Source organism: Pinus tabuliformis, chromosome Q (genome assembly GCF_031772625.1).
Source record: "Pinus tabuliformis cultivar Carrire ecotype Pingquan chromosome Q, CPIR1, whole genome shotgun sequence".
Classification (NCBI taxonomy): Eukaryota; Viridiplantae; Streptophyta; class Pinopsida; order Pinales; family Pinaceae; genus Pinus; species Pinus tabuliformis.
In genome coordinates this window covers 536015679-536159857 of record NC_142296.1, presented here as the reverse complement: position 1 = coordinate 536159857, position 144179 = coordinate 536015679, and the positions used below count along the sequence as shown (strand labels likewise).

Sequence of the window (144179 nt, the reverse complement as noted above, 5' to 3'; positions counted from 1 at the left end):
GCCATTATCAAATGCAAAGTAGACACCTGCTACTTCAATCCATTCACTGGATTTGTTTATGATTTGAACAGCTAATTCACAAATGATCTGATTACCCTTTGTGATAGCTCTTAGACCTCCTTTAAATCCACCCTCTGATTGTGCATTACTGATTGCTTTTACTCGGCCAAAAAACCATAGATTAAACTGCAAACCGTGACCCAGAACCCGGAAGGAATTCTCGTTTCTACCCCAGCGCAGGCTCTATGAAGAGATTCTGCATTTCAACGCAGTTCCTGAGAGGGCTACCTGCGTTGCAATTCAGTTTCTCTGTGTAACAGGTGCACTGATCAACCTAGCCCTGTGCAGCTGAGGTTCTTTGCTTCATTTTTTCAGTTTTGTCTCTGATTTTTGCAGCCTGTGATCAGTGTGTGTCCGTTTAAATTCTTTGCCTTAATTCCGCCTCCTTTGTACAAAAAGACTGTAGATGTTCTTTGTGTGTTTGTTACATCATTTACAGTTTTCCATTGAAAGAGTAGAATAATCATACTGTCGTCCTTGGATTTAGATCTGTCGCAAGTGTCGATTTTGATCTTAGGAGAAAGTTTATTTGCTGTTGACAGTCGATTATGCTTTTACTTTTGCCTTTGGTTTGAATTTGTCACTTTCTAGTGTCGAAACGAGTGTTTATTTCAAAATCATAAAGTGTCGTAATCTTCTCTACCTTTTGATTTCGAAAAGAAGCTTGTTTGTGTTTGTCACTTGAAAGCAAATTCATATTTGTACATCAACTTTCTTTTTAGGCATCAATATTAAGAAAGTGAAAACAAATACATGCATATGTGCATTTTCATATTGATAGTTTGTTTGGCTTGATTTAGGAAAAGTGCATTTACAGTGTGCTCTTTGCTCTTTGAGAAAAGATTGTGTCTTTTTTTTCCCCTTGTAGCTAGGATTTTCATTGCTGAAAATAGATAAAAGTTTGCTTATCATCTTTAGATTGCATTTTAGGAATTACATCTACATCTCGTGGTGATCCCAAAAGGCAAACTTCTAAGAAAGATCAACTTAAAATAAATTGAATGAATCTAACAACGCTTTGGAACTTAACGCACAACATTTAGAGGTCTAGGCTAGAGACGTATTCCGGTGTCGTAAAGCCTGGTAACTGTTGTCCTCACTGATGGTTGGGTGATTCCTCCACTTTGAGACGATAAGTGTCAGTATGGACTTGTGCTCCCACGTACCGTCGAGTATATATTGGGAGACCCCTATAGGCTTAAACCCTTTTATCCATAGGAAGCCGTGTCAGCCGCCCTACTGATCGCAATGCACCGAACACAGCATTCGGGAAGATTGACTGCCGTACCGTAAAAAGTATTCTGCAGTTTTGCGATTGGTTTGGTACTCCCTCTACCTAGATCTCCAGAGCAGTCCCTTTCGTTCCTTTTCAGACTCCTTAACGGAAAAGGTCCATCTGAGCACTTGTCACTTCAGGCTCATTAAAAATCAAAGGAGACTAGAGTCATCTTTTGTTTTTTCTCGACTCTTAAAAACTGAAAAAACAAGTTGTGTCAAAGCGTCTTAAAATTTATTTTAAACGGAATATTCATACCCTTTTCCTACGTTGATCTTAGGTTGAGAAAATGGAGTCTACCAACCAAGGACTTCCCCTTGGTGGAAATCCTAGTCCCTTCTCCTCTTGGGGAGATGTTGGTGCACCCCATATGGCCACATCGTCGCTTCCAAGACTAACAATTGGCTTGCCAGTATGGCTAGAACACCACTATTCCTGAACAATCGAATCAGCAATTAGACGAGTCCAGAGTTGCCCACCAACCTTCTACTTCCTCTAATTCTTCCTCTCCTCCTTCCTCTTCGCTTGATGGGGCTGGCAAAGCCAAAAGTCAAGTTCCTAAGGAGAAGAAGGAGAAGAAGAAGAAGGAGCCAAAGATGAATGGGGGAAAACGAGTGTCGTCTAACGAAAATCCACACACTGCACTGACCAGGCCTAAATCGCCATGTGTCATTTGTAAAGGAGACCACTTTCACGGAGATTGTCCTTGCATCCCTCGGATACTAAGGGACTGGTCTCCTCGTTTGCACAATCCGGTGTCATCAACCTCTGATGATCATGTTGAAAGCACACCGTCAACTAGCGAAAGTGAAGCCCCAAGACAAAGAGGGAAAGCTAGATTTCCCTGTAAATTGTGCGAAGGCAATCATGTCATCCACCGTTGTCCCTTCTTAGACAAAGCGAAAAGAGTTTTGGATGATCGTCCGGTTTCACCGTTACGACTTCCTCCTGGATATAAAAAATTCTTGCCGAGTCCGTCGCTAGTTGAGAATCCAGCTGGCCCGCTCAAGTGGTCGGCTGAAGCGCCTATCATCGAAGATAAACCATCTGAATCCATACCAGACGAAAGTCAAAGGGTCGAGGCGGAAGTTGACCCGGTCTTGCCTTCAGAGGTCTTGTCTTCAGATGATACAGTCACTGAAGAGAACAAGGATGACACCGTCCAAATTCTCTTCATCAACACAGACTCTGACGCACATGGGGGAAATCTACCCATTCCTTTACCGCAGGAAGGAAGTTCATCAGAGCCATACCCGGCCGTCTACTCGGTCCCACCTCCAAGCAACCTAGTTGTCTCCTTCGACTGGACTCAACTAGGCAGACCTTGTTTACCAGCAAGCATACCATTCCGAATTATCATTCAAATATATAGAATGGTCATGGTTGGTACCATCATAGATGAGGGGGCTTCTGTGAGTATCCCTTCCTCTACTGCTTGGAAAGCGCTTGGTTCGCCATCGTTGTTGCCTGAGATGAGAAATCTGACAGGCTTTGATAAAGGAACCAGTCGACCTTTAGGGATCCTTCCCAATGTGCCCATAACATTGAGAGGGAAGACAGTTCAAATGAACGTAATGGTAGTTCAAGGACCCTTGGATTATAACCTACTCCTTGGACGAGACTATATTTATTGCATGAGAGCCATCGTCTCCTCACTCTTTAGAGTAATGTGTTTTCCGCACGAAGGAAGAGTGGTCAAGCTCGTGGACCAGCTTTCATTTCCCGGATCACACATAGCAAATAGTCATATACCATCCCTAAATGGCCTCTTCACGCAAGAAATGTCTCAATCTCCAGTCCGTCCTCCCGATGAGCGCGAGTAATTCGGAGGGATGTGACTGAAACCCAGGGGGCATGCATCCTGGTCTGCTTCGGCATGAAAACTTCGGGTATAGGGTAGGTTTCCGCGGGAGAATATGACTAGTCTGTACCCCGTCCGTCGGTGGAAGAGGGGTTATTCTAGAATAAGATTCTCTTGTCAAAGTTATGTGGGTTGGCAGAACTGATTCACTCACCCTTGTTTATCTCGGTAGACATCGCCGAAGAAGTGTTTTGTTTGCACCGCGAATAGAACAATCTTTGGGTAACCTGTAAGAGGTAGGCCTTTCCTGATAGAACAAATGTTTTGTCTGCAAATTGAGGGGTAACCTTGAAACCATATTTTATACCTGGGGGCATGCAAACCTTTTGGAGTGCAAGCGAGGGGCGGCTATTTATTTTTTAAATTTTTAGGACCTCTAACCCTTTAAACTCGTAGGATTAGTCGTCACCTAACTTGCATAAAGAAAGGATGTGGGGCAAAAATCTAAAAGTTGCCATTTTATATGAGACATTCTTATCATATGACTGGATTAATCGAGTAGTTTTAGCACATAGTTCAAGCTCGTTAAAAAATAAACATAAGACATGAGCAAATGTTTCCACCCGCGTTTAAGCTCGTTAAAAAATGAACTATTCCCCGGTAAACAACCACCGTGAATGAAGCATTTCAACCATTAAAGCCTTGGTCGTGTTTGCACCGTCACCTCCACTTTTCCATTGGCCGATCATTCACCTCCATTTGATTGTTTACCCATTTTGAGGAACAGCTGCGAAGAGTGATTTCACTAGCCATCCTTGTGACACTGCCGTGATTGGAAAATTCCAACCCTTACCTGGAATCAGCTGCTACCCATTTTATCACTCGTTCCTCAAAAGACGAGTCTTCCTTAAGCTCTTTTCAACTGACTCGTAAAATATGAAAAGATTGCCGAGTTTTGGCCTTCCAGCTCGTAAAAGCGACCTGAAGTGCTATCCCTCCTCTAGATTTTAATCTTTTTGGACCTGAGGGATTATTGCACAAAAAGATCAAGCGCTTGTTTTGTTCGGCTCGTTAAAACTATCGAAAATTCATCCCTTCTGTATTATTTTATAATTTTTCGGACTTAAGGGATTAGATGACGAAAAAGGAATTTCGGAGTTACCTTTACGTGCCTTTTCAGACTCTCTAAAAATGAAAAGGACCGAGTTATCTTTGTCGTTAAACTCGTTAAAAAGATTAATAGCGACAAACTTGTCTTTAGACGAGAACGAGTTTCACTATCGCTAGGCTTGTTAAAACATAGCGATGGGTTTGCTCGAAGGGCAAATTATAGAACAAGCATATGTTATCCTCCTCAAGCTTGACAAAAATAAAGAGGTACTGGTCAGCAGTGACTGGGGAAAAATTGGGAAGAAACTCAAAGAATCTTTATTGGTAGCAAGTCCCTCTTGAAGATGACACTTCCACTCCGTGCCTGAGTCGGGTTGGGTTGTTTCACTCACCGGTCACATCACCATGGTCACGCCATACCATCCACATTTGGGGTAAATGCTACCAATCCATCACATAAGTGTCGCCGACATGTTCAAGAGAAGTCATCCAGAGAAGTCATCCGTGTCCCATCCACTACCATACATTATACTTCATTCTTTCATGACCGCCATCCTGAACCATATATCATCAGATCGTTTTCACCTCCATCAAAATCATTTGCTCCGTTCCGTGTCATTGATGTGGGATTCATCAAGGCCCTCCTTTGACGGATCGCTTCTTGTCGACATCAGCTCATTATCCAAGAATTTGATCTAGGAACACCCCATTCAATACTTTGAAGCTTGCATGCCTCAATGGCAAGTTTCTCACTTCCGGCGACAGGTATACATCAATGACCTTCGACCGAAAGATTTTGCGTGGTGTTCAACGCCAAGTCCTTTATTAACACCACGTGAATTGTACTGCAGTACCTTGAGGGTCATCATCATTATCGGTGATTCCTCTCGCGCTTGTTAACAGTTTACATCATCGACTGGTAATCAAGCGATGTCTTTCCATGTTCGACTTCAAAACATTTTTCACATGGATCGACTTGTACTTCGAGTGAAGGTCGGACGAGATTGAAGACCCCGGATCTAGTTTCATCCATCCGGGCTGCGATATATATTCAGGAAAAATAAAGACATTGACATGTACAGCATTGCAGCATGTATAATCATCCTACCAAAAGGATGATGACTTCATCAAAATCATCAATCTACCATCAGACGATTGTCTGTCCTGTGTACATAAAAATGAATTTATAAAGCTGAGCATGGGAATGCCCGCCTCAGCTAGATCATGAAAATAGTATGAAAATAATGTATTGTATTGTATCTTATTACAGGTCTCCTCCCAGCATTGAAAGAACTTCGGATCCTCCTAATAAAGCATTTCACCCGATAAACGGCCTCATACTTTAGGGGGAAACTGTTATAGACATTTTTGTGCTTTATAGCTCTAAGCATGAAATGTCCATAAACCAAGGGATCCTAAGTCCCTAAAAGTGTTGTTCCTACCCCTAGAGGAATAAGGTCAACCAATTACAACTTCTCCCAGAAGTTCTCCACCAGAAACTGCTCAGAATCAGTCAAATCAGGATCATTTCAGCTACTCCACTAGCTAGCTGCGTTGCATAGCACCCAAGTACACTAGCTAGGTGCATTGCAACGAACCTAAATGCACTAACAGGGTGCGCTGAGCGGGAAATGACAAATGGCAGTGTCATTCCGCGAGGTGGACAGACAATGGAAGCTTCCAGAATCTTCCCCAATGACACTTGCCTCACTGAGTTCGACCAAGGATGAGTAAGAGGCTCTCAGTCTCCAAGTGGAAGTAAGAACTGACAGAGAGAAGCCACTAGTCAAACCATAAGCTGACTCATCCTCTTTGCATACATCTATATATGGATCCCTCATCCCAGAGATCCAGAGGCTGGAATTTTGTACATTGCAGAGAATTGTTGTTGGTTTTGAGATAGAGATCAGTGTATTGGGTGATTTATGCTTTGTTGGAGGTGAAGAGGGGATTCCTTTGCTGGGGGGTTGATGCTGGATCAGGAATCATCGGTTGTAACTCCTCCTGGACCTTCTTGTTATATCAATAAAACTATTTGAGTTTCTCCTACATGCTTGTGTATCAATGATGTTTTGTTATATTTGCATGTTTAGCTTAAATCTGATCCTAAGCTATTTATGAATATAAATCCATGTCTTTGTGTAGTTTTCTTCTTCTGTGATCTTGCAGGAACTTGGTGAAGCTGGGCAAGTAAGGGAGCAGGTAGCTGGAAGCTGTCAAAGAGGAGAGAGATTGGATCAAAGGACTAGCGCAAGACACAGGTTGGTTCATCCTATTCCTCTTCGTTTATAGTTCATAAAGAAGAATACGAAAATAGTTTTCTCTGTTTGTTTCTAAAGTACTGTCACACCTTAGTGGGATAGGGGCGTTCTGAGTAGACACTTTTCTCGTTAACATTCCTGTAAGAGGAAAAAACCGTGTTCCTGCTCCACCGCCTAGTATGATAGCAAGTATTATTTTAGGGTCCGCAGAAGGCTTCTCAGGCATTGCCACATCAGTGTTTGAAATTGTAACATTCTTTCCAATCCTTGCATTTTTGTCAATGATACAATTCCTTATTTTTGTGTTCTTCCCAATTCTACTAGGTACTTTCCCTTCTGCTAGGAGTGCTGCAATGGATAAATCTGACTTTGCAAGTACCATTTCTCCCTGCTTTGTCGATCGTAGAGTTCCCATGACAGAACCAGGCGGTTGAGATTGAATGGCAAGATATGTAAGTCCACCACTAGGCCCCATAATTCCTCCACAGCCATGGAATAGGGTCACTCTAATGCCAAATTCTTTACAAGAAGCTACAACATCTCCCTGTGCTTTATATAATTCCCATGCAGCAGTGAAAGGCCCTGCATCTTTTCCTGAATCAGAATAACCAACCATAACCTTCTGGTGTCCATTATCATTTTCAATAATATGGTTTCGATACCAATTTATCGATAATGAAAATATTGTAGCCAGTTTCAGGTATCATGCAGCTGACTGAAAAAATATTGATCATCTAGAAGACTATAGTGCAATAAGATAAAACCGCCCAGAATAAACATACACTTCTTCCCAAATGAAATTTGTGATCAGCTAGCAGAAGAAAAGCATCGGGTATTGAATGAGATGTAAACCAACTCAATTCAGTCCAGAAATCATAAATTAAGACCAAGAGATAAGCGAGGTGTATAAGCTGACAACTGTTGATGTAAACATAACGGATTTTGATGGGTATGACAACTGGGTGAGATTGGCTATGGATCTGAACAAATCCCCGATTTCGTAGCGCAGCCAGTGCAAAATCAGTGTTTTGCGCTACGAAATCACCTAGACGAGGTTTTTGCGCTACGAAATCACCTAGACAGTTTCGTAGCACATACGAACTTTGAAATGAGTTTCGACATATGATATTCATGTGAGATATGAGACCAATGATAGACTAAAACAGAGAATTGACCCCATTTGACATACTAACAAGACTCTTAACAAGACTCTAAAACAAGATGAAAAGACTAGACCCAAAACTAACACCAACCCTTTGAGAAATTTAAAAAATTGATGTTCAGGATTTAAAATATATTTTTTTTGAGTGATAACAGGTGGCTCCACTTGGGATAGTGTGCCCCTGTGGTACACTAAGAACATGTAGGTCCAGTGCTTTGTCCTCTTTATGACAAACGTAGATTTACTTGACAAACATCCCTTTCCAGCTTCTTGAGCCTTCACCTCGGGCTTAAGCTTGATGATCATTGTAGGAGAAAGAAATCTACATCTACTGAAAAATGCTCAGTCAACCTTGAGCTTATTTGCATTTTCCTACCTACCTACCCTATCAATTCAAACTTCTTTCAGCTCAATCAATGTGAAATTTCCAATGTAGCCAATCATTTGTCTTATCTGATATTTGAGTTTTTTGACTGCATCGGAATTCAGAGCAACTATGATATTGTGATGACCACTGCCACTGAAATTGCCTCTGATCTTCATAGAAAAACTAAAACACTGGAGAGTAAAACTCTTCCATGTATTTAGCTATAGGATCCCAGAATACATTATCAGCTTGATGATTCTCGTAACTTTCTGATTGTGCAAACTAATCTTCAATAACAATGTACTCTTCCTCAATCATGAAAGAGATAGGAAGCAACACCCTCTCCTTGTGTTCTGACATAGAAACTTTCTGAAAAGAATGATCATAACCATGAATACTATATGATTGAATTTGACCTTGTAGACCTTCAATGTCTTTCTCAATGTCCTTAGCAACTTCATTCAAAAATTTCATCTTATCCTTTGCCTTGCACTCAACTGATTTTAGATACGAAGACAAGGAAAAAGAAAAATTTTCATCTATTTCTTCATTAATATGATCATCATTCCATTGTTTGAAACATTGAATTGAAGGAGAGTTTGCCACCACCTCTGATCTATCTATCCATTCCTCCAAAAACATCAACCAAAAGTCTTCAAATGACTTAATAAATTTGGCAGGAAAGCTTTCAATCCACTGTTTACATTTCCCTTGAAATGAATCATAGAACAACATAATGCAAACATCCTCATGTTTAACTCTAAGAAGCTCAGTAAAATCACAGAAATCTGATATATGCTTCAAAGTTAAACTCAAATCTTCTCCATTGAATTTTGGACCATTCCTTAGAAAATATACATCCTTGGGAAAATGATTTGGGAAACCATGAATTCCTGAAAAATTTATGCATGCATACCATGAAATAAGAATGGTAGCATTTGGGTCCTTCATAACTCCAGTGGAATCACCATGAATCTATGAATTTCGAATTCTTCAACAATGGAGTTGCCAAGGTAGATTGTAGCCTCGAAAATACTTCTGAGCTCCTGCTACCTTCAGAAGTTCAGTCTCTTGATTTCGGGAATGATTAATCTTCAGACTCCTGACAGATGCACCAAAATGTTATCTCAAAATCAAGCCCTGGAAGGCTGCAGACCAGGAAGACTTCAAGTAACTGTTTCAAACCTACTTTAGGCTGAGGTTTAGCCTCCCCAACCTGAGAGGGCTCTCTCAAAGGATTTAAAGGTTTTTTATTATGATCAAGATGGCTAACTCTTGTAAAACAACTAAGAAATAAAAATGGTGGAAACACAACTAACAAGTATCCATTGGGTTTATGGAGTCATATATGATTTAGTATTAACAGCAGGATTGGCTTTTCATAGAAGTCAAGACATTCAAATTTCAACACACCAAACACATAGAAGGCAGTTTATGAGTATATGAAGGAAATTAGAACACTGTAAGCGATTTCTAAGTAATAAAATACTCATAACACTGTAAATAACATGAAAAGACAACAAATGAAACTCATACATTGAAGTCTTTATGATTCTTGAGAAGCAGAAGCCAGTACTGTATTACCAAAAAACAGAGTCTTTACATAAGCCAAATGTCAGAGCTTTTACTTATAAATTTCCCCTTTATTACATTTCTCTTTCTCCTATATATAGAGCTCTTCTACCTGACTGAGATTCCTCCTCAAGCATGAGGGGAACTCGAATTCTCCTTATCATGACACGTATTGACATATTCAACTAACTATTAAAAGCAACTTACTACTAATTGACAGCTCTAGAAACCTAAAACAATTAGGATTCTAATTCTACATCATGCTTAAAACAACCTTATCTAGGAATTAAACACTCCCTATGACACCTATAACCCCATGAATTCTAATTTGATAGTGTTCATAACCCTCCAGCTAGCCCTTGATGACTCATCCTTTTACTGCTCCTGGAAACTAAGAGGTTGTTCCTTGCTCTGTTCTGGCTGAAAAATGGGTCTTGGGACAGAGCTCATAACTTCTCACAAAAAACGTATTTGGAAAAACTGAAGGAGGCTTTTGTGAACCAATCCATGCTGAACAGAAACCTCTCTTGGTTTTTTGAAACACCTTCCCTACCTCCCAGAATGTGTCTTTGAAAAACAGGTGTAAAACAGAGAAATATGCCTGTGAAAAACTTGCACCTACAGCAGTTTCGTAGCGCAAGTTTAGTCACCCATTTCTCCCAGCTCATAATTAATTTGAAGAAACTGAAAGAGGTTTTTCTATTTCAGTATGTTAGGAATAAAAACCTCTTTTAATTTTCCAAAATATGCTTTCAGTTGCTCTAGAGACCTCCTGGACGTTGACTACCTAAAACAGTTTTTCTCCTGAAAAATGCTGCTTCAGTGATTTCGTAGCGCAAGGTTTAGCATGTGTATATGTCTTCATTTCTTGAATTTTCCTTTTTATTAGGGCTCAAACCTTCTCAAGTGATCTTATTACACCTCTGCAACAACATCCCTTTCAAAATAATCTTCTTTTTCTTTCAAGGTAGATCCTCAAAAAACAAAACTGTTACCTTCAGCAGTTTCGTAGCGCGCTACGAAACTGCTGTGTGAGTCAAAAACACAGTTTCTTTTTTTTTTTTTTTTTTTTCTTTCTTGGGATTTTTTGAACGGCTTCACCTTGTGCCAATGGGCCACATATCTTTGACATAATTCATCCATAAATAGCTTCAAAAAGGTAATGTTCTAACCAAAATTGGGTTAAGGCTCCAATCACTTACTGCCCGGTTCTTTTACGCTGAGATTGTCCTCCTGGTTTGCTCAATTGAATTTGTAGGTCCTCAATATATCTCACTTACCTCTGGCTCTGCCTCTTGTAACCTTCTTAAATGCCTAGTCACAGAAGTTCACACCATTTCCAAAACCATATGCCTTGGAACTGTGACAATTTAGAGACTGAGAATTAAACTGTGTTAAGATGAATATCTTATTGATCCCACTGTTAATGCAATTGCTTATTGGTACATTAATGAGTCTGTATGTGCCTCCAATTGGTACTGCCGGTTTGGTTCTTCTTCCTGTAAGAGGAAAAAACCGTGTTCCTGCTCCACTGCCTAGTATGATAGCAAGTATTGTTTTAGGGTCTGCAGAAGGCTTCTCAGGCATTGCCACATCAGTGTTTGAAATCGTAACATTCTTTCCAATCCTTGCATTTTTGTCAATGATACAATTCCTTATTTTTGTGTTCTTCCCAATTCTACTAGGTACTTTCCCTTCTACTAGGAGTGCTGCAATGGATAAATCTGACTTTGCAAGTACCATTTCTCCCTGCTTTGTCGATCGTAGAGTTCCCATGACAGAACCAGGCGGTTGAGATTGAATGGCAAGATATGTAAGTCCACCACCAGGCCCCATACTTCCTCCACAGCCATGGAATAGGGTAACTCTAATGCCAAATTCTTTACAAGCAGCTACAACATCTCCCTGTGCTTTATATAATTCCCATGCAGCAGTGAAAGGCCCTGCATCTTTTCCTGAATTGGAATAACCAACCATAACCCTCTGGTGTCCATTATCATTTTCAATAATATGGTTTCGATACCAATCTATCGATAATGAAAATATTGTAGCCAGTTTCAGGTATCATGCAGCTGACTGAAAAAATATTGATCATCTAGAAGACTGTAGTGCAATAAGATAAAACCGCCCAGAATAAACATACATTTCTTCCCAAATGAAATCTGTGATCAGCTAGCAGAAGAAAAGCATCGGGTATTGAATGAGATGTAAACCAACTCAATTCAATCCAGAAATCATAAATTAAGACCAAGAGATAGGCGAGGTGTATAAGCTGACAATTGTTGATGTAACATAATGGATTTTGATGGGTATGACAGCTGAGTGAGATTGGCTATGGATCTGAACAAATCCCCGATTTCGTAGCGCAGCTAGTGCAAAATGAGTGTTTTGCGCTACGAAATCACCTAGACGAGGTTTCTGCACTACGAAATCACCTAGACAGTTTCGTAGCACATACGAACTTTGAAATGAGTTTCGACATATGATATTCATGTGAGATATGAGACCAATGATAGACTAAAACAAAGAATTGACCCCATTTGACATACTAACAAGACTCTAAAACAAGATGAAAAGACTAGACCCAAAACTGACACCAACCCTTTGAGAAATTTAAAAAATTGATGTTCAGGATTTAAAATTTTTTTTTTTTGAGTGATAACACAAGTTACAGGTTCAAATCTCCTCCGCTGCTTTGCCTGCCTCCACTGCACAATTCAAAGTGAAAATCACGTGAGCACAGGCTACAATTACCTTGGTATTGGCCCACACTGCGCAGTCCTCATTGGCATAACTCAATCCCATTGATTGTGCAAGATCTCATGCACAACTATAGTCACAACTGATAGCAATCTCAACCTCTAACACCTGTCTCCACTGAACTGTCCATGCACTGAGTTAACTGATGTATTCTTCAGTTGCTTTATGAGTTAATAATTAGTGAATTAATTAATATTTAATTCACACAACTCATTACTAGAGTATTCTTTAGTTATACTGAATACAACTAGTTCAACCAAGTCAAACTGAACACAACTCCATCAACTCCACAATTAACTCCACCGAAACTCAACCACATGAGTTCTAACTGATGTCTTGCATGCAATAGCTCAACTAACTCACAAGAAAAGCGTATTTCCTTCTAACAGCTGCATGTGCCACATCTGTAGCTCAAACTGAAGTGCTCCAATAGGATAAGATAATGTTTATAGTCCAAATATTATTATGAGACAATAATATTCGACTGTTCTATTTTTAGCCTGGCAATCTAAAAATAGAAACCGCCAATATGTCTAAAAATAGAATTCATTCTATTTTTACCGACATGACCAATCACCCACAAATAGCATCCTGCAACTCATAGACCATGATCCATATGTCTAAAAATAGACATAGTCTAAAAATAGACTCTACGCCAAAAATAGCCTGCGGGCCCACTTAGTGAAGGCGACTTCTTTCCACTAAGCTCCATCATCTTGTTGCATTTTCAACACGCAGCAATGGCATGCAAGGCAAAAGGATTGGTGAGCCGGGATGATGGTGAGCTGTGGCATAGGAGATTGGGTCACCTTCACCATGGAGCCTTGAAGATACTGCAACAGATCACTACAGGGCTTCCTAAAAGCACTCTTGCACAGTCAGATCAGTGCAAGGGGTGTACTTTGGGAAAGTTTGTGAAAGCCACCTTTCACGAGAAGGATAGTCGCGCCACGACGATCCTTGAGAGAATTCACACAGACGTGTGTGGACCTTTCCCAGTAGCTTCGACAGCAAAACACAGGTATTATGTGATCTTTGTTGATGATTTCTCTCGAAAGTGTTGGATCTTCTTCATGCAGAAGAAGAACGAGACAAACTCAAAGTTCTGTGAGTTCAAAGCACTAGTCGAGAAGGAGTCGGGGAAGAAGGTGAAGGCTCTTAGGAGCGACAATGGTGGTGAAAACATATCTGGCGATTTCAAGGACTTTTGCAGTGCAGAAGGGATTCGAAGAGAGCTCATAGCTCCCCATAACCCACAGCAGAACAGGGTTGCTGAGCGGAAGAACAGAACGATCGTGGGTGTTGCATGGGCGATGTTGCATGATCAGAGCCTACCCCTTCACTTGTGGGCGAAAGCATGCAATACTACAGTATATGTGCAAAACCATTGTCCTCACAGGACACTTAGCATGAGTACACCCGAGGAGGCTTATTCTGGTAAGAAGCCTGATCTTTCTCATTTGAAGATTTTTGGTGCTAATGTTTACATGCATGTGACGAAGGATGCCAGGAAGAAGTTGGAGCCGGCTGTAGAGGTTGGGATATTTATGGGGTACACTGATAGCCCCACAACTATCGTGTGTATTTGCCAGATAGTGGCAATACTGTTGTGCGACAGGATATAAAATTTCAAGAGGAGAAAGCCATGACGTGTTCGCTTGAGAGGGAGCCACACTTGCATGTAGATGAGGAGCTATTAGTTCCTAAGGATTGTTGAAATTTGGTACCGGAGGACAGGTGGTTCCCTTAGGCTTTGATCTTTGGCCTAGGGAAAAGTGTCCAAAAGAATTTAATTTTTCTCCTAAAGTAACTTTATAATTTTTATAAAGCTAAATCTAATTTAAAAGTGACTTTAAGTGATAAAGTTATTAAGTCTAATTTTAAAGTGACTTTTATAAAGTCAATGAAAAATTAGAAAAGAAAAGTGACTTTGGAAATAAATGACTAAGTGGGTCTTTATTAAAGTGGGGTGAATTAAAAAATAAAAAGTGAGATTTAAATGAGCATTTAATCTCAGCCTTAGATCTCAATCTATTTCAGCCATTGGATTTAGGGATCACCCAAAAATCACTTGGATCACCCAAAAGTCACTTGGGGTTAGATTAAAGGAGGAAAATGTCATTCATTCTTTCATGAGCAGATTGGGAGAAGGAGAGCAAGAGAGATTTCTGAGCAGGGAGGAGAAGGAGACAGCAGCTTGGCACACATTCCAAGGCAGCAATTGAGCAGATTTGTACAGTTGATTCAGCACACAGTGAAAAGCAGATTTTGGCACGATTTTCGAGGAGTGGTTTGCACAAAAATCGAGGAGCAGTTTGCTGATTTTTCTGCACGTAAAACGAGGGCAGTACAACAGCATTTAATGCTGAAAGTGGGCACGAAAATCGAGGAGGCCGTACAGCATTTATTGCTGTCATGTTTGCTGTGATTTCCAGTTTGCTATGAGGCATGGGAAAAGAGATAAGTTGCCAATTTGCTTGCTGATTTTTTGCTGAATATTTCTCACTGTGGAAAAGGCAATTTTCAGAAATAAAGAAGAGCTCTCAAACTGGTTTTCCCCAAGAGTTGTAGGGGGTTTTCAGGGTCACATTGATCAAAAATCTCAGTGTTTAAATGTGTTTTAATGACTGTTTATTACTGCTGATTTTTATTTCTGCAATTTCCAGCACTCTGTAAAATTTCCAGAATTTGTGTTTCAGCAAACTTATTTTTTCCAGATTGTTAAATGTATGGTTATGGGAAAGGGCATTTAACTATATGGGAGAAATAAGGAGAAACTGAAAACCGGGGTGGGAAATGAGAAAATTCTCCATGGTATCAGAGCTTGAGTGCTGAAGGGGAGTTTGGGATAGCAAAAGGAAAAATTACAGCTGCTGATTTTTCACTCAGAAAATTCCAGCAGGCTGATTTTTTCATAAACAACAGTTTTGTCTTTTACTACAGCAGTGATATTTTTCAGTTTTAGGACAGCAGGATGTCATTGGGATTGAGGGTGGAGGACAGGCTGGATGGGCATACAAATTACAGCGTTTGGAAGGAGAGAATGCAGAGTATCTTTGAGGAGACAGAAGTCTGGGATATCATGGTGCATACCACACAGAACCCTGTTGTTGTGCCTACTGATGCTACTTAGTTGACAACTTATAATAAAAAGAACAACAAGGGTAAAAGGCTGATTCTAGACGGAATCAAAGACCATTGCATTCCTCATGTGAGAGGAAAGAGCAATGCCCATGAGATGTGGACCGCATTGTCCAATCTCTACCAGAGTACCAATGAGAACCGGAAGATGGTCCTGAAGGGTAAGCTGAAGAACATTAAGATGGGTAATGATAGTGCAGCTGGATATCTCACAAAGATTACTAATGTGAGAGATGAGTTGGCAGCGATTGGAGAGGCCATTCCACCCACTGAGTTGGTGCGGATTGCAGTGAATGGCCTTCCCCGTTCATGGTTGAACTTTGCTGATAGGGTTTGTGCACGTGAGACCCTTCCCACATGGGAGAGGTTTTGGGATGATTGCATTCAGACAGAGATCAGGAAAGGTCAGCTTGGGGCAGCCAAGCCAGTTGAGCAGGATGAGGATGTAGCACTGGTGGCAGGAGGCAAGAAAGGCAAAGGGAAGAAGCAGGCTTCCACAAGCAGTGGTGGGGGCAAAGGCAAAGGTAAAGGTAAATAGGGTAACACACAGAAGGACTATTCCAAGGTGAAGTGTTGGAATTGTCAAAAGATGGGACACTATGCAGTTGTGTGTCCAGAGAAGAAGAAGAAGAAGGGGAAGAACCAGGACGTGGTAGCTTCAGCAGAGATTGAGGACTTTGCAGGTCGTTTTGACCGGGAGTTTGCGTTCACTACGTGTGAGTCCTCTAGTGCAGGATCACCTGCCACACAGGTTCAGAGGGAGCATGCTTTTCCCTCGATTAGCGGAGCATCTTCAGGTATCTGGTATGTGGACAGTGGGGCTTCACGTCACATGACAGGAGTCCGTGAGTACTTCTCAGAGCTTTCAGAGAGTGGCACTGATATAGAGGTAGTACTCGGTGATGACAGAGTTGTTAGAGCAGTCGGGGTGGGGACACTGACATTTCAGAGGGAGTCCAAACCTCCCTTGAAAGTGTTAGATGTTCTTTATGTGCCAGGGATGAGGAAGAACCTCATATCCGTCTCAGCTTTGGAGGACATAGGATATGAGGTAATGTTCAGGGGAGAACAGGTGTTGATGTATCCCAGGGGCACTCCAGCTGATTCAGCTAGAGTGATAGGTGTACGCCATGCAAAGGTGTACAAGTTTGCATTCCAGCCCCTTTTGACATTGAGCAGTAGTACCGACAGCAGAGCTAGCAGCTCTGAGCTGTGTGAGATTTGGCACCGCAGGATGGGACATATGTATCATGGAGCCTTGAGGACATTGCGGGAGATCACTACAGGTGTGCCAGATTTCAGTACTGATCACTTTGATACTTGCAGAGATTGTGCGATGGGCAAGTTTGCCAAATCCCCTTTTCCCAGCAGTGACAGCAGAGCGACTGGGATACTTGATTTGATTCATTCCGATGTGAGCGGTCGGATGTCTCATGTTTCCTTGAGTGGATATGAGTACTATGTTTTATTCATTGATGATCACTCCAGGAGGACCTGGATTTATTTCTTGAAGACCAAGAGTGAGGTCTTCAAGCGGTTTCAGGAGTTCAAAACTCTTGTGGAGACACAGACAGGTCGAAAGATCAAGTCCCTGAGGTCGGACAATGGAGGAGAGTAAACCCTTGGAGAGTTTGTTGATTATTGTGCGGAGGCAGGCATTAGGAGGGAGTTCACTGTTCCTTACAACCCCCAGCAGAACGGGGTTGCGGAGAGGAAGAACAGATCCATCATAGGGGCTGCCAAAGCCATGTTACATTATCAGGGGTTGCCATTGTTCTTGTGGGCAGAGGCCTGCAACACAGCTGTTTACTTGCAGAACAGGAGTCTGCATCGTGCCTTGGGGCACATGACTCCGGAGGAGGCTTTCTCTGGGAAGAAGCCTGATATTGGTCATCTTCATATCTTTGGATGTGTTACATACTCCTATATACCCAAGGAGAAGAGGACCAAACTAGAGCCCACCGCAGAGAAGGGTATCTTTGTGGGCTACAGTGAGACCTCAAAGGCCTTTCGGATTTACATTCCTGCACAGAGGAGAGTTGTTGTCAGACGGGATGTGAAGTTCGAGGAGGACAGGGCCTTTAGGAGGTCATGGGAGTTAGAGTATCTGGATCAGCCAGACCCTCAGCAGCAGTTGAGTCAGTCGCAGGGATCCAGTGGGCAGGGATCAGGAGGATCAGGAGGATCAGGAGGTACATCTATGAGGATGTCAGGTCCGTCAGTGAGCAGTGGCTCACCGAGCCAGAGGGGTGGTGCTCCGGGCAGCATGCAGAGCAGTTCACTAGGGAGTCCACTGATGGACAGTTCACACGGTACCTCAGCTTCTACAGGTTCACGTGCAGGCAGGAGGACAGCAGACAGACAGTCATGAGTTCAGGCTCCTGATGATGATGAGGAGGAGAAGTTTCATTCTCCGGTGGGAGAAGTGCGCTCAGGGAAGAGGAAGCCCAAGTGGCTTCAGAACACCTTGAGAGATGCCTCATCTGTTGCTGAGCCGAAGAGGCCGGTCAGAGAGAGTAGACCGCCTGAGAGGTTTTGTAGCTATATGGCGATGGTTACCAGCATCCCTGACTCTGAGCCTTCTAGCTATGAGGAGGCAGCTAGCCAGCAGGTCTGGAGAGAGGCCATGCAGGAGAAGTATTCTTCTATCATGAAGAATGATGTTTGGGAGGTGGTGCCGAGGCCTGAGGGCAAATACGTGGTTACTTCCAAATGGATTTACAAGGTAAAGCATGCTGCAGATGGCAGCATTGAGAAATTCAAAGCAAGGTTTGTGGCTAGAGAGTTCTCCCAGGTAAAGGGAGTTGATTATGAGGAGACCTTCGCTCCCGTGGCTCGATATACTTCGATCCGCTCCATTATATCGATAGCAGCAGAGATGGGTTGGAAGATCCACCAGATGGATGTGAAGACCGCATTTCTCAATGGCTTCATACAAGAGGAGGTGTACATTGAGCAGCCACAGGGCTTTGAAGTGCATGGGAAGGAGTCCCATGTGTGCAGACTGAAGAAGGCCCTTTATGGCCTGAAGCAAGCTCCCAGAGCTTGGTACTCCAGGATAGATACATATTTGTAGGGGATGGGTTTCACAAAGAGTGAGGCAGATCCGAACCTTTACTTTATTGTGATTGGTGAGGAGCCTCTCATTCTGGTGTTGTATGTGGATGACTTGGTCATTACAGGTGCAGAGAGACTCATAGAGCACTGCAAGAGAGATCTTGCGACGGAGTTTGAGATGAAGGACATCGGCTTGATGCATTACTTTTTGGGCTTGGAGGTGTGGTAGGAGGAGGGGCATTTCTTCTTGGGGCAGGGGAAGTATATTGTGGACATCCTTAGTAGATTCCACATGGAGGATTGTAGACCCATGTCGACACCGATGATCACCAACTGGAAGAAGCTTCATGCTTCGGATTCCGAGTTGGTGGATCCCACATTGTACAGGCAGCTGATTGGTTCCTTGATATATTTGGTCAACACTAGACCAGATATCTGTTTTGCAGTCAACACGATGAGTCAGTTTATGTGTGAGCCTAGGAAGGTTCAATGGGTGGCTACAAAACACATTTTGCGGTACTTGCAGGGGATAGTGGATTATGGTCTGGACTACAGGCAGGGAGATGGAGTGAGATTGGCAGGATACACTGATTCTGATTGGGCAGGTTGTGCTTCTGATAGGAAGAGCACTTTAGGGTGCTGTTTTGGGTTGGGATCAACAGTAGTGTCATGGTTCAGCCGGAAGCAGCAGTGAGTAGCACTGAGTTCAGCGGAAGCAGAGTATATGGCAGCCAGTCTAGCTAGTTGTGAGGCTATCTGGCTTCGCAAGATGTTGTTTGGCTTATTTGGTCAGCCGTTGAGACCTTCAGTGATTTACTGTGATAATCAGAGTTGCATTAAACTCACGGAGAATCCAGTATTTCATGACAGGTCAAAGCATATCGGGATCAGATATCATTTCATCAGAGACTATGTTCAGAAGGGAGCTGTGAAGCTTGAGTATATTTCCACTGATGAGCAGGTTGCAGATATTCTTACCAAAGCCTTACCACGGGGCAAGCATGTCTACTTCAGAGACAAGATGGGTGTGGTGAGGAACACCTTCCTCGGTAAGAGGGAGTGTTGAAATTTGGTACCGAAGGACAGGTGGTTCCCTTAGGCTTTGATCTTTGGCCTAGGGAAAAGTGTCCAAAAGAATTTAATTTTTCTCCTAAAGTAACTTTATAATTTTTATAAAGTTAAATCTAATTTAAAAGTGACTTTAAGTGATAAATTTATTAAGTCTAATTTTAAAGTGACTTTTATAAAGTCAATGAAAAATTAGAAAGGAAAAGTGACTTTGGAAATAAATGACTAAGTGGGTCTTTATTAAAGTGGGGTGAATTAAAAAATAAAAAGTGAGATTTAAATGAGCATTTAATCTCAGCCTTAGATCTCAATCTATTTCAGCGATTGGATTTAGGGATCACCCAAAAGTCACTTGGATCACCCAAAAGTCACTTGGGTTTAGATTAAAGGAGGAAAAAGTCATTCATTCTTTCATGAGCAGATTGGGAGACGGAGAGCAAGAGAGCAAGAGAGATTTCTGAGCAGGGAGGAGAAGGAGACAGCAGCTTGGCACACATTCCAAGGCAGCAGTTGAGCATATTTGTACAGCTGATTCAGCACACAGTGAAAGGCAGATTTTGGCACGATTTTCGAGGAGTGGTTTGCACAAAAATCGAGGAGCAGTTTGCTGATTTTTCTGCACGCAAAACGAGGGCCGTACAGCAGCATTTAATGCTGAAAGTGGGCACAAAAATCGAGGAGGCCGTACAGCATTTATTGCTATCCTGTTTGCTGTAATTTCCAGTTTGCTGTGAGGCATGGGAAAAGAGATAAGTTGTAAATTTGCTTACTGATTTTTTGCTGAATATTTCTCACTGTGAAAAAGGCAATTTTCAGAAATAAAGAAGAGCTCTCAAACTGGTTTTCCCCAAGAGTTGTAGGGGGTTTTTCAGGGTCACATTGACCAAAAATCTCAGTGTTTAAATGTGTTTTAATGGCTGTTTATTACTGCTGATTTTTATTTCTGCAATTTCCAGCATTCTGTAAAATTTCCAGAATTTGTGTTTTCAACAAATTTATTTTTTCCAGCTTGTTAAATGTATGGTTATGGGAAAGGGCATTTAATTATATGGGAGAAATCAGGAGAAACTGAAAACCGGGGTGGGAAATGAAAAATTTCTACAAGGATGAGCTTCAGGACGTGGATCAGCCACAGGACGAAGTTCATGGAGTGGAAGAGACCACTCATGCATCGCCAACCATCAGAGGGCGAAAGCACTTGACAGAAGCTGAGCAACTGGCTCAAGATGCAGAGAAGGTTGTAGGACCACCTACAGCTCAACATAGATAGAGACAGTCACCCGATCGGTACACTAGATACATGGATCTTGTGAGTAAATGTGTTGTGATTGAGCCATCCTCTTTCGAGGAAGTTGTGGAGGATCCCGCATGGGTAGACGCCATGGTGGAAGAGTATGATTCGATTGTTAGAAACAGTGCATGGGAGATTGTCCCAAGACCGGAAGGGAAATCAGTGGTGGGTTCGAGATGGATCTACAAAGTTAAGCAGGTAGTTGACGGGAGTGTGGAGAAGTACAAGGCAAGATTTGTTGCCCGAGGCTTTTCACAGATAGAAGGAATCGATTATGAGGAGACCTTTTCACCTGTCGCAAAGTATTCTTCCATACGGACGATTCTTGCTCTCTCAGCACAGATGGGGTGGCACATTCATCAGATGGATGTGAAGACTGCGTTCCTCAACGGATTCATTGAGGAGGAGGTGTACATAGAACAGCTCGAAGGTTTTGAGATCTTCAGCAGCGAGTCGCATGTGTGCAGGCTCAAGAGAGCGTTGTATGGGTTGAAACAAGCACCACATGCTTGGTACACACAGATAGACAGCTATTTCACCGGACTTGGATTCTCCAAGAGTGAGGCGGATCCTAACCTATACCAGATTGTGGTGGAGGGTAAGTTGCTTATCATTGTACTTTATGTAGATGATTTGATTCTAACGAGTGATGAGATGTTGATACTTTCATGCAAGGATGATCTTGCTAAGGAGTTTGAGATGAAGGACTTGGGCCTCCTTCATTATTTCCTGGGATTGGAAATATCGCAGCGCAGTGATGGACTATTTGTTTCTCAGGGTAAGTATGCTCGGGAGATACTGGAGAAGTTCAACATGCACGGCTGCAAGCCTGTTGATACTCCTCTTCCTGGAGGTTGGAGGAAGGAGGATGCCACTTCAGCAGAAGAAGTGGATGCCACTGTTTATCGACAGTTGGTGGGGTCGCTTATGTATCTGGTCAATACACGATCTGATATATGCTATGCTATTAACTAGCTTTCACAAGCTATGGTTAAGCCAACCAAGCTCTTCTGGAAGGCAGGCAAGCATGTATTGCGTTATCTCAGAGGCACATCGGGATATGGATTGTGGTACAGACAGGAGGATGAGGTGAAGCTATGTGGCTTCACGGATGCAGATTGGGCAGGGAGCCCAATGAACAGAAAGAGCACATCAGGAGGGGTCTTCAGTATCGGGTCGACATCAATTTCTTGGTACAGCACGAAGCAGAGATCCGTGGCACTCAGTTCAGCAGAGGCCAAGTATATGGCAGCAAGTTTGGCTGCATGCGAGGCTATATGGATGAGGAAGATCCTGGTCGGGTTGTTCGGTTCTTACTTGGAGCCTACTGTGATTTACTGTGATAACCAGAGTTGCATTAAACTCTCGGCTAATCCTGTATTTCATGATAGATCTAATCACATTGACATCAGGTACCATCATATCAGAGATTGTGTGCAGTGGAGAATCATGTTACTTTCATACATTCCAACGGAGGATCAGGATGCTGATATCTTGACGAAGGCGCTCACCAGGAGCAAATTCGAATACCACCAAGGAAGGATAGGGGTTGCTGATAATCCATATCTTGTTGAGAGGGAGTGTTGAGAATGCAACAAGATGATGGAGCTTAGTGGAAAAAAGTCGCCATCACTAAGTGGGCCCGCAGGCTATTTTTGGCGCAAAGTTTATTTTTAGACTATGTCTATTCTTAGACATATGGATCATGGTCTATGAGTTGCAGGATGTTATTTGTGGATGATTGGTCATGTCGGTAAAAATAGATGGACTTCTATTTTTAGGCATATGGGCGGTTTCTATTTTTAGACTACCAGGCTAAAAATAGAACAGTCGAATATTATTGTCTCATAATAATATTTGGACTATAAACATTATCTTATCCTCTTGGAGCACTTCAGTTTGAGCTACAGATGTGGCACATGCAGCTGTCAAAAGGAAATATGCTTTCTTTGTGGGTCAGTTGAGCTATTACATGCAGGACTTCAGTTAGAATTTATGTGGTTGAGTTTTGGTGGAGTTGATTGTGGCGTTGATGGAGTTGTGTTTAATTTGACTTGGTTGAACTAGTTGTATTTTAGTCTAACTAAAGAATACACTAGTGATGAGTTGTGTGAATTAAATATTAATTAATTCACTAATTATTAACTCATAAAGCAACTGAAGAATACATCAGTTAACTCAGTGCATGTACAGTTTAGTGGAGACAGGTGTTAGAGGTTGAGATTGCTATCAGTTGTGACTATAGTTGTGCATGAGATTTGCACATGCATGGATGGAGATTGCCCATGAGGCTTGCGTGGTATAACCAAAGGAATTCAATTTCACAGAGTGATTGATTTCTCTTGCAGATTGCGCAGTGGAGACAGGCAAAGCAGTGGAGGAGATTTGAGCTGTGATTAATCAGATCTGAGCTAGTTTTGTGTGTAACAGGTGGAGATAGTACTGAGTACTTGTGAGGAGTATTGTACTATGTATTGTTACATGTTCTCTATCATTATAATATACAAATAGTGTGGGTTTTTCAGCTGTATGCTTTCCCCGAGTTACATACTGTGTTAATGTGTGCATGCGATTGATGTTTCATTGTTTTTAATGCTGCTAAATTGATTATCAACGTAGAGGAGATTATGTATTGTGCATGTATTCCGCAATAGTGTATAATCGAGATAATCTCTGTGAATAAGTGTCATATTATTCAAAATTTCTACATGTATGCATTAATGAAGATAAATATGGCATCCATGGTACATTAATGATTAATTATTCGAACATCAACCATCTAGATTCTAGCAATTACAAACAAACATACAAATTTTTAAGTCATATAATAGAAAGTAGACCATTAACTTATGGAATGAAATAGGGTATCCAACAACTATTAACATGACCAAATAGTTATGTTTACAAAATAGGCTATATACACACTGAAGTATGAAGATTGAAAGTGCAAAACAATGAATTGAGTTAGTTTCTAAATATTATGGATCTATGATCATCTATGACATAAAATAGTGAAAAAGGAGAAACAATTATTCTAATATCTATGATTCTCTCTACTATTTTTTCCTCCTTACACCACCATGACTACTCCATGGGCCTCTGTGGTGGTAATGGAGCCAAAGCAAGATAAAATTGTGAAGCATATGGAAGAATAATTGAAGAAGGAGCTCATATTATTGTAGTTGAAGTCATGGACATGGGGACTATTGCCGCAAAATCAAACAGGCTTTGGAGAGGGAAACCCTACAAGGCATAAACTAGACCAAGAGACAATAATGGGGTGGTGGCCCATTGTCACCATAGCCAAGACCTCCTGCTCTTTATGGATTTTCACCAATGGGAGGAGTACCAATGTATGATAAAGGTCATCGATGTATGATATTCTAGGTATATAGTGGTAGGTGGCTTGGCTAGACCTTCTACAAGAAAAACAAAACAAAGGTTCAAAGCTTCAATATGGGGCAATTCTCTTTTTATGTAGAGACGTAGGGTTTTGAGAGTTGAGAGTATCCAAAGGTTAAGGCTAAGCAAAAAGTTTCCAACAATGTAAATTAGCAAGGCCGGGAAGCCCCCAAGTTGAAGGAAGATAAAACTAGGGTTTCCCTCTTAGGGAAAACCACTAAGACAAGAGAATTTATGAATGAAATTGAAGTGGATGCCCACAAAAATGATATATTTTGTGGAAAATGCTATCATCTTTATGTTTATGCTCTTCAATCCCCAAAAATCACTTTGCATAGGGATCCACACCAAGCCCTAGTTTACTACCTTAGCCTTGATGGGGTTTAAATTCAAAGGAGAAATAAAATGGATAAGAAATTTAAATGATCACCAACCAATTGGACCAATCCATTATCCCTTGGGGGTTATGGAGTCAATGATGTTTCAAATTGGCCAAATAGCTCCTAAGGAGGCCAAAATTTTGATGCCTTACCTACCAAAATTCCAAAAATTACCTATCCGATGAAAGAAGAATTTTTCATGGGAGAGTTATCAAAAGTTCACCACTAAGGACATCCATTCACATGTTATGTATGAGTAATGCATGCAATAGATAATCTAGATTTAGCATTCAATAGATATTCAACAAATTAGGGCATATGTGCAATTACTGGAATCAACAAAATGTTATACATTAATCATGCTAGAGATAGATATTCAAATTTTAAGTTCACTTACAAGATAACATGCAAAGAATCCATTCCATTCATCTAACAAATAGCTCCAAAGTGCAACGATTTAGCTCCAAATATCAAAATGCATCAATGATCCAAATATATCCACAAGTTCAAGAGGCCAAAAATGCTCAAGTAGGCCTAAATAATCCAACCGTGATGTGATAATCCTAGGTTGCAATGAGGACTCTTTTATTTATATGAGGAGGCCGAGTTCCATTTTTGCCTATGAGCCCCTCTAAAACATAAGAAAAGTGTGCTAGGTCACAATCTGACCTAGTAGCTTGTGAAATAAAACTAACATAAGCCATACATGTGAGGAAAACTAGATAGATAGCTAACATCATGATAGTGTGCGTCCTCCTAGGGCCTGCATTGAGGACAAATGGTGCCTTGACTTGCGTAGAAGCCCTCTAAAATTAGCTTCTAGGGGTTGGCACCTAGATATCTTTCATAATCATCCCGTGGACCCCAATTTTGGGTTTTGGGTACAAAAATGGGTCTCATGGGTCTCCTGGTGGTGTGAATGTCTGATTCTGCTCCAATTTTGAGGGAACTGAAGATGGTTTTAGCCCTCCCATGTCTCAAGGTATGAGACAAACTTTATCTTAGCCTTGGATCAACTAACTGGCCCTGTAGTACTGCTAAGTTGTTCGGGGGCATGTTGCTCCAAGTGCATCATCTCATAAATGATATAGGGCAAAGTGAAAGATCTTTGTGGCTATTGAAGGTTTCCATTGATACATATGATGCTCTACAACTATCCAGAGTCCAATGAATCTCAACGCATCAACTTTGGGTGTCAATATGCTCCTCTAATGGACTTGAACCCCAATTAATTTTCCCATCCCATTATGAAACCACATGTCAATCACACATAATATCAAGTGTTGAAACTTCACTATTAGGTACATATAATCATTTTCACATCTTAGTGGACCAATCTTGAAAGTAATGAGCAAACTGACATTTCTTATAAGACTTCCTTTCCAAATTTGGATCTTTAATCTCGTATTGGAGTTACCTCCCTAGGTAGCAGTGGCTAATAGACGACCCTATTAGGTGTTTACCACCCCTAATGGGAAAGAAATGTCCTTAGTTCACCCTTCAATCAATAGGTGCCATGTGAATAATGATGGAACAAAGGGGAGAAAACTTCATGGACAAGTTCCATGGTCAAGGGGACTAGCATGAAGGAAGCTCCACATCTTGGGTGTATAAATGTGATGAGAGAGCAATCATGGATGCATGAGTTACCTCAATCTTTGTTTTTCAACCCCTATAATTGCATTTTTCTTGATTTTTTTTTGTATTACTTCTTGAAGTTCCAAGGAATGAGAGCATGCCTTGTATGATGTATAACGGTTATTACCTCCTTAGTGGTGGGGCAGTTCATCATCCACCAGGGGTTGGTACATGCAAGGATTCCTTTTCCATGATGTGGCGGAGAAAAATTGGCCTAAGAAATTGTAATATCCCTTTCCTGGAATATTTCTCAAATACCAACAAACCCCAACCAGAAAAACGTAAAAGTGGTATAATAGCCGGAAAACTCACAGAGATGAAATAACGATAGTACAGCCAACAACAATGTATACATGAAACATAAACAAATACTCAAGAAGTGTAGCAAGAAATGCTAAGCCATTTTATTATACTGAGCAATAGAATGAGTACAGGAGGTGATCAGAAAGATGGCACCTCGACTTGCACAAGGCAAGTGAAGAAATACACTCAGAATAGCAAAGGAATGGCCTCACACTGATCTGTGTCCCAGCTGCTGGAAAACTGTCGTGCTGCTGCTGCTGCTGGAAATCGAATGAGGATTTGGGGCTATTCCCCTCCTCAGAAAAGGTTGAAACTCTGGAATCAGACTCTACTCAAGAAACCCAGAAAAACCCAAAAAGATTTCCTGGAATGGTTGACCCCCGAAAATCACCCCCTTGGGGTTCTACGCAGTCTCTCAAGGCTCTGCGCTGCCACTAAATGAAACCCTCCAGAAATCTGCCTAAAACCTCTGCCAAATCCCTCCAATATGCAAGGGTTGATCCCCTGCTCAATCTCCCAGCACAAATCCTACTGCAAACCCTCAAGCCAAAACTCCTGCCAGAAAGAACTGCATCATCCCTCCCAGTGTTGCGCAGTCCTCCAAGATGCTCAATCCTCCTGCCAGAAATGCTGATGGAACTACTACCAAAATGCTGATGGAAATACCTTGCCCGAGTAGGCACTCGAAGTCCCCTAGGGCTAAGGGTGAGATCTCCGAACGGAGACACTCAATGCACTAAACAGTGCTGCAGACTAGCTAAATAGCCAGCGTGCTCTAAGTCGAAGTGACTAGCTCAAATGCACATAACTGAATGATCAAAATGAGGGGGCTTCTCTCTCCTTTATAGCCTTTGCCTCTCTCAATCCCAAGGCTCACCTCCTCCAACGTGATTCCCCTCTTGCCACGTGTTTCTTTCCTTCTGCGCAGTCCCTCCAAGTGTCTGCGTGGGCTCCATCTCTGCGTCCCCCTTTGGCCCCCTTGGCTCCCCTTTAAGTCACAACGTTGTGCTACTAGGAAGTGACTTTTATTCTAGAAGTGATTTATGTCCCCTTTTCTCACTTTTTTATTTATAAATAACTATAGAAGGCAAAAATTGAGCAAAATCGAATATTCCAATTAGCCATGGCTAATTAGGAATATTACAGTCTCCCCCAGCAAAATGTTGCTTGCCCTCAAGCAACTGAAGTGATGGATGCTGCAAGATTTTCTCACTCTCCCAAGTGACATCCTTATCCAGTAAATTCTTCCACCTTACCAAGAATTCTCGAACCGTCCTGCTCCGCAACTGCCTCTCCCTGGTATCAATAATAGCCTCCAGCTGCAACACCAAATGCCCCTCATCATGCAGGGGTGGTAGCTCATATGTCACTGTCACCTGCTGCCCCAATGCCTTCTTCAGGCATGATACATGAAAAACGTTATGAATCTTGCTGCCTTGGGGCAGCTCCAACTCATATGCAACCTGTCCAATCCTGCGTATCACCCTATATGGCCCATAAAAGTGGGGCTTGAGCTTCTCAGCCCCCTTCTGCTTCAGTGACGACTGTTGGTATGGCTGTAATCGTAGGTAGACCATGTCCCCTACGTCAAACTGTCTCTCCACCCGACCCCTGTCGACATACAGCTTCTACTGGCTCTGTGTTGTAACCGAGCTCGGAGGATATCCTGACTCTCTTGGATCCAAATCTTGGCTCTAGGAGCCTTGCTATCACCAAACGTCACGTCAGCAAAAAATAAAGGATGATACCCATATAAGGCATAGAATGGTGACATACCAATGGACATGTGATGTGTAGTGTTGTAGCAGTACTCCCCCAGATGCAGCCACTTCAGCCATGCTCGCTACTGCCCACTGACATAGTTACGCAAGTAGCCCTCCAGCCACTTGTTAACTATCTATGTCTGCCCGTCCGTCTGTGGGTGATAACTGGTACTCAGTGTCAACTCCGTCCCCACCAACCGGAAAAGCTCCTGCCAAAACCCGCCCATGAAACGATTGTCCCCGTCGCTGACGATGGTCTTAGGAAGACCATGTTGCCTGAAGATCTCTCTGAAGAATAGCTCGGCCACCTGTGTTGTTGTATAGTGTGCGGATATGGCAAAAAAAACGTGTGTACTTCGTCAGTCGATCAACGATGACAAAGATACAATCCTTGCCATGTACCATGGGCAACCCTGTGATGAAGTCAATCGAAATACTCTCCCATTTCCCCTCCGGAATGGGAAGACGCTGCAATAATCCCGCGGGATGGCTCATCTCTCCCTTGTTCCTCTGGAAAACATTGCACTCCCGGATATGTTGGAGTGCGTCCTCCTTGAGGCCCTTAGATGAGAACCTCTCTCTAATGGCCTTGTAGGTTTTGGTAAACCCCTGATGGCCTGCCAAAAGTGAATCATGTGATGCCTGTAGTATCTTCTTCTTGAGCTGAGACCCCTCAGTGAAGAAGATCTGGTCCCTGTAATAAATGATCTCATCGACCACCCTGTACCTGTCATCTTCCACCTGCCCATCCAGAACCTCACATGCAAACCTGTCCTTGGAGTACTCTACTAAGAGTCGAGCCCTCCAGTCTGTGTCCAAGCTCATAAGAGACAACGTGGCTAGTCTACGTGAAATATCATCTGCTACCACATTTTTCTTACCCTCGACATACTCAATGTCAAAGTCATATGCTTGGATCTTGTTGATCCACTTCTGTTGCCTCTCCTGTAGCTGCTTCTGCTCCAAAAAGAATCTGAGGCTGTTGTGATCAGTCCTCACCCTAAACCTGTTACCCACCAAACACTGTCAGAACTTGGCCAATGCATGCATGATGTCCAGCATCTCCTTGTCGTATATAGAATACAACCTCTCGTGTGGAAGGAGCTTCCGGCTCTCATAGGCTATAGGGTGACCTCCCTGCATCAATACTGTGTCGATCCCCTCTCCCGACGCGTTACACTCCAGAACAAATGGCTGCATGAAATCTGGCAATGCAAGCACTAGGCAGCTACTCATAACTTCCTTAAGCCTATTAAAGCTCGCTGTGCTATATCCGACCAACTGAAAGCCCCCTTCCTTGTCGAATCTGTCAGGGGTGCAGCAAGCTATGAGAAACTCTTGACGAACTTCCAGTAGTAAGTACAAATGCCAATGAACCCCAGGAGTTCTGTCACATTTCTCAGCTCCGGCCACTCTCTAATGGCCCTGATCTTCTCCTCGTGGACTCTCACTCCGTCCACCCCTACGATGTGCCCCAGATACAACATCTCCATCAACCCAAACTCACACTTGGAGAGTTTGGCATAAAACTGATGCTCCTGTAAGATACATAACACTGTCTCAATGTGCTGGAGATGCTCCTCCCAAGTCCTGCTGTAAATGAGAATGTCATCAAAGAATACCAACACAAACTTCCTCAGGTGACTGCGGAAGATGTGATTCATGCAAGACTGAAATGTGGCGGGGGCGTTGGTTAGCCCAAAGGGCATCACCAAGAACTCAAAGTGCCCATAGTGACACCTGAAGGCGGTCTTGGGAATGTCTTGCTCCCTCACGTGAATCTGATGGTACCCAGATCTAAAATCAATCTTTGAGAAGAACCATGCTCCTCTCAACTCATCCATCAACTCATCGATCCTGGGTATGGGGTACCTGTTCTTCAGTGTCTTCTTGTTCAGGGCCCTGTAATCAATGCACATCCTCAATGTGACGTCCTTCTTCTTCACCAACACCATGGAAGAAGCAAAAGGACTTGTGCTCAGCCGAATGTTCCCAAGAGCCAGCAACTCCTGAATGGACCGCTCAATCTAATCTCGATAGGCCTTGGGATGCCTATAGGGGGTAGTGATCACTGCCTGAATACCCTGCTCAAGCTCAATGGTGTGCTCAAACCCCCAGTCTGGTGGTTGTCCTGCCGGAATCTCCCCAAACACTATGGCATACCGGTCAAGGATGGACTGTATCTCTGAATGTACCGTCTGCCCTATAGTCCCTACCTCTGATGCACGCAGCTCTACTACCCACTCTACGTCTCCCTTCTGGAATACTGCCTCCATCCGATGAGCCGAAACAGTCTGAGGTGGATATGTGTGTTGTCCCCGTATCTTCTCATGCCTCCATGTCTTCTCATCATCCCACTCCATCTCTAGGGTCTTCCAATCTGTCATGACCTTCCCTAGAGTGATGAGCCACTGAACACCCAGTATCACGTTGGTGTCCGGAATATCAACCACGAAAAAGTGATCAGTCAATGTGTATGTGCCCATCGTCACTGATAGCTCTAGAACATAACGAGCACACATCATGGTCTGATCTCCTAGGACCAAAACTAAAAACCCATCGAAGCTCTCTGTTTGTATACCTCTCCGCTCAACCATCTGTGCATCGATGAAGTTGTGGGTTGCCCCACTATCAACCAAAACCGATACTCATTGGCCACATACTTTCCCTCATACACGTAGCGTCAGATACTTGGGAACTCCTCGCAATGCTGCAAGGGCCCCTCTGGTAGGTGAAAAAGATGCACCACCTGCTACTAGCAGTGGAGGTGGCAAAGGTCCCTGCACGGCGTGAATATCTCCTGCCTCCACATCATCCTCATCATCCTCTTCCCCACTGCTCTCGGAGAAGACCTCAATAAAATGTGCTTTGCCAGCAGCACATCTATGTCCTGGTGCCCATGGCTCCTGACAAGTGAAGCACAACCGCTTCTTCTTCAACTCCCTCTTGGCATCATCGTCAATCTGCGCTCGTCCTGGATTCCCCTTTGGAGGTGGAATCCTCACATCCTTCCCCTTAGACTGGAAAGTCTGTCTCTGGGGGTAAGGTGTCCGGGTCCTGGGTAAGACATCCTGTAAGTCCCGGGTCCTGCTAATGGCGTCCTGGAGTGTGGCTGGTCTAGTGGATCAGACTAAACCTCGAAGTGGCTCTGCTAACCCCTCAACATACATATAGATCCTCCGTGCCGTGGATAGATCTGGCACCATCACTAAGACCCTCAAGAAATATGCAATGTAGGTCTCTGGGCTCCCTGTCTGTTTGAGCCTCGTTAGCTCAACAAAATGCTGCTCTGGATCCCTCCGATCAAATCGCTCCATCAATCTCCTGGTGAACTTGGCATATGTCGTCACTGTGGAATGTCCGAGTGTAACCATCCCATGAAACCACCAATCCTGAGCCTCACCATCCAAATGCAACATTGCCACTTTGATGGCCTCTGTCTCCGACATCTGGTTAAGCTAGAAATAAATGTCCAGCTTTTCCACCCAAGACTTTGCCAAACTGTTTGATGAACCATCAAATGTAGGCAAGTGGAATCTACTCACTGCACGGTGGGTGTCACCATCATGGTAATGTCAGTACCCTCTGTGATGGTCGTGAGGTCTACTATCCCGCTAGAGCTGAAAAAAGTCTCTGAATGAAAGAGCATCCCTGAACACCTGCCCATAGGCCTGGTACTCTGCAAAATAATCACCCATATGACCGAGCTCTGCCTCCTGTTGCGCTCCAGCCCCCATGTCTGCTCCTAAGAAGGTGGGCATGGTAGAGCGTGTAGGGGCATGCAAGGCCACCTGCTACGTAGTATCACGTTGCTCTGGCAAATGATGGGATGCACCTGATCCCTCACCAATCTGAAAAACCCGTGGGCTCTCACGCTGTCTGGCCTCTACTGCTGTGAATCTCTACCCCATCACCTCAATCTGCTTCGACAGATCCTGCACTGATTTGAGGAGCATATTCGCAAATCTCTTCTTGTCCTCGTCTGCCATCGGATCCTTTTGCTCTGCGTCCACCACAGGCTCCTCCTGTTCTGCGTCCACTACCGGAACACAGTCTCCCTCTCCGTAGGTATTTTCCAACCTACGCCTAGTGTCTCTGTATCTCCTACCTCTGTAACAGATGTAGGGTTTTTCCCCCAGTGTCATAGATTGCTAGCTCCACAGGCTGAGCCAGAACTATGCTCTGATACCACTGTAATATCCCTTTCCTGGAATATTTCTCAAATACCAGCAAACCCCAACCAGAAAAATGTACAAGTGGTATAATAGCCGGAAAACTCACAGAGATGAAATAACGATAGTGCAGCAAACAACAATGTATACATGAAACGTAAACAAATACTCAAGAAATGCAGCAAGAAATGCTAAGCCATTTTATTATACTGAGCAATAGAATGAGTACAGGAGGTGATCAGAAAGATGGCACCTCGACTTGCACAAGGCAAGTGAAGAAATACACTCAGAATAGCAAAGGAATGGCCTCACACTGATCTGCGTCCCAGCTGCTGGAAAACTGTCATGCTGCTGCTGGAAATCAAATGAGGATTTGGGGTTGTTCCCCTCCTCAGAAAAGGCTGAAACTCTGGAATCGGACTCTACTCAAGAAACCCAGAAAAACCCAGAAAGCTTTCCTGGAATGGCCGACCCCCGAAAATCACCCCCTTGGGGTTCTGCGCAGTCTCTCAAGGCTCTGCGCTGCCACTAAATGAAACCCTCCAAAAATTTGCCTGAAACCTCTGCCAAATCCCTCCAATATGCAAGGGTTGATCCCCTGCTCAATCTCCCAGCACAAATCCTACTGCAAACCCTCAAGCCAGAACTCCTGCCAAAAAGAACTACGTCATCCCTCCCAGTGCTGCGTAGTCCTCCAAGATGCTCAATCCTCCTACCAGAAATGTTGATGGAACTACTGCCAAAATGCTGATGGAAATACCTTGCCCGAGTAGGCACTCGAAGTCCCCCGGGGCTAAGGGTGAGATCTCCGAACGGAGACACTCAATGCACTAAACAGTGCTGCAGACTAGCTAAATAGCCAGCGTGCTCTAAGTCGAAGTGACTAGCTCAAACGCACCTAACGGAATGATCAAAATGAGGGGGCTTCTATCTCCTTTATAACCTTTTCCTCTCTCAATCCCAAGGCTCATCTTCTCCAACGTGATTCCCCTCTTGCCACGTGTTTCTTTCTTTCTGCGCAGTCCCTCCAAGTGTCTGTGTGGGCTCCATCTCTGCGTCCCCCTTTGGCCCCCTTGGTTCCCCTTTAATTCACACCGTTGTGCTACTAGGAAGTGACTTTTATTCTAGAAGTGAGTTATGTCCCCTTTTCTCACTTTTTTATTTATAAATAACTATAGAAGGCAAAAATTGAGCAAAATCGAATATTCCAATTAGCCATGGCTAATTAGGAATATTACAGAATTGGATGATGGCCATAATATGGAGGTTGAGCTCATGCTTGGCTTTTGTCGACATTATAATTTATAAGTCTCGACCAACTTTTGCATTCTATATTTTTCTTTTTCTTTTTATTTTTCTTATGGCCATTATATTCTCTTTACTTTTCTTTTAGTTTCATCAACTTCCTAAGGAAAATTTCTAGGCCCAACCCAGGTATGAGGATATATGAGTTCCAAATCCCAGTGAACCAATGGTTAATTAAACCCAAAGAATGGAGGTGGAGTATAGGGCTCATGATGTGAGATGGAAAGTGGTAAGTATGGAAAGGGAGATATGGGACTGCACTATCTCAATTAGGGTTTCTCAAGTAGTGCCCTTCCTAAAGCCATGGGAAATTAGGGGAGGTCCCACTAGACTAGGGTTGAAAATTAAATCCCCATTTAAGGTGAGAGAACAAGACTACAATCAAAGGCCTTCTTTCTTCTAGGTTACCCCATAATCCATGCAAAATTCTGAAATACAAACAAGCATAACCACCTAAACACAAAATGAATAAAGTTCCTTTTGGGTCATATTTCCACTTTCCAACATGTGCTCTTGGAAAATGGGTGAGGATACATATGAATAATGCAGGTGGCAGAGATATGAATGGTACATCACATCAGAAACTAGGTGGCTATCAAGGGTTGTTGGTTGTCAACTGCAAGATATGAATAAAAGGAATGTTTATCCTAGGGCTTACCCACTTTTGGTGGGTAACATCTGGTTCCAATTGGGACATGAGCTCACCACAGAGTGCATGATCCATGTACTCACGCTGGGAGTTCATGAGAACTCTAGCAATCTCATGGGACCGCACACATGTAACCTACACACTACAATGCAATGGTTTGGGAGCAATTGTATTAGGCATAGTGTATTTCCCATGTTTTTCATAAAAGTAATAATCCATACAAAAAAGTAAATCTAGACTAAATGAAAATCTAATCTATATGCAATCTATTCTAGCATGAGAACATAAGATGATGATGTTAGTTATGAAAAATGAATATGCAATGCACCTACACTACCATGCATAACATGTGAAATAATGCATCCAAGAAAGGGGTGATACGGTTAGCTTTTACCAGTGATGGTCAAAGCTCAACATGAAGTTTAGCTATGTAAAAGTAACCCACACCAACTTTCCCATGAATCCTAACTGAGATGGGATGTTTATTGACTAAAAACATTTCCCTCATTTAATTTTTTTATTAGGATTTTGTACCCACTTCTTCTTAGGTATGGTCAGCTTGGGATTTTATCTCTTAATGAGGTAAATATCTTGAGAAGGGGGGATATTGACAGGCTTAGATTGACTATCAGGAGGGCCTAGACTTTTGGTTCTAGGTTGTTGACTAGGGTATGGGAAAGGGCCCATATCCTCAACATGATTTGGGAGTTGAGGCTCCCTGTAGAGCATAAATGGGGAGGCTGGGGAATGGTGAAATATGATAAGTCCATTTGCAATGGTCCCCTAATTGATGCACCCCTTTTCCTGAACAGAAACATTCCCCACACATTGGGTATATTAATAATAACAATATTCATTAGCACATAAATGTCCTTGTTCACAGCTAAAGTCACTTTTAAATCCTTAATGAACACATGAACGAGGCTGGACTTGGAATCAAATCCACGAACATTTCTATAAGGCCTAGTAATATTCAACTCTAATTGGTGCATGACCTTTAATAGCATGATATTGGCATAAGCCTCTGAATCTAACAAACAATTATAGAGAAACAACCTATCAACAACCAAAGTCAACAAGAATGGCTCATGACTAAGGTTTGTCCTATCAAAGTGCATCTTTTGCAAAATGATAGGGGGATCATTGAGTTCATCATAGAGTCCAAGGGTCTTATTAACTTTCTTTCTATGGGGAGAGAGCTTCACTATCTCTTTAATGGGAACCTTCATGCTCATCTTACCCACAATAGCCTCTACATCAATGTCTAGCTCAATTTCATTGTCCTTGTTTTTGTGCTTGGGTCTTTCTTGGGAAGGTCCATTTCCTTAAGATGGATTTGCATTTGGGGTTGATTGGGCCTACTTTCCATTCTTCTTAGAGTACTTCAAGCCCTTAAATTTCCCACTATTTTCCATAGCCACCACCTCCTCTTTTTGCTCACCTTTCAATTTAACTTGGTTATGTTGCGGATGGACATAAGTATTCCCAAGCAAGATATTAAATGGATTAGTCTCGTCTACAATATTCAATTTCTCAGGCTCCTCCTCCTCTTCACTTTGCTCATATGGACTATCCTCTTGGGGTTCCTTAAAAGATTGACCCCAAGGTGACCCTCGTTCTACCATGTTGGTTAGGGAAAGAGTGTTAGGGACACTTTGTTTAACAACATGGCCCCCTTGGTATTATTCTTAGGAAAGGACTTTGTCCCTGTTGAATTGGTTCTTAGGAGGATAATTAGACCTTAACCCTTTCTTTCTTTCTAGAATAGACATCCTATTCATGATGGATTTTTTACCAATGGTGACATCATTATATAGCTTGTCAACCTTTTGGGCCAAGGCTAAAACCACCTCCGTGAGTTGAGACTTTGGTTTAGTTTTGGTTTCAGTCTTGGCCCTAGGATAGTTGAACATCTCAATTTGTGTGGAGCTTGTGTTTTGTTCAAACTCTATGACAATCTCCTTTTCCCCGACCAAGGTGGTGGGATTTTTATATCTAAGGGCACATGTCATATGACCACGAGATCCATTGATAAACCTTTCTAGGATAATAGAATTAGAGGGTTTGAGTCTAGCAAAAATTTCCCTAAGGAAATTATCAAATATTTGAATGTATTCCTTGACACTTTCTTTATCAAGCTTAGCCATTTGAAGGAACTTATCAAGGGACATGCATCTTCAAAACCAATCATCTCTTCTTGAAAGCATCTTCAAATTGATCAAAGTTGGCAATGCTTCCTTGAGGCAAGCTAATATACCAATCCCTAACATTACCTTCAAATGTCAAGGCAAATAACATCATAACAATAGCCTCCTCATCAATATTCCTAGGACCTAAGGCCAACAGGAAGTTTTTGTACATGTCTGTCTGCAGAGCTAACAACACTTCCATCAAACTTAGGTATCCATTCATGGAATTTCTCAAGAAATTGGTGAGGAGCACTTAGGAAGCTAATAAATTTCAAAGGTTTAAAGGATGCAATATTACATCTCTTATCCATGGGGATAGTGTGATTGGGATTAGGATTAGGATTGGTATTATTATTAGCGAACAATTGTCTAGTTGTAGGGGTAGGGATCCTTGTAGGTGATACACCAACCTCAGCAACCCTCCTAGCAGTAGCTTTAGTTTGGGGAGCTTTGGTTGTATACAAGGGGATATCTTCAAATGAATTAGGGGATTCAGTATGAACTGATTTAGGAGCCGCCAGAAGAGGATCTATCTTGTCGTCAGATAAATCACCTCTTCAAATGGGGAGAAGCTTAGATGATTCTGTTGATTTTTCGGTAGAATCGGATGTGCTCTAGCTCTGAAATTTTGTGGAGGCACTAGAACAAATGAAATCTCCAAGACCTAGAAATAGTTTGGAGAAATTCCACCCGGATTGTATTTTATTAAAATAATTAATATTTTTAATGGGGTTTCTAAGTCTAAACTTAAGAAAATTAAAATATTAATGGGTATTAATGAAAATATGGTTGAGAAGCTTCTAAGAGATGAGGATCAAGTCTAATTTAATCTTAGCCATTAATTAGATATTAGATCATGGCCATTGATTTCTCAACAGGAAAAGTATAAAGGAAGGCTTGGGGTCAGTTGGAGAACACACACAGTGAGAGCAACACTAGAGCTAGATCAAAATTTTGGGGCATCGTTTGCTGATAATTTCGGAATGAGCTTCTAGTGCAAAGAGGGGAAGTTCGGCAGAGGGACTTCCATCCAAGGCCAAGAACACATAGTAGAGAGGCAGCACAACACCAGGGAGAGGCAACGCAACTCCAGAAAGGGTGATGCAGAGGCTGGAGTGTTGATGCAGTCACTTAGAGGTAGCACTGGGGTTTCTGTGAGGTAGATCGGGCATCATTTCAGCATATCGATTTCTGAGCCGGTAAGGCTCACTGGGAGGGTGACACAGTTCTAGCGCAAAGTTGGGAGCAGCCATTGCTACATAGCACCGGGGACAACGCAATCACCTGTGGGGTTTGTTCATCCAGTTGTTGGATTCACCAAAATATATGTCTCTGGATAGAGGTATTTTGTCAAGTTTATTCTCTGTTGGGTGAGCCGGATTTGGCACCTTAGTTGTATTGAGAAATCTGCTTAATAATAAAACCCTCATATCTGTTGCACACGTTTTCCCGCATTGGGTTTTTCCGGGGATGTTTATTCCAAAAATAAGTGTGTCCTTTATGTGGTTGTCTCATTTATTTTTAAGTACTTGATTTGTATAATGGTGTAGGTTGCAGTGTATTTGCATTAATATTTTTTGAAAATAACTTGTTAAAATGAAGAACACAAGTAGGTAATGCAAATTAGTTCACTGTAGCATGATTTTTGGTTTGTTAGATTCAGAAATTTTAACATGGTATCAGAGCGATTGCAGATCAAGCAGGACTAAAGTCATTGACGAAAGGATAGAGGAAAAATTTATGCATGAAGATAGTTGTCCCGAGAGAAAATGCATTTTCAAGCCAAGAGAGCAGAGGAGGGGTGACGCAATCACCAAGGGAGGCTCATGTAGAGCCTGTGTCAGCCTAATTGGGTGACATTGTTACTGCAGAAGGAAGCACAGTGGTTACTGGGGCAATGCAGAGACTGTTGAGTCTCGGTTTTCCAATTGTTGTGGCTGGGGTTGCAACACAGATTTTATCTAGAGTTGCTGGTGGGGTGCTAATTATATTGGTGTTGAACAATATCTAGTGGGGCAAAAGCAAAGTAGAGGGAATCAGTTCCTCAGAAGATTTCTTGCCAATAAATCTAGATCCAGTGTTGAGAAACAACAAAGAGAGATCAGAGAGGTGTGGTTCGACAATGGTTGGCAGAATGGTTTCCATGAAGGAAATTGAAATTCAGAGGGAGCTTGTTCCTTAGAGGATTTCTAGCACCAAAGAAATCCAGATCCGAGTTTTGTTGGGGCAGCAGCGAAAGAGGGTGAAGAGAAATAGTTTGACATTTATTTGAGAAGAGATAGTCATTAATGGACTGAGGGATTAGGACAGATTGGACGGAACATCCAACTTCATCATCTGGAAGGCCAGGATCCTAGCAGTTTTGGATAAAAATCACATCAAGGATTATGCCTTAAGGATGGTTGTTGTTATGGTTGATGATGATCCTCTCAAGAAGTATGAGGAGGCTCAGGAAAAATCAAATTGCATGATCTTGGACAAGGTCAATGATCATGTGATCCCACATATTTCTAAGAAAGACACAACAAGGGAAATGTGGGAGGGCTTGACCACATTGAATTAGGGAACTTCCGTTCAACGAAAGATTTTGCTTGAGAGTCAGCTGAGACAGTTTCAGATGCAGAAGGGAGAAGAAATTGATCCCTTCCTTCTCAAGTTGCAAAGGATTCGTGACCAACTAATTGTCGTAGGGGCTACACCAGATGCTAAATTTATGGTCAGGACTGCCCTGAATGCAACCACTGAACACTGGGGAACCTTTGTCCAAAGCATATTGAGCAGGGCTTCTCTTCCCAGTTGGGAGGAGATGTGGGCAGCACTTCGACAGGAAGATATCAGATGATTGAACAAGGCGGGAAGCAGCAAAAAAGGGATTAGAATCAAGAAGGAGGAAGAGGAGGATGCAGCTCTAGCATCAGCGAGACAACAAGGGTAGCAGAAACGAAAGAAGAAGGACATATCCAAAGTCATATGCTTCAGATGTGGAGAAATGGGTCATTTCGCCACGCAGTTCCCTTAGAAGAGGAAGGGAAAAGAAGAGATGCCTTACTCAAAGGTTGCTCCACCACAAGCTGACAAAGAGGACGATGATGATTGCACCATGAGTGCTCATGCAGTTGTAGAGAAGAGGTGGGGAGATATTGAGTTGTAGTCGAGAGGACTACATGGGGGCATGATCCTTGAGGTGCCCAAACTCTTGGATCACATACGGCTACGGGAGCCCTTAATGACAGTAGCAGAATGATGGGAGTCAGTTGGTGTGAGGGATGATGGAGCAACAGTGGCAGAGCTAGAGTTCCAAATTTTGAAGTAGCGTAGTAGAGTGTTGCAGCAGTGCGGAAGGCACAGAGTAGATACAACAATGGCACAAAGCAGATACAACAGCAGCGCAGTAGCATCAGAGGGTCAGCGCATATTAGCAGCAAAGGTAGCTTCAGCACAAGGTTGCACGAAATGGGGAAACGGGTACGAGTTTCCGAAACGGGAAGCGATATGAAACGCGACCTCCCCAAATTTTGGAAACGGGGAAACACGAATATATATATATATTAGGAATTTAAGAAATATGTGCAATCATAAAGCATATATGATACATTCTAATTTATTACATTATGATAAAATTGTCAATTGTCAATGCATAGACTATAAGTATCTAAATTTACATCACATTTACTCATGAATAATCACATAATGAAAATAGAAATATCCAAAATCAGCCACGAGAAATTTCTAATTTTTTGTCTCGTGGTTGATTGGGAGTCTCCTCCTACATAGTCGAATGACCTTAGTGCTCTTGATTAAATACAAGTTTCATACCCTAGTACCCTACATTCTCTTGATTATTGGGAGTCTCCCCTGCATAGAGGGCTTTGTTCTCTCGATTAAATACAAGTTCCATACCCTAGTACATGATAAAATCCAATGGAAACATTGAAATCCCCCCAATCCTGAAATCCTGAAAAACAGATAAGTCTGCTGGATTTTGAGTAAGATCTAAAATTCTACTTTTTCCATATGAAATCCAATGACGGTGAAACCAATCTCAAACATCCTGAGTCATTTCATGGTAATGTTAAAAATTTAAGTAAAAGGATGAAAATGAAAAATAAAGGAGAATATCACTTTTACTTTAAGAATTTAACATTACCATGAACTGCATATCAACACTAGGGCAAACAAATGTAAGAGATCTACATTAGAAAAAAAAAAATTAAAAAACAAATGTTTTTTTTGGGGAAACGTGGCCCGTACGGCTTGGAAACGCGTTTCCGGCCGTACGGCTACGTTTCCGTTTCGGGAAATGTGGCCGTACGGCCGGAAACGCGTTTCCAGGCCGTACGGTACGGGGAAACGCGTTTCGTTTCGTTTCCCCTGGCGAAACGCCCCCTAGGGCCATGTTTCCTGCAACTTAGCTTCAGCATCAAGGGGCATCGAGATTGACCAACATGTCAGCTTTATGGTTGCTTTTCAGTTGCTTAATTCTTAGCAACTAAGTTGCAGTGCAGCGCAATGGCAGTGCTATGGGCAACATGATGCAGCATATTGAGAGGGAGCTGCAGTACAGGGGCAGCAGTGACAGTGGCAATGTCATGGGCAACAGTACAGATTGCAGTAGCATAGTGGATGAGGGGCAGCAGGTTGAGCATCAGCAGCGCAGAGGACCGATGTCGTGGATCAAGGTGATACTTCTGCTGAGAAGTATTGCTAGAGCACATTCCTCGCTAAGAGGGAGTGTTGATTTTTGGATAACATTGGATGTGATCTAGCTCTGAAATTTTGTGGAGGGGCTAGAACACATGAGATCTCCAAGACCCAAAAATCGTTTGGAGAAATTCCACTCGGATTGCATTTTATTCAAATAATTAATATTTTTAATGGAGTTCCTAAGTCTAAACTTAGGAAAATTAAAATATTAATGGCTATTAATGAAAATATGGGTGAAAAGCTTCTAAGAGACGAGGATCAAGTCTAATTTAATCTTCGTTGTTGATTAGAGATTAGATCATGATCATTGATTTCTCAACAGGAAAAGTATAAAGGAAGGCTTGGGGTCAGCTAGAGAACACACACAGTGAGAGCGACACTTGAGCTAGATTGAAATTTTGGGGCATGGTTTGCTAAGAATTTCGGAGTGAGCTTCTAGTGCAGAGAGGGGAAGTTCGGCAAAGGGAATTTCGTCCAAGGCTGAGAATACATAGTAGAGAGGCAGTGCAACACCAAGGAGAGACAACGCAGCTCCAGAAAGGATGAAACGAAGGCTAGAGGGCTGATGCAGTCGCCTAGAGGTAGCGTTGGGGTTTCTGTGAGGCAGATCGGGCATCAGTTCAATAGATCGATTTCTAAGTCGAGAAGGCTCACTGGGAGGGTGACGTAGGTGCTAGAGGAGGTGACACAGTTCTAGCGTAGAGCTGGGAGCATCCATTGCTGCATAGCACTGCGGACAGCGCAGTCACCTATGGGGTTTGTTCATCCTGTTGTTGGATTCGCCAAAATATCTGTCTCCGGATAGAGGTATTGTTGCAGGGTTTATTCTTTGATGGTTGAGCCGCATTTGGCACCCTAGTTGTATTCAAAAATCTGCTTAATAATAAAACCCTCATATTTGTTGTAGTGGTTTTCCCGCATTGGGTTTTTCTGGGGATGTTTATTCCAAAAATAAGTGTGTCCTTTGTGTGGTTGTCTCATTTATTTTTCAGTACTTGATCTATATAGTGGTGTAGACTGCAATGTATTTGCATTAATATTTTCTGAATATTTCTGAAAATAACTTGTTAAAATGAAGAACACAAGTAGGTAATGCAAACCAGTTTACTACAGTAGGATTTCTGGTTTGCTAGATTCATAAATTTTCACAGCTTAAATCTAGGGGAAGGTAGACTCACTTCCTCCTTGGCAACGGTGACAAAAAAATTTCCACAAAATCTAGAAGCCTTTGGCGAGGAAAACCCTACAAAGCATAAAATAGAGAAAAGGACAATAATGGCGTAGTGGCCCACTGTCACCACATTGAAAGCCCCCTACTCTTTAATGATTTTCATTGATGGGAGAAGTCTCAGTATATGATAAATTTCACCTATGTATGATATTCTAGGTATAAAGTGTTAGGTGACTTGGCTAGACCTTCTACAAGAAAGATACAACAAAGGGTCAAGGTTACAATAGGAGGCAAATCACTTTCTATGTAGAGACCTAGGGCCACAAGCACACGACCTAGGATTTGAGAATTTTTTGAGTGTTGGAGTATCCAAATGTAAGGCTAAGAGAAAAGGTTTCCAACAATGTTGGAAAATGTAACTAGGTTTGGTCTTCATAATGTCTTATGTAATCTTGATTATTGTATTTGATGTAAAAAGAGAAATAAAATTATTATTATTATTTTATAGCATGCATTTCATGCTCTAAGTTAATTTATTTATAGATCAAACACTGATTATGTGCTTCTAGGGATTTGTCAAAGAGTCAAAGAAGTCAAAGAGCCATTGTAATATATAAGAGACCCTATTGGGCATCATGTATCAAGTCAAAAGTATTTATTTGAGACAAAATCATGTCTAAAGACCCTCCAAGATCAAGGCAGCCTAATTAGGGCTCCCTATAAGCATATATATATAAGAGACATTCCACCTCATTTGAGAGACATCCAAGACGTTGGTTGAAGAACAAGAAAGAGACCAAGAAGGACAACGAAGAAGAGGAGACAGAAGAGAAGAAAAGATCAAAGTTTTTAGAGGATTGTTTTGGGCTACTCCTACCACACGTGTGAATATAATTAGGGCACCTTTTTACTGTAGCAAAAAGGAAATTATATTCATCATTAAAGGTCAAAGTTTGGGTTCAAAAAGACAAGGTTGGAAGCCAAGTTACCAAAGGAAGAAAAAGTAATTCAAGCAGAGAGAGAAGGTCATATTCATCCCTAAACCACTCACACATGCAAAATTGCAGTAATTTCAGGAAGGTCGAAAATTGCAGACCTAAAGCAGTGGTCGAAACTCTGAAGTGAGGCCGAAAATCTGAAGTGGTGAAGCAGTTTGACGTGCATTGACTCTGTGGAAGAGAATCTCATCAAAGGAGAGGTTGTCTTGGCCTTGGAGGGGTCTGTCTTGGGTCTTAGGGCTTGGAATTCATCATTTGAAGATTATATAATAAGAGAAGAATTTTTGTGGATTTTTCTCTCGAAGGGAGAGGTTTTGGCCCTAGCTATCAACCTATATTTTGTGTCCTCTTGTCTCATGATCTTCATAGTTTGGTAATTGTTTGATGATAAGAACACTATAATAATAAAGTAAAGGAGAAGCTAACTATAGGTACATCAAATTCAAGTAAAAGAACATCACAAGCAGTTATCAAAGTAAAGAGAAATCACCCTAATCTAGCTGCCCTATATTTCTCAACAAGATTCCATCTCTTAGCCATGGGGATAGTACAATTGGGATTAGAATTAGGATTGGTATTATTATTAGGGAACAAATGTTTATCTATAAGGGTAGGTATCCTTGTAGGTGATACACCAATCTCAAGAACCCTCCTACCAGCAGCTTTAGTTAGGGGATCTATGGTTGTATACAAGGGGATATCTTCAAATGAATTAGGGGATTCAGTGTGAACTTATTCAAGAGTCATGAAAAGAGGATCTATCTTGTTGTCATAGAAATCACCTCTTCAAATGGGGAGAGCTTAGGGAAACATTACAAGACATAAACGAACAAGAGACAATAATGGGGTAGTGGCCCATTGTCACGACATCCAAAACCCCCTTCTCTTTAATGATTTTCACCAATGGGAGGAGTCCCATTATATGATAAATTTCACCTATGTATGATAGTCTAGGTATAAAGTGTTAGGTGACTTGGCTAGACCTTCTACAAGAAAGACATGACAAAGGCTCAAGGCTCCAAAAGGAGGAAAAACACTTTCTATGTAGAGACCTAGGGCTACAAGCACAAGACCTAGGGTTTCATAATTGTTTTGAGTGTTGGAGTATCCAAATGTCAAGGTTAAGAGAAAAGGTTTCCAACAATGTAAATTAGCATGGATAAGGCTCATAAAACCTTCAAGAATCCCCCAAGTTGAAGGAAGATAAAACTATGGTTTCCCTCTCAGGGCAAGAGAATTTATGGATTAAATTTCAGTGGATGCCCACTAAAAGGGTAGATTTTGTGGCAAATCACGAGGCCTAGGGATTTGCACCAAACCCTAGTTTACTACCTTAGCCTTGAAGGGGTTGAAATTTAAAGGAGAGTGATCTAGGTGGATATTGGTGGCCACTCGCCTATTCCACCTAGACCTCCAATTGGTTTCATCAGTTTCCTTGTTTATAGCAACATTTACTATTTTTAGCAGTTTTTGGGGTCCTGAACTTTCGGAGCAATTTTGACCCCCTAAACGGCATTTTTTTAGGTCCACAACCTATAGGCAAGGGCCTGTCGCAAATCTTGTAGTACTCATAGAGATCTTTATAACGAGGTATCGTGCACGCCAAACAGAGATAATATGACCACTTTACAACCCCGGGAAGTTGGTTGCCCAACTAACCCCAACATAGCCCACAAACTCTTGGCCTTCCATCTCCTGGGGTTAGGAATTTGGTTGTTTAGGGTTTTCCCTTGTTGTTCGATAATAAAAAGGCCCTTGAGCCTCATTGTAACACAGCTCAGAGGCATGTAGCTTCCACATCTCTTTCAGAGATAAGCTACCATCGCCCGAGCTAGTTCATTTCCATTTTTGTGTGTAAGCATATTTCAGTTCTTTGACATTAATGAAATGAAGTTTTATTTTTGTTGCATCTTTGTGTTCATGTGTATATCTATATCTTGTTGCATTCTTGCATAAGTTTGCGTCAGTGGTATCAAAGTGGTCTATTCTTTCTCTATTTTTCTTTTCATGTCCCCAACGAGGTCAGGGTATAAGGAGTTAGGGCTTGAACTGGTTAAACCTTTGCAAGACCAGCCTCGCAAACCCCGACGGCCTCCCATGGCTAAAGAAAAGAAAGACGAAGGGGCAGGAGATCCTTTCAAAACATTGTTCGAAGAAGCCCTCGAGCGACAAAGGAACGTGATGATGGATAACTTTGCCCAGATCCTTCAGCGGCTACCCACAGGGGACGCATCTTCTTCCAACAACCACTCCTTTTAAGGTACAAGTTAACTTTGACATTCCCATATTTGAAGGTCAGATAAATGCAAACATCGTAGATAGATGATTAAAGCTTTTGGAAGGATATTTTTCAATTCATGAATTTTCTAATCGGGAAAAAAATTACTTTTGCACTCCTCAAAGCCGCACCACATGTCAAGGACTAGTGGGAAACCCACTGTGAACAAAAGGACGAGAGGGAATCCTCAATGTTTTTAGCCACACCCACTTGGAATTCTTCTGAGACGCCATCAAGGAACAATATTACCCTGTCGGGAGCTATGAAGATAAATACATAAAGTGGACCACGTTGCGACAGGGAAGGGACCAAGATGTGTCGAAGTTCACAAATGTTTTCCATACCCTTCGCACGAAGTTGGGTATCAAGGATTCTGAGTGGAATTTGGTACTCAAGTACCACAAATGTCTACACAAATACATCTAGGACGAGATGGAGTTCATGGACATCTCCTCACTTGGCGCCTATTGATACACTATTAAGATGGAGCAGAAATTTAAACAGAAAAAGCGAGACATTGGATCTACAAATTCGAAGCAAGGGAAAGGTGCCCCCAAACCGTAGAAAAAAAAGGACAAAGTCAAGAAGGGGTGACCTAGGACAACCCGCCGAAGCTGCAAGCAAATAAAAACACCATAAAGGCAAATAAGGACACAGGGAAATGGTGTGACTTCCATAAGAGCCCCACTCACAACACATGTGAGTCTCGAACTAAGCAGTCACTAGTGGTTGAGCTGAAGGCTTCTGAATCATATGCATGTTCTGACTCTGAGTCGAAAACTGACAAGGGGAATGACAAATGGAAGAAGATTATCGATGTGAAGCCTAGTTCCATTGTTGCCACCACCAAGATTGAGAAGGATGAACCTGAAGATCTAGACGAGGGGGAGTGACTCTTCCACTCACATATATGGGTGAAGAGTTCCCCGTTGCAGTTCATTGTCGACATCGGGAACCAAAAGAACCTCATTTCAACGGAGTTCATGAAGCAGTTGGGCCTACCAACCACACCACACCTGCACTCTACACCATCGGGTGGCTTCACTAAGGGCGAGATTTTTGCATCGGCCAAGAATGTCGCATTCCCTACAACATCAAGCCTTCACAAATGAGGTATTGTGTGATGTTGCTCCTCTTGAAATTTGTGATGTATTATTAGGCCAAGCATACTTGTGGAAGCAACATGTTGTGTATGAGTCTAGGTATCGCACTATTATTATTACTTTGGGCAATAAGTTGTACAAGATACCGAAGGTAGCACTGCCTGCTGCCATTTCTTTGATCATTGCGAAGAAATGCAGTAAGATCATTTCCATAACCGGAAAATTTGTTTTCCTTATTATTCTCCCTTAGGGCAAGAAGAAGATTGTGGCCACGACCTCCAAACAGGGCTCCTCCACATGGCAGCAACAAATGGACAAGGTTGTGGAGGAGTACAGGGACATCTTCACCTCACCCATAGGGGTACCTCTAAACTATCAAGTCAGACACTCCATCGATCTAAACTTGGGCGCACCGCTACCCAATGGCAGATTAAGGAGTTGTTGCAGAAAGGGCACATCAGGCCAAACTCATCACCTTGTGGGAGCTCGGACTTGTTGGTACAAAAGAAGGATGCCACCTTGAGACTTTGTATTGAATACCAGGAACTGAATAAGATAACTGTCTGGAATAGGAATGCAATCCCATGGATTGATGACCTTTTAGACTAGTTCAAGGGGACAAAATATTTCAGCAAGATTGACTTGAAGTCCAGTTATCACCAGGTACCGATCGAACCCTCCGATGTGTGGAAGACTGCCTTCAAATTCAATGAGGACCATTTCGAATGGCTGGTCATGCTTTTTGGGTTGAAGAATGCCCCTGCAACCTTCATGAGGTTGATGACGACATCTTGCGACCCTCCACCAACTCATTCGTGGTGGTGTATTTGGATGACATTTTGATCTTCAACCAGAGTTGAGAAGAGCACCTCCACCATATTCGACGGGTCCTCCAAACCCTGCGGTAGTACAAGTTGTGTGCCAATTTGGAAAAATGCACTTTTGGTATGACCTAGGTTCAATATATGGGGTACGTCATTGATGAGCAGGGTGTGCATGTGGACCCAACCAAGATACAAATAATTCGAGATTAGCCAACCCTAACCACTCTAACAAAGCTCTACATCTTTTTGGGTCTTGCCAACTTCTACCATAGGTTCGTGTTGGGGTTCTCTCATATCACTTGGCCTTTGAGTCAAGTCACCAAGGGAGAAGCGAAAGCAAAGTTTGTTTGGTTTGAATCCCAACATAAAGCGTTTTCTGAGTTGAAGCATCACCTTTGCTCTGCACCAGTGCTCACATTACCATACCTGCAACAACCATTGAGATCAAGACAGATGCCTCTGACTATGTTATTGGTGCAGTTCTTACTCAGCAGGGGCATATCACAGTGAAACACATTCAAACACAGTCTGAAAGTATCCCACCTATGACAAATAGATGTATTCCATTGTGCAGGTGTACCTGCAATGGAAGCGTTACATTCTAGGAAAGGAAATGGTCATCAACTCATACCACCGACCTTTGCAGTTCATACAGACACAAGGGAAGGTGCAGAACAATAGCCATAAAAAATGGTCAACATACCTGCAAAAGTTCCATTTGAACATTAAGTACAAGAAGGGTAGCACCAACAATGTTGCACACTGCCTCAACCGACTATCGGTCATGGCACTGACCACTATGCTCGACTCTTGTGGGCACGAGACTGCGGGGTGGCTACATCTTTACAAGAGTGATCCAGAATTTGGCAACACATACCAGACGCCCCTAGAAGGCAATCAAGTTCCAAATTTTCACCTCCAGGATGCACTGTTATGCCACATGGGAGTCGGGACACCTCCGTGTTCCTTCAAGCGAGCGTGCCAAGATGATTTGGGAGGCGTACAACAGTCGGGTCGCTGGACATTTCAGGGCAGAGAAAACAGTGGCAATGTCGCAAAAGCATTTTTATTGGTCGAACCTTCGACAAGATGTTGGGAAGTACATCAGATCTTGCATTACTCGTGTCATTGCCAAACCAACCATCAAGAAGCAAGGCCTATATACTCCTATGCCTACTCCTAGTCGACCTTAGGAATCCATCCCCTTGGATTACATGTTGGGCCTTCCTTCTACTAAGCATCGCAACGACTACGTTTTCGTGGTCATCAACAGATTTTCTAAGATGATCATTCTTGTGGCCTGCAAAAAGAGTATCACAACAGAAGTGATTGTTAAGCTCTTCTTTGAACAAGTGTGAGTATGCTTTGGGATCCCATAGGCCATTATCTTAGATCGCGATAGCAAGTTCCTAAGTACATTTTGGTCAAGTCTCTAGTCGATGTTATATACCAAGCTCACTAAGTCCACAACTTTCCACCCCCAAACTGATGGCCAAACAGAGGTCGTCAACAAAATGATCATACATATTATATGCATGTCCAACTCGAAGCATCCACGCACATGGGATGAAAGCCTCCCTTATTTCTAGCACAACTACAACAAATCTCTCCATAGCTCAACTAGCCACAGGCCCTTTTAGGTGGGATTGGGATTCCAACCACTATGTCCCATTGATGTGGCCATACCATTTGCAACTACTCAGGCTGATTCAACTCATGTCTAGTCCGAAGCTGACAGGGCTAACAGCATCATTGAGCACATTCAGCGCATCCACCAGCAGGTCCATGAGATATTGGACAAAGCCAATGCTAAGTACAAGCAGCGACATGATCAACATCGGGTGCCACACAAGTTCCAGGTGGGCGACAAAGTTTAGCTACATTTGCATAAGGAACGTCTCACTGGGCCCCACCGCAAGCTTTGCCCGCTCTGATATGGGCCATACACCATCACCAAGGTTGTAGGGGAAAATTCCTTCAAGCTCAGCATTCCACCGTTCCTTGGTCTGCGTCGAGTATTCAATGTGGACCGCCTTCGGCCATACTTTCCCCCATTATTGGACACATCCGACATTACAGAACAACTCACACCAACGGAGTTAAACCCAGACTGCATGGAACAAGCCACAATTGATCGGATCATGGACACGCAGATCAAGAACACTCGCCAACAGAGTATCTAGTATCCATCTATATCGAGTTGTCAAAGCGAGTCAACTCCTTCACCAAGGTAAGTGGTTCACTTGGGACCAGGTTCAACATAAATTTCCTCATCTCATAGAGGCTCTGCACGCAATGAGGACCATTTCTTCCTAAAGAGGGAGGACTGATCCAGGTGGATCTTGGTGGCCACTCATCTATTCCACCTAGAACTCCAGTCGGTTTCATTAGTTTCCTTGTTTATAGCATCGTTTACTATTTTTAGCAGTTTTTTATGTCCTGAACTTCCTAAGCAATTTAGACCCCCTAAATGGCATTTTTTTAGGTTCGCAATAAGTCTGTAGCCACAGGCTGGGACTTGTGGAAAATACTATAGTACTCAGAGATATCTTTCCAACAAGGTAACATATGCGCCAAATGGAGATAATATGACCAAGTTACAACCCCGAGAAATTGGTTTCCCAACTAACCTCAACGAGGCCCACAAACTCTTAGCCTTCCATCTCCTGGGGTTAGGGTTTTGGTTGTTTAGGGTTTTTCCTTGTTCAATAATAAAAAAGCCCTTGAGCCTTATTGTAACACAGTTCAGAGGCATATAGCCGCCACATTTCTTCTCAGAGATAAGCTACCATCGCCCGAGCTAGTTCATTTTCCTTTCTATATGTAAGCATATTTCAGTTCTTTGATATTAATGAAATGAAGTTTTGTTTTTTTGCATCTTTGTGTTCATGTGTATATCTGTATTTTGTTGCGTTCCTGCATAAGCCTGAATCAGAGAGAGAATGGATAAGAAAGGTAAATGATCACCAACTAATTGGACCAATCCCTTATCACTTGGGAGTATGGAGTCAATGATGTTTCAAATTTACCAAATAGCTCCTAAAGAGGCCAAATTTTTTATGCCCTAAATACCAAAATTCCAACAATTACTTATCCAATGGAAGAAGGATTTTTCATGGGAGAGCTATTAATAGTTCACCACTAAGGACATCCATTTGCATGTTATGTATGAGTAATGCATTCACTAGATAATCTAAATTTAGCATCTAGTTGATATTCAACAACTTAGGGCATAAGTGCAATTACTAGAATCAACAAAATTCCACACATTAGACATGTTAGAGATAGATATTCAAATTTTAAGTTCACTTGCAAGAAAACATGTAAAGAATACATTTCATTCATCCAATGAATAGCTCCAAAGTGCAACGATTTAGATCCAAATATCAAAATGCATAAAAGATCCAAATATATCCACAAGTTCAAGAGGTCGAAAATGCTCAAGTAGGCTGAAATAATCCAAGAATGATGTGATGATTCTAGGTTACAGTGAGGCCTCCTATATTTATATGAAGAATTCGAGTTCCCTTTTTTCCTATAGACCCTTCTAAAACATAAGAAAAGTGTAATAGGTCACAAGCTGACCTAGGAGCTTGTGAAATAAAACTAAGATAAGACACAGGTGTGAGCCGAAGTAGATAGAAAATTGATGTCATGTTAGCGTGAAGCCTCGTAGGGCTTGCATTGAGGACAAATGGTGCCTTGACTTGTGTAGAAGCCTTTTAAAATCAAATTCTAGGGGTTGGCTCCTAGATCTTTGTCATAATCATCCTATGGGCCCCAATTTTGGGTTTGGGATACAAAAATAGGTCTCATGGGTCTCCTAGTGGTGTGAATGTCTGATTCTGTTCCAATTTTAAGGGCACTGAAGATGGCGTTAGTTGTCCCATGTCTCAAGGTATGAGACAAACCTCATTTGGGCACTGGATCAACTGCCTGACACTGTAGTACTAATAATCTAGTTGGGGGCATGTTGGTCCAGGTGCATCATTCCATAAATGATATAGGGCAAAGTGCAAGAGCGCAGTGGGTGTTGAAGGTTCCCATGGATACAAATGATTCTCTACAACTATCTAAAGTCCCATGACTCTCAACGCATCACCTTTGGGTGTCAATATGCTCCTTTGGTAGACTTGGGCCCCAATTAAGATGCCCAACCCATCATGAAACCACCTATCAATCACACACAATATCTAGTGTTGTATATTCACCATTAGGTACATAAAATCATTTTTGCATCTATGCGGACCAAGCTTGAAAGTAATGGGAAAATTGATATTTCATATAAGGCTTCCCTTCCAAACTTGGGGCTTTAATCTCTAGGTGTGTTACCTCCCCATATAGGAGTGGCTAATAGACGACCTTATTAGGTGTTTCCAACCCCTAAGGGGAAAGACATGTCCTTGGTCCACCCTTCAATTGATAAGTGCCACGTGAATAATGATGGAATGGAGGGGAGAAGACTTCATGGCCAAGTTCCATGGTCAAAGGGAGCAACATGAATGAAGCTTCACATCCTGGGTGTATATATCTGAGAAGGGAGCAGTAATGGATGCATGAGTTACCTCAGCCTTTTTTTTCCACCCCTCTAATTGTATTTTACTTTTTCTTGATTTTTCTTGGTATAATTGCTCAAATCTCCAAGGAATGAGAGCATTTTTTACATCATGTGTAGTAGTTATTACCCCCTTAGTGGTGGGGTAGTTCATCGTTGTCAGTTTTTGTAGCTTGGGAGGTACTCCCACAGATCATGGGTACTTGACTTGTGAGGAGGTGACTAAAGTACCCAAGTCATGATTTCTAACCCTAAGTGAGTGGGAAAAGAATTCAAATTAATATTATAAGGGAAATTGGGTAAAACCCTAAAAAGATCTAGAGTTTTCCTAAGAAACCCTAAAAGTGAAATATAAATAGAGGCCTAAAGGCACATTGTGCAAGTGATCATTCATGAGAGTTATTCATGAGTGTGAGGGAGATTTGTCTAAGATAGTTGTTGCAAGAAAAATCGTGAAAGGTTGGGCCATGTATGGTAGACCTGGGGTCGAAGCCCTAAGAAGAAGCCAAGTTTGTTGCAGGTGATCGTAGTTGAGAAGAGGAAGAGTTTTATGGCCTAGATCTGGTTGATGGAGAGGCAGATCTAGCTGAGTTTGTGTACAATCCAAGCAGCCTATAATTTTGTCACAAATCCACCAAAAGAAGTTCAAGTTTAGCAACTAACCTAGCTAAGGAGCAAGGCTTGACTAGGTCATCATCTGAGCTAGATATAAGGTTGCAGAAGGAGTTAAACATACCTCGAATCTGGCATAGATCTAGCCACAAACAGGGTCTTCATGGAGGTGCAGAGAGTTGGTAAGGATCTGTTGTAAGAGGCCACAACGAGGAGCTGCCTAGCCATTGGTCTAATCTGTGATCTAAGGGATACTCGTAGTGAAAAGAACGTTGGTAAGGCCACCCAGAACAAGGTTAAAGGGTTAAGAAATCAATGTAGATCTAATCTAGTGCACCCAAGTAGGACAAATGGAAGATATGTGTGTAAAGAGGCAGATCTAGAAGGCCACATTTGTTTTGTGTTAGGGTCGAAAGGGACTGAGCCCTAGAAAGGGTAGATCTATTTATTTTAGAGAAAAATTGAGGGCAAGGAGACCTGACCACAAAGGATCAGATCTATGAGAAGAAGGTCATATATGTGAGCTGAGGAGTAGATCTAGAAGACCTAGAAGGATTGTTGAGCAATATTAGTGAAGTTTGTTCAGTAATGGAGGTCTGAATAGCAAGGAGATTACAAAAGGACTAGTTGCCAAGGACCACAACAATCCAAGGACCATGAGTTGAAGGACAAGCTCAGGTATGCATTTTGTTTCATTGGGCAGATTGAAGATCTAAATGATCAGATCTCAAGCCCTTTATTTTTATTCAAATGAAAATTGCATTTTGTTCATCTGTATCAAAGATCTGAAGGGTCGTGATCCATGGTACGGAAGCCCTAGTGTTTTCTTATTAGTGGACTGATAAGAAGACTAATTTGGGCCAATATTCTCGTGTGTTGTTGTTGATTTCATTGTGCTAAATTGCTAAGTTACTAGTTAAGGGTTCCTAATGCATTTATGTGCTAAGATTAGTCATATACCATATCTAGGCCTATGAAAAATTAACATGGTATCAGAGATACTCTGAAGGCAGATGGATCAAAGTGTGCACAAGAAGTGGCTTAAGAGGGAGTTGGTTGACTTGTAGTTGAAGGACAAATTGCATGTCAAAGATGATTGCTAGCTTGAGTTATGAGGACTGGTTGGGTGGCTTGTCCAACTACTATCCATGGAAAGAAATGATCAAGCTAGTGTTGATTATCAACTACGTCTAGGAATTTGTTGAAAAGAGCATTGCCAATCCAACAGATCTACTTGATTTGGTAAAGCATGTGAAGTTAGATGTGAAGGCCAAGTTAACCATCCTTAATGGAGTCAAGGATCACTTAATACCTCATCTTCCAGGGAAGGCCACAACATGTGTGATGTGGAAGGCTCTTCAAGACTTGTTTAAGAATAAGAAGGAGAATCGAAAGATGGAAACCAGGATGACAAAGGGAGAAATGTGACTTTGTATGTCACAAGAATTTAGCTAGTTCACAATGAGTTGTGTGCCATTGATGACGTATTCTGAAACCTGAGTTAGTGAGGATTTCCTTAAACAACTTCTCAGATCAGTGGAAGCCATTTATCAAAGGTATAGTCTTCTGAGAGAAGCTCCCTGATTGGAACATGCTATGGGATGACTTCATCCAAGAGGAACTTCAGGACAAGGACCTTCAACAGAAAAAGAATACCAACGATGAGAATGTCGCGCTCTCTAGTAAGATAGGGAAGGGAAAAGGCAAAATCAATGGCAAGAAGAAGAAAGATCCAAGTAAGGTGAAGTGTTTAACCTGTAGTGAGCTTGGTCACTATGCAAGTAAGTGCCCGCACAAGATGAAAGGAAGTAGTGAGAAGGAGGAAATGAGCATGGTTGTTGCTAAACAGGATGATTTCAGGAGAAGGTTCGATGAGGACTTGACTCTAATATCTCATTTCTCCGAGGGAACTATTGATGAGGGTGCATGGTTCATCGATAGTAGAACATTGAGGCATATCACTGGTTCAAGAGAAGTGTTTGAGAGCCTGACAGAATGGAAGTTTGATTTACATGTAAAGATTGGCGATAGGATTCAGAAGACAGTCAAAGGAGTTGGGGCTATACCATTCAAGATGGAGTCATGAGGGTTACTACGAGTTTAGAATGCACTATGAGTACTGGAGCTCAAATGCAACATGTTGTCTATCTCAACTATTGAGACTAAGGAGTTTTAGATTGTCTTCCCAGATGGAAAACTGATCATTAGGCCTAGGGGCTATAACTCCAATATAGGAGTAATACTTGGACTCAGAGAGAGTGAGCTGTACAGGGTGAAGGGCAAGCCCATCAACCAAGGAGACAAGAAGGCTTCTGAGAATTAGAGGGAGTCGGCTTCGAGAGGGAGTTTTCAGACTCAGAGGGAGATTCTGCAACCTGAGAATAGTGCATCGTCAGAGGGAAGAAACGAATCTTCTATAGCTAACAAGATGGAGCCATGGAATGGTCAAAAGGCTTATCAATAAAAGAAGAGGCAGTAAGCTTTGAGTAGCAGGGACACTTCCAAGGAGAGTATTGTTCATGCTTCAGGTTATGCTGTTGCAATAGAGACAGATGAGGATGCATGGTGGAAAGCATTCCAAGAGGAGGATCATGTTCTTGTGTGGGCATATGATGTACTTTCATGCAATGGAAGTACCTCCCTCGCTAAGAGGGAGTGTTAATTTTTGTAGCTTGGGAGGTACTCCCATGGATCATGGGTACTTGATTTGTGAGGAGGTGACTAAAATACCCAAGTCATGAGTTCTAACCCTAAGTGAGTGGAAAAAAATTTCAACTTAATATTATAAGGGAAAGTGGGTAAAACTCTAAAAGGATCTAGAGTTTTCTTAAGAAACCTAAAAGTGAAACATAAATAGAGGAAAATGGAAAGTCCTAAAGGCACCTTGTGCAAGTGATCATTCATGAGAGTTATTCATGAGTGACAGGGAGATTTGTTTGATATAGTTGTTGCAAGAAAGATCATGGAAGGTCAGGTCATGTATGGTACACCTAGGGTCAAATCCCTAAGAAGAAGCCAAGTTTTTTGTAGGCGATCATAGCTGAGAAAAAGCAGAGTTTAATGGCCTAGATCAGGTCGATGGAGAGGCAGATATGGCCAAGTTTGTGTACAGTCTGAGCATCCTAGAATTATGTCGCGAATCCACCAAAAGGAAGTTGAGTTTAGCACTAACTTGGTCGACGAGCAACGCCTGGACATGCCACCATTGGAACTAGGTATAGGGTTGCGAAAGGAGTTAAATAAGTCATAGATATGGCATAGATTTGGTCGTGGACAGGGTCCACTTGGAGGTCTCGAGAGCTGGTAAGGATCTACTATAGGAGGTCACAGCGAAGAGGTGCTTGGCCACTAGCCTAATTTGTGATCCAAGGAGGGATAACCACAGTGAAGAGAAGTCTGGTAAGGCCACCCACAACAAGATTAAAGGGCTAAGAGATCAACGCATATCCGATCTAGTGAACCCAAGTAGGACAAAGGGTACATCTGTGTAAAGAGGCAGATCTAAAAGGCCACAATTGCTCTGTGTTAGGGTCAAAGGGCACCAAGCCCTAGAAAGGGTAGATCTGTCTATTTAAGAGCATATTTGAGAAGGGTTGAGGAGATATGGCCACAAAGGATCAAATATGTGAGAAGAAGATCAAATTTGTGAGTAGGGAAGCAGATCTAGAAAACCTAGAAGGATTGTTGAGCAGTATTAGTGAAGTTTGTTCAGTAATGGAGGTTTAAATAGTAAGGAGATTGCAGAAGAACTAGATGCCAAGGAAAACAACAATCCAAGGACCACGAGCTGAAGGACAAGCTTAGGTATGTATTTTGTTTCATTAGACATTGAAGATCTAAAGGATAAGATATTAAGCCCTATATTTTCAGTCAAAGGACAAACTGTATTTTGTTCATTTGTATCAGAGATCTGAAGGGCCATGATCCCTGGTACAAGAGCCCTATTGTTTTTTTGTTAATGGATTCATAAGAAGACTATTTTGGGCCAATATTCTTATGTGTTGTTGTTGATTTCACTGCTAGTTTGATTCCACTATGTTAAATTCCTAAGTTACTAGTTAAGGGTTCCTAGTGTGTTTACGTGCTAAGATCAGTCATAGACCAAATGTAGGGCCTATGAAAAATTAAGGTTGGGACATGCAAGGGTTCATTTTCCATGATGTGGCAGGGCAACATTGGCCCAGGAACCAGGTGATGGCCATAATATGGAGGTAGAGCTCATGTTTGGCTTTTGCCCACATCCTAATTTGTAAGTCTTGGCCATCTTTTGCATTTTATAATTTTCTTTCTTTTGTTTTGTTTGTGGCCATTATATGCTCTTTACTTTTCTTTTCACTACATCAACCTCCCAAGGAAAATTTCTAGGCCCAACCCAGGTATGAGGATATATGAGTGCCAAATCCCAGTGAACCAATGGTTAGTTGAACCCGAAGAATGGAGGTGGAGTATAGGGATCATGATGTGAGATGGAAAGTGGTAAGTATGGAAAGGGAGAGATGGTACTACACTATCTTAATCAGGGTTTATCAAGTAGTTATCTTCCTAAAGCCATGGGCTATTAGGGGAGGTCCCACTGAACTAGGGTTGAAAATTAACCACCCATTTAAGGTGAGAGAATAGGACTGTAGTTAAATCCCTTCCTTCTTCCAGGTTATGCCATAATCCATGCCAAATTCCCAAATACAAACAAGCATAAGCCCCTGAATGAAAAATGAATAAAGTACCTTTTAGGTCGGATGCCCACCTTCTAACATGTGCTCTTGGCAAATGGGCAAGGAAACATATGGTTGATGTAGGTGTGGAAGATATGAATGGCACATCACATCAACTACTCGATGGCTATCAGGGACTGTCGGTTTTCGACTGGAAGATATGAATTGAAGAAAAGTTTCTCCTAGGGGTTACCCACTTTTGGTGGGTAACAGGGACCACGCCAGAGGATGGGGTTGGCATCTCAACACAATCATCATCATCATTCATAAGAGCATGTTACCATTGCTCCAAAACCAATACTCCATCCTCCAAATTATCTTCCTCTAGAATGTTGTGTTAGGGCTTCAACATTTTATCCATCTTTAATTCCTCAAGGTTATGGAAAAATAATTGCAAGTTGTAATGTACATAAACCAAGCTCTTTGATTGGGTTACATTCAACCTGTTTCTTTTGTGACGGTAGATGAAATAGGGGCATATTTGAGTTTAGGTTATGTTTAACCACTTGACATACTTAATCAATGATTTTGGTTTGAGTGAAGGGTACATTTTTGCTAGGTCATGATAAAGGAGTTCAATAATCAACACTGCCAACATTAAGGTACATAAAGGGATTAATGCTCTTGATTAAATGTCAATCGCATACCCTCATATGTGATATAATCCAACAAAAACATTGCAATCTCATCAATCTTGAAATCCTAAAGACTGTTAACTCTATTAAATTTTGAATAGGATATGAAATTCTACTTTCTTCATATAGGTTCGATGAGGTTGGAACCACTCAAAAATCCTAAAACAATTAATTGTAATGTTAAAAATTTAAATAAACAAAGAAAAACGAAAAATAAAAGAAATGTCAATTCTTACTTAAGAATTTCCTTTATCTTCTCTTTTTATCATGTTACTTAACAATTCAACATCACCATTAATTGCCAACATATTTGGTCAAACCGACTTGAAGCCACAATCATGGTTCAATGTGTTCAAGGAGCACCTGGGAATCATCCATGGAGCACTTGGGGATTGTCCAAGGGCCTGGGGAACACGCTTCTTGCTCCAATAGTGTCCAAAGGAGCACCACACTCCCCACAATGGCAAGGAGCCTTGGAGTGTGCTCCCTAGATGCTCCCACTCAAAGCACGGTTCAAAGGGGGAGTTGCCCCTAGGGGGGCACTCTTAATATCACTATTCTTAGCCCTCCTAGACTTTATTCTCTAGCATATTTTCAACAAAGATATTGGGTTAAAGTGCATTAAACTAAGTCCTCTTACCTTAAGTACGCACCTATCTGATGAATACATCAAATAAGTTATCTCTTTGTAAAGGTTGAATGTGGTAAACTAATAATTTTCAACCATATAACTTACCTCAAGTAGTTGACTGCAACACACTCATTTCTCCATTTATTCAATATTCCATGACTCCATTTGCAATTAGATTGATAGGCACTAGTTTTACATCATCCCATTTCCTTGTTCTCCTCTATTCCCTTTCATTTCCTCTTCATACCCCCTTTTACATTTCCACAGCCACATACCATTACTACAACCACTTTGTTTTATGAAGGCTTACTCTTCATTTTTCACCTTGAGTTTCAACTTTCCACTCCATAGCCTTGATAATCATATCCTTAGGGAAGTCTACCTTAAGATGGGGAAGTCAACCAAATTGGAGAAGAAAAGATATTATGGTGACAGTGGGTAGCCTTTCTATTTGCGCAAAATTATCACCTTGATGATTGGAACTTTACACTTTTGTGTATGCTAGATTTTGTTGTAACAAGCTTAATGCATAGGGATAAAAAGTCCTGAAAAAAAATTAGAATATCATCTAATTATTTAATTGAAAACAAATATATATATATATATATATATATATATATATATAATGTTTATTTAAATCATAAAAAGTCCCAAAACAAAAAAAAAAAAAAAAAAAAAAAAAATAATAGAACATCATCTAATTATTTGATTCAAGACGACGACAACAACAAACAAACAATTATGTTTATTTATGAAAACTGTGGTAATTGCTCTAATATGACATTGCACATAAAACGAATCTCTGATTAAAAACATGTTCAATTAGACTGAAAACCCACATAAAACAAATCTCTGATTAAAAAAACATGTTCCATTAGACTGAAAACCCCTGGAGAAGGCACCATCACATGAACCTAAAAAAAAATATTTAGTAAATCCCATTGCTTAAAATATTTGCTAATAGGAATTGCATCATGTATTTCACCATGAAACAATATAACTGTATTTTAAGTATTTGTCATGGGACCAAAGGATCCCCGTCGTTACATAAGTGAGAAGAGCCTGCATGGACTTTGGCTTTTGATCTCAGGGGAATCTTGAGCATTATTTTTCCTATTTTCACAAAGAGCATCACTTTCTGGAGGGTTTTATTCAGAATAGCTCATGATTTGCAAAACATAAATTATTTTTACCTAACACTTCCAGAAATAGGACTACATGTTTGAAGGATCCGCAGGTTCACATAAATGTACCCTTTCTAATGATGTGGAGGACTTGCACCTTGCCTTTCACCAGAGGTAACTGTTTGCAGCCCTTATAACGTGTGTAGGATTTTGCCCATGCTTTTGGCTAAAGCTCATTCTTTTCAGCCCATCTTTGATGAATTATCGTTAACCAAGTATTAAAACATTTTCCCTAAAGACCCAGTATTGAACATTTTTGTTACTGTCTGGTAGTAGAGAATAAGCATGTCACATGCCTAAGGATCATAAGTTACATATTCATAAATACGCACCTGACGTACGTCTTGAACAAAGAAAAGAGAATACATATTTAAACGAATGTACAGTAAAGCCACATGTTTTCCACACACCTTAAGGTTCTGGATGGTACATGTGCAGTGGAAGGCGAGGAATTGCAGTCGCGTGAAGATGCACTGCCCTTGGCATGGTAATACCAAATGCTTCAGACATATCCAAATTCTGAGGGGTGATCCCCTCAGGAAGATACCAATCAAAGCAGTGCAATAACTGGGCCAGCCCAAGCTGAATCATACACAAAGCTAATGATATTCCTGGGCATCCTCTCCTACCTGATCCAAATGGTATGAGCCCAAAATCTTGACCTTTGACATCAATTCGGCTTTCCAAAAACCTTTCTGGCTTGAACACATTGGCTTCTTCCCAGACAAGTGGGTCCCTTCCAATAGCCCAAGCATTTACAATGACACGAGTTTTCTGTGGTATTTGGTACCCACCTACTGTCGAATGCTCCATAGACTCGTGTGGAAGCAGGAGAGGAGCAGGTGGGTAAAGTCTCAGTGTTTCTTTAACTACTGACTGTAAGTATTGAAGATGAGGCAGCATGTATTCTTCTACCAGGCAATCCAGTCCTACAACAGATTCAAGCTCTTCTTGGGCTCTCTTCATCACAGAAGGATTTCTAAGCAATTCTGACATTGCCCATTCCAAGGTATTTCCTGAGGTATCTGTTGCTGCAACCAGTATGTCCTAAAAAAGTATTGAACATGTTAGAATTTTAAAAAATCCCCAATAACGAAAAGTTTTAAATGGCCAAATCCAATCCTAATCCAAGATATTTCTTGAGGTCTGTTGCTGCAAACAATCTGTCCTAAAAAAGTATTGAAACTTTTGTTAAAATTCTGTAAAAAAACAAATAATGCAAAGTTTTAAATGAGCAAATACAATGCTAATTGTCACGGATTTAAACATGGCATGTCTGAAATTACAACAATCTTCATGTTTACTATGCAAAAATTCCCTGTAAATGTAAGAAAACATAACCTTTGTTAAACTACGTCTCCAATGTTAGGTATAATGACATTGGAGGACATATAGGCGCTGCTTATCTGATTACATTTGTAAGTCTAGAAGGTTCAATAACTGAGAATAATTCATTCTTAGCTTCTCATATAATCAGAAGTTTACAAGTACTGCATATTACAACATAGACAATCCATGTTTTGAAAACATAATTTCCAATATCTACCTGAAAAAGCTCCACAATATAAACTTCTTGTCACTAGGATACTATTCTAACATTTTATGAATTGATGTGATAAATATATTTGTAATTTCCATACTCGTACTTGACTGGGTGAAAAAGGTGACTCGGGCTATCCAGATTGCATAGTATGGAAAAAGGACAACGAAAAAAAAACCTTTGAATTCAGGAAAAATTAAAGAATGCATATAAATAAACATTCACCTAGAAAAAAAAAAAATCACAAGCATACATAAACACAGTCACTGATTTTCATAACTCATAAAGTCCACGTGCAATATGATATATTACATCACAATGACTGGTAATGCGCAGATAAACATTAAATATCACATGAAGACAAGTTGTACATGCTTGAACCATGAACATTAAAAACTCACATTCCCTAATTTCCGTAGTCCATAAGGCCTGTACAGCATAGTAGAATAACAAAATAGCATGAATGCCTGATATAAAACTGAATACAATACAAAGAATTTCAATGAAAACAAGGGTCCACTTAGCACTATCTACCACTGAGGCCTCCTCTGAGTCTATCTTTACATTTTTAGTGAATTTGAGGCCAACGGAATGCTTGTAACAATGTAAAGCCTACAACCAAACCCTCTGTTGGTGTCCTAAGTAGGTTCCATGCCAGTAGGTAGTATCTGATCTTTGGCGGTCTCTTGTTCTCTCCTTCATATAGCCATCTCAGACCTTCCCAATGAAAACCATGCTCCTCATCCCAAATCTTGTTTCTGTTGTTTCCTGTTTCTGATATTTAGGGACTGGTATATTTGTAGAACTTCATATTAATAAAAGCTAAAACTAGAATAGGTCAAGTATTATTGTTTTGTCCAAATTATAATTGTAATAACATGAGAAATTTAAGAACATTCAAGAATCGTACCTGGCAAAAAGTGTCACCCAGTTGCCACTGCAGTAGGGCAAACCAAACATGCTAATACTGCACTTACATAGCTCAAGTTGGTGTTCTACCAAATACTACTCTTGGTGATCAGCAATACTCAACACCCTAAGAGCTTCTCCTGATCCTTGCTCAACAACTTATTATGAAATAAGTATGGGTCTAAACTTTAGACGAGCCATAACAGCATTTCGGTCACTGAAGTAGACCAATCTATCGCTCGTCAATGATATCCCAAAAACTTGCAATTTATCCTCCCCCAGTTTAGACATTTTAAAAGTTTCTCCTTTGCCAAGCCCACAACTTCATATAGGTATCCGACGTGGGGGGTTTTCACCATTATGCAAAATGCACAAACTAAGCCATCAATCGGTGACACTATTGCGTACAAATTTCTCCAAAATGTACCACTATACACAAATGTAGCAAGAAGAATTCCTCAGGCATCCTCAAGAAGCTACACCTTGTCCACTTAGTTTCCTCAGCACATTGAGGAGGGAGCATATAAGTTGACCAATGTTGCAGACAAACAAATGGCACCCTCCTAACTCATTCCCTTTTTGAGTGGCATATAAACACCTAAGAATCAAGATACCTTATTGTCACGAATCCAACAAATCAAACTTGCCAACTTGCCCTTCCCACAAGTCAAACACGAACAAGCATGTCTCCCGTGCATGTCCAACTTGCAGGAGAATTAGTTTCAATATGTCAGACACGTGGGACGTAAAAAACAGACCCCAAGAAAGACATAAAGGGACATTTTGCCCCATTTCACACAGGAAGTCATTGCTAGCGTTTGGTGCATATTTTTTTCCTATAATGTTTTCTTTTAATTACATATATTTACTGTTTATGTATCCCTCGCATCTCATTTAGGGGTTTATGTGTCCTGTATCAGATACTCAAATCTCCATACAAGTGACTCAAGTAAATACCATAGGAATGAAATAACTAAATATATTGTTGTATCAAGCGACTCAGGTAAATGCCATAAGAATGAAATAACTAGAGGAAGTGCTAGAGGAAGCCAGTGACTTGCTTAATGTGCCTTGTGGGTGGTTGCATTAAGCTCACAAGTATAGGGTCAGTGGCAATCTCTATGACTCGACCCTAAACCCCAACAAGCGGCGTGTCTACCAATTCCCCCAATGCCTATGGCTGGGTGGTGAAATCTCCTTTAACAACCATTTTCACAATCTGCAATATTTTAAGATGAGCTTTTCAGTGTTCCATCTCCTTTTGTCCTCTGCACTCTTAAATTTTAATTTTGATGGAATGATCTCTAGCGTTGCTTCCACGATCTACTCACTACCTTGCATAGTTAAATAAGTTGTGAATTATAAATAAAATGCTTATCCCTTGAAATGTTTAGATGCAAAAGATATGTTGTCTGTTATGGGGTTGTTCTGCATGATAATTGAAAGGTGAAATTACCGATCATTATAAGAACAGAAAAGTTGAGAGAAAGAACATTGTGATAGGACACATTACAGAGTTGTAGCATAGCAATACGTTGAGCTCAGAAGCCTAAAAATAGGCTGATTTCGAAGTAAACATTATTGGAGGAAAATTCGACAAAGAAAATAAAGGTTATAAGGGCTCTGTGAGTTGATGGAAGGAATCTCATGGTTCCTGTGAAGCTTATGTCGATTGGCAATGGATAATTACTCTTGTTCTGTGGAGGGTAACAGTGGTTGGAAGAAATTTGGTTGTTAAAAATCCAGTAATTGATAGTGAAACCAGTCATTCCCACAACAATCTACTGTCATTGTGGAAATCATTAACCACTGTAAACTTTGTTGTTGTTGTGAAGTGAAGCACTAGAATTTCAAAGAAGGAAAAATATTCTGAAGTGTTGACCTCAGAACTCAGAACCTTAATATTGGCATGACATTACAGCACCTTGTGGGTACCATTTAAACCAACAAACCACCAACACTGGAATATCAAGAAACAATCGTAAGTGTTTATCTTGGGACCTCGACATTCAAGTGGCATTGCAACAATTAAGGGTGGCAACCAGCACCTAAAATATGGAGACTCCAAAATGTGAAATTTCAAGTTGGACATGGAAACCTGGAGGACTCAGCACCTAAGCAACATCATGATAGTTGAGGGTGGCAAGAGACCCCTGGAATATCAAAACCCAACAAGGAATATTTTTCGATGTTGGACCTCAATGTTTGAGTAATAGTAAAGCCCCATAGTACGAAGACCCTGAAAACAAAAGTTATTTAAACTTTGGATCTTACAAAGTTGGGGCATTGTCGTCCTTGCAACAATTAATGGTGCTAACAACCCCAAATATACCGAGACTTTGAGAAGCAAAAAAAATTAAGTATTGGCCTCAAAACCTCAAGACTTTGCCTTTGAGAAGAATCACAACAATTAAGGGTGCCAATCGGCCCCCCAACCAAGAGGCAAAAAATTGGGACCTCAAGAGCTTGGTGATAAAACGTCATCAAGACATATTGGGGGTGCCATTACACCCTTAAAGACCCGAGACAAGTATTTTTTTCAAGTAACTGGCATTGGGGCTTTAAGACTTCAGGGATTTAGAATGCTTCAGTGGACAAGAATAAGCAAGGCATTTCAGAAACCTCAAAATCCTAATTCGAGCCATGTTTTGAGACAAACAATGATCCATATGGGGTCAATATTCAATGAGAAATTTGTTCGCATCAAAAAACTTTATGAATCACAATAAATAATTAAGTTTAAAAGGTAGGAAAGGTGAGGAGGCCAATAAAAATGTCCTACCTTAAGAAGTAGCCAACTTTGGAAGTTGGTGCAAGTTAACAAAAGGTCCATTTAGAAGAACAAACCAGTCATTGAAAAGCTTGTCCAAAGGAGATTATGATTATACAAATCTCTTGATGAAATTTCTTATTGGTTGGAATTCAAGGATTGTGCCTTTCTTGTGTTGTTCGAGCTCCTCTAAAGTCATTCCTTTAATAAAACCTCCTTGAAAACTGGTAACAGGAATGAAGGACATAGGTTGGAGATCAGCCACCATCACGTGTCTCTATTCAAGTCATCCTAGCCCATGTCTCTTGCATTTGTTGGTTCTTGGTTAGTGTATGCCTATGCCATTTCCCACAACCCAAGCTACTTTGCAAGAGTAATTTGCATATTGAGCTGCAAAAGTAGTGTGTTAAGCTAAGTTTCGTGGTTGAGTGATCCAAGAGGATCTCGTCAGATTAGTTACACAGGGTCAGTGTCGTCGTCAACAATTCAGTCCGGTGTCGTTCAGTTTCGACATTATTGATTATGGTCCAGGTTGTCCAGGTGATGTTTATGGTTTTTCATGGTGTTCAGTTGAAATGGTGTTGTACCTGGCTGTCGACATATGGTTGTCGTCAATTCAGCTAGGATTGGTCGTCGACATGTGTTTGTTGTCCGCCTCGCAGGATTTGGGTCGTTAATATGGGTTGATCATTCACCTCATAGGAATTGGTGTCGACATGTGTTTGTCATCCACTTTGCAAGATATGGTGTTGACGTGGGTTTTGTCGTACATTTACAAGGTTTGGTTGTCGTCATCATGAGACAAATGTTGCTAATGTCGCTTTTTGACATATAATTTGGTATCAGAGCAGGTTGCGTTTGTAGAATTTTCCATTGAATGTTAACCAGGTTAAAGTCGCAACGTGGAGAAGGAATCCTTGAGGAGATTGATCCAGAGATTGGAAAGCGACGAGTCGTTCATAAGTCGACCATGACAAGCTCTAATGTAGGTGAAAACAATGAAACTAAGACGAGTGATGAACAGTTTCAGCAAGCATTCTTGACTATGCAGCAAATGTTGGGAGAACTGTACGAAGACAAGAAGGCGAGAGATGCAGCTTCTTCTTCAAAGACATCGAAGAAGGAAAAAGGTAAAGGCAAGGCTGATAAACCACCTTCACCTCCATCATCTCCATCATCATCTTCTTCTTCTTCTTCTTCTAGTGCAGAATCTGAAACAGAAAAGAAACCTAAGAAAACATCTCTTTTGAAACTTGATGTAAAATTTGAGTTACCTATTTATGATGGCGAAATGAATCCTGAAAAGTTAGATAACTGGATTAAGCAGTTAGAAGTGTATTGTCGTATTCAGAACATTTCTGATGATAAAACGAAAATTCAGTTAGCTACACTTAGAATGGGGGGAACAACTTTAATCTGGTGGGAAAGTAAAACTCAAATAGATGTAAAGCGAAAAGGAAAAGTCATCTCTTCATGGTCTAAGTTTTTAAAAGCTCTTAGGAAAAAATTCTATCCTTTAGGATACATGCAGCAAGTTGTTATTGATTGGTAGCATTTGAGGCAAGGTAAAGGGCAGAGTGTTCAGGAGTTTACTCAGGAATTCAGAAAGAAAGCATTGGCGCTTGGTATTTCATTGGATACACGTGAAACTTTATTAAAATACATCGGCAGTTTACATTCATATTTGCAGCATACATTATTGATGTTTAATCCTAATGATTTTGATGAAGTGTGTGTTCAGGCCATACATATTGAATCAGGTGGCAGACCATTCAAGTTTTCATCGCAGTCATCCAAAGAGTTGGAAATCAAAGATTCCAATGACAGTAAAGGGAAGAACAATTCGAAGAGAAAGAAATTAGCGATAGCTCAGAAGGAAAGACCTACTTGTTCTCATTGCCAGAGAATCGTCATGATGAATCTAAGTGTTGGAAACTTCATCCAGAACTTAAGCCCAAAAAGTTCCTTAAGGAGAAGGATGAAAAGAAGGCAATTGCAGCAGTCCAGCAAGATCTAGGTTCAGATTCAGGTGATGAAAGGAGGATAACTGCCATGGTTATGACAGGTAAAACTTCTGACACTGGTTCAAGTTCGAAAACTATTGCATCTTCATCAAACATAAATCCTTCAAATGAGGATAAAAGAGTTGAATTATTTAACATATGGATAACCTCTAAGCATACAAAGATAGATACAATGTTTGACAGTGGATCACAACCGAATTTAATCTTTGAATATTTAGTTAAAAGTTTGGGTATGGAAACACGGAATCATCCAAGACCTTACCCATTAGGATGGATAAATAAATCAACTCAGATAAAAGTCACAAAACAATGTCGATTAAGATTTGCCATTACAGCTAATTACATTGATGAAGTGGAATTAGATGTGGTTCCAGTAGACATATGTGGAGTTGTCTTAGGAAGTCCTTATCTTTATGATCGTGATGCAATATTTTATAGAAAAGAGAGCATAAATATCACCTTAAGAAAGATGGGGTTGAATTTATTGTCAAGGAACATCAAAGTAAAAATCATTTGAATATTGTTGCTAATTAGATGAAGCGATTAATAAGTTCAAATAAAATATTTGTAATCATGTGTAAAGGAACAACATAAGAGTTGACAGGACGTTTGTTCAAGTTATGAGTCCCAGTTTAAAGATAGTTTGATCAAAGCGATAGAAACTATTCCAGTTCTATTTAAAGGAACCAAACATCTTACTTATAAACAAGGAATACAACATGAATTACAGTTGATGCCTAAAGCTCCTCTTCCTAATGTTAGAATGAATCAATTCAGTCCAAGTTTGGAAATTAACAAGTACAGGGATGCAGGTCAGTATTGGGGAAAGTCAGTGTTCAATGTCTCTTATATTGTGTCACCAATTCATGCTTCAAACAGTTTGGAAGCCTCTTTTCAAGTGGAGAGGAAACCTATTTGTTTTCGTATCAAAGCCTTTTCTAAAGCAATGTCTAAGTATTTAAGGGAAACTTATGCATTAGGGGAAAGTTCTAATCAATGGAAACATCATTTAATGAATAAGGGAAAAGTGATTCAAACAAATCAATAGCTAATTCAATACTTTTAAAGACAAACTAAGTTGCAGCAATTTTCAACTTACAGTTTGATGGGTTTAATGCAGCGAATTCACTTAGTAATCAGGAAGCAGGAAAGTATGTCAACTCAAGTAGTTGGTTTGATGTCAGAAATGTCTTTGATTGTCTCTATCGTTCCGCAATATCGATTGTTAATACATGTCAATGGTATTAAACAATATCTTGTAGAGACTGTTTTCAAAGATGATTATGAATCACTAACTCATGGTATTTCGTGGAAAGAAATCAATTGCCATGTTCATAACAGGTTGTTTGACCATCGTCGCAAGTTGTTCATACTGCAGATGGATGGAACAGGTCACCAAATTAAAATGTGCCATGGTCAGCATCATCAGGGTCATCACTTTCAGGTGATTGATCGAATGTATTGGTACATCATTAGGGCAAGGTGGAAAGTGAGGGAGCTCTACCCTCATCGACTATTTGTTTAGTCAAAATTTTGTGGTCCAAAAGCTTTCAAGTGGAGAGGATTGATCCAGGAGGATCTCGTCAGATTAGTTACACAGGTTCAGTGTCGTCGTCAGCAATTCAGTCCGATGTCGTTCAGTTTCGACAGTGTTGATTATGGTTCAGGTTGTCCAAGTGATGTTTATGGCTTTTCATGGTGTTCAGTTGATATGGTGTTGTACCTGGCTGTCGACATATGGTTGTCGTTAGTTCCGCCAGGATTGGTCGTCGACATGTGTTTGTCGTCCGCCTCACAGGATTTGGGTCGTCAATATGGGTTGATCATTCACCTCGCAGGAATTGGTGTCGACATGTATTTTTCGTCCACTTTGTAGGATATGGTGTCGACGTGGGTTTTTTCGTACATTTACAAGGTTTGGTTGTCATCATCATGAGACAAATGTCGCTAATTTTGCTTTGTGACATTTGGTGGTAAATGGGTTTTTTCTATTTGATGTAAAGTCCTAATGACTAAAACCCTAAACCTAAGACATTATGTTAACCAAACCTAATCCTAAACCTATGTTACATTACATACCATAAACCTATTGTAACAAACGTTATATTCTAATACATTAAAACAAATTAAACCTAAGTCCTAAACCATAACCCTAATCCTATACCAAAAATACATTAATCCCTATGTTCTAAACCCTTGGCCTATTGCAAAAAACATTAAAACATTACAAATTGAACCCACAATCCTAACTGCGGAGGAGACGCAGCGGAACCGCGGCTCATGTGAGCGGAGTCAGAGTTAACCGTCACATCAACCTTAACCGCAGTCCTAAACCATCAGTCTTGACCGCGAGGGAGAAGACCGCGGGCGGTAGTGGTCATGTGAGCGGAGTCAGCTGTCGGGTTAGCATCGGAGTAGACCGCGAGCCTTAACCGCGCGGGGAGTCAGTGGACATACAATGCAGGTGACCACCAAGGGTTAGACCGCTTGGTGACATGCCAGCAATCCACCCAATTTGCGCTAACAGTTAACTGTTAATGGGTTCGGAGTTAACCCAAAGTCTATTTTGGGTTTTGTTTGTTTTTTTTGGCATAAATGTAATTCCACCACCATGAAACTTAACACTAAGGTGTTAACTAAGCATAAGACCGAGTATCTACCTATCCAAATCAAACCCACTCATGCCTATCTTATCCATGGGAGCTTCGAATGTACCTGGAAGGTTTTAAAAGGAAGTTTTGTTCATTGAAGTGGGAGAGAGTGGTTTTGGAGTTTTGGTATGTAGATTTTGGAGGTTAGAGGCTATTTTGTTTTTAGTGTAACAGGAGCATCGAGTGTCGAAATTGAGAACCGTGATAGGCATTGGAAAGCTGGTTCAGAGAGCTTCTTTATGACAATGATCAGAAGTGCCTGCATGCACATTCAGTCTGGTCAATTCTCTGTGTAATCGACCTCCTTAGTTTCAATCCTAATAAAGCGGACCTGGAAATGTAGTCCATCATGGACAAACTCCGTAATCAATTTTGTTGTCTGGTATCGCTATGCATTTTCTGTTTTCATTACTGTTTTGCATCTTACTTATGTTTTATCAGTTGTCGTAAAGTTTTTCTTCTCAAGCAGTTCTTTCGGTTTCCGCACTTTCAGTTAACAATCAATTCATTAATGGCATAATCAATTCTATATCAGTTTTAACTTATGATCATTTCACATCATTGAGTTTACTTGTGTGCAACAGTAATGGCTCTTGGTCTTGGCATGTTGATGCCCACAACCTAAGATTTTTTCATAAGTAATTGGGTGGGTGTAAAGAAATGTCTTTGTTTGTTGGTTCAAGTGCCCTAGCTTGAGCTTGTTCAAATTTGATGTCTCATGTGTGGAGTGTGCAAACGAGTTTTCTCTCTCTTAGGTGTGTGTTATCCTTCAAAAATGCAACCTACGTGTTAAATTTAGCAACTAGGGCCAAACTCCATGTGGGTCATCTTATTTATGGTCGTTGATATTTTTCTTGGATTCCTCTCATCGAGAGGTGTAATATTGATCTAAAGATCACCCGATTCCGACATGTATTCATGGAGATATGAATTTATCTGTGTTACTTGACAATTTGTCAAGGTCGGCCAGCAACCAAATTACCCCAACTCAACCTCAACGTTGCACTATAAATAGAGGTGGCCTTCAAGTCATTTCACACACACTTCACTCAAGATCTCTCTCCAGTCGTTTGGGTTTGGTGGCAAGAGAGGTCCAGATGATGAAGCCCTAGATGCAGGAGGAAAGGAGACTAAGGGAGATGCCCTAGCCGCAGATTAAAGGAGGCCCTAATTCTCTGTCCTAAAGGGGATCAAGCCACAATGAAGAGAGGCTCCCATGTTGTCTAAAGGAGCCCTAATCCACAGCTTAAGAAGGCATAAATCCGCAGTTTATTGAGCCCCAATTCACAGCTAAAGAGTGACCCTAACTCCGCAGCAATTAGACCCTAATACACAGCTACAGGAGGAGACATAATCCACTGGTCAAAAGCTGTCCTAACCGCAGTCAAAAGAAGGCTTAGCTGCATCCTAGAATGAGGCCTCATACGCAGCTCAAAAGAGACCGAGCTGCAGTCATCTAAGTCGTTGTCATAAAGAATGATACAACCACATTGTTGTAGGTAACAACGTGGCCTATTTCAGGACTGTTTGGGCATGATCAAGTTGTTCTTGATCTCGGTAATGAATGATACAACCACATTGTTGTAGGTAACAGCGTGGCCTATTTCAGCATTGTTTGGGCATGATCAAGTTGTTCTTGAACTCGGTATGCTGGGCAAAAGAATCCGCAAAAAGGAAGAGCTAGGGACTGTTGTTTAAGGGTTGTTTGGATCATTGTTTGAAGGACCAAAGATACAGTCCACTACTGGACTAGGCCGCAGGCCATAGCCAGCAGTTGGAGGCCTTTTAGGAGCTGCGTTCAGAAGGTAAGCAACCCTATAAGGCAGCGTATGGTTGGAGGGACTGCATGAAGGCTAGCCGCAGTCAATAGGTGGACTGTGGAGTGTGTTTAAGGTGTTGTGGCACTCAGAACTTGTGCCCTAACCAGTGACCAAGTCTGCCATGAAATGCACCAGTCCTTGCAGCATATGAAAGGTGCCAGATTAGCAGCCTTGTCATGATTAGTGAAGCAACGAAGGAAGGAGAGTCTTATTGAAGGAAAGCCTCAGTATTCTAGATAATTGGTTGAGCTGTTCTAGGCCTATCATCTACTGCATATCTTCAGTCCTTGGTATCAGAATTGCAACCTCATTGTGTCATCGTCACGGAGAAGATCTTTGATCTCCTATTTGGCAAGTCAAGTATTGACTTTTAATCATTGTACTCTATCTCTTTCTCTCTGCTGAACTATTGAAGAATATAAGAAGAATTGATCAAGGGTTTCCCCACATTGGGGTTTGTCCTTGGCTGGTGCCACATCTTGTGTCCTCTTGTCTTGGCTTGTCTTCTGTTGTTTATGTTTATGTTCTATCTGCACTTTACTATCACGCTGATGTGATTTCTAATTTGAATATTGTCATTGGGCTAATATGAAAAATTGAAGTAAATTGCTCTAAGCATAGAACATACCTAAATTTAACACTACACTATGTCATTTTTTGGGTCACTTCATTCTCTTTAGTGGGAAGTATGACTTCTATGAGTAAGGACACAAATATCATTTTGGAGTCTCTTGAGTAGACACGATATGGTTTGGTGATTATTACCGCAAAATATAGCACCCTAATGCTAGGCTGCAGTGGGTCCCTAGCGATCCCCCACCACTGTCACCTCCACAACAAATTCCCTTGTTCTTTTGTGGGAAAATATTATCCCCACAAGGGAGGCTTCCCCAACATGTTTTGGAGATTAGATAATTCAAGGATTCCAAGGCTAAATACCCTAAAAGGATCTTGTTATATGGACACCCCAAAATAATCTTCAATAATACATGGCCCTTGGTGAAATGCAGTAGCAAAGTCAAAAAATCGATGGCATAAGATAGGCTTTGGAGATGCTCAAACAAAGTCCCAAACACATGCTACTTTGAATTAATGATTTACAAAAAGTATAAAGTGATGGAGAATGGAAGATTAGTGCCTTGGTTCATCAATGAATTCCTAGGCATATTGAAGTCAAACAAAGAGGGAGTCAATAGCTAAAGACCTTGGATGGAGTGGGGAAGAGAGAAGGATAACTACTCATTCTAACCCTAGCAATATTCCAAACCAAAAGACTTAAGGTCAAGGACATTTAAGGATAGATTCCGTGATGGACACTTCAAGGCCAATTTTGCATATTAAGGAATCAAGGTTCATAAAAGATAGAGCATTTATTAAGAAGGCTCAATAAAGCCCCAATCCAACAATTTTAACAAAATGGAAGATAATACTCACAATAAAATAACAATATTCATCCAAGTATCACTTTGTCAATCCAAAGAAATTTTATCTCGATCCATCCAAAACATATCTTCCCCAAGAGAAATCACTTCACTTGAAATATGCAAAGCCAAATTTACAAGGAAAAATTGTAGAAATTTCATATTGCTATGGAATTTCTCCCCCAAAACTCCATGAGAAAATGAAGGGAGTGCACCTCTATGTATAGAGGAGGTGCTCAACTTCCCTCATAATAAAATACTAATTTTCCAAGCTAAAATTCCCTAATTTACCCTAAGGGAAAAAAGGCCCTCTCTACAAATTAATTAATCCAAAATAATACAAATTGGGACTTCTAAAGCCACATGTACAAAATCTATGGGCGTAAACCCTCAAAAGATTGCCCTTTTCCACAAATGAATAGCACATAATGGTTGTTGGTGTAGCGTTCGGCCTCCAAGGCCCTTCAACAACATAACTTCTTCCTTAAGTCTTCAAATCTGCTTCACAAAACCCTCTAAATCTAGCCACACAACCCCAAAATTTCTTCCTAAGGTGGATAAGTGTGGCTACAATGTGGGCTTGCTAGCCTTGAGGGCCACCAAATAGCTCACCTTCTTTCATAATCATTCAAATCCATCATCCACTAGCCCCTAAGCTCACTCAAACATGGGTAAGCGCATTCCAAAATGCATACTTCAGCTTCAAGCATCTTTTAATAATCCATATGGTCTTCTACTATCCTCAAAGAACGATTTTATATGCACCATATTGGCCGTCAAGGGCCTCCATATGTGAACAAAAACCAATAAATTGCGACAAAGAACCCTAAAACTTTCTATGCATGGAACTTTAAAAACCTTTCCAAAGCGGACCCTTCAGGCATGTACAATCATATGCCCCTATTAGTAAGACACACATCCCCTCTAAAGGTATCAAACTTGGGGCCTAAAACTAACCCACCAATAATTTTGAGGTCACGTCAATATTTGGAAGTTGGCTCCAACAATTAATTATATTTTTGTTAGACCATTTCAAGTCGGCTTCAACTCAAACAGGTAGGCTCTCACCACCCTTTTAAATCGCTCCAACACACATATATGTTGCCATACAATTTCATTTTCCTCTTAAGTGTGTTGGGTAATTTCTGCTCGGAAATTCAGAATTGTTCTTTGTAATTGATTCGCTAGACAACTCAGTAATATAGGTCGAACTATAGGACGATAGAGATGACTCTACAAACATACCTCCAATTATGCAAGTCTGAGCACCTAAGTCACAAGGCACAGCCCTTAGGGATTCCATGTCCTGTATCCTGAATGTCAGACGCGACACGACCCATAAAACGTGTCCTCAAATATGGACACATGTTTGGTCAATTTTAGGACACATGTCCCACTAAAATCCCAAAGTAAAAAGTGTCACGCCGTGATTTTTTTTTCATTTTTTTCTGTCAATTTTGTTTCTATTTGTGAGAGGAATATTGCTAAGTTGCATGGAAACGGATATGGGAACGGATACGGATAGGGGGTTTGAAACGGATACGGCAAATTTTCAAAAAATCTGGATACGATATGGCAGGAAACGGCACATAATAAATAAATTATATATATATATATATATATATATATATATATTTGTATATAAATTTTAAAAATAAAAATTTCATATTGCCATTCATATTTCAGAATCTAGATTAGATATAAACTTTAAAGACTAAAAAGAGTAAATACATAATCAATTATCATCTATGATGATAGAGTGAAATGAAAATCAGACTTCTGTAAACTTATATGATATATGAATCATGATATAATCATATATCAGACTTCAAAAAAGACAAGATAAGCGCACTGTAACTACTTATCAGTCATCCCACAAGATTAGTCAAACAAATTTTATGCCAAGAGCAAACTTCAAAGCACTAATTATATCAGACTGCTGCAATTTTATATCAAACCTTCTAGAGCTCATATGTCAATCAAAAATATGACAAGGTCAGCCCACGAGATTGCTCATAATTCAACACTAAATGCAAGGAAGAGAAGCAAATATATAGTTTGATGCTAAAGTTTAAACACATTAAAATTTAAAAGAGATGCCACTGTGAACAAGAAGCTAGACTGCTGTAGCCTACATCAGACCCCTGCAATTTTTGTATCAGACTACTAACAGTAAAGATTAGTCACCAAAACTTGTATAAAATGATAGCCAAATGCTTCACAATTATAAACTATAAAGTGAGTGTTATGTGACTAATTTAGAGTATGTTTAGGGTTGTTACTATGGCTTCTTTTGATGATTAAGGTCTGTAATAAATGTGTGGCATAAGACAGTGAACAAATCGGTGACAGTGGATGAGAAATAAGGCTATACAACCTTGCAGCCCCATTTCAAATGACTGATGCATCAGTTGTAGAGTCAAAATACCAAAATTGTGACCACAGAATCACAGATCAGTGGTGTTAGTATGATCTATCATGATTCATCATCATCAATTCAGCATATGCCATAATTTATAAACATTCAACATTGTCATCATCATTGACGATTATTATAACATTCATGATTCAAGTTTCAAGTTTCAACATATCATCAAGTTTTTGTTTCAAATTTCAAACATCAAGTTATCAACATGACAAGTTTGAAGTTACATGGACACCATCATTACCAAAATTAATAATGCATACTAATTAGTAATTACTACATAGTACAAAGTACAAAATGAACTATGACTGGCAGTCTATTATCATTATTCATAATTCATATGGATGTTCAAAAGTTTAAAAGTAAAAACAGCATCATAAATTACATTTACATATCATCAAATATGTCTTCATTCATGCCACTATAAGGTTCCACATCCTCTCTGGAAGCGGGACCGAGAACATCGCTGCCATGTCCACTTGAAGATCCACCTATTGGTGACTCTGCATCAAACAAATTTATATGAGACATGGAATTCAATGTCATATCCAAGTCAGGCAACTCTGGTTCCATGTCCCATAATTTGGTGGGCCCAAATTTGTATTCATCTCTCTTGTGTGACAAAAGGCGAAGGTTTGAATGAACATACACTAGTTCCTCAGCCTTCTTAGAGCCCAATGTGTTTCGTCTCACTGAATAGATGAAGCCGTATGTACTCCAATTCCTTTCTGCTGAAGAGGAACTAGCAACCAGTGACAAGATCTTGATGGCCAATTTTTGAATATGTGGAAGTTCCCCACCATAGAAGTTCCACCACTCAATTGGACTTAATCTGGTCTTGTCCCGCATACACTCAATATCACAACCCCAACCCTCTGATCCCACAAAATGAGAAAACTGTGCACGAATCCGAAGCCCAATTTCGGGATCTACAAAAAGCTTTCTAAAAGCATTTTTAAATCCTTCTGCGACTTCTGGGTCTTTGTTTGGTGCGCTTCTTTTTGGATCACGTAGCAACTCTGCAGCATAATATTTTGGATTCACTGCATATGCTAAAAGGTGCAATGGGGTGGTCATCTTGTTCCACCTTTTGGTCAATATATCTTTTACTTCTCTGTAAAAGAATTCATCCGGGTCATTCTCCTTGGCATTTATAACCAACCTTATCTTCTCTATCATGGAATCAATGCCCTCATACACCTCTCCCAAATTAGGCATATCTGTGTCAAACATACGGAGCAAATCCACAATTGGGTTAGTAAATGCCAAGAGGTACTCCACGTTATCCCACCATTCATCATCAAAAACCAATCGTTTCATTGCTTGTGCTCTATCAGATTGGGATTGCCTCCATTGATTCCAAAGAGAACTGCATACCATTGATTGTAATGCATCTTTCACTTGCATAAGCCTTGTTAAGACTATGATGTGAGAAGCAAATCGAGTCTCGGCAACTTGCAGGCGTCAAATTGCCACTGTTTCAAATTTCAACAAATTAAAAATCATAATTTGATTGGATAACTATTATGATTCACGAATCATGACATTTGAGAATCCAATTTAGATATTTGAATTTAGAGTCAGAAATTAGAATTTATGAAATATTTAATAAACTTTAAAGTTTAAACTTTTAAAGTATAGGTACCTTAAGGAGCTCCAACTTAGCAAATTCCCTGTAGATGCCTTGGGACATGTGGTGGTTTGTGACAAAGGCTTGAATTTATTTTGCCTCTTCAAAAATAACTCGAATCCACTCAATTTGCTTCCCCATCTTGCTCAACATGAGGTTCAATGAATGTATAGCACAGGGGGTCCAAAAGATGTGTTGATATTTGCCTTCAATAATTAGGCCTGCTTCTCTACACACTATTGCATTGTCAGTTATTACCTGGACAACATTTTCAGGCCCCACCAATTCAATTGCTTCAATCAATATGTTAGCAATGAATTGAGAATCTTTCATCTGCCCCTCACAATCCACTGCCTTCAAAAACATTGCCCCATGTGGGCTCTGAGCAATCACATTGATCAAAGGGCTATTTCTTTGATCTTTCCATCCATCAGAAATGATGGACACGCCTGAAATGAGCCATGAATCACAAATGGGGCCTAATTTAGCCTCCAAATCTAACTTTTAAGCACTCAACAATGTGGTGCGTATCTTCTCATATCCAAGGCTCTTGTACCCTCTTGGGGCTTCATTCAATGCTTTTACCATCTTTGCCCAGTAAGGAGATTGCACAAGGTTAAAGAGAAGACCATTTGCATAAATGCATTGGGCTACAGCTGCATCTGCTATCTCTCGAGCATCATTATTAAAACTCTTTTCAAGTGGTCCCAAATTTGACTGCTTTGAACCAACAATTCCATGAGAATGAAGTGGAGGTTTTGATGAAGATGTTCCCAACCTTGTTGGGTGTTTAAATGGGAGGCAAGATTTGCCTCATTTGCTTTAGCATCTGCCTCATCTTGTTCTTTTTGATATTTTGCAATTTTTACCTTGCTTAAACCATTTCCATCCGTCCCATTCTCTTTAGGTGGGCCACTGCATATTCGAACCCCATTGTTTCTTAACGCAAGCAAATGTGCTTTAACCCATGTGTATGACCCCTTATACTCATTTTTACACTCACTGCAAACCCATGCCAATGATCCACCTCCTTGGATCTTCCCAACAGTAGATACATATTTCCAAAGTGGTGACTTTGGATCAAATTTAGGGGTTGATTCAATTTCCTATGCCACTTCCTCTGCCTCATGAATGGTTGAACTTGAAGTTGCCATGAATGATGATGTAAATGAAACTGAAAAAAGAAAATTGACAAATATCAGATATGTATTTCAAAAAAAACAAGTTACAATTTACAAACTTAAAAAGTTAAAATTTAGAAATAAAGGAAGATCCAAGAAGGCCCAAGGGCCAAGGCCCAAAACAGAGAAATCTAGCAGATTCATACATCAAAGTTCAAATGGTGGCTGGAACATTCTGCCGGACTCTTATCAAAGTTGTGACTAGAAAGAACTTAAGAAGGTCTTTTTTCTATGAAAATCTACTGAAGGAGATTGGTTTGACAGTTTTACTTGAAAGTAGTAAAACTGGTTTGGCATGTAGTCAACTGAAAATGAAACATGTCCCTTTTAAGTTTTGATTTGTAAAGCAAAACAGCAGGATGAGGAAAGGCTCCACACTAGTGGCTAGACAGTATGAATTTCAGATTCATGAGAAATTGATTATTCTAATTAGTTCCCATGGGACATGGGTCATGACTCATGCATCAGTGACTTACATTGTACAGTCATACAGTTACAAATTACAAGTTTACAACATGTGTTGATAATTCCAGGGACCAGAAGTAATAGGCTAATAGCTCATATGTTGGGCTGTGGAAGCACCCCAAAGCTTCAATTTAATAAGTATTTGACCCTAAGTTGCAGGAAACGTGGCCCTAGGGGTCGTTTCCTCCCGGGAAACGAAACGAAACGCATTTCCGCGTACCGTACGGCCACGTTTCCCGAAACGGAAACTTGGTCGTACTGCCGGAAACGCATTTCCAGGCCATACGGCCGGAAACGCGTTTCCAGGCAGTACAGCCCGCGTTTCCCAATTGAATTGTGTTTTTTTTTTTTTTTTTTTTTTTTTTTTTTTTCAAATTTGTTTTTTAATTTTCTAGATGTGTGTCTAAAGTTATAAAAGTGAATTTTTGCCCTAGTATTGACATGCAGTTCATGGTAATGTTAAATTCTTAAAGTAAAAGTGATATTCTCCTTTATTTTTCATTTTCATCCTTTTACTTAAATTTTTAACATTACCATGAAATGACTCAAGATGTTTGAGAGTGGTTTCGCCCTCATTGGATTTCATATGGAGAAAGTAGAATTTTAGATCTCACTCAAAATCCAGCAGACTTATTTGTTTTTCAGGATTTCAGGATTGAGGGGGTTGCAATGTTTCCATTGGATTTTATCATGTACTAGGGTATGGAACTTCTATTTAATCAAGAGAACCAAGCCCTCTATGCAGGGAAACTCCCAATAATCAAAATCATGTAGGGTACTAGGGTATGAAACATGTATTTAATCAAGAGCACTAAGGTCGTTCGACTATGTAGGAGGAGACTCCCAATACAACAGTGGTCCTTCTAAAGAATGGGATGTGGATGCAGAAAATCCTGATTTGGATCTCTCTCTTGTAGCCTTATAGTCTTTATTGTACTTGCAGCCTCATATATTAATATAAATAAAGGTTGATTTTGAGATTTGGATATCTAATAAAGGTTGCTTTTGGATATTCCGATATTTTTATTTTCATTATGTGATCATTCATGAGTAAATGTGATGTAAATTAAATCTTAATGTTTAAGTGTAATAAATTATAATGTATCATTTATGCTTTATGATTGCACACACACACACACACATATATCTATATATTTAAATATTTATATATATATATATATATATATATATATTCGCGTTTCCCCGTTTCCAAAATTTGGGGAGGTCGCGTTTCGTATCGCTTCCCGTTTCGGAAACTCATACCCGTTTCCCCGTTTCGTGCAACTTAGATTTGACCAAATGGCAGACTGCAAGGAGAAGTCGGTATTTTATTGTTTTATAAGTTACTCCTGGTTTCCATTTTCTGAAAAATATATCTGCTTGCAAAAAGAGGTCGACAGTTTTTTAATATTTATCAGTCTCTTGAGTCTTAGTATGTGCAAGCTTCTGCACCTAACATGCTCTTTCTTGATTTCTCTAGAGTCTATGTCTGTTCATGAGTCAATATGGTAGACTGTGGGGTATTTCCCTAATGTTTTGAGTCTTGACCATGTTGGAGACAATTTACTTAGGCTGTTGAACATTGTCATCGACTTCAAACTCAAAGTTTCAAACATGAACCAGGTGATTATGAGCCAAAGGAGAGGTAACGAGTTACGATTCACGAAACATAAGAAATAAACATATAAATGAGGGGACTTTCACCACTAAACTGCTTAAAATAAACATATAAACGAGGGGACTTTCACCGCTAAACTGCTTAAAGACTAAAATGTGTGCTCCACTGAATACAGAATGATAACACCACCACTGTTTAGTATATACCAGGACCAACGATGCTTCGACGACATTCAGAACACTGCACTGTGCAGCGATATCTCTCGGCGGCGATGACACTGGAGTCTGGACAGTCAACTTCTCAGCGGCGATGACAATCGGCGGCAACACTCGTGACTTGTCGTTTAGGTTAGGGTAAAGTTGTAAACCGTAAGTTGTAACACTTTAAAAATTAAAAGTAATGTGTTAAAAAATGCAATCCAGCTTCACCATTCCCGGCGGGCAAGGCATGCATTTAAAAAAACGTTTTGATTTATGCCAAAACATATCACGATTTCAGGCAAACGTATTTTTTTTTTTAAATGGGAGGGTTTTTTTGTAAAAACACCTGAAAAATGGCTGTAAAAAAAAGGGTAAGTTTCCAAAAACAAAAACGGCACCAAATACGTTTTTCCGACGTTTTTTCGCCGTTTTGGCTGTGGATATGGATCCAAAACGGAAAACGGCGTTTTGGGTTTTCAGGTAGCCGTTTCCGGCAACTTAGAAATATTGTTGTGCATGTGACTATCATCAATTTGTAGGTGGAAGGAGGGATCTGTGGGTGGATTTTCACACAGTAAAATAGATTTGGACGCTACATACTTAATCATGGCCCTCCTCCACACCAACAAATGCGGTAGCTGATCTTGGATTGTGTTGATTTTGGGGTAGCATCGGATGTACTCTAGCTCCCAAATTTTGTGGAGGGGTTAGAACACATGAGATCTCCAAGACCCATAAATTGTTTGGAGAAATTCCACCTGGATTGTGAGTTATTAAAATAATTAATATTTTTAATGGAATTCCTAAACCTAAACTTAAGAAAATAAAAATATTAATGGGTATTAATAAAAATATGGGTGAGAAGCTTCTAAGAGGCGAGGATCAAATCTATTTTAATCTTAACCATTGATTAGGGACTTAATCTCGACAGTTGATTCATCAACAGGAAAAGTATAAGAGGAGGCTTGAGGACTAAGTTGCATGAAACGGGGAAACGGAAACGAGTTTCCGAAACAGGAAGTGAAACGAAACGCGACCTCCCCAAATTTTGGAAACGGGCAAACGCGAATATATATAATAATATATATATATATTAAAAATATTTAAAAATTATTATTATATATATGTGCAATCATAAAGCATGAATGATACATTTACATTATATGATTATAATTTATTACATTTAAACATTAAGATTAAATTTACATCACATTTACTCATGAGTCATGAATGATCACATAATGAAAATAAAAATATAGGAAAATCCAAAATCAGCCTTTATTTATATTAGTATATGCAAGGCAATGCAAGCAAGAACTATAGAGACAAGTCACAAAAGACTAATCCTCATCATAACAATCCTCATCAAAAATAGAAGCAGCACAATGCTCACTGCTCAAAACACCCTAGCTGAAACAACTGCCAGTCTCCAAGAGAAACAACTTGCCGAATAGTGTGATGAGAGAATGAGACAAACTGCTCTTTTATAACTTTAGAATGGGTTTCTAGAACATCCCGAAAACCTAAAAAAAAATTAAAAACAAATTTAAATAACAAAAAAAAAAAAAAAAAAAAAAAAAAACAACAACAACAACACATAAATTTGGGGAAACGTGGCTCGTACGGCCTGGAAACGCGTTTCTGGCCGTAACGCGTTTCTGGCCGTACGGCCGGAAACGCGTTTCGTTTCGTTTCCCTGGAGGAAACGACCCCTAGGGCCACGTTTCCTGCAACTTAGCTTGAGGATTAGTTGGAGATGCACCTAGTGATCAAATCAGTTTGATTTTTCTAGGGCATGGTTTGCTGAGAAAATCGAACTAGTAATCTGAGTTGCAGTGAGGGGTAGAAGCAGAGATTTGGATCGGAAAGGAGTTTTGAGCCAAAGAGTACCGGGAAGAGAGGCAAAAGTAGCATCAGAGAGGCAGCGCAGAGACCTACGCAGCCCAAGAAGGGGCTCATGCAATGCTGATGCGGGCCAGGAGGGTCTCTTGCAGTGGCAGTGCAGGATATTCGTCAGAAGTTCGAGATGTTGTTGGAGAAGCGAGGTTTTGAGCCGACAGGGCTGAACAACAATCTTCCTCTAGCAAATTGATCCAGCAGAAGGAGTGATGCAGTCTCCTAGAGGCAAGATGCTGGCCCAAGCAGGGATTGCATTGGGATTTTGCAGTGTTTGTTGGAGTCAAGCGACTCAGTGGATCAGTCGTGACTTGGAGAACGAGGTAAACCCTTGTATGTATTTCTTGCTGCCAAGATTTCTTTGAAAGGTTAGCCGATGTGAGAGGCAACCTGTTGTACTCAGATTCTGCTTGCTTAATAATACAAACCCTCTATCTGCTGCACCGATTTTCCCGCATTGGGTTTTTCCAGGGATGTGTTATCCAAAAATAAAGGTGTCCCTTGGGTGTTTGCCTCATATATTGTTTCAGTTTATGATCTGTATGTTGTAGTCTGCAGTTGTGTTTTTCATCATTGTTTATAATTAAATAACTTGTTGAATGAAATAACAAGTAGGAGATGATAAACCTATAACTACAATAGGATTTCTATTTGTAGATATTCATAAATTTTCACATTGTATCAGAGCATTACAGATCATAGGACACTTAAGACATCAGCCGGGAGATCTAGTGAATTTGCTACAGAGAAGCAGGTGTCCCGAGTGATAGCGTTGTTTCAGAGGCAGAGGAGCAGTTGAAGGAGTGACGCACAGCTAGAGAAGTGACGCAGAGGTTCATGCAGTGCCTACGTCAACATTTCGAGCTTGTAGAGGGTGACACAGTACCTGAGAGGAGCTCAAGCAGTGACTGCGTCAGCTCTCTAGGCTGGCGCAAAGCCTGAGAGGCTCAAATCAGTCAGTTGTCGGGGCTGGAGGAGCAGAGCATATTCGATCAGTGGAGCTGGTGGGACGTTGTTGTTGTTGGTGCAGAATAGTGTCTGTGGAGACAAAACTGAGGTAGAGGGAGTCACTGCCTTGACAGATTTCTAACCAAAGAAATCTAGATCCGAATTGCAGCAGCAAAGGAGGATTGGAGAGGAGTGATTCGACATTTGGCTCGAGGATTTCCATGAAGGAAATCAGGACTCAGAGGGAGTCTAGACGAGCGTGTTCCTTAGAGGATTTCTAGCGTCGAAGAAATCTAGATCCGAGTCTTGTTGGATTAACAACAGGAGAGGGAGAAGAGAACCATTCCTATATTTGTTGAGAAGAGATGGCAGTCAATGGACTGAGGGATCAAGACAGATTGGATGGATCATCCAATTTTATCATCTGGAAGGCTAGGATCCTGCAGTCCTAGACAAGAATCACATCAAGGAATATGCCTTGAAGGTAGTTGCTGTTCCAGTTGGCGCTGATCGACTGAAGAAGTACGAGGAAGCCCAAGCAAAGGCTAAATGCATGATTCTAGACGAGGTCTAAGATCATGTGGTCCCACACATTGTTGAGAAGGAAACAACAAGGGAGATGTGGGAGATGCTGACCACCTTGTACCAGGGGACTTCCGTTCAATGGAAGATGCTATTGGAGAATCAGCTGAGACAGTACCAGATGCAGAAGGGAGAAGAGATCGATCCCTTCCTTCTCAGGTTGCAAGGGATTCGAGACCAACTGACTTCCATGGGGTCTACACTAGATCCTAAGTTCATGGTCAGGACTGCCCTGAATGTAGTCACTGAAGACTAGGAGACATTTGTCCAGAGTATCTTGGGCAGAGCTTCTCTTCCTAGTTGGGAGGAAATGTGGGCAGCTCTTCGACAAGAAGAGATCAGGTGGCTGACCAAGACAAGAAGTAGCGGTAAAGGAGCCCAGGTCAAGAAGGAGGAGGATGCAGCTCTCGCATCATCAAGACAGCAAGCGCAGCAGAAAAGGAAGAAAAAGGATATAACCAAAGTCAAATGCTTCAGGTGTGGGGAACTGGGACATTTTGCCACTCAGTGCCCTCGTAAGAAGGGCAAGGAAGAGAAGTCTGACTCGAAGGTTTCTCCAGCGAAAGCTGACAGGGAGGATGATGACGAGGATTGTGCCATGAGTGTTCATGCACTTCTGGAGAAGAGGTGGGGCGACATCGAGCTGTAGTCGAGAGGACTATCCTAAAGGGCAAGATCCTTGAAGTGCCCAAACTCTTGGATCACATACGGCTATGGGAGCCCTTAATGACAGTAGCAGAATGACGGAAGTCAATTGGTGCGAGGGATGATGGAGCGACAGTGGCAGAGCTAGAGTGCCAAAGTATGAAGTAGCACAATGGAGATTGCAGCAGTGCAAGAGGCACAAAGCAAATTGCAGCAATGCAATAGCAACAGAGGGTTATCACAGATTAGCAGCAAAGGTAGCTTCAGCATCACGGGGTATCCAGACTGACCAACATGTCATCTTTTGGGTGGATTTTCAGTTGCTTACTTCTCAGCAACTGAGTTGCAGTGCAGCAGTTAGCAGTGGCAGTGTTATGAGCAGCATGATGCAGCATATTAAGAGAGAGTTGCAGTACAGATGCAGCAGTGACAGTGGCAGTGTTATGGGCAGCATGATGCAGCATATTAAGAGAGAGTTGCAGTACAGATGCAGCAGTGACAGTGGCAGTGTCATAGGCAGCAGTATAGGATGCAGCAGTGCAGTGGATGAAGGGCAGTAGGCCAAGCATCAGCAGCACAGAGGACCAATGTCATGGATCAGTGTGATACTTCTGCTGGGAAGTATTGCTAGAGCACATTCCTCGCTAAGAGGAAGTGTTGATTTTGGGGTAGCATCGGATGTCCTCTAGCTCCAAAATTTTGTGGAGGGGCTAGAACACATGAGATCTCCAAGACCCAGAAATCGTTTGGAGAAATTCCACTCGAATTGTGAGTTATTAAAATAATTAATATTCTTAATGGGATTCCTAAGTCTAAACTTAGGAAAATAAAAATATTAATGGTTATTAATAAAAATATGGGTGAGAAGCTTCTAAGAGGCGAGGATCAAGTCTGTTTTAATCTTAGCCATTAATTAGGGACTTAATCTCGGTCGTTGATTCATCAACAGGAAAAGTATAAGAGGAGGCTTAAGGGTCAGTTGGAGATACACTAGGGATCAAATCAGTTCGATTTTGTTGGGGCATGGTTCGCTGAAAATATCGAACTAGAAATCTGAGTTGCAGTGAGAGGGGCAGAAGCAGATATTTGGATCGGAAAGGGGTTCCGAGCCAAAGAGTACTGGGCAAAGAGGCAGAAGTAGCATCAGACAAGCAACACAGAGGCCTACGCAACCCAAGAAGGGGCTCACGCAGTGCTGACACAGACCAAGAGGGTCTCTTACAGTGGCAGTGCAAGATATTCGTCATAAGTTCAAAATTTTGCTGGAGAAGAGAGGTTCTGAGCCGGGACGGCTGAACAACAGCCTTCCCCCAGCAAATCGATCCAGCAAAATGGGTGATGCAGTCTCCTAGAGGCAAGACGTTGGCCCAAGCAAGGATTGTGATGGGCTTTTGCAGTGTTTGCCGGAGTCAAGCCACTCAGTGGATCAGCCATGACTTGGAGAACGAGGTAAACCCTCATATGTATTTCTTGCTGCTGAGATTTCTCTAAAAGGTTAGCCGGTGTGAGAGGCAACTTCTTGTACTTAGATTCTGCTTGCTTAATAATACAGACTTTCTATCTGCTGCACCGGTTTTCCCACATTCGGTTTTTTCACGGACATGTTGTTCAAAAATAACGGTGTCCCTTGTGTGTTTGCCTCGTATATTGTTTCAGTTTATGATCTGTAGGTCAGTGTAGTCTGCAGTTGTGTTTTTCATCATTGTTTATAATTAAATAACTTGTTGAATGAAATAACAAGTAGGAGATGATAAACCAGTCACTCACACATTTCATTCCCAGGAGCTTTCAATCAGAGTTCCTTAATTGTAGTCAACCACCTCATAATTCATATGAGGACATATTATGTTGATTTTATCTAGTGAATGTGTGACCCATGCATTCCTGCATCCCCTTGAGGGAGGAGATCCTTTCTTTTGATCATGCTCTTAATATAGAGCATTGGTTCACGATACATGTAACCATATGACACGACTTCCACAATATCAAATGTAAGCATACATACCTCATTTTTCCTTTGGGTGATCCAGACTTCCTGCAACAGCTTCCTTGATTGAAAGACCTTCAATCCCTTGATTTGCTTCATTTTTATGTCATCATAACATCATCCCATGAATTCCACAAGATTGGAATTCTTGATGAAACACTTGGTTTTCCTCATGATCGGTGAACCTTTCAACAAAGATTCCATCAAAGAATCTTGAGGATCTAAAGTATCCCCATCGGCGAATGTTTCCTTTTGACAGATGTATGATGAACCTTGTACTAGATGACCTTGCCACTTATGTTCCCAATGATATTCCCAAGAGCTATATCCTTGACTTTCAAATCCTTTTTCATGCTTCTCTATGATGATGTCCCGAGCTCTTGCTTTCAATGCTTTTATGATGCATTGATGCATCCCATTTAGTGAATCGTGATAGCCATATCTTAAAATAGAAGACTTAGGAATTTGAGAAGAACTTAGGTGAGGAAGACTATCTCAGTAATAGAGATCTCTTACTTCCTCTTTCTTGGACTTCTTCTTTTCAGCTTCCTCTACTTCTTTGGAGATATGGGCTTCTTCTCTTCCTCTTTTGTTGTCCTTCTTGACCTTTGGAAAATCTCTTTTGTAGTGCCCATATTCCTGACACCCATAGCATTGAATCTTAAACATGTTCTTTTTCTTTTTCCAAGGACCAAACTTTCCAAATTTTCCTTTTCTTCTTGTCATTGTAGCATAAGCTTGACTTCGCTCACCTACTCCCACATCAGAATTGGCCTTTAGTCTATATTCTTAAATCTTGCATAGTGACCATAGATCTTGGAATCGAGTAGCTTCTGTAGTGTTGTTTAATTAATCCTAATTGACTGAGACTGCAACATTTAATTATCAACCCAGGGTAGGTCTTGCTGTTTCAATGGAGTTCGCATTGTCTATGCCGATACACTACAGCCAAGAATGAAAAATAGAAAGAAACAGTAAAAGATGTTGCTGAATCAATTGCAGAAATTAAATCATTCATGTGGAAATTAAAACACTCCACAGAATTGAAATCACACTTCACAATTACCAGAGTAAAGGCGCGCCACACAATAAACTAATGACTACACCAGCTGGTCACTATCATTTTGTTTAATCAAACCAGTGTAACAGCATAATATAATCTAGAACAAAAGCGGATGTATTTCACAATTTATATAGCAACAGCAGAAAACCATACGACAATAAAAGAAACAATAATATACAACTACTTCTACCGCTGCAGTCCCTGCTAAAGAGGAGGGCCCTTCCTCCCTAGCAAGGGTGCAGGAATAACACGAGATTAGTTAGTGAATCAGATGAAGAGCAGTAATAGCATCACCGTAGTGACTTTAATATTAAAAATAATTCAAAGTTACAAGATCAAAGTAACAGTGTTTTTCTATATGTCGTCCTTGTACATGAGAAATCGAGTTTCTTTTATAATTATTACATGCCTGAAATCAGGAATAGATCAATCATGAGAATCTCACGATTCTCATGTTGATCATAAAATAGAAGTAGTTATAACCTATTTCTAAATACAAATACTTCTCAAATACATTGGTTAAGATTGCAACCACTTGGGTCTATTGCTTCTAAATAAACAATTCATAACACTCGACAGTTGTTGTGTGGAATAGTACCCACGATTTTGCCAGCTCCAGTGCAATAGCGTCCTGCGGTCGAATAGCAATTCGGGATGTAACGGCAATCACTAGGCGACAGCACCCTTGGTGTAACAACGGTCCTTTGTATCAGCACGTGGTGTAACAGCAGCCTGTAACAACATTCAGTGTGTAACAACAACCTGTAACAACGTACAGGGTGTAACAGCAATCTACTCTACCCTGCTCTGAAACCGATCAGTGCGGCTTATTCACTCTGTAACCTTGTCCCCGCAAGCAACACCTGAAAAAGAGAAGAGCTTCCAAAATACTCCTCCAATGCTCACCCCAGTTAGCCACAAAAAGGAATATAGTATCGTATTATTCAGCAAAACATGGCAAAATAACATGACAGTGGAATAGGCTGTATAAATGAGAAAAAGGGTGATTAACATGTGAAGTTTCATGGGCCTGGAGGAAAAGAGGATCAAAATTAGGGAAAGAAAGTGTAGAAAACAAGTATAAAAGTCACACCCAACATCTCCCCCCAACTGAAGCAACTACATGTCCCCATGCAGAACCTCAGCTTCTCCTGCTATACCCCCGATGCAATTCTGTAAAACTGTAAGCACTAGCAATGTCTTCACCCAGAGCTCTGTACCCTTGAGTAACCATCAATTGTCACGGCTAAGATTCTTCTTCATAATCACATAGGTGGTAGTCCGACTGATATTCTTCTACTGGTAACCAAATCAAAGGAAATTTAAATCTGAGTCCGATCCAGAATGCCCCCAATGTCTGCACTACCCGAGCATATTCGAGCACCCGTGTAACAGCAACCACGAAATTTTTGTATTCAAAAGGATCTCCTTCTTGCAACTCAGCGCTACAGGCCTTGGTGCGCTTAAGGCACCTTGCTAGCGCTCGACTTTTCATCTGTGCATGCAAATTGAGGCAAAATCCTCACAATCCTCTTCCTATAGGTGGCTGACTGTTCCCTGATCCCTGGGGTGCTCAGGAACAGCTTAAACTCACACCTGAGTTCATAAACCATCCCTGGTTCTGCTCTGACCCATAACACTGCCCTTTCTTCATTAGTTTTGGCTGATTTCATGGCCAAATGCCATTCGATTTGGTTTCTCATAAACGAAAGAAAAGCCTGCAACTGCAAATCTCCCATATAGGAGAAGACACTTGCTACCATTTTTGTGCTGACATACTCACACATTATGTTATGCAAAAATAGCTCGCAAAGCCAGCTCTGTTCATCAAAATTGCAAGTGCGAAAAATTTCAAGAAAAGTTCGGGTAGAAGAACCCAAATAAGCCCTGTTCTCAAAGACTTCTTTTAATTGAAATAAATAATAACGTTCCCAGTGGAACACTGAATATGATGGGGAAGGTCGCCTGCATGCTAGTAGGTTCAAGGTAAGATCACGAAGCTTTGTCTTGTCATCTGTCAAATCTAGGACCTGCCGCTGTAACAGCTGTAGTTTTTCATCCTTTTTCTTCATGGCTTCCTTATGTCTTCGTGCTTCCCATTCTCTCTCCCACTCTTCCTTTAACCATTTCTCCCTGAGTGAATCCATCATCCTTTTGTGTGCCTTGAGCGAGATCACCCCCTCTTGTAGAGAGAGCGCCTGCTACTTCCATTTCTGTAGCTCTAGTAACAACAACATCTTTTCAGAACACCATCCTTCGTCAAGACCCGGTGTTCTCCCACATGCACTAACAATTGAGGGTGTAACAGCCTCCCGAGGGTGAAACTGCTCCATTTCGGCTGCTGGTTCTTGTGTAATAGCAGTGTCATCAATGGATTTTTGTGTAACAGTTTCTTTCTCTCCTTGATCAACTTCCATTTCCACTGCTGGTTCTTGTGTAACAGCAGTGTCATCCACAGTTTCTTGTGTATCATTTTTCCCTTGGTAAGCTTCTGTCTCCACTGTTGGTTCTTGTGTAACAGTAGTGTCAACCACAGGTTCATGGATATCAGCTTCTTCTTCTTTCCCTTGGTTGACTTCTGTCTCCACTACAAGTTCCGGTGTAACAACAGTGTTAACCAAGGGTTCCTGTGTATCAGCTACCAAATTACTTTCTGTGGATTGCGTCGTCTCGGCTGCTGGTTCTTGTGTAACAGCAGCGTCTTCAACAGGTTTTTGTGTGTCAGCTTCCCAGGATTCGGTTTGTGTTTCCCTCGAGATGGTGTCCATTGCACAAACTCTATACCCCGCTGCCACTAGCTTCTTAGCACAGGCCGTGCACACAACACCTGGGACATCTCCCTTCCTGGCCCTGTCTACGACCTCGGCCAAAGTGTCTAACCCCGGGGCTCTTGCCTCTACCTTCTCCTCTGCTAATTGTTTCCTTAACTTTCCATTCTCTTTTTCTAAATTTTCAATTTTTAACAACAAGGATTGAGTTTCGCTCTTACCAGGTGAGGAAGGTTCCTCCGGCTGAGCCTGCTCTTCATCCTTCTGCTCTACTGCCTCCTCGTTCTTCTTAGACATGAATGGGGACTCTGGGTGCCCACTAACCCTTATTCTCTACTTTGGCTGCCTATCACCAATTGGCTTGTCAACTAGCCTCTTTCCAACCCTTACTTTCGAGGGCTGGGGTTGCTCCTTGGTTGTCGTCGAAGCTTCCTCAGACGTCCCAATTTGTTTCTTGTGGGTAGTTCTGGCCTTCTTTCTCATGAATTCCTCCCAACTCCTGCCCTAGCGACTTAGGGCATCCAACACAATAAGCTTGATGAGGCCATGGTTTGTGACGCATGTTTCTGGATGCGTAGCTGTTTTTACAGTCGTGGCCATATGCTTGATGTTTCCCAGCAAAAAGTAGGGAAGATTTATCAGTTGTCGATGCCGAAGGTGGTTTAGCAACAGAAAGTGGTAATTGAATACGATTGTTGCCCTTCCCTCATAGGTGATATACTTGATGAGGTAAAGGGCAACATCGTCCCATGGCTGGGGAAGTGACAACCTGTCAATCCCCCTCCCTTTCTTCACCAGTTGTTCCTCCCCTTGGAGGAAATCCTCCTTCAAGGAGGGGTCATTAACTTTCCTGTTAAACCACCTTTTTCCTTCTACTGGTAATGTTGTCACTCAGGGAATTACCTCTTTTGTAACCTCCAACTTTAATCCCCTAACCTCCATCTGATTTCTCTCTAAATTCTTCGCGAACTCCATGGCAATTCCCCCGTCTGATCCTTCCAGCCTCTGGAAAAACTCAAACCAACCTGCGTCTTTAAAAATTTGACATGCTTCGGGGCAATTCTCCAAAGCCTCTGTTGACCCTGGTTCATGCCGAATTGCTACTCCACCCATCGCTACACAAATTCAATGTTGTTCTCCTTTCTTTTTCCCTCCTTTAGAGTTTCAGAGCAGTCGGCACACTACTCAGCTATTTCAGCCCTGCAACTATTCTTCTCCACTTCTCTGAGCACTTTGAATGGGGATGCAATGCTCCAGCAGGGGGTAAATGGTAGGGTGACGCAGGCGAGAATTTCAAATTAAGATTTGCAATCATGATTCATACTGCGCAGTAATGTTACCTTATTAATGCTAGGTTATGGGAGGTCTAGTCGAAGGTACAATTCCCTTTTTTGGTATGATCGATCATTAAGTGACAATGATTACCAGATCACCATGCTTTAGTTGCAGTTTTTAAATACTCACAGGTCATGCAAAGGTCATGTCGCAACATAATTCGCCCCCTCCCCCCCCGGCTTAAATGTGACAGCCGACCTCGGCTGTCAAAAAAGATATCATGTTAAATTGCCATAATCACTAAATAAAAGCGGATAATGATATTACCTTTGTATGATATACCTAGGTGACGTGGGGAGAAGATGTTGGTGGCGAGGCGCGTGAACTTAACTCGGCGGTCAAGGCAACTACTTTCCGAACCACGATGATGCATGTTGTCTGTTACAATAAATAATTTACTCGGATTATTTCTAGAAGTCGTCGGCTGTTACAGATGTAACAGCCAAGACGACTGTTATGTATTATTGATTTTCACAAAAGATTAAAAAAAAGATAAAAAGTCGTGTAACAGCATTATTGTAGAGTATGCTTGAAATAACAAATGCTATTACAGAGTGTGTAATCGCCGCCACAAAGTGGTTTTCAACTGCTACAGAAATTTTATGTCTGCGCCCGGAAAAGGTTTTCACAGCCAGATTGTTTTATTATGTTTTTCTTTTTTTTGAAGATGTAACAGCTGCCAACAGCAGTTGGTTTTCCGTTGTTACACTTATTGAAAAAATAGAATTTTGGCAGCATAATAGGGCTTTTCCCTGTTCTTGTGATCTGAAGATCCGAATTTGTGACAATGTTGACAAATGAATCCCTTAAAGCAGGTTTATGATATAATCAAAGACAGTGCCCATTTGCAAGCAATGGTGTCCTCGCACTGTCAATGGTAACCAAATTTACAGTCCCATTGTCAAAGACTGCATCTACCTCATAGGGACCTAACCATCTGGTGCAGAGCTTACCCTTGAAGTCCTTGAATCTTGAGTCGTATAAGAGAGCCCAATCTCCTTTTCTGGAACTTCTTCTTCTTGATGAATCTGTCATGCCACTTAGCTCTCTGCTGCTGGATAATCTTTGTTTGCTAGATAGCAGCTAGTCGTTTCTCCTCCAATTCATTAAGCTGGTTCAACCTCTGCTTTTGTGTTGTAGCCAGATCCAAATTTACCTGCAATGTTGTTCTCAGTGTCTTGATTTTGAACTCAATAGGGAATAAGGGATTTTTACCATACACAAGTTCATATGGTGAGAATCTCGTGGTATTCCTCCATGTAGTCTTGTATGCCCACAACACTTCCGGAAGTTTGTTGGCTCGATTCCTCCAGTGACTAGCCACGGTCTTGGTAAGAATCCCCTCAATGACTTTGTTAGTGCTTTCCACTTGGCCATTCGCTTGTGGATGATAAGGTGTTGTGATTCTATGATGGATTTTGTATTTTTCAACCAACTTCTGGATCATATGGGATGTAAACTGGGGCCCTCCATCTGTGACTATCTCCCTAGGTATACCAAAACGGACAAAGATGTCTTCAAACAGAAAGTCTGAAACAGCCTGCTCCGTGGCTCTAGTTAGTGCTTTTGCCTCAACCCATTTTGTGACATAGTCAGTGCAGACCAAGATGTAAGATTTCTGTCTGGATGAAGGATTAATTGGTCCCACAAAATCCAAGGCCCATTTCTCAAAAGGTTCTAAGACGATTTGGGGTTGTAACAACATCTCATCTGATTGCAGTGGTTGGCCCATTCTTTGGCAACTATCACATCCTTTCACGAACTTCTTGGCATCCTGAAATATTGTTGGCCAATAATACCCTGTCGAAAGGACTTTGTATCCTATCCGCTTGTCTGTGAAGTGCCCTCCACAAGGTTCCTCATGACAAGCCTTAAGGATATCAAAGATCTCATCTTCTCTAACACAACGTCTGATCTGAAAATCTGGTCCAGTGTGATAGAGATTCCCATCTATCTAGGTATAGGTAGCACTCTGCGGTATGATCTTTCTCCTCCTTGGAGGACAAATACTGTGGAAACTTCACTACAACAAGATAATTGCATATATCTGCATACCAGGGTGAGTAAGCAGAAATAGCAAAGAGATATTCATCAGGGAAAGAATCCTCAGTAGGAGTGCAATTGTCATCAATAGTTAACCTAGAAAGGAAATCAGCTACTACATTATCTTTTCCAGGTTTATCGACAATTGTGATATCAAATTCTTGTAACAGCAGTAACCAACGTGTAATTCTACCATTGGTAATTGGCTTATTCATTAAAAAACGAATGGCAGAATAGCCAGTGTGTACAAATACTTGATACCCGGAGATGTAATGTCGAAATTTATTGATGGCGTGTACCATTGCTAAGAATTCCTTCTTGGTCACTATGTAATTGAGCTCAGCCAGAGTCAAATTTTTGCTTATGTAGTAAAAAGCATAAGGTTTCCTGTCCTCCAGTTGGCCCAAAACAACACCTACAACGATATCAGATGCATTTGTAGCTATGTGAAACAACAGCTCCCAATTAGGTCCTCATAAAACCGGCACTGCGGATACACAACATTTCAGCTTCAAAAAGTCCTACTCACTCTTTCCTGTCCACAAAAAGTCGACATCCTTCATGAGCAAAGAAAATAATGGCAATGCAATTTTTGAAAAAAATTCTATAAATCTTTTGTAATACCTTGCATGCCTCAAGAAACTACGTACCACTTTTTGCGTCTTGGGAGTTGGAATTTTCATAATTACCTCTATTTTAGCAGGGTCTACCTTGATCCCGTCAACAGAAATGTAGTGTCCTAGCACGATCCCTTCAGTCATCATCATGTGACATTTTTCAGTGCTCAAAGCAACATTAGTCTGTACACAACGTTCCAACACTTTTTCTAAATTAGCTAATGTTGTTTCAAAAGCATCTCCATAAGGTGTAAAATCGTCCATGAAGATTTCAAGGCAGTCATTCAACAAATCAGAAAAAATTCCCAGTATTGCCCTCTGAAAGGTTGTTGGCACATTGCAGAGTCCAAAAGGGAGTACTCTGTATGCGAAAGTTCCCCAAGGGCAAGTAAAGGTCGTTTTATCTTGATCCTCCGAGGCAATCTATATCTGGTTGTAGCCACTAAACCCGTCTAGAAATGAAAAGAATTTTTTTCCAGAAAGGGTGTCAAGGACCTGATCTATAAATGGTAAAGGAAAATGGTCCTTTTGAGTGGCCTTATTGAGTTCTCTGTAATCCACACAGACTCTCCACTTGCCATTCTTCTTAGGAACGATGACAAGCGGAGACACCCACTAACTGTCAGATATCGGATAAATAAAGTTAGCACTCAGGAGTTTTTGTAATTCTTCCTTCACTACCTCCTTCAGTGCAGGGTTCATGCGGCGTTGCAGTTGTCTGACTAGTTTGTAGCCATCCTTCAAATAAATACGGTGAGTGCACAGGTTGGGATGGATCCCTTTCATATCCGTATAGTCCCATGCAAATGCCTTTTTGTATTTCTATAACAGCTGTAACAGCAGTTGGTTTTGCTCAGCAGTCAAGTTGGGGTTAATGTTCAAAAACTTTCCTAGTTCTATTTCAATTGGACTGCTGTCAATATTCGGAGTGGTTCTCATTTGTTCAAAATCTATATCTTCTACCTCCTCTTCCTCCTTTGAATTTTCAATGGAAGCGACAGAAAGCAAGTTACTAATAAAACCATTAATGATGTCATCTTTTATCTCATCCTTGAAGTACTGGGCTTTCCCCAGAGTGAGGAGCGGTAGGGAAAGATCCAATTCGGGCTCAAACTCATCCCACCAGGGGTTATATAAATCCACATTTGGTTTTGGGGGGTAAAGATTAAGATTCTTTGTAGCCTGGCCATCCGAGATCACCATAGATCCAAATCTACATCCTATAAATGCATTCGCAGTGACCAGCCAAAGTCTCCCTAAAATCAAAGGATGTCCCCCCAAGTTGGATTTGGGCTGTAAGATAAGAAAGTCAGCCGGATACCTCCAGGAGGCTATTGTGATTACTATGTCCTCTAACACCCCCTCGAGTTTAACACGGGACCTGTCTGCTAATTCAAGTACAGTAGGAGTATGTCTAAGCCCATGTAGCCCCAGGGTGGTAAAGAGGTCCTTTGTCATCACATTAATGGCAGCTCCAAGATCGATCAATGTGTTAGTTATGGGTTGGCCATTATTGTAGACAATAACCATAGGGTTTCTTCGATCATTATACTTGGTCAGAAGAGGCTGAGCAGAGATTAATTCAGACAATTTCCCCATCACATGTATGGTAACAGGGTCTTTAGGCTTCCTCCCAGGTTTCTTGATGCACAAATATCGTACTATTTTAGCATAAATAGGTACTTCTTTAAGAGCTTGCAGCAGAGGAATTCGTACATGCAAATTTTGCAACTCCCTAAGAAAATCAGATTCGGGCTGTGAGGCCATTCCAGGCTCAGTTAATCTTTGAGGATACAGAGGATTCTGAGTTATAGCAGTCGAGTCGATTGTTACAGGTGTATCAACCTTACCCGAGTTGGTTGTTACAGGAGTAACAGTCCTTCGCGGGTTGGCTATTACAGACGTAACAGTTTGCTCTGTATCGGCTATTATAGGTGTAACAGCCACCTCAGGATCTACGGTACCTCCTCTGGAAGGTTCACATTCCTCCTCAGTAATGATAGGGGAGTGATTTGGTTTAATTACCTTACCCGACTGCAATTGAATTTCATTAAGCCCCACGGGGGTAATAAGGTAGGTCTGGAAGGTAGTCGGAGCCTCTATGCCCTGGGCTACTTTATTGTTCGGGTTAGGGTTAGGTTGCACAGGTAGTTGGGGTCGCACAGGCAGTGTAGGAGTAGGAGTTTGGAAAGGAGGTAATTGTAGTTGTTGCTACATTGGTAATCCAGGTAAAGCTGTATTCTGGGCATTCCCCCTCCAGTTCTGGTTCCAAGGGTATGGTTGAGATGGAGGATATTGGATAGAGGGAGATGGGGACCACTGGTTCCAGGGTGAAGGAAACTGTGCTAAAGAAGGAGCAGGATATTGCCATGGATATTGTTGAGTATTATATGCATTGTTCCACGAATTGAAAGAAGAAAAATCTTGGGACATACCTAGAGGTCATGGCTGCCATGGTCTCCTAGGTGCGATGAAATAAGAGGACTGCACTTCTTTGCTTGATTCTCTAAGTACTGCCTTCAGTCTAGGAAGCTCCAGACATTGACCTATCGAATGTTCCAGCTTGAAAATATTGCACAAGCTGATGTTGTTCATTTCGCATTCCCTTAAGGGATGTTTCTTCTGGCGATTCGGGTAGAACACAACCGGAGGTGTATCAGCGTCCGCTTGTGTTTTCTTGATCTATGCTATCGTTATCTGGGCAGATACAGTACTGAGGATATCGGTCTTGAAATTTTCGAATAAATTCCCAATCTCTGCTCTGGTTACTCCTCCACCTACAGATTTTTGTATTCAGGCAGAGGCATCTTGAATTGTGCTTCTCCCCTTAGACGATCCTCTAGAGCATCTTAGACAAAGCTTTACAATTTCAGCGAATGGTTCCTGCGATATGTCCCCTTTTCCTAGTAGGTTCAGGGTATCAAGGCAGTCGTCCCTCATTCCTCTTATAAATATGGTCTTCAAGATCTCATGGTCTAAATCACTGTGTTTAGACCTCTACAAATTATAGTGGAACCGCTCTACATAGTCCTCCAGGCTCTCATCCTCCTTCTGTGTCATTCTGAATACTTCCTCCCTTAAGTCCCTGGTTTTGCAATAGTCTTGGTACTTTGATAAGAATGTCTCCTTCATATCGCTCCATGTTCAAATAGAAGCGGAGCCTAATCCCATGAACCATCTCAAGGCTGCTCCTTTTAAAGTAGCAGGAAATAATTTCAGTTTCTGAGCATTTGAGATATAGTCATAACTCTTGCATAAGACATCAAATTCAAATAAGAAGGTGTCTGGGTCTTCCACAGTCATCCCTTGAAAGGATGGTAAGGATGATAGAGGAATATTTTTCATGGGAGCTTCGCCTCTGATATCCCCAATTGGGAACTCAAAGGTGGTGACAGTAGCATCTGTTTTAGCATTGTTGTCATTGTTGTCTCCCATTGTTAACCCTTCTAACCCTTGTTGTAACAAACGTTCTTCAAATTTCTCTTGTGATTGTCTTGCAGGTGGATTTGGTGGCTCGGGTGACTCCAGGGCTAGCTGTTTCACCGCACTACCTGAATCGGGATACTTGATAAACCAATAGATGCTCTCTTGTCTCAGGTTTTTGATGTCCCCCTTCAGTTTCCCCTTGTCCCTCGGTCCTAAAGTTCTGGCTACTAGCTTCCCCCTGTTGTTCCTGAATTGGATGCTTAATCTTGGGAGTGTGTTTGCTAGCTTTAGAATGGTATGGCCCCAAGATAGAGGAATCGGAGGTTTCTGTCCTTGTTATGGGAGTAACAGCTTTTTGTGGCCCTGTTTTCCTTGCGTCCCTTTGAGAACTTGATTGTTTTTTTTTCTGCCTTGGAGATTAGTTCCTAGATAAATGTTTTCCTTCCCAAATCTACACTCTTCCTTTAATTTTTACAACTCGTTTTTCCTGTGACTAATTAGAGTGAGGGTAATTTTGGTATTCTTATAATTCCTACAGTTGCACACATGGACCCTATGTGTATTGATTCACACCCTAAGTGTCTCAGTCTTCAACAGTGGTGAGCCGCCTCAGGTATGTTAGAGCGATGTGTAGGTTCTTACCTCTCGTCTTATTGCCTAGCAACTAAAGAGCCGAAGACACGCTAAATAAAAAACCAAAATGCCACACCCTGAGTGCCCTAGTGATCACAACGGTGAGCCCACCCAAGTGTGTTAGAGCAATGCGCAAGCTCTTACCTCTCGTCTTACCGCCTAGCGATTATGGACTAGGAACACTCTATCATCAAACAAACAACTTGGCTTACTGTATCGTCAACTACCATCCCCGGCAACAACGCCAAAATGTAATGTTGTTTAATCAATCCTAATTGACCGAGACTGCAACATTTAATTGTCAACCCAAGGTAGGTCTTGTTGTTTCAATGGAGTTCGCACTGTCTGTGCCAATACACTACAGCTAAGAATGAAAAATAGAAAGAAACAGTAAAAGATGTTGTTGAATCAATTGCAGAAATTAAATCATTCATGTGGAAATTAAAACACTCCACAAAATTGAAATCACACTTCACAATTACCAGAGTAAAAGCGCGCCACACAATAAGCTAATGACTACATCGGCTGGTCACTATCATTTTGTTTAATCAAACCAGTGTAACAGCATAATATAATCTAGAACAGAAGCGGATGTATTTCACAATTTATACAGCGCAACAGAAAACCATACGACAATAAAATAAACAATAATATACAACTACTTCTACTGCTGTAGTCCTTGCTAAAGAGGAGGGCCCTTCCTCCCTAGCAGGGGCGCAGGAACAACACGAGATTAGTTAACGAATCAGATGAAAAGCAGTAACAACATCACCATAGTGACTCACTGACTTTAATATTAAAAATAATTCAAAGTTATAAGATCAGAGTAACAGTGTTTTTCTATGTGTCGTCCTTAGTACATGAGAAATCGAGTTTCTTTTATAATTATTACATGCCCAAAATCAAGAATAGATCAGTCATGAGAATCTCACGATTCTCATGTTGATCATAAAATAATAGTTATAACCTATTTCTAAATACAAATACTTCTCAGATACATTGGTTAAGATTGCAACCACTTGGGTCTGTTGCTTCTAAATAAACAATTCATAACACCCGACAGTTGTGTGGAATAGTACCCACGACTTTGCCAGCTCTGATGCAATAGCATCCCGCGGTCAAATGGCGGTTCAGGATGTAATGGCAATCACTGGGCGACAACACCCTTGGTGTAACAACAGTCCTCTGTATCAGTAAGTGGTGTAATAGCAGCTTGTAACAATATTCAGTGTGTAACAACACCCTGTAATAGCGTACAGGGTGTAACAGCAATCTTCTCTACCCTGCTCTGAAACTGATCAGCACGACCTATTCACTCCGTAACCTTGTCCCCGCAAGCAACACCTGAAAAAGAGAAGAGCTTCCAAAATATTCCTCCAATGCTCACCCTAGTTAGCCACATAAAGGAATATAGTATCATAATATTCAGCAAAACATGGAAAAATAACATGACAGTGGAATAGGTTGTATAAATGAAAAAAATGGTGCTTAACATGTGAAGTTTCATGGGCCTAGAGGAAAAGAGGATCAAATAAGGGGAAAGAAAGTGTAGAAAAAGTGTATAAGAGTCACACCCAACAGCTTCTTTCTTCCCATAAATACTTGAAGTAAATGTTATCACCCCAAGAAACTCTCCTAGGTTGTATATCAGAGATGCTCAGGAACATTACAAACTCAACAAAAAGTTAGATAAATGGTGGATGAATAATAGACATGTTGCATATTCAAGCCAGATAACCCCTTCTACTATGCTTGACCCCAGACATGGGTGAACACCCCCAGACTACAAAGCTTTAGACCACCAATTACTCACAGTTTAAAGAAAATGTGATGATGGAGAAGACTGACCACACCAGCAGATGCACAGGACACTGTGATGGCTGGCTGCAACCAGTTAAAAGGCCTGTAAATCTGTTTTCTAATACATAAACAAGATGACATCTCTCTGGCATTAAAATAACAGAAACCTGCAAACAAATTCAATGATGCATGTTAAATCCTAACACAGAGGTGGGATGACAGCCCCTCTAATGCTAAACATTAACAGCACATGAATAAATGCAAAACAGGCACAGCCTGGAACAAGAAGAAGAAGTGGACAGTGAGCAATTAACAACAAAAGAAGCTTGCATTAGCTGAAAATGAAGACCAGACGCTGCAGATGTCACAGCAGTTACAATCTCCAGAAGTTGAACCTTACAACAAAATAACACTCATCAACCTATTACATTCTATCTTCTGAGTATATATGGAGGTTGATTACAAAATATCTCTGCTACTAAGCGTGGAGGGGTCATAATGGACCACCAACCACAATTACATTCATATATGGGTCGCTGCTACAATTTGACTGCTTTAATGGATGATTTAGACATTCTCTGGCGTTCTGTGGTCCTTCTCGGGTAGATGAAGTGAAAAATGAATGAAACCCATAACTATTCAATGCTTTAAACTGCTCGAGGCAGTCCTTTTTGTCCTCGGCCACGCTGCTCTTTAAATGTAGTTGTTGAGATATTACTGTGCAGGTACAAGGTAGCTAATAGCTTCGTCCTTCCTCGGGCAGCAGAGAGCAGTCAGGAGCTAAGGTTTCATGGCGGAAGAATGAGCAGGCCGGGAATAAATCTCAGCCGTTGGATTAAACAATCGGACGACGGAGATTGCGTTAGAAGGAGCTATCGGGAGACATATGCGCGGGAGCAACAAGGGCCGTCGGATCTGGACGCGCCAGATCCGACGGTGATCGCGCGCGCAAGTTGCGCGAGGTTTAAACAGCGGGGAATCGGTGGTTTCGCGGGCGGGTGGTTTCCCCGCACCGCTTTCGGCGTGATGGCGGTTTCCGTATAACAACGTGTGATCCAATACCAAGGCGCCGCGTGGCAGACTAATACCGCCGCCCCCACGGGTTAACAAGCGCGCAGGTCGGGCGATCAGGGAGAGCGTCCACCGTCGGATCTCCGCTGGACGGCCAGATCGAGAGGAATATGCGCAGGGTTTAACGATCGGGCGGGAAACACAGAGATCGTTAGATCAAACATGCGGAGATCAACGGCTAGGGTTTGAAAGCAGCATTACGAAGGCAAGTAAGGGCACAATTGCGGATTTACAAGGCTTTATGAGTATTCAAGCCCGTAATAGGAAAGGGCTTAACTTTACGGGCTTAACTGAGGTTTAGAGCGAGAGCGCACGAAGAAAAGACGGAGGAGGGTAAGAGGGGTAAAGGGGATTTAAGGTTTACAAAGAATTTGGAGGAAAAAAGAAACAACGAGGGGTTAAAAGGGTGTGAGGAAACCGATGGATAAGGAGGAGAAAAACTGCTACACGCTCCCTTTTAGCATAATACAGCATGGCAACGCTTTCTTTGACCCTCAATTATTCAAAGTTGTAGCAGAGCTAACACTGGCTCCCTCTGGGGATGAGATCCTCCCTATGAGGTCTCAAAAACCTGCAGACCAATCCCTTCATGCAAAAACCAACTTTTAAAACTATGCCTAGTATCTATTGGGCATGGAGTCAACTAAGCCTACACTAGAAACCTGTAAAAGAACATGCTTACAATAAACACAATTACTCAAAAATTGGCCAACTGATAGGCCCTCAAAATTGTTTCTCCTGCTCTCGGCCCCTTCATCATAGAGCTGCAAAACAGGATTTATTTGATCCTCTACCTCAAAGAGTTTAAGAGATTTGACCTTGATGGGTAGATATGGATCAAATTTCATCTCCCTTCTGTGTGCTCTCCTCCTGGGATTTTCTTCATGGGAGCCTTTGTACACCTGCTGGATAACCATGAATGTTGTGCACATTTTTGTGTCATGTGTGATCTGCACAACTAATATGAATGATGAACCATTGTTTTCTTGTGCAGGGGACCCAGAGACATCATGTGCTCCTGAATCTTTCTTGAAACAGTCCACATCCAAGTAGGAGTTCCAAGACTGAACATCCTCTTCCTCTGTTATCAAGCAAATTGCCCTTTCAATCTGAGTAGAGGCCACCTGAGCAGGTTTCAAAATATCAAGACTGAGATAATCAGCTTCAGCCTTGAGCATTGAATTATGTTCTGCCTCAGTGTTTAAGTGGCAACTTTGAGGGATTTTCACTTGAGCAGACAGAGAAGCAAAAGATGATGGAGAGTTTTCCTCTCCCTTTTTAATCACTGCACTGGGGACAAAAGCAGGCTAGAAAATTGGCAAATCTGCATAGCCATGTGAAGATGAGCTGGCTTCAAGCACAGATTGTTGGAGGTTGATAGGACCAGCTGCTGATTGTTGTTGCTGATCAGCTTGTTGTTCTGCAGCTACAACAAACTGACGAGCAATGCCTTTGGATATTGCTTTCTCATAAGCAGCCCTAGTTAGGAAAGGAGCACCTTCCAAACCATGGACCTCCTCTTCTTCAGGCTGCTCTTCTTCCATGACTATATTCTGTAAAAGGGGCCTTAGCCCTTTGTCTTCATTTGTAATCTTATTTCTTTGCAAAATCTGCAAATGCTCATTTGCTCCTCTATATGGATTTGGAGTTGGAAAAGAAAAGGAACAATGAGCTCTTGCTTCCTCAAAATACTGCTCAGCCTTTAGTTTGGAAACTTCAGAGGTCAAAAATTCAATCATCTTAGCCAATTCATCTATTTCAGAATCATAGAATGATGAGGATTCTTCTCCCTGTCTTCTCCTTTCAGCATCACCTTCGAGTCTTTCTGCAGCAATGATATTTGCTTCTACTTCAAAGGTTGCAGCTTGCATATCAGCCAAAGAAGTGCATCTACTTTCTCTTAACAGCGGGCAGAATTGAGAATCGAAAGCATTAGCATAAGTGAGCATGGCAGAAGTAGGGGTTGGCCTTACTTCAGCTGGCATTCTGCTGTACATATGATTGAATCTGATATTGAAATCAGACAGCAGCTCACCATCTTCTCTCTGCAAGTTCCCAAATTCATCATGATAAAAGAGCAGATCTTTATTATTTCCCCAGTGCTTTAAAAATACATCATCTAGGGCCTCAATGTTTGCAATAGACCTAGGGGGTAATTCTCTAAACCATTTTCTAGCTTCCCCATCTAGGCTTTGGACAAAAACCCTCATCCAGACATCCTCTTCATTGATATCCAGGTTATCAGCATAGCTGTAAAAGGACTCTAAATGCTCTTCAGTTGTTACTCCTTCTGCACCAGTAAACTTTGGCATAAATTCTTGATAATCTCCTGCAGGCATGGCATTCAAAGGGGTAGGCAAGACTAAGGGTCCATACCTAGCAGCAACTATTCGTTCTATCTTTGTGAGAGCTTGCTGACTTGCCATGACTGAGGTATACGAAAAGGATACTAGTGGACTAATTGATATGAATCAATGAAGAGTATGACAGAAACAGAGGAAAATGATGGACAGCGTGGATGCTTCTTTCAACTGAGGTCCGAAAGGGAAAAGAATGACTAAGGAGCTGTATGAATCTCTGAAGGTATTTCTACACTGGCAGAGATACATAAAAATTCTTTAAGGCTTACCTGACCCTGATGCTCCTTTCTGCAAAGTCTTTCTTCTGCTTAACGGTCTTCTCAGGATCAGGCACCGGTTCAGCTGGTAATTTCTGAGGATTTCTTCGAGTATGTCTCACAAACTGAGCCAGAACTTCAATGTGGAGTCGCCAAATGATGGTCTTCCTCCAATGGAGTCGCCAGACAGATGATTACAACCAGAAACTGTGTTCAAACCTTGTCTGTCATCAAAGCTTGAAGCTGTGTCATTCTCCCAGGGAAGTTGAGCTTCGATTCTCCTCTCCCCGACAACGGCGCCAATTAATGTTATCACCCCAAGAAACTCTCCTAGGTTGTATATCAGAGATGCTCGGGAACATTACAAACTCAACAAAAAGTTGGATAAATGGTGGATGAATGAAAGAAATGCTGCATATTCAAGCCAGATAACCACTTCTACTATGCTTGACCCCAGACATGGGTGAACACCCCCAGACTACAAGGCTTTAGACCACCAATTACTCACAGTTTAAAGAAAATGTGATGATGGAGAAGACTGACCACACCAGCAGATGCACAGGACCCTGTGATGGTCGGCTACAACCAGTTAAAAGGTCTGTAAATCTGTTTTCTAATACACAGACAGGATGACAGCTCTCTGGCATTAAAATAACAAAAACCTGCAAACAAATTCAATGATACATGCTAAATCCTAACACAAAGGTGGGATGACAGCCCCTCTAATGCTAAACATTAACAGCACATGAATAAATGCAAAACAAGCACAACCTGGAACAAGAAGAAGAAGTGGACAGTGAGCAATTAACAGCAAAAGAAGCTTGCATTAGCTGAAAATGAAGACCAGACGCTGCAGGTGTCACAGCAGTTACAATCTCCAGAAGTTGAACCTTACAGCAAAATAACACTCATCAACCTATTACATTCTGTCTTCTGAGTATATATGGAGGTTGATTACAAAATATCTCTGCTACTAAGCGTGGAGGGGTCATAATGGACCACCAACCACATTTACATTCAGATATGGGTCACTGCTGCAATTTGACTGCTTTAATGGATGATTTAGACATTCTCTGGCGTTCTGCGGTCCATCTCATGCAGATGAAGTGAAAAATGAATGAAACCCATAACTATTCAATGCTTTAAACTGCTCGAGGCAGTCCTTTTTGTCCTCGGCCATGCTGCTCTTTAAATGTAGTTGCTGAGATATTATTGTGTAGGTACAGGGTAGCTGATAGCTTCATCCTTCCTCAGGCAGCAGAGAGCAATCGGGAGCTAAGGTTTCATGGCGGAAGAATGAGCAGGCCAGGAATAAATCTCAGCCGTTGGATTAAACAATCAGACGACGGAGATCGCGTTAGAAGGAGCTATCGGGAGACACATGCACGGGAGCAACAAGGGCCGTTGGATCTGGACACGCCAGATCAGACGGTGATCGCGCGCGCAAGTTGCGAGAGGTTTAAACAGCAGGGAATCGGTGGTTTCGCGAGCGGGCGGTTTCCCCGCACCGCTTTCGACGCGATGGCGGTTTTCGTATAACAACGTGCAATCCAATACCAAGGCGCCGCGTGGCAGGCTAAAACCGTCGCCCCTGCGGGTTAACAAGCGCGCAGGTCGCGCGATCGGGGGGAGCATCCACCGTCAGATCTCCGCTGGACGGCCAGATCGAGAGGAATATGCGCAGGGTTTAATGATCGGGCGGGAAACACAGAGACCGTTAGATCAAACATGCGGAGATCAACGGCTGGGGTTTGAAAGCAGCATTACGAAGGCAAGTAAGGGCACAATTGCGGATTTACAAGGTTTTATGAGTATTCAAGCCTGTAACAGGAAAGGGCTTAACTGAGGTTTAGAGCGAGAGCGCACGAAGAAAAGACGGAGGAGGGTAAGAGGGGTAAAGGGGATTTAAGGTTTACAAATAATTTGGAGGGAAAAAGAAACAGCGAGGGGTTAAAAGGGTGTGAGGAAACCGATGGATAAGGAGGAGAACAACTACTACACGCTCCCTTTTAGCATAATACAGCATGGCAATGCTGTCTTTGACCCTCAATTATTCAGAGTTGTAGCAGAGCTAACAGTAAAGTTACCCCACTCCTCCGGTAGTGCATTTAATACAACTATAGTCATTTTACTATCAGACATGACTTTTCCCAGATCTTGTAGTTGATCCCGGGTCTCAGATATCCTCATAAAGTATGAGGCTATTCCATCTTCCCTAGACATCTTCAGCTAGAGTTCTTGCTTTAATGAGATGACTTCTCCAGCAGTGCTTACAAAATACAACTCTACCAGTTTGTCATAGATTTCTTTTGAAGTTTCGAGTTTAGATACATATGTTCCATCACCTCATTTTCAATGAGATTCAGATCTGTCCTTTTCTTCCATGCAAGATAGTTTGAATCCCTAACCAATTTGTTGCTTTCCTTGCAAAAAGACATTTTGGCAGATTCAAATGTGGACATTAATATACTTACTTGAGAGGATGCTCCTTCTTGCTGCTTTCTTGATGTTGATGATGACATAGAGGATAGAAAACCTCTCCTTGATGAAGCTAGTTTTCTTCAAGAATGATCCTTGATCCCACAAAAAGTGAGATGACACTACCTTTTGATCTAGCTTCCTTTGGATAAATAGTCTTCAAAACACTTTAACTTGAGTAGATGTAGGGTTTTGGCCTTCTCCCTTTTTGATGGTGATTCCAATACTTCTTTGTAGACTTCTGTTATGGATATAATTATGTAAAAGTAATAAATATAGATAATCAATAATAATCACAATAATATGTAATTAAAGTAATAATTAGTTAAACAAAGAGGCATTTCTAAGGAGACATGACCATTCATAAAGGGACACCTACCTAGGGTATATAAGCAGGCCCCTCACTCTCAATTGTATCATCATTCTTATTCATACATATTAATATATATTCTTGTATCTCAATAGAGATCTACATATTCCAAGACTTTTGGAGTATTTAACGTGAAGAACGAACTTTGTTCGTTCCAACTTCTTTGAATTGGGTTTTTACTTCAAGATGATCTTCGCTTTGATGCCTTCCTTGAGAAATGATCCTTGAGTGTCCCTTGATAAGATGCCCTTCCTTGGCTTAGTCACCTTAGCTCTGATACCATGTTGAGAAATCTAGGGCATAGTAATTATGTAATTTCTTTTCTATTAGTAATTGCTTGTGAGTGCTTTTTACTTCTTTAGATTAGGATCTTCTTTTACTTAGGTTATTAGTGTTCTTCATCAAACAGCTACCATTGCATAAACCATAAAGAGACGAGAGACACAAAATATAGGCTATCAACCAAGGCCAAAACCTCTCACTCTTTGGGAGGAAAACCCGAACAAATTCTTCTTCTTATAGAGATTCCAATTGACGAATACCAAGACCAAGACCCTCGACCTATTTGCCACTCCAAGACCAAGACACAGGATCCTTAGTCAACGATAGTCAACCTTCTGCTCCTTCCTCCTTCTCGACTTCTTCTTAAACCTTGGCTTGCTTTAGACTTTCGGCCTTCTTACACTTCAACTCCCTAGGAGGACTAAACCACTATTGCAATAGAATTCTCTCCTCAGCCTTCACTGCTGCAATATATTAACTTTCGGCCTTCTTCCCCTTCAGCTCCCTACTGCTGCAACAAAATTCGTCCTTACTACTGTAACAGACTTCTTTTTGTCCTTACTGTTGTAACAGACTTCTTTTTGTCCTTACTGATGTAACAGACCTCTAATACAAATAGGTGTTTTCTTCCCTTGAAACAGTCCCATAAAGTACCCTAAGAACCTCGCTCTTCCTGTCCTTTACTTCGCTGGTTATGAGAGGCTTCTATCTCCCTTTCTCGCACTTCTATCCATCGCATACCAACACAAAAAACTTCACCAAAATCTGCCTTCTGAAATGAGGCCGAGCTACCTATAAATAGTTGTTTGCCTCTATATATGGGCCGACATGAGTGTATGTGAACCGTCATGTCCTTTAGGGAATTTACATTATTCTTTTTGAAGCCAACATGAGGAGGATACTTTGCTTGGTTTTGGAGGGCTATTTATACTTATCTAATGACTCATATAAAATGTAGTATGCCCAAGAAGGGTCCTTTATACATGACATAGACTCAATTTGACTTTTATGACAAATCCTAAAGGCTCTCAGTGGGAGCCATCACTAAAAATAAAATTCCTTGCTCATGAAACCCATAAGACAAGCATAATAATAATTTTATTTTTCTTCTTTTCATCAATTACATAAAATCACAATTACACATGTCATTATGAAGACCGAACCTAGTTACTTTTCAACAGAGGGATCCCATGAATAACATTATGAGGACATCCTGGTGGACTACTTCAACTTTTGAGGCATGTGCAACAAATCTTGCCATATGATCAACTGCAGAAAGCGGATCATTGCCAAACTTAAGCACCCCATGTATAGCATTCCAAGTGACATGATTAGGGTGCCCAAGGACGTCAGCAATATGCAAGGGAAGAAATTCATCGAAGAAAGACATCCTATTAGGATACACATGTAAATTATGTAGGAGTCACCGAGGTGAATTTAGAGATGCCTAGGGACATGCTTGCTTTACCCTACAAGCATTGACCTTCAAGTTCAATGAAGAACTAGGGCTTCGTTCTTCCAATGGAGTCGCCAAAAGATATGTCAATAATGTCGCATGGGAACTAGACACACATCTCGTGTCCCTCGCAACGGTGCCAAAAATGTCGTTGCACAAACTAGTAGGCCTAGTATATAGGCTAAAGCTAGAGAGCACAACAACAATTTGGGACAAAGGCCCACTGTCACCACAGCCTATGTCCCCTTCTCTTCTCGAATTTTCACCGATGGGAAGAGTCCCAGTATCCCTCACTTGTGGTTAATGTGTCTGTGATGGGGTCCAAAGTGAGGCAAGTATGGCTCATTCAATGGAAAGGCTCAATTTAGGTGTGAGTTTTGGTAGAAGCTAGAATGGCTTTCCACGAAAAAACCCTTGAGAGAGAGAAAGACTATACTAGACCTAGGGTTGAGGTATGTGACGAGATAGGAATTCATCCAAGGTCAATATAGTCAAGAGAATAGGCTTTGAATGATATTCTACTTAAATTACAAACCTTCAAGGAATCCCCAAGTTAAAGGGAAGCTTCAAGGGTTCCCACCTGGTGTGATAGCTAGGGCACCAAATAAAATGAGATTCAACTGTCGAAATTCGTTCAAAATTGTGGATGCCTAGAGGAGACATTAAGGAAGAGTCGTGTCCAAACATAATCCAAAAATTCCTCCTCCCTAAAATTTCGTACCAAGCCCTATAGAGGCTCCCTTAGCCTTGAGGGACGAGAAAAAGAGAGAGAAGGTGAAGAAAAAGAGATTTGTCAATGAGAAGGTGATCACCAAGTATTTCGCTCTTCAAGGAAACCTAATGCAACTTCACTAACCCTAGAGGAGGTAGCTTCGCAGCTACAAAAGAATTTTATACTGCATTGCCAATATTTGATGGAGTTTCAAGGTTGCCATATGTGAGACTAACACCTAGGAACATTCATTCATCATTGTCCATGAGTAATGCATGCAATATTTCCAATAATTTTAATGTTCTCACAATTTCGCATTAATTAGGGCACATTAAAAATCATGAAAAGACATTCCATACATTAGAAATTAATCATTGCAAAATATAGCATCAAAATGTACTTACAAGACAATGAGAGTATATCCATCCATCAATATTGCAAAAAGAAACTCCAAAAAAAGATATCGGAAGTTTCCAAATGTCAAAGTGCATCCCAACATCCAAAATTTAGTCCAAAATTCCAGGTCTGAGTTTCTCAAGTAGAGAGATCGAAATCCAAGTGATGATGAAAGATACAAATGAGGTCTCTTCTATTTATATGAGGATCTTCTAGTCCGATCTGGTCTAATTTGGCCTAATTAAGCCCCTAATAATATTTTAATGTGCGAAATAGATGTCTTTGGTGACAAGCCCACCAAATAGCTACTAAAGTGAATGATAAGCCATCCCAAGAGGGCCGAAATAGTGAAAAATGGAGTAAGATGGGTCGTTGGAAGGCCAAGATGAGTCCTCTAAGTGCCATGATGAAGAGGAGGGCTCCATAAATGATGATCAAGGGGGTGGCCCCTTGATTTCCAAGCAAAACATCGAGTGGTGCTCCCAAGTGGTTGTGGGGCACAATCAATGGTCTCATGGGTCTCCAGTGGCTCAATAATAGGTCGATGCAACATCAATGAGGGCTAGAAGATGACACATGCCCTCCCATGTCTCTTCAGGTGAGAGAAAACCTCCTATGGGCCCTAGATCAATTTCCAAGTGTCGAGTGCAATGTGTAGACGACTGGGTAACGTGGTCCAAATGCATCATCATCTCTGTATAATTAGGGCATGAACAAGCAATGTGGTGGTGCTGAAGAAGCCCATGGCGTAGCAATGGATGCTCTGCAATGGTGGAGGCCCATGGCTCTCAACGCTCACCCTACAAGTGCCATTATGACCCTCCAGAGGGCTTGGATCCCGCATAGGGAGACCAAGTCCAAGATGAAGACCCACTTGCAATCCTGTACAAGATCCAATGCGTCTTCTAAACTTCCAGTACAATTAATCATTAGTGAAATTGAGTAAATAGGCTTGTTAATCAAGGGCAGAAGTGGACACTTCATAGTGGCATGCCCTTCCAAATGGGCTTCAAAATGTACAAGTGTTTCCTTGCTCGACAAGAGAGGTTATTAAAGCACCCTATTAAGTGGTTTCAATCTTTAAGGAAGTGACAAATCCATGGTAGATCCATCAAATGGCAGGTGTCATGTGAAATGATGATGGAGCGAAGTGGGGCAATAGGAAAGGCTCCAAGCCACATGCCATGGTACAAGGGAAGCAAGAATGAGAGAAGCCCACACCTTAGGTACATGAATGTAGCACGGAGCAATCGTGGTACATAAGTTACCTCGACCTTCATTTTTCCACACTTCTTCATATGTCTTTTGTTTTTTGTTGATTTTTCTCCATTTTATTGCTCAGGGTTCCAGGGGATGAGAGCATGATGTGTATGATGAAGCAGCGATTACCCCCTTAAGGTTGGGTTATTTATCACCTACCAGGGGTTGGGACAATCATGGATTCCTTAATGATGCAGGGGACACTCATAGGGGCCCTAGGAACTAGCGTGATGGCCACAGTGATACGGGGTAGAGTTCATGTTTGGCTTTTGCCCATGTGCTAAATTCTTATGTTCCAGCCATCTTTTGCATTTTGTGGTACTTTTCTATTGTATGTGGCCATATTATGCTTTTACCCTTCTTTTTAGCTGCATCAACCTCTGGGATATCGTTCCAAGCCCGACCCAAAGTGTGGACAAGGGAAGGGGGAGGCTAACACCTTGCAGACTCAATGGACAAATGTGGGCCCAGATGGGGAAAGTTTGAAAAGGGCTTGTAATGAGCAGAGGGGAGTGAGATATATGGTATCGAGAAGCGAGACCACGCAACCAAAATTAGGGTTTCTCATGTAGTGCCACTCCTAAAGCTAATATCCAGTAAAGGAGATCCCACGGGACTAGGGTACAAGATTAACCCCCAAGTTGAGGTAAGGGAACAAGCATACAGTCCAAGCCCATTCTTTCCATCAAATCCCCCACCAATATATGTCCAAATGTGCCCAAGAAAAGCAAGCATAAACACCCAATTACATAATGAAAAGTTATACCTTCGAGGTTGTAAGGCCCACCTTCAGACATACGATCATAACATATGAGCAAGGGCACACAATAGCTAGCTTAGGTGGTGGAGAATGATAGCACATCAAGCTATCCGGTAGCTGCAAGGGGTTGTGGGCTACCAGCTGAAGGCAAATCTAGGGGAAAATTTCTCCTATAGGGGTCACACACTAGTGGTCAATAACAAATCCAACGAAAATGAATCAAATACATTGGATCGATTGTCGAAAAAGCTAAGAATGAGAGACAGGTTTGAAATGAATATTGATACGAAAATTCTTATCTACTTGAATGAACAAATTTAAAACTAACTTGTAACCCAAGACACAAAATTGTCTCTACTCAATTTGCAACAGAATAGGAACAGAAATAACAGAGACACAATATCAAAAAAATAGTTTTCTAGGGAACCCAACTGAGAAAACTCTATGCTTGATTGAGAATTTTATTGATAGAAGAATGACCAATAAATCTCTTACAAAAACAAACTTGTTTCAAAAGAAACCAATCTAGTTGTTCTACTTGTACTAAGTTGAAACACCTACAAGACTCTGATCCATGCTTCCCTATTTCGTTGTGCAAATCCCAAGGAAATTCTCCTATAAATTTGCGCACAAGCCTCTCTTGGTACGTTGATCCTCTCACAAGCTCACACACACAAACACAAATATGTGTTCTCTACTACCTTATCTCACCAACTCGTGCTCACAAGACAATGAATAACAATGTGCCTTGATCCTCCTTTTAAGCTTTTCAAATAGGCTAAATATGGCAAGTCTTTATTTTAGGAAATCGAATTGTTGGTTGAATAGTTAACAAAGGCTATAAAATTGTTGTAGCTCGTCCTACCTTAATTTAGAAGTTAAGGCTCTTTTAGTTTGTCGTTTCCCAAATTGACTCACACTAGAAGACAACAACTGAGCCTTCCACATCTACACTAGTCAAGCTGCTTCATGCACACATCCTAACTTTTAGGAATTCGCCCTAACTTTTAGGAACTTGTCCTAATTTTTAAGAATTAGCTCCTAACTTATAGGAATTGGTTCCTAACATATAGGAACGTGTGCATGCTAAGGAAAAATTGCTTCTGGTCTCTTTGACTAAGGCACAAGTCAAAGAAGGACCTTTCTCACTACTATTTTCAACAATTGATTCTAAAACTGCGAATGCAAGGTCTGTTTTCGCTCCCCAGACCCCAAACTTGGTGACCTTTGCAACAGCAAGCTTAAATGCTTCAACTCTAGTTGTCCCATTCACCTTAGACTACCAATTGGCATAGGCATTCTTCCTCCAGAACACGTTCGAAGCAATCCCTATTGAATCTCTTCTATTCGTGTTCACTTCATGGCTATTCGTCGTTGAATTCATCTTGAAACTCCAATTCTTGCCATGACAATGAAGCCACGATAGCCACAACAAGAGCTCCAGCGTGTTAACCAATAAAAGAAGCGAGGTTTTAATTGCTGAAAAGTGTAACTAGGTTCAGTGTTCATGACATGTGTAATTTTGATTTTATGTAATTGATGAAAAGAAGAGAAATAAAATTATTATTGTAATACGTGTCTCATGGGTTTCATGAGCAAGGAATTTTATTTTTAGTGATGGCTCCCATTGTGAGCCTTTAGGATTTGTCATCTAGTCATAAAGGTAAATTTGAGTCTATGTCATGTATAAAGGACCCTTCTTGGGCATGTTACATTTTGTCTGAGTCACTAAATAACTATGAAATCCCTCCAAGACAAGCACAAGACCTCTCCTTCAAGTTTGCTTCAAAAAGGAATAATGTAAACTCTCCAAAGGACATGTCGGCTCACATATATTCATGTCAGCTCATTATGATGGGAAACAACTATAAATAGGCAACTCAGCCTCATTTCTGATCGCAAATTTGGGTGAAGCTTTCAGTTATGGTCTGCGGTTGACAGAAGTGCGAGAAAGGGAGATAGAAGCCTCTCATCAAGCGAAGAACAAAGGAGGGGAATTCGAGCTATTTGTGGCATTGTTTTTGGGTACTTTTCTTAGCACGTGTGTCATGTGTTAAGGGTTCTGCAGTAGGGTTTCTTAGACAGCGAAAGAGCCAAGAAAGGAGTCTCTATATTAGCATACATCCTAAGTGAGGTCACAAGAGAAGTCTCCTAGTCAAGCGAAGAAGGAAGATATCTCACACATGAGAATTGCAAGGGTATAGATAGACCGAGAATTGCAGATTTGTTGATAAGACCGAAATTGCAGAAGTGCAGACAGTTTGACTTGCGTTGACCATAGAAGAAGGAAAGAGCTGCAAGTTTGTTTCAAGAAGGATTTCATCAAGAAAGGTTTGTGACTTGGTCTTGGAGTGGCAAATAGGTCAAGGGTATTGGTCTTGGTATTCGTCAATTGAAGTCTCTATAAGAAGAAGAATTTGTTCGGGTTTTCCTCTCAAGCAGGAGAGGTTTTGGCCCTCGCTGATAGCCTACATTCTATGTCTCTTGTCTCTTTATGTTTATGCATTGGTAGTTGTTTGATGAAGAAGAATACTATAATAACATAAGTAAAAGAAAATCCTAATCTAAGAAGTAAAAAGCATTCACAAGCAGTTATCTAAGAAGAGAAATCATCTAATACTTGATGCCCTAGATTTCTCAACATGGTATCAGAGCTAAGGTGACTAAGTCAAGGAAGGGCATCTTATCAAGGGACACTCAAGGATCAAATCTCGAGGAAGGCATCAAAGCAAATATCATTTTGAAGTTGAAGTATCTTGAAGACTATTCATTCAAAGGAAGCTAGATCAAAAGGCGTTGTCATCAAGACTCTAAGGCAATCTCTCTCTCGTTGAAACAAGATTCCTACCATTGAAGACATCATCAAGAAGTCATCATTGATCTTCATCAACAAGACTTCACCATCAAAAGGGATCTCCCTCTCTATGAGATCAAGGATCATTATTGAAGAAAACTATCTTCATCAAGGAGAAGTTTTCTATTCTCTATATCATCATCAACATCAAGGAAGCAGCAAGGAGAAGGAGCATCCTATCAAGTAAGTATATTTATGTCCACATCTGAATCTGTCAAAATGTCTTTTTGCAAGGAAAGCAACAAATTGGTTGGGGCTTCAAACTATCTTGCATGGAAGAAAAGGACAAATCTGAATCTCATTGAAAATGAGGTTATGGAACATGTCAAAGGATCTATCACTAAACCAAGAAAGGAAGATGCTCAAGCTCTTGCAAAGTATATGAAAGGGGAAGTTAGGGCTCAAAGGATTCTCATAGAATCTATCAAGGATCCCCTCATCCCATATGTATCCAAACTTGAAACTTCAAAAGAAATCTATGACAAACTGGTAGAGTTGTATTCCGTAAGCACTGCTGGAGAAGTCATCTCATTAAGGCAAGAACTCTACAAGCTGAAGATGTTAAGGGAAGATGGAATAAAGTCATACTTTATGAGGATATTTGAAATCCGGGATCAACTACAAGATCTGGGAGAAGTCATGTCTAATAGAGAAATGACTACAGTTGTATTAAATGCACTACCGGAGGAGTGGGGTAACTTTACTTCAAGTATTTATGGGAAGAAAGAAGCTACTCCATTCCAGGATCTATGGTCACTATGCAAGATTGAAGAATCTAGACTAAAGGCCAAATTTGATGTGGGAGCAGGTGAGCAAAATCAAGCATATGCTGCAATGACAAAAAGAAAGGGAAAATTTGGAAAGTTTGGTCCTCAGAAAAAGAAGAAGAACATGGCTAAAATACAATGCTATGGGTGTCAAGAATATGGGCATTATAGGAGAGATTGTCCTAAGATCAAGAAGGGCAATAACAAAAGAGGAAGAGAAGAAGCCCACATTACTGATGAAGTGGAGGAAGCTGAAAAGAAGAAATCCAAGAAGGAGGAAGTAATAGATCTCGACTATTGAGATAGTATTCCTCACCTAAGTTCTTTTCAAGTTCCTAAGTCTTCTGTTGTAAGATATGGCTATCATGATTCACTAAATGGGATGCATCAAGACATCATAGAAGCATTGAAAGCAAGAGCTCGAGACATCATCATAGAGAAGCATGAAAGATGGTTAGAATCTACGGAAGTCAAGGATATAGCTCTTAGGAATCTCATTGGAAACATAAGTGGCAAGGTCATCTAGTTCAAGGTTCATCATACATCTGTCAAAAGGAAACATCTGCTGATGGGGATACTTTAGATCCTCAAGATTCTCTGATGGAATCTTCATTGAAAGGTTCACCGATCATGAGGGGAAGCAAGTGTTTCATCAAGAATTCCAAACTTGTGGAATTCATGGGATGATGGTATGATGACATAAAAGTGAAGCAGATCAAGGGATTGGAGCTCTTTCAATCAAGGAAGCTATTGCGGGAAGTTTGGATGACCTAAAGGAAAAATGAGGTATGTGGGATTACATTTGATATTGTGGAAGTTATGTCATATGGTTGCAGATATCATGAACCAATGCTCTATCTTAAAAGCATGATCAAAAGAAAGGATCTCTTCGCTCAAAGGGATGCAGGAATGTGTGGGTCACACATTCACTAGATGAAATCAACATAATATGTCCTCATATGAAGTATGAGGTGGTTGAGTACAATTGAGAAACTCTTATTGGAAGCTCCTAGGAATGAAATGTGTGAAGAAAGGAAGGAAGAGATCATGGAATATGCAATCGTGGTAAAGGCAATCAACATCCGAAAGACCAAGAAGAATTGACTAGGATATCTCCATGGAAGATATGAAGACTCTAATGGAGTCTGACTTGACAATATATATCTTTGGGAGATGTGTCGATATGTATGCAGGATGCTGATGCAAACTAGAAGATGTCATGATGAAAGACCATCACAAAGGTAATGTTGATTTTAATGTTCATTCCTTTATTTTTGAACAAATATCTGGATGGGTTTATGCAGGGCTGCCGAGGGAAGATCTATGGATGTCTTCCACCACCGATGCACATGTAGTAGGATGAAAGATCCTTAAGTAAACATGGCATGAAGAAAGCAGCATGGCATGAAGGAAGGCCAAATATGGACTGATGGATCACTTTTTGATGATGACATGGTTGACTCATGGATGAAAGTGATGGATGGTCGGTGCCCTATGTAGAAGTCCCAAACATGAAGACTCCTAGATAACAAAAAGAAGTTCATGACATCATGAGGAGGAGTTCTTCAAGCAGCTGGTTGTCCCATCATCTCCACCTGAGGAGCTGTTGTAGGTCCCTAATTAAGAGGGATCCTGGAAACAAGTTTCTTACTTGGAAGAAACTTGGAAATTCCTAAGCCAAGAGGGAGTTTAGGTACATTCCTTCCGTAGGAATGAGTACATTCCTTTATTGGAATAGATATATCCTCCCTAATTAAGAGGGAGAGATAGACATATCATTCTTGTCTTCACTTGGGAAGACAGAATGGAGGATTGGGTAAACATCTTGCATTTGATACTCTTTGAGGATGAGTTGGGGCATCCAAGATAAGAATAGTCGTAGAGGACCAATATTATTTAAGGACTGAGAATCCAAGATAAGAGTAGTCCTGGTGGAACACATGCCGAGAACCCGGGTGGAGTATGTTCCGAGAAAGACAATGATGAGGGTGTCTATACATCATTGGTCTCACCATCATTGTGCTCTGATCTTATGGAGAGATAGAGTCGTTAGTCAAGGCCTTGCTATGTGAGAATGTTGGTTGATATGATGCTAAACAGATGGGTTACCAATCTGATTCTTCTTATGAGAATTCCTCAAATTGAGAATGACCAAGTACCATTATGGATACCTCCCTAGTTAAGAGGGAGTGTTGAAAAATGTAACTAGGTTTGGTCTTCATGAAATGTGTAATTGTGATTTTATGTAATTGATGAAAAGAAGAAAAATAAAATTATTATCGTAATACTTGTCTCATGGGTTTCATGAACAAGGAATTTTATTTTTAATGATGGCTCCCATTGTGAGCCTTTAGGATTTGTCATCTAGTCATAAAGGTCAATTTGAGTCTATGTGATGTATAAAGGACCCTTCTTAGGCATGTTACATTTTGTATGAGTCACTAAATAAGTATGAAATCCCTCTGAGACAAGCACAAGACCTCTCCTTCAAGTCAGCTTCAAAAAGGAATAATGTAAACTCTCCAAAGGACATGTCAGGTCACATATACTCATGTCGGCTCATTATGATGGGAAACAATTATAAATAGGCAGCTCAGCCTCATTTCTAATCACAGATTTGGGTGAAGCTTTCAGTTATCATCTACGGTTGACAGAAGTGCGAGAAAGGGAGATAGAAGCCTCTCATCAAGCGAAGAACAAAGGAGGAGATTTCAAGCTATTTGTGGCATTTTTTGGGGTACTTTTCTTAGCACGTGTGTCATGTGTTAAGGGTTCTACAGTAGGGTTTCTCAAAGAGCGAAGGAGCCAAGAAAGGAGTCTCTATATCAGCATACATCCTAGCCAAGGTCACAAGAGAAGTCTCCTAGTCAATCGAAGAAGGAAGATATCTCAAAACAACTCACACATGAGAATTGCAAGGGTATAGATAGACCGAGAATTGCAGATATGTGGATAAGACCGAAATTGCAAAAGTGCAGACAAATTGACTTGCATTGACCATAGAAGAAGGAAAGAGTTGCAAGTTTGTTTCAAGAAGGATTTAATCAAGAAAGGTTTGTGACTTGGTCTTGGAGTAGCAAATAGGTCAAGAGTCTTGGTCTTGGTATTCGTCAATTGAAGTCTCTATAAGAAGAAGAATTTGTTCAGGTTTTCCTCTCAAGAAAGCAAGGCTTTGGCCCCGGCTAATAGCCTACATTTTGTGTCTCTTGTCTCTTTATGTTTATGCATTGGTAGCTGTTTGATGAAGAAGAACACTATAATAACCTATGTTGCCAGGAAACGTGGGTTCAAGGACGGGTACATCATTTTTTGAAACAGGGTGCGTGGGTTCGTCGGGGGTATTTTATAGTTTATATATGTAATATATAAATATTATATTTTATAAATTATAATATATATGAATTTGTATATTTTTCAACTTTAAAAAAGAAAACTAAAATATTTATGATTTAATCTTTAAATATGTAGACATGCACATCATTGAACATTCAACATTCACAATGAAATTTCAAAATTTCTAGTTTGATATCAAGTGCAAATTGGAGTTCACATATTAATAAGATTCATGATATATGTCCATTGTCACACTACATTCAAAATTTGCCTTAAGGCATCTCCAAACAAAAACTAGGAAATTTTAAAATACTAAAATAAAAATAGCTAATAGTGAACAATGCCTTCCTCAAGCCATGTCATCAACATCTATGTCATCAACATCACTCATATTTTCAGTCAGCATGCTCTTCACGTAGGAATCACTCTCATCTTGAGGCTCCTGCTCATCCATAGCAACTGGAGGTAGCTCAATAAGGCCATCTGGTTGTATCTCCTTGTCCACACACATAACATCATTTGTGTATTGGTCCCATCTCCTGAAAGAACCCTCCTTGTACCCAAGGTCTTTTCGAGAAATGAGACGAAGTGTGCTATGAATGTACACTAAGTTCTCTGCCTTCTTTGAGCCCAACCTATTTCTCTTTCCTAAATGGATAAAGGCATAAATACTCCAATTCCTCTCACAAGATGAAGAACTAACTACCTGAAATATTAGGGGAAGCCCATTAAATTAATTAAAAATTTAAAAATAAAAACTAAAATGAACCTCAAAGAACCTGATTTTGGGGTTCTAGGTACCCATGGGTTCTAGGTACCCATCATTAGGGTTCTCCGTACCCATCAAGACAAAAGAACCCAAATTTTTTTAATGGAGAACCCAGTCCTTCATAAAAGAACTCGGTTCTTATGGGTTCTTCTCAGAAGCACTTGTACCCACATCCGATACTTGGGGACGAGAACCCCTCCCCTGGGTTCGCGAATCCGTGCAACATAGATAATAACATAAGTAAAAGAAGATCCTAATCTAAGAAGTAAAAAGCATTCACAAGCAGTTATCTAAGAAGAGAAATCACCTAATCCTTGATGCCCTAGATTTCTCAACAATAATAACCCTTGGCCTTTAGGAATGGCATCTCCTCCCACTTGGAAGTCGATGGAGGAGGCTTCACACTTCTCAAAAATCATAGTTACAAATTGCATCCATGACTGCGAAAAAATAATCTATGTCTTTCACCAAATCCTCGGCTAAACTCAATGGGATGTCACATACATCAACATGCATCAATATTTATTAATCTCCTTTATAATTTGTTTAAGCATACTTTCCCCTTCAGGCTACAACCATTCTATGGTTAGAATTGGTCTTGGAGTGGCAAATAGGTCAAGAGTCTTGGTCTTGGTATTCGTCAATTGAAGTCTCTATAAGAAGAAGAATTTTTTCGGGTTTTCCTCTCAAGAAAGCGAGGTTTTGGCCCCGGCTAATAGCCTACATTTTGTGTCTCTTGTCTCTTTATGTTTATGCATTGGTCGCTGTTTGATGAAGAAGAACACTATAATAACCTATGTTGGCAGGAAATGTGGGTTCGGGGATGGGTAAGTCATTTTTTGAAACAGAGTGCGTGGGTTCGTCGGGAGTATTTTATAATTTATATATGTAATATATAAATATTATATTTTATAAATTATAATATATATGAATTTGTATATTTTTCAACTTTAAAAAAGAAAACTAAAATATTTATGATTTAAACTTTAAATATGTAGACATGCACATCAATGAACATTCAACATTCACAATGAAATTTCAAAATTTCTAGTTTGATATCAAGTGCAAATTGGAGTTTACATATTAATAAGATTCATGATATATGTCCATTGTCACACTACATTCAAAATTTGCCTTAAGGCATCTCCAAACAAAAACTAGGAAATTTTAAAATACTAAAATAAAAATAGCTAATAGTGAACAATGCCTTCATCAAGCCATGTCGCCAACATCTATGTTATTAGCATCACTCATATTTTCAGTTAGCATGCTCTCCACGTAGGAATCACTCTCATCTTGAGGCTCCTGCTCATCCATAGCAATTGGAGGTAGCTCAATAAGGCCATCTGGTTGTATCTCCTTGTCCACACACATAACATCATTTGTGTATTGGTCCCATCTCTTGAAAAGACCCTCCTTGTACCCAAGGTCTTTTCGAGATATGAGAAGAAGTGTGCTATGAATGTACACTAAGTTCTCTGCCTTCTTTGAGCCCAACCTATTTCTCTTTTCTAAATGGATAAAGGCATAAATACTCCAATTCCTCTCGCAAGATGAAGAACTAACTACCTAGAATATTAGGGGAAGCCCATTAAATTAATTAAAAATTAAAAATAAAAACTAAAATGAACCCCAAAGACCCTGATTTTGGGGTTCTAGGTACCCATAATTAGGGTTCTCCGTACCCATCAAGATAAAAGAACCCAAATCTTTTTAATGGAGAACCCAGTCCTTAATAGAAGAACCTGGTTCTTATGGGTTCTTCTCAGAAGCACCTGTACCCAAATCCGATACTTGGGGACGAGAACCCCTCCCCTGGGTTCGCAAACCCATGCAACATAGATAATAACATAAGTAAAAGAAGATCCTAATCTAAGAAGTAAAAATCATTCACAAGCAGTTATCTAAGAAGAGAAATCACCTAATACTTGATGCCCTAGATTTATCAACAATAATAACACTTGGCCTTTAGCAATGGCATCTCTTCCCACTTGGAAGTCGATAGAGGAGGCTTCACACTTCTCAAAAATCACAGTTACAAATTGCATCCATGACTGCGAAAAAATAGTCTCTGTCTTTCACCAAATCCTCGGTTAAACTCAATGAGATGTCACATACATCAACATGCATCAATATTTATTAATCTCCTTTATAATTTGTTTAGCATACTTTCCCCTTCAGGCTGCAACCATTCTATGGTTAGAATTGGTCTTCGAGAGGCAAATAGGTCAAGAGTCTTGGTCTTGGTATTCGTCAATTGAAGTCTCTAGAAGAAGAAGAATTTGTTCGGGTTTTCCTCTCAAGAAAGCGAGGTTTTGGCCCCGGCTAATAGCCTACATTTTGTGTCTCTTGTCTCTTTATGTTTATGCATTGGTAGCTGTGTGATGAAGAAGAACACTATAATAATCTATGTTGCCAGGAAAGGTGGGTTCGAGGACGCGTACGTCATTTTTTGAAACAAGGTGCATGGGTTCGTTGGGGGTATTTTATAATTTATATATATAATATATAAATATTATATTTTATAAGTTATAATATATATGAATTTGTATATTTTTCAACTTTAAAAAAGAAAACTAAAATACTTATGATTTAAACTTTAAATATGTAGACATGCACATCATTGAACATTCAACATTCACAATGAAATTTCAAAATTTCTAGTTTGATATCAAGTGCAAATTGGAGTTTACATATTAATAAGATTCATGATATATGTGCATTGTCACACTACATTCAAAATTTGCCTTAAGGCATCTCCAAACAAAAACTAGGAAATTTAAATAGCTAATAGTGAACAATGCCTTCCTCAAGCCATGTCATCAACATCTATGTCATCAGCATCACTCATATTTTCAGTTAGCATGCTCTCCACGTAGGAATCACTCTCATCTTGAGGCTCCTGCTCATCCATAGCAACTGGAGGTAGCTCAATAAGGCCATCTGATTGTATCTCCTTGTCCACACACATAACATCATTTGTGTATTGGTCCCATCTCTTGAGAGGACCTTCCTTGTACCCAAGGTCTTTTCGAGATATGAGACGAATTGTGCTTTGAATGTACACTAAGTTCTCTGCCTCTTTTAGCCCAAACTATTTCTCTTTTCTAAATGGATAAAGGCATAAATACTCCAATTCCTCTCGCAAGATGAAGAACTAACTACCTAAAATATTAGGGGAAGCCCATTAAATTAATTAAAAAATTAAAAATAAAAACTAAAATGAACCCCAAAGAACCTGATTTTGGGGTTCGAGGTACCCATCATTAGGGTTCTCCGTACCCATCAAGACAAAAGAACCCAAATATTTTTAATGGAGAACCCAGTCCTTCATAGAAGAACCTGGTTCTTATGGGTTCTTCTCAAAAGCACCTGTACCCAAATCCGATACCTGGAGACAAGAACCCCTCCCCTGGGTTCGCGAACCCGTGCAACATAGATAATAACATAAGTAAAATAAGATCCTAATCTAAGAAGTAAAAAGCATTCACGAGCAGTGATTTGAGAAGAGAAATCACCTAATACTTGATGCCCTAGATTTCTCAACAATAATAACCCTTCGCCTTTAGCAATGGCATCTCCTCCCACTTGGAAGTCGATGGAGGAGGCTTCACACTTCTCAAAAATCACAGTTAGAAATTGCATCCATGACCGCAAAAAAATAGTCTATGTCTTTCACCAAATCCTCGGCTAAACTCAATGGGATGTCACATACATCAACATGCATCAATATTTATTAATCTCCTTTATAATTTGTTTAAGCATACTTTCCCCTTCGGGCTGCAACCATTCTATGGTTAGAATTGGCAGATAAATATCACTAGCTTACTTTAAACAGATATATAAGACAATCATCCATACACTTCACACAGATTCAATACCATTCTTAATTACAATAACAACTTATCTGACCGGAAAAGATTTCTGGGAAAATTATGGGAGAGAGCATGTTCCTCCCAACCAACGAGTTGCACACCCGCAACTACCCTCGAGCTCAGACTTCTTGCCTCCTTCAATCTATGATTATCTTGGAATGACAATCCCTTACTACTTTACTTCAGTGTTATTTAATGTTTTCTTCCCAGCAGATTTCTCTAGCAGCGACTCGCTTTTAAGGTCTGCCTCTTTTTTTGCTTTACCTAGGTTTTTTTTTCTTTTAATTCGGAAAAAGTCTTTCAATTTTCCTCTTAAGCACACATTTCTCTCCTACTGTGCTTTTCTTTACTTTTTACCCAACTCAGCATTTCTCTCTAGCTAAGTTTATCCTTCCACTGAACATAATATCTCTCGCCAATTTTTTTGTTTCCCTAGTGGCAATCTTTCTCGCAGGATTTTTTTGGAGAAAGATTTGGGAAGGTCCACCATTTGGACTTAACCACTAAACAATTCCTAGGATAGTGAGAAGTCCATATTACTCATGTGTTCTTTCCCATAACATTTCCCAAAAGCAAACATTTATTCATCATAAATTTTATTACATAATCAATCAACTTAAGTCATGGCCCCCACAGCCATCAAGTTCAAACAATATTTACAAGTAAGTATAAAACAATCATGTGTGAAAAAGCAATTGCACCAAGGGTATTATAGCATGCATGCGGAGGGAATAATACTTAATGGTAGAGCTTAGAATTGACAAAGCAAGTAAAGCACATGGCAGAGTTCTCACTTTGCAGTAAAGCTACGCAAGAATGAATGGGCACTCGCAGACGCATTTGCTAGGATTTCGCCGAGAGAGAGTTGGGAGGTCCAGAAGAAGTAACGTCGGATTAACCAACAAAGGATTTCTGAGGGTTGCAGTAGACGGTGTCTTAATTTGGAGCCTGGGACATGTGCTCTGATACCATGTCAGGAGAACTCTTGAATTATATGATTTCCATTAATACGAACATCTTTATATACCAGAAAAGTGGTGCCCTTTGCAATTCCAATTCCAAGGTTTATTCCCATTTTAACCATTCAAATTTCTCTATTTATATATTTATATATTTTTGCCCCATCCATGAAGATTAGGTATTTAACATAATCAAAACAAAACTCACAAGTAAAAGTCCTATGAATAAATACAACCTAATTCCACTTTCTCAAAATCACAATAGAACCAACTTAAGTAACTTATCATCTGGATGAATAGTACCAACATTCTGGTCATGGACGTATAATATGCCAACTTGTTCAACTCTCCTGCCTCTTTTTGTTCCTTTTTATATTTTGGTACTTTATAGTCTAAATAAAAATAACTATTGACTATTTAGCAAAATATCTATTAACTTCAATTAATAAATAAATAAATAAACTCATTTTCTAGGAGGCTCCTCTACACACCACAAACCCTAAAACAAAAATATAACCCCAGGGATGAGAGCTGTCTACGTACGAAAATGGCTTCCTTGATGCCGTCTGGCGTAATTTTCATGTCCATTGTTGCATCTTCTGACAAAGAAATCAATACATCCACAAAGTCCTTAGACTCAGAGCCACTGACCTTCCTCCTCTCAAAGTGTTCCTCCAAAATGGTCTTCAAAAAACCATCAAAGACCCTGTGAATCTCAATCTGTCTTCGTTTAACCCCTTGTAAATCCAACCAACCCAACAGAGGAATAAAGTCCTCATAACCAAAAGAACCCGAAACAGCAAACTGGTCTTCTAGAACCTCCTTAAAACTCCTTCCACCCAGGTACGTTTCAGAGCAATTCTTGCCAAATGTCATTCTACAGATAATATTATTCGTCAGGAGAGAAACCTGCTTGCTAATATCTACAGCAAAGCAATTGTCATTATTGCTATTGAAAACATTATTGCCATCATTGTGATTGTTGGTTGTGGACTCCTGTAGTATGGATTGAATCATTGAAAAGACTTCTTGGACTCTGATGGGTTTGGAGGACTCCATTCTCTTGGGCGATAGAAGCTCCAGTGTGCAGATTTTTCGCATGAATTTCCAGTAGGGACCGTACTGGGCAAATGAAATCTTGGATGGGCTCTCATTGTGATTTTCCCCTTCCCATTCTGGGCGATTTGCGAATATGTGGTCGTGGGTTTTGAGTATCTGCTTGGCCATGTCGGAAGATGATACAACGATTGTTCGAAAGGAACCCAGGTAGAGAGTCATGATTGGGCCGTGGCTTTTTGCGAGATTGCAGAGGCATCTGTGAGGAAGATTGGAGATGGTGTGAAGGTTTCCTATGATGGGTAGGGGCCATGGACCTGGTGGGATTTGGGGTGGATTTGTTCTGGCGTAATTTCGATAGAGCAACGCTGAAATCACTAGGACTGTCAGAGGAATCAACACAATCTTCAGGAACTCCATTCGGTTTGGAGTGAATGTAGTAGGATTGAATTCCCTAAACTGTGCGCAGCCCTAAACCATTTTCCCTTTTCCCCTGATTCTGTATTTTGAATTTTTAGATATTTCCTTCTTGGGTTTGTATCTAGATTTATATACTTCTTGGGTTTGTATCTAGATTGATATATTTTTCTATTGCTGCAATTTTCCAACAATTTTCTAATGTAAACTGTTTGATTTTGAGATTTCTGGTTAACTTTTGCAGGGTAATCGTGTCACGGGAAGCTGTGTAATTTATAACTATGATTGCTGTTAGTATTCAGTCACGATTGTAATATCTTTTTTTATATTTTATATCAAATCAATTTCATAGTTAATAGTGTTTAGAGCTTGAGCTAATGGTGATTTAGGAATGGCAATCTAGGATGGGTGACCTTGCGAGAAGTCTTGATTACCGGGTGCAAGCCCCAGATGATTGACGATTGACGCTATGTGATTCATTTCACTAGTTTCAATCTCAAGATGAGTGACGATTGACGCTATGTGATTCATTTCACTAGTTTCAATCTCACTTCTTCACCCTTGTGAGCATCACCCGATGCAATAAGTGTTAAGTGGACTATTCAAAAAATCATGAGAAATTAATCAACTACAACTACCTCTCATAAAAATGGTCATAAATGAATGACTTACTTAACATAGTTGAATCCCAAAAAAATGATATCTAATATTTATATATTCATTTTCTCTTAAAAAATTCTATTCATACAAATATGGGGTTGACATCTTCTATTTTCACTCCTTTCACAATTTTCCCTGGAATACAATTATAAATTGAACCCAATCAAATTTGGGCTTTCTTTATTTTATAGTTTCAGGAACCCTTTAGAGTTATATCTTGTAAAGTTCAATAATTATTCGACAATTATCTTGTAAAAGAACCACTCTTCTATGTAGGATAAAATAGTCTTATTCGACAAGAAAAGATTATCTATGTATATATTTTCTTTTCTTTCAAAAGTTTTTGTTCTTACTCTATCAACTAGGGTTAATAATGTACTCGTTATCACTCCAACTATACGTGTAGCTAACACCAATTAAAGCAGTCGTAGCCAGAGGCTTTGAAGAAAATGTGGAAAGCTAAAAGTTTGAAGTCTAAATCTCTCACCTTATTGATAATTTTGGTATGGAAACGTATGTTATTATTGATAATTCTCAGATAGAAACTTATGTTATTAAGTGACTTAGTATATTAAATTATTGAGTATCATTAATAGTTGAAATATTTCATTAGGACTTAAATGTATCCCTAAGGTATTGGAATTTGGATGGATATGTTTATATAATGATTTTTTTATATGTATTAATAATTAATATATATTCCCCGGATGCGGGTGGCGGGACGGCAACAATGGGCATGCCACATGCTATGCATGGGCTGCCCCGTGTAGACAATACGGCCTCCATATGAAGGCCGTCAACCAGAACCTGAACCCATTGCTGCGTTTAATGGAGTTAATGGTGAGGGCGGTAGGTTTATGGGGCTGTACAGAGCACTTAATGCGCGCCTGTATCGAGAGCATGAGGCAGAGCATAACAAGAGCAATGGAGGGTGCAGGGAATGTATGTCGGGCGAATTTGGGGAAAGAAGGAATTGCAGAGAGCCGAGGCGGTGGCAGCTCCATCCACTTCATCGTCGGGTGTCTGGTGGTTACTATCGCTGCCATAGCCTCTCTGGTTGCTGGTCCTGTAGCCGGAAGCACTTGGCTCAATTGCTGGGTGAGAACCGGAATTGGTCCACCTCGCCACCAAGGAACGGGTCTCAGAGAGGAAATTGGGCACCAGAGAAAGATTTGGGAGGTAATTGGTTCAGTCTTCGACTCCAAGCTCACCTGCACACACACAAGAGCAGAATCAGTTTCACCATGGCTAAACTCCGTCAGCGACAGCCGTGTAGAAGAGGTCCAGCTAGAGGCTCTTCCTCGCGAGCTCCAGCAGTGGATGAACATCACCACTGTTGTTGCTGCTACTGCCATCGAAGAGCCAAAGCCACTCCACTTCCAATCAGCCAGTTTTTGGAGGTTGGAAGTGCTGATGAGGACAAATCAGAACTTCCCTCCTTTGGCTCAGTGGTTTTCACATTGCCGAGGGCTGAGAGCTTCCCAGGGCTCAGTGCCCACATCTCAATTATGTTTACCAGAACTCCGGAAGGAAATGGGGAATCTGCCCCTCAAGACCCGCAGAAGAAGCAAGCGGAGGGCAAAGGCAAAGAAATTGTCCATGGATTACCGGAGGCAGGGGAACATAGCTCCGCTTTGGAGCCACCAGCGTCTGAGGCTGGTCAGCACGAATCGTCTCCTCCGATGGGGCCTGCTCCTCAGGGTATTGATGACGAGACATGGCGCAAGATGTGGAAGGGTAAACCAGAGGGAGAAGGCTGGGCGTACATCGTGGAGGACAACAGCCTTGCCGAAGAAGCTGATGCCTTCTTCGCGTCCCTTCCTTCTTCCTCAACACATCGAGAGGATCAAAATTGACACGGGTAATTCTCTCTTGCGCTTTCGTTTTGATGGCTGGAAGTGGTTGCCTACCTATTCGCCTGCTGTAATTTTGTTTGGAAGCTGGTCGGGTCTCATTTTCAATGGGTCAATTCTCAATTTCAATTTTGTCGGGTTGCTCAATCAATCCCATCTGGTAATTCGCCCCTGGTTATTAAGTCAATCCCATCTGGCGATTCGCCCCTGCGTGGGCAGTAATGTTTTGAATCCTCCTCCTGAGGCTCCAATGGGAGCCCGCTGATGTTTATTTCTGGTTCTGCTTAAATGGTCTGGTGCTGCCCCTGCGTGGGAGCGTTATATCAGTGCTTGGTCTGTTTTGTTTTGCGAAGGCTTTCCGGGAGGGAGACCTCAGAATTTGGTTTTTGGTTCCCAGCGAGCTATCAGAAGCCCTGGAAGACTAGCCTCACAGTTTGTAATTTTCACTTGTACAGTTAATATATGAATTAGATAGCTTTTACGTAGAAAAAAAAATAATTAATATATATTAATAAAAAAATTGGAAATTAATTTTTAAAATATATTATAATTTATTTTTTAATCTTAAAAAAAAAAAAAAAAAAACATTTTTTTTAAATATATTGATTATCTTTATTTTTATTTTATTTTATTTTAAATATGAATTATTTATTTTTAATTTGGAGATTTTTGGTTTTTTTTTTTCAGGTAATAATATCAAGTATTATTGAATTAAGCTTTCTGTCAGATCTATATCAAATTTTTGAGATATGTTTTCCACGATCCATATCAAGTTTTTGAGACATGTTTTTATTATTGAATTAAGGCTTTTTTGATCCATATCAAGTTTTTGAGACATGTTTTTATTATTGAATTAAGGTTTTGTGATCCATATCAAGTTTTTGAGACATGTTTTTGGCGATAATCACATCAAAATTCATTTGTACGCGTTTAGAACCAACAAGTGTGGTTCATCAGCAAGTGTGGTTCATAGTCAAAATAAGATATATTTATCTTTATTTTATTTTAAATATGAATTATTTATTTTTAATTTGGAGTTTTTGATTTTATTTTTCATTTGATGATAATAATATCAAGGTAAGAGTTTGAAAATGGTTTTATTTTATTTTAATATGAATTATTTATTTTGAAATGTGAATTTTTTTAATGGTAATAATATCACGTTAAGAGTTTGAAAATGGTTTAATTTAAATTCAAAAAGAAAGAATGACATTAATAAATTTGTGGGTGATTTTTATATTTTGATCCAAAGATATTGATTTTCAATGCTATGTTTCTAATGATGATGTAATTTTAATGGAATTGTCTTTAGTGTGACTTTTTGGACTTTCCAATTAGTGGGACATTTTGGACTTTTTGAAGCAAAAAATTGAGGTGAAATCTTGATTTGTGTTATTTAAACTGGTTTTTTTTATTTTGTGCAGGGGTTACACATTAAGGTTGTGGTTTCAATAAATTCTTGCCCAATTTTAGAGAAATTAGAGTGGAAAAACCCACCGGAAAAAGCTTCCAAAAAGTCTCACTAAAGACGACTCAAATTTTAATTTTGAAAATAGACTTGTGCTATAATAAGTAATTTTAATTTAAATGACATGGTATTAATACTATTTCTCAATTTGAAATCTAATTTAAAATTTTATTAATAATATAAAATATTATTAACTCTATTATCAATTTTACAAAATACATAAATAATTATCTATTTTTTAATTAAAAAAAAAAAAACTTTGAATCAATTATAATTAAAACAATATTTTTCAAAAATATTAAAACACTTCTAAATATTTATTAAACCACTATATCTTTTGTATATATTCATTCAAAATATCAAAAGTAGAAATATCATGCCAAGAAAATGATACATGTTATTGGGCCTAATAGTTAATAGTATGTGTTTCCTCCTAAAAAGTCACATGTTCAAAAGTTAACAAAGGGGTCTCATACACCAATTTGAATTTCGTGCCTGGCTTGGTTGTGACCTTAAAAATAGATAATAATAATAATAATAATTAACTAAATTACTTAAAATTTCTCATACTTTTATCGGATGAAAATTGTTTCCCCCTTTTAAATTATGAAGGGAGCATGATCCATCTCTTGGCCATATTTTCTTAGGCTAATAAATTTCCTTATTTCCTTTAATTAGACACCACATCAAGAATTGAAACTTAGGTTCAACATTATGTTTAATCCTTATTGATTCTTGTTGTACTAGGCCAACCCCGAACCCGACTACTTCCTAAATGCTTGTCAACCCACTTTTTTGTGCAACCCACTCTGTTTATGTTTTGAAAAGATAGTATGTAAATTAAGTAAAAAGATGGATAATTTTCCATATTTGTTACCTTGAGAAATTGGCATAAATGAGTATAAAGATAGACAAAGAGATTTGGAGATATATAAAATTTTAAAAACATTAAAAAGATACACTAAATAACTAAAATTTAATATATCAATTATTATTTTTTTAATTATGAAAACCAAATACAATTTTTTCAATTTAAAAATCCTATCGGTCTCTCTTTGCACCTTTTGGGGCAATGACTAGTTAATAACTCTTTCTTAATGAGAGAAAGACTCTCAAGATTAATAAAAAAATGTTCCTTTAAAATAATACAAATTTTAATATATGATTTCTGAACTTGGTGTTGCTCCTTAGATATTCGTATGTAAAGGTGAAGATTAAAATTTGGGAAGATATTCATGATGAGATTATGGTAAAGATCATATGAGGTAAAAATAGGAATTTAATCTACATGAAATCCTATTTTACAATATTCATTGCAAATATATATACATTCTTTAGGAAAGTCAACTCTCCTAAAATATATGGACATTAAAATATTGTGTAGTCTAACTTAGAGACGAAATAGCATTTTTCACAGGAATTCACCATAATTTGGTAATACAATTTCAAGATTTTTTGTTGTTTAAAATACATTTTTGATTTCAAGATTTTTGTTGTTTCAAATACATTTTTGAATGCATAAATCCACTCAACACCCTGAAAAACCCCTAAGGCATTTGAATTATGTAGATTAAACCATTTAAACTCAAGTTTTTTAAAATCTCAATGGGATTTTGGTTAAAACTAACGAGAAAAAATGTCATGAAAAAGGTCATCTCGTCTATAAGTTAGACTACACCTTAAAATATTTTTATAAGAAACACTTCATTTGTATTCCCCTTTTTGTGGACAACTTCCCACTTTTTGTGGAGTTTTTATTTATGATAATTTTGTTTTAAGTATGTTTAGTTACATATGTTATTTAGTGATATTAATTTTCTAATTGTTTGTGTTTTTGTTTACATATGATTAATAAGATTGAAAAAATAATACGCACACAATTTTATGAATATGTGACATTCTTTAAACACTGTCACTTATGTCATTAAATCCATTTAAATTTGTTCTAATATATTTTATTGATTCACCTTTCGTATGACTAGGGGTAAATTGTAAGGAGTCAAGTATGATTCTAGGAAGTGGAATAAGGCCGACCGAAACAAAACAAAAAAACTTGTGCATGTGAGAATTCATAAAGGTAGCCCAATTTTTTTTAGGAGGGTTGGATTTGGCGACAACATCTAACTCCTACTGGGGATGGTGCCTCCCTGCGAGGCACCAATAATGAAATACCTGGTGCCTTCTAAATTGGGCATGGTGACGATTCACTTTAAGAGTGAAATTTACAACATATCATCATATAACTATACACGAATGCTAATGTGTTGTAAACAAATTCTGTATTAATGATTTTCCCTGTAGTTTTTCATTTTATGCAGGGGGTGTTTCTCTTACCACTGTTAAAGACTGATATTCAAGCTTGATGATAAGATTGGAAACTTACAAGTTAATTCGCCCAGTTTATCCTTTACCTCTGTCTCAAAAGTGTGCGAGGTGCAAACATATTTTCTTTGTCGACTAATGCATCATGGCAATTAATCAATGTGTATATTAATTCCTACTATAATGTATGAATCGTTGATCATTTTCCTTTTCTGACATTCAATGATATAGGCAGACAATTCAACATTATCGGCCAATCTACACAAAATTTCACAAAATTTAGCTCCAAATTTTTTTGGATTCATGCATACATAATCAAATCTCAATGAAGATCAAACACATTTAAATTTCAAAAAACAAGAGAAGTACCATTTCCAATTTCTATGAAAAGATTACATCATTTCATTGATATAAGGGAAATAAGATGTTTCAAACACTTTATTTTATAGCACGGAGGAGGAAGAGAAGCTTCTACTGTAAAAAAATTCAAATCCTAATCTATCCTAGGTGAGAGAATGAAAATCCTTTGCACCTTAATATCGTGTATAACCAACAACAAGAATGAAATCAAGATTAATCATATGAAATCCCAATATATAAATATTGGTGAGTTCATTGGTTATTTACATACAAGACATTTGTTCATGTTTCCAGTCTATTAGGATAGCTATGATAATGATTCGGGGCATAATGACCATCTTTTGATATGTGTTTCAACCTTCAAAGGAGCATTTCAAAACCATATATAAAAATATTTACATTCTAACAATTATTGATTGAAAGGTTGCATAAATTATGGTATTAGTTTAAGATCACAAGGATGACTTTCTTTTAAAACAAAGCTCAACTAAAACCATGAGACTAGTTATTGGGTTTTATTTTCCTTTTCGTTTCCAAAACATGAGTTTCCAAAATCGAATGTCACTTCGCTGCCAGCGAGCATCCATAGCCCTGATGGAGTCAACCATTATCCTGACTAAAGAAATTTCGTCCTTTTTCATTCATTTATAAACATGAAATACATAAGCTTCAGTTTTATCCATTGATTAACTAACTATGGGATGATCACGTGTTTAGGTTTAACCCACTACCACTAACCTTGCTTTGCTTCCAGTGAGCGTCAATAGCCCCAGCGGAGATGTCAACATTCCCCATTTCGAAGCAACTAATGGGGCGATTATGCACTAGGGTGACCTAGTACCACAAATGTCGCTTCGCCGCCAACGAGCGTCCATAGGCCCAGTGGAGTCATTTGCATCCCCCATTGTGAAAAAATATTAGTTTCAAGTAGTTAAGAAAAGTACGGTGAATAGGGAAAGTCTCATGTATGGAGTATAATTGCAACTAACTTGTACAACAAAACTTTCAATATCATTTAGATTTTTGAAAGCCAAATCTTGACTTTATAGTTTAGTACTCATAATGTAATGCAATTCCTCAAGATATTTATATGTAAGCAGTGCAATAAAATAAGGTTGGGTCAAGAAATACTAAATGTGAAGTTTGAAATGATTAAAGAGATAAGGTTTGAACCCTGTGGAAAGAACAATTACTCATGAATCCTTCATACATGAACAAATTCTTTAAAGATGTGCTCCAAACTCATCAACATAGAATATACTAAGGGATCATAAAATCACATTTCATTTTGGTTGTGATCACTAATGGTTCTTTAACATGTAAAGGTTTCATGTTTATTCATTCTAAACTTAACAATAGTAATCAAAGTTGTAAAAGTTTATTTGTGTACAATAATTTATATACATATGTGTTTTAACAGCAATTTGTTTCAAAGAAATCATAAATCGAGTGCAGCCAGGTTAAAAGCTTACCAGTTGCATGTTTTTTTTTTTTTTTTTTGGGGGGGGGGGTGGGGTTTCTTACTTATAAAAAATAGTAATATGCTCAACTACCAAAAGAAACAGGGGAATAATTCGTTTACAATACCTTCTTGAAATATGTTTGTTTGATAACTTGAAGACATTTTTTGAAAAATATGCACTCATCCATTGTTCAACAAAATCATGTATCTGTGTATGAACTTCGAATGGATAGGACCCTGAAATGTCGGTAATATGTTCATGAAACGTATTCAAGTATGTTTCTTCCTCCTAGATATCCTCTACAGTGATAGGGTTCGTCATAATATAATTCTAAAATAAAATAATAACCATAAAGTTTAACGCATTAACAACCCTAAGATCATATGCATAGTCTGTACGTTGTACAATGTAATTATCATAAAAGATTCATTATTATAGCAAGATATTAAACCAGTTATCTCCTTAGGTTTATCAATATGGAAAGATTCATAATTATGCCATGAATGTAAACCAAAACCTGTACCTAAATCACCTCCTATTTCAAGATTGTGACAAAAGGTCAATGACTTATCATCATACTTATTGTATTCAGATGACTTAGAATAATCAACATAAATATTATATGGATTGATACCACAACTATTGAAAACATTATCACAAACATGTTTGCTTGTTTGAGAAAGGTCTTTCAGAGTTGATGGTTGATCTGCATAATCATGAATGGATAATGTTGATGTAGACATAATTTCATCCTCCACATTGCTTGCTTCACAAACTTTATCAGTATAATGATCATGGAATCAAATAAAAAGGAACCAAATTCAAGATTAGTAACCAAATCATGAGATTCCTTACGGTTCTCTTGGCAATCAAAACTAGATATAAAGCATTGTTCAGTTAAAGATTCAAAGGGTAAACATATTTCATTAGAATCCTAAGATTCATCTCATTGACATACATATTCATCATTATCACAAGACTCACTTTCTTGAAACCCTAAGTCAGATTTACTATAATTTCATTCAAATGGCAACAATTTTCAAGAAGCAATTCAGAGGGATACATAATTCTATAATGTTTATAAAAAATTACATGAAAATATTCAAAGATGAAATACCACAAAGAGGGTGCCTCTTATATCATTGTCGTGTGTTACCCTCCAATGACATCAGTAACAATTTCATGTGTACATCCTCTTGATAAACTCCAATCTTGAGAATACAACGATGGAACTCAATAAGATGTTGAACCTGATCATCCTCTTCGTCTTCTCGAAAGTGGGGTAGGAAGGTATCCCACACAACTATATCTCACATTTCATTAGGAAAACCTAGTATATTAAAAAAATTAAGTGGAGGAAATCGTTTGGATATATAAGCACATGAAAAAACCATTTAAGCAACCAAGGAGTCGCTAGGTGAACTGCAAAACAAAGAAATATATACTTGAAAACCTTTATGGTGTGTGTAATTGTAACCCTATCCACCAACGAGTTACAAACTTAACAATTATCCAATTTAACCAGAAAAACGGAATGTTAACCCTTCATTTCCCGACAACGATGCCAGAAGAATGTTGGTTCCTAGATTGTTCTAGTGACAAATAAAAAACCAAGAGGACATTCATTGAGGGTCTAAAAACCCTCCTGCTTCAGGATAAAAGGGATGGTCTCCCTTCACCTCAAGGGGTATTCCCTGTATTAATTTATAAAATGTATTGTGATAGGAAAATATATATGACCAAATTACATATATCAGATAAATGAGTGTAAAATGTGAAGCTCTAGGTGGGAGAGACTTACATACAATGTGTTGTCAATGATATCAAATTGCAACCTTAATTAAGCAATAAGAAAATAATATTCCACAAGAACTTAAAACGAAAGAAAATAAACAATCAAAGATAAAAGAAAAATAATTAAATGTTAGCTATGCTTATATCCCATTTATTAGAACTCATCATAGTGCAAAGTGTGACATAATATAACATCATGTATTATCATTCGTCATTCACCCAACAAACGACGAATTTTAAGAATAAAATTATCAACTAATAATATGTATATTAGACGATAAACCAATCATGTATAAGTTGCAACAAGACAACCACGATAAAGTCAATGCATTATCTTGTTAACATATTTAAGATGTAAGCATATAAAACAACAGAAAAAATAAAAACAAAGGAAATAGCCATAACATATAACTAATAAAAATAATATTCACACAGATTGTTGTGACAGAGCAACAACGCCAAGCATCTAGAGCTCAATTAACAACAAAACATGTGAATAATTTAATCCATCTACCTCTGATAATATCTATACCTAAGAGGAGGCCAGATTAATTAATGAAAAGCAATTTGAAATATTCGGTCAAGTCAATCATTTAAACCCCTAATGAAAAACAACATATACTCACCAACTGGAAATGAAAGAAAATTGTTGAAATATTATATTTACACTATAGAATTAAAAGTTACAAAATATATTATGCTCCAACATATGCATCAGGTGCAGTCAGACCACTAAAAACCTAAGTTTTCACTCTCAAAGCCACCCAACTTCCCAATAGTCAGGGTTTTTATACCAGAAATTTAATGATTGTAAGAATAATTGTCCCTCAACTAAAATAAAAAGATGATGCATAATTAAACTTTAATCTTGCTCTCTTCGACTTGGTTTTCAAAGCGTCATATATTCTTAGGGTTCAGACGAATGAAACACCATCCTCCGCATCAAAATAATTTCACCCAATATTTTAATCTTCTCAAAACTATTTTTTTCCAAACCAATTCAGATTAGTTTCCCTGCATCACAACTAAGAATTAGTTATTTTAATAATTATAACTATACAATAACTCAGAACAGATTGAAATAAATGAATTTCTTATCTCGTTTCCTAAATTTGCTTCTAAAATGGTTGAAAAAAAATCACAATAAATATTATTTACCTATCTTATGTTCTTGATTTAAATCATAAATCAATTTTTTTATTTGGTAAAGTCTTTCAAAATATAATGAAACCTAAATATTATGTGATTGTTTTCTTAATTCGATCCTTCACACTAAATCCCGGCCAATATTTTCCAAATTGTAATCCATAACTTGTAGAATACATTTTATATAAGTGAATTTATATAGGTAAATTTAATTTGAAATAAATTTTTAAACCAAACATTAATGAAGTTTCGAATAAACCTTTTTTTCAGAAAGAAAAAGCATAATTGTATTATATCGAGACTATATAAAGGTTCCAGATAGTACATTGTCAAGCTTTTGAAGCTGGAAAGTCTAATACATAAGGAACAAAAACTAGAGGATGAGTCCCTCTATGAAGGAAAAGGCGATTTGTGCTGCTGCACATCAAAAACAGTTACAAGTTGATTATACACCACATGCGGATTCTGGGATGAAATTCAGAGATTGTTTAAAATCATTCATATACCATACATATGCCATGATAAAACAAAAAGGATGAAAATAGCAGACCTGGAGATAATGAAAGGAGATTAAAAGCCAGGGATAGAGAAATCCTGTATGATAAAGGATTCCTCGCCATATATTACCTTCATGGACCAGGTACCTGTTTCTAGTAGAAGACCATCCTTTGACAGGTTGTCCGCTTGCTGGTTCTGAGCCCTGAAAATGTGCTGAATGGAGCAATCTCTCATAAGTCCCCAAAAAAACATAATCCTGTCCATCCAACCTGCGAGGTGTGGGCTCCTGATATGGCATTTTCCTTTGACATGATCGACCATGATCTTGGAGTCCCCAAAAATTGAAATGGGTTGTATATCAAAAAAAATACAGAAAGCAAGAAGACCCACAAGGGCCCTCGCCTCAGCCATGCTATTAGTGCCCTTTCCTGCATTCCATGAAATACAATATTGAAGATTCTCGTCCATTATAATGTGTATCCCGCAGCCACAAGAGTTTTGCTGAGCAGCGCCATCAAAAAACGCCCTTGGGGTCCTAGAGAGATAATCTTCTTGCACATTTCTGTTGACAGTTTTCGATTTGGGTTGCTTTTTTGGTACAGAATCATAGATGGATATGATATGTTGTAAAATATCCTTGAGAGGCTCTTTCACTTCTTTGAAGATTTTTCTGTTCCTCCACCTCCATGCACACCATAGGATAATAATAATGAAAGATCTCCATGAATCTCTCTGCCCACTCCACCATTCAAAAGCTGCATGCGTTGAAGCATGAGAAACAAGAGGGAAGCCATATAATATTGCCAAATCATGCCATATTTGCTGAATAGATTGGCATTGGAAGAACATATGAAAATTGGTTTCCTCTTCTGATTCGCACATTAGGCATCTGCTCGGCCCATGCCACTTCCTTTTCTTTAGATTCTCCCAGGACAGATTTTTATTGTGGAACACCAGCCACGAGAAGTATATTAATTTGGGAGAGCATCCTGTTTTCCAAAAAGCTGATGGGTATTTAGGATTGGAGTGCATGGTCTTTAAACCAATCAGATCTGTATAAATATCCTTTACGCAAACCTGTATATTTGCTTTTGGCGCCTTCCAGATTAGATAATCATGCGACCTGGACCGATGAAAACCGCAGCTTCTCAAGACATCCCTGACAGTGTTCCATTGCCTTGCCATAGACTCTGACATACCTAGATCAAAGGCCTCTTTCCATAGAGGAAGTGGGCCTTGCCATCCTGCTATAAGCTTATCCCACGTAAAAAAGCCTTTACTATGGAAGAAGATTAGAAGCCTTTCGGGGATGGAAATACTCTCTCGCCCGCACATGATGGGGTCTATTCCAATGAGGATTTTGCTGCCAGATTGTAAGCACCATTTTAGATTCTTTAGGAAATATTGCTCGATTTTGTGAAAACTGAGCCATATAGCTGACCCATACTTGGCTCCAATCCTTCCTAATCTGAACCAATATTCCATGTCTTTGCCTTTCATATATTTCTTTTTTATAGTAATGCTCCACGGCCCTTCCCCGAATATTCCTCTCCACAGTGATTTGCACAGAAGTGCTTTCCCGAAAACCCTCAAATCCAATAATCCCCATCCTCCTGAATTCTTCGGCATAGAGATCTTTTCCATTCTAGTAAGATGATATTTTCCCTGTTCCGATTTGCCGCCCCATATAAAATTTGCAGTTATCTTGTTCATTTTCTGGATGATACTTGCAGGGAGAAAGAAAATGTGTGCCCAATATACAGCAAGTTGAGTTAAAACTGCTTGTGTTAGAACAATTCTTCCTGCCAATGATAGACACTTGTATTCCCAGGTAGATATCTTTTTATAGTATCTATCTATTAACCATTGCCAATCTTTTTTAGAGTAACCCTTGGCCTTTAGCTGAAAACCCAAATATTTTAATCCATCCTTGATTGACCTCGTCTCTACCCCAAACAACACAGAAATCCATTCCACTGTTTCCATATTGACGTCATTGTGGAAGAGAATGGATTTAGATTTGTTTATTTGTAATCCAGTGGCACTTTGAAACCTATTTAGAATGTCATTGAGACATATCCACGAGATCCTGCACAGCATTGCAAAAATGAGCACATCGTCGACAAATAAGTTGTGCGAGATGTAGTTGTTCCTGCAAATCTTCACGGGCCTGCATCTGTTTTCAGAAACTGCCTTATTAATATGAAGGCTTAAAGAGTTCATTGCTAGGATGAACAACAGAGGAGAGAGAGGGCATCCTTGACGCAGCCCCCTTTCTGCTGGAAAAAAAGGAGAAGGGATCCCATTTATGATGACAGCATAGTTCACGTTCTCTACACATGCCATGATCCAGTTTATGACATTTGATTTCAGGCCGATCTTAGCTAATAAACATCTAATGAACCCCCAGTCTAAGCAGTCAAAAGCTTTTTGTAAATCAATTTTCAGAATGGCAGCTTCAGATTTATTTGAGAGCATGGTAAACAGGCTTTCTTGAGTGTTGGCGACTGCATCCAATATATTCCTTCCCTTTAAAAAAGCATGCTGATCCTTTGTTAAAGAGCTGGCTAAGGTCGCTTTGATCCTTTCAGCAATAATTTTTGTGATGATTTTGAAAGTTATATTGCATAATGAGATCGGCCTAAAATCTTTAAAGGAGTCCACTTCCAATTTCTTTGGGATAAGAGCTATCTGCGTGGAAGATGTAATCTGATGAATGCTGCCTGAGATTCTTGCTGCTTCAACCATCCTCAACAAATCTAGTTTGATGATATCAAAGAAGTGGATAAAGAATTCTATTGTCCAGCCATCCGGGCCAGGACATTTATCCTTCTTAAAGGCCTTCATAACTCCTAGAAGTTCTTCCTCTGTTATGGGCTGGAACAGGCGCTCATTTTTTTCATCATCAAACATTTGAGGGACCAGATCGATACCCCATAAGATATCTTGAAAACTGCATTTATCCCTTCTTTTATATTGGTTTTTAAAATGTCTCACAGCTTCCTTTGAGATTTCTTGTTGTGAGAAGAGGAAGCCCCCCTGACCATCACTTATTTTCCATATGGAGTTTCTCTCACGCCTGGCATTTGCATACTTATGGAAAAATTTAGTGTTTCTGTCACCTTCTTTGAGCCAAATCGCCCTGCTCTTTAGTCTCCATGAGACTTCTTCCTGCTTCAATAAATTTTGTTTTTTCCTTTCAAGCTCATTTAGGCGACATCTCATGCTAAAAGGAAGTGAGTTGGCATCCAAAACCTTGGATATACTGTCCAGTTCCTTCTGTATTTCTTGAAGGGCCAATCTGTCTGCCTGTCTTTTTTTGTATTGCCATTCTTTGACCACTTTCCTCATAGAGGACAGCTTGTCTCTAAATGTCATAAAAGGGGGTATCGTGTTTTTTGCAGATAAATCCTTCCATGTTTTTGTTATTACTTCATTGAAGTCTGGATCCTCTAAGCATAATCTGTTGAATTTAAATGGGTAGCCATTCCTAAACCCCTTTTCCCTCCAGCTGAGAGAAATCGGCCTATGGTCGGATATGTATACATTCTCAATGGACGAGTATGGCATGCCCATTTTATCAATAATGCTGACATGTACAATAAACCGATCTATCCTTTTTGCAATGTAGGCTTCTTCTATTCTTCCATTGTCCCACGTAGGCATCATTTTGGGTGGAGTGACATCTACAAGATTCCTGTGCAAGAGTTCATACTTTATTCGATCTGCGAGCGGGTCTCTCTTCCTGCAATTTCCCCATCGTTCCTCTGAGCTTAGAGTAATGTTTAGATCGCCTGCAATCATTAATGAATCAATGTCAAAGATTTCTGAAGCAAAAAATTTATCCCAGAAAGGAGTCCTGTTCTTATAAGGGGCGTAGATATTCAAGATATTAATGGGACAGTCATTTCCTCTGATAAATGCTGAGATGAGAATGCCCGCAAAGCATTTATAAGCTTTAGCTCTGATCCAAAAAGGATCCCACAAAACCGCCAGTCCCCCCGAAAGTCCCTTGGCTTCCGAGGCTGCCATATGCCACGAGGGGAACATTTTTCTAAAATAGGAAATGGACACATGTTTGCTATGCATGGTTTCTTGTACTAAAATGATTTTTGGCTTGGCTGAGTAGAAAAGATTTTTAAGCGCCAAAAATTTGAGGTCTGCTCCCAGACCTCTGATATTCATAGATATGATGAAGGTCATTGGGGGGATGTTCCAGCCACGCTTGCTCTAAGAGGCTGAGTCTCTGACATGTCAATGATGGGAACGTCAACAAGGGACAGGTTTCTCACACCTCTGTCTGCATCTTTTGTCCTCCCCCGATAATGTCTACTTCCTCCATTGTTTTTCTTTCTCACTGTTATATTTTTTGCAGAATTCGGGCTAATGAGAGGAGGCGAGGGTTTACGTGGTTTATGGATGGTTAAGGGTTCCAACTCAAGAGATTTCTTGCTTAGAAGAAAATCTAAGTCGTTGTCATACAAATTTGTTGGAGATGAGACAGGGGAATTTAAAGGGGTGGCAGATACCATCGGCTCTTTGCCTTTCGTGGATGGTATATAGATCTTTTTGGGCGTAGGCGAAGATGATGAAATGAGGATGGTTTGGGAGCCCACTGTAAAATCCTTGAAAGGCTTGGAGATCAGAGGGGGAGGAGGAATTGCTATTCCGTCATTCGGTTCCGGGGGAGGCGAACAGAGGATAGTTTGAATCTCTTTATCAGCTTTGAAACCAGTCCTAGACAAGCTTTCAGGCCTGGTATCGTGGCCCTGAGAAAGGTCTTGAGAGAAGTACTGAGGAGATTGATTGATTCTGTTTTCCAGTTTATTATAATCTTGCACAACATCCAGTTCCGTCGGAGACAAGCTGGTTGTAGGAGATAGCTTCTCCTTTTCAGAAGACAGGGGAGAGTCTGCCCGAAGCTTTTCATGATACACTCTGCTTTTAAGTGTCGGGCACCGAGAGCAGTTTTTAATTAGGTGTCCTGTCCTGTGACAAGCAGAACATCTGAAGGGGATGCCCCAAAAATCCAGTCTTTGTTTTATTTTTAAATCCCTCCAGGCAATCTCTATGTGGTCGGGAAACCCTCCCCTGTAGGCCTTTTCAATAAGAATCCATGCTATGTGCTTGTCTTTTTCCCCAAGACACCTTGGGTCAACATAGACAAATCTTCCAATGGAATTACCTATCTCTGTTAGAGTCTCCTTAGACCACATCTCCAGGGGAAGGTTTGGGAGTTTGACCCAGATCAAGTTATTCGAAGGGGTGTTTTTCAGAGGGTTGTACCCGATATACCATCTGTAGAGAGCAAGGAAGCTCCTTCTATGAACCCAAGGGTGCGTCTGAATGGCTTCTACATCACTGGCGCTTAAAAAATGAAAGCAGTACCACTCCTTCATAAGATTTGAAACAATGGGGAGGTATCCAATCAGCGGTTTCCACTGAACCTCAAGCCATTTTCTCATCGTGGCATCATCCATTTCTGGAAAGTGCCATCTGCCCACTAAGGCAAGTTCCTGGAGGCTTTCTATACGCTCAGTCAGGTGGACGCTGTCCAATTTTATAGCAGCAGGCGGAGGGGTGGTTTTGACAGGATTCCAAGCCTTGTTGTAGCGGCTTGCATGTTCACGTAGAACCTTATCCTTCTGTTGGAAACTACTTTTCTTATTGACCTCCCATAATGGGTGCTCTCTTTGTGACCGTTCCCTATCCTTGTCAGCACCAGGCATTGATGATTGGACGACCACGTCATCCAAAGTAGATTGCCATCCTCCAGATAACGTGGCATCTCCCCATTCCTTCTCGGCCTGTATTGCTGCCCGTATCATGGCCTCCGTGGCCGATGCATCTGACCCACCCTCCATGCGCCTCCAAAAACTTCCCCTTGGCTTGACTGTAGGATCTTTTGTCCTAGATAGATTTCCGAATCGGGACTTTATACCAGAAATAAATGAGCAGTTGTCCGATCTCTGAACGTAAAGCCTGGATGAGGTAATGCCAAATGAGGGGAATGAGACTCTTCTGACAATGGACCTAACAACTAGAAGACTTGGGAAGGACTGTCTTACATTTCAAGAGGGGCGCGGATCCAAGAGTAGCCCGTCGTCCAAGGATAATAACTAAAGGTTAGATTTCCGAATCGGGAGATTGTACCAGAAATAAATAAGCAGCTGACCAAGCACTGAACATAAGACCCGGATTAGGTAATGCTAGATGAGGGAATTTAAGACTCTTCTGACAGAGGTCTCACTATTCGAGAGGGGCTCGGAAACAGATATAGCCAGCTGTCCAAGGCTAATAACTAAGGATTACTGCATCAATTTAGGCGAGATGACTGAGCCTAAATTCATTAATCCCGCAGGTACGGGACACGTCGCCTTTGGTACTTTATCCCAAATCCCTATGAAATGCCAGATTTGGACTCTCAAATCCCGGCCCCGTGAAATGGGTTTTCCGGCCCTGAAAACCAGGGATACTGTTTTGGTGGGAGAGAGTTTAGAAGCAAGCTCAAGAGCTATAGCAAAACAGACCCTATCAAGTATTCTACCAAGGCTTGCAGAGATAACTTTCAGCTCCTTGCATATTTTCAACTGGATGATGAATCTTGGCAGACTATGCAACAGCAATAAGTTTCAAAAATGCACCACCAGTC

At 40.3% G+C, this 144179-nt stretch overlaps 1 protein-coding gene across 1 annotated transcript; it reads right to left on the bottom strand.

Moving 5' to 3' along the window:
- Positions 1–59875: 59875 nt before the first annotated feature.
- Positions 59876–126190, bottom strand: LOC149220561 (cytochrome P450 71AU50-like). Its single transcript, XM_089384812.1, has 2 exons — positions 125034–126190; positions 59876–61181 (listed from the first exon to the last, which is right to left on the bottom strand). Exons 1-2 carry the CDS (start codon positions 125964–125966, stop codon positions 60546–60548), a joined length of 1569 nt encoding a protein of 522 aa, XP_089240938.1. The 5' UTR covers positions 125967–126190; the 3' UTR covers positions 59876–60545.
- Positions 126191–144179: the final 17989 nt, after the last annotated feature.

Excerpts from the sequence above, each read along its gene's own strand:
- LOC149220561 (XM_089384812.1), bottom strand. The coding sequence starts at position 125,966 with ATGGAGTTCCTGAAGATTGTGTTGATTCCTCTGACAGTCCTAGTGATT. Across the intron at positions 61,182-125,033 it reads GCATCAAGGAAGCCATTTTC|GACATACTGGTTGCAGCAAC; the intron begins GTACGTAGACAG and ends ATACTTTTTTAG.